General features: G+C 38.3%; 3 protein-coding genes across 9 annotated transcripts; 2 read left to right on the top strand and 1 right to left on the bottom strand.

Annotated features, from left to right (window-relative positions):
* Nucleotides 1-5744: 5744 nt before the first annotated feature.
* SVIP (small VCP interacting protein) lies at nt 5745-9237 on the top strand. The gene is made up of 4 exons (XM_085223911.1): nt 5745-5929; nt 6105-6155; nt 8066-8179; nt 8757-9237. The coding sequence occupies exons 1-4, from the start codon at nt 5867-5869 to the stop codon at nt 8769-8771; spliced, it is 243 nt and encodes an 80-aa protein (XP_085080037.1). The 5' UTR covers nt 5745-5866; the 3' UTR covers nt 8772-9237.
* A 4729-nt stretch (nt 9238-13966) lies between these two features.
* On the bottom strand, nt 13967-97072 carry GAS2 (growth arrest specific 2). 7 transcript variants are annotated; one of them, XM_085223907.1, is made up of 8 exons: nt 97049-97072; nt 85579-85751; nt 79300-79424; nt 62374-62515; nt 52595-52658; nt 47753-47897; nt 43792-43899; nt 13967-15245 (listed from the first exon to the last, which is right to left on the bottom strand). In XM_085223907.1, the coding sequence occupies exons 2-8, from the start codon at nt 85718-85720 to the stop codon at nt 15027-15029; spliced, it is 945 nt and encodes a 314-aa protein (XP_085080033.1). In that variant the 5' UTR covers nt 85721-85751; nt 97049-97072; the 3' UTR covers nt 13967-15026. The 7 variants fall into 7 exon arrangements, with proteins under 7 accessions (XP_085080033.1, XP_085080032.1, XP_085080031.1 ...); XM_085223906.1 differs by lacking the exon at nt 97049-97072 and adding an exon at nt 96820-96960; XM_085223905.1 differs by lacking the exon at nt 97049-97072 and adding an exon at nt 96300-96577.
* A 19233-nt stretch (nt 97073-116305) lies between these two features.
* FANCF (FA complementation group F) lies at nt 116306-117657 on the top strand. The gene has a single exon (XM_085223912.1). The coding sequence runs from the start codon at nt 116353-116355 to the stop codon at nt 117382-117384; it is 1032 nt and encodes a 343-aa protein (XP_085080038.1). The 5' UTR covers nt 116306-116352; the 3' UTR covers nt 117385-117657.
* Nucleotides 117658-144179: the final 26522 nt, after the last annotated feature.

Here is a 144179-nt window from a genome sequence, read left to right on the forward strand (position 1 = left end):
ATTCAGTGTTTGTGTCACGTTTGGACTAGAACTGTAAAGATATTTCAACATCAGAAAGGCACTGCAGAACTTAGTAGTACCTGTCCTCCAAATGGGATGCCAAGCCTTGTGATAAGAACCAGCTTCCCTGGGCAGAGTGAAGTAAGCAAGGCAGAGGAGCCAGTGATGGCAAGGAGAGAGCCAGGCACTTCTCTGGCAAGAGACTTCATTAAGAAAGTTAAACTGCTCAATTTATGTTGAACACTGTGCACTTGGAGCTTCGGCATTTTGACTTCTCACTAGACCAAAGATCCAGAGCCTTTCCTGGAAGATCTGAATGACATTTTTTCTCCTAAAGGAAATAAAGAAGGAAAGAGTGAAGATGGTGAAATTCTAATTAACATGGACTGCATACCCTTTCCTGAAGCATGGGTGAGGGCTGAGTTAGGTGTCAGGTGCCACAGGTAGGTCAGAGACATGATTCCACTGCTTCTTTCTGAGAAGATCTGAACCAAGACTTACAGCCACCTCCACATCCCACTGCTGGGAATGCTGGCATTCAGCTCATAGAGAAGCACCTCTCCCATGACCCAGAGCATCATAGCAAGTAGTCCATGACTCCATGGAGAGCCCTGTGGACACATGCCTAGAGCAAAAGCAGATCACACACCAATAGGGCTCCCACTTTAAGCTCTTTTCTGCACAGCAGTCCAAGCTCTGAGCTAACCCCAAAACCTGATTGCTCTTCAAAGGGCACTGTCTCAGCCAAACTAAAGCAGCCCTCTAACACAAGCAGACAACAAAGCAGCAAAGTTGTTTTCACAAGTTGACAGGCCACAGTAAAAATGAAATGCTGCCATGAACATAGGAATAGTAAGAAGTTCCCTCTTACAACGAAAAATACTAATTTATTTGGATTTTGATATATTCATGTGCTTCTCATAAACAAACAAAAAAGCCAACAGACTTTTTTTTTTTTGCTGTTGCTTGCCTGTTTGTGAGAGAATTTTAGGCTACATTTCACCCTACCATCATCTCTAAATGTTTGGGAGACTTCCCTTGCAGACCAGTGGTTCTCAGCAAGTCACGGCCACACACATCACAAACAGCTGAAAGGTGTTCTTCTCCTCCTTTCTACTCCTTTCTTTCCTTTCCTTGCCTGCTTGGCTATGGTGCTACTAAAACAAAACAAACGTATTTCACTTCATGCTTCAATTCAACTCTGCAGAACCTCTGACTCATCTGAAAGCAAAAGTCACAAATTAACAGCACACTCCTGCCCACCCTTTACAGATCAGAAAACTTCTAATCCTGGAGGCAGGGCAAATTATTACAGCGCTTCTGCAGTAATGACAAACCCTTCTATTATTCTGTAAGCAAACTTTCTACTTCAGCGTGACTTGTGGAAATCGAACTCCATAAGCACAAAGTGATTATAAAGCAGGTATATTTTTTATTACAGCACTGCATACACACTGTGGGTGCAGAGGGAGTAGCCCCTCCTAGCTTGCACACCACAAAGTGACAGTTTAAGGATATTTATAGAGACAAGTTATACGTAGGCAAAAATATGAGTGGATATTACAATTGATTCTAAGAAACAAGGTGTAGATTACTCTGACATTACAATTAGAACAGGATGGGATATTACAATTGGCTCCAAGAAGTTATTATAATATTCTCCACCCCAGTTGCTGAGTTATCATCACCTGACTCACAGGTTTTATTCCTTGCTGTAGTAGCACAATCTGAACACATAAGTGAGCATGAGTGCCTGGAGCAGCATGAGAGAGATAAGGCTGCAATCCTTGGCTCTCCCTCCTCCCTTCACCAGATCCTTGATAGGAGGTCAGTCAACCCCCTTCCTTTGACATCCCTCCCTGCAGCATCTGTTTTGCCTTTGTTCACTCTACACCTCCTTGCCTAGTTTGTAATTCCGAAACAATTCTAAAGAAAAATGTTAAACATTTCTGTGTGTCTATAAGCATACGCACGCATGCATTCACAATATTCTGCTCTAACAGAGTTTTTTCTCTTCCCTGGAAAAGTTCTCAACTCCTTGCATGCTGTCTATCTGGCAATTAGCAAGAACATGATTGACTCACCATGAATGCAAACCAGGGGGCTGCAAAGTTCTATAGCAATGAGTGCTTCTTCCCATTGCCATTCTCCTCAGTATGGGATTAAACATTTTCAATAATCCTTAAGCTAATATATATGAAGAGTAATAATGCAGAAACTCCAACAAAAGTAGCCAAAATACTGAGCCAACAAACCATGCTAATCCCACGCAGCCGACTCCTTTCCCTTGCCCCACAATCAATTATTACTATGAAGAACCCGATCCAACAACAGCAACAGTAGATCCTTGTCTTTTTATGGTTTTGTAGTGAATTTAAACCAGCAAGGACTTCGATGGAACCTCCTCTTTAAGCTCAACAGGTGCTCTTTGGAAAAGAAAGAGCCATTTATGGGTAGACTAACAATGGTTAAAAAAAAAAAATAAATTGTCATCCTTGAAGAGAACATCAGCCTCTGAGTCATTTGGCCAGAGTTCTTAAAGAAAACTTACTTTGCATCTGCCCTATATCACATGCACAAAATAACAGAGAATTAAAGATATATATATACACACACATACACACACATACAACATACACATTTTCCTTATTTCCACAGACCTTTACAGGACAGAGATATTTCCTCATTTAAAAAAAAAAAAAAAGTTTTTGAGACTTCCAGAAATCTAACAGTACACTCCTTGCAATCCTTATTCCAATTCAAAGCCACAATAACTGCCCATAACACCAACACAAAACAGTAAATCAGGAGTGCAGTTACAGATCTGGGAAATACAGGAAATTTTTGTACAAATAGTACCACCTAGTGGGCTAAGAGAATACAGAGCAGTTAGAGCCTATCCACGTTGACTTACATCTTAAACTTTTACCAATGTCATCCTTACACGAATGACATCATAACTTAACTATTGCAGATAGACAGATAACAAACTACCAGACCTTTTTAATGAGCCACCAAAAAGCTCCAGAAAGGTCACTGACTTCTGTTATATGCATTTGCTGTTAAATCAGATAGTCAAAACATCACACACCACTTACCACATTAAAAAACAAACAACATTCAAACTGACCACCTAGCAACACATGTAAGAACCATGCTGCTGCTGCTCATACCACAGTTACAAGGAAGCAATTTAAGATGACTGTGAAACAAATATGTTTCTCTATTGCAACATTTGGTAGCAGGGTAGAAGTAGACAAGAAAAAAAATAAAACAGATAAAACCTCCCACTGTTTTCTGTTACTACTGCTCTATGAGGCATGAATGTTCTGGATCTTACACTACCATGAAATCCTCAGCACAGCATTAACCAAAGAGCTTTGCTACCTGTAATCAAGAATGAGCATGATTCACTCCGTCAAGTGATCAACACAGCACAGTTTGCGGATGATGAGCTTCACCTCTTTCCTAGGCAAGGAGCAGAGCTCCATACATACACAGCCAGCCCAGGACAAAGATCTCTCGAGGAAAGAGCAAAAAGAGGCTGCTAGAGATTGAGAGAATGCAAGAGAGGTCACCTAAAATCTGCTGATAGCTCACGTTCTCATCATGCCATCATCCTGCACACCTGGCCAGGGAACCAGCTGCCCCAGTGATTCAGGGTGGGGAGCTCTGCACCAATCCTCACCTGGCTCCTGCAACACAGAGAAGCCAACTCCTCCCATTTACAAGGCCCTTATTACTCCAAGTATTCATTTGTATGGAACTTGCAGTCTGCCACGTTATCCATGTTTCTAAATACACAATCCTGATTTCATTTCAAACTACTACCACACTCAGTTTCTTTCAACTTATTGCATAAAGCCCGAAGAAATGAGTTCTTAAAGGACATAAGAGTAATTATTGAAAAGTTATTGAACTTCAACACTTAAATGAGGTCTGAGAAGGGGTGGATCCTGGCTCCCCTTGTTGCATGCACCTGTGCTCCCCTGGGGTTGGACCTACCCTCCCACAGGTGCTCAATTACTGGTTCAGGCCATGACTTGGCATTTCCACAACAGACTTGTCAAGATCATTGCTTATTGACACAATAGTCCTCACTGATGGATGGTTATAGCTGCCAGGAACAAACACAATAACAAAAACTACAGTGATGTGTGATGTCGTGTGCTTGTGGAATAAAGGGCAGGACAAAAACATTGGTGCAGAAAGATAGATGTTCTCCAAAATCACAGGAAAGAAACTGCACAGATGTCATATTGTTTTTGTAATCCTTGTAACACTTTGCATAACTCTTGGGAAGGACTGTAGACACAAACATAAACTCAGGCAATGTTGAACAGGGTAATGCCATAGTTATTATTAATAATTAAGATACAAAAGATGACGGTGACATTTTAAGAAAAAGAAACGTAAGTAGTCCAAGAGCCAGGAAAGAGGAAAAGGCTTTTGGGAAATTCTGTACCAACAAATAGAAGGAACCCTTAATGGAGCATGGAAAAAAGAGGCTTGCATGGAAATTCATGACAGTACACCACGGCCAACCATTTCTAAGTGGACAAAAGGCTGAATGCAAAATAAAGCACTGTACACCCAAATGTGGTTTTAGCCTTAACCATAACCTCACTCCTTTATGCTGACACCTGCCAGGCTCTGAAAGGACCCACTGCACCCAATTCAGGGAAGAACAGGAGCAATGCTACAGGCAGCAGAAATCAGAAGCTTCCAGGTTCTCCCTTCATGAACAACTGCACCAAAGGGCAGCCAGGCATTGAAACAGATACAGCTGGGCTGAACCAACATGATTAGATGGAACACTAATCATGTTGATGGTAAATATAGATAATCATAGATAAACATCTCACACTGATATGCCTCCTGACTCAGTGGTCTGATGCTCAGAACTAAATTTTGCCTGATCAGTGATAGCAAAATACTGTTTTGCCTGGTGAGAGGGATGAGTTCTCTCAGGTTTGTGAATCAGCAAATCAGAGCCTTCCCCCATGAAACACTTCTCCTGACATACAACGTCAGTATCATCACTGCCTTGTCAACAACAGTATGTCAACAACCCAACACGTGGAAGCAGCATCCACTGCTCAGCGTCAGTGGATGGCAGCATAATACCAGGGAATGAAAAGGCCAATTATCATTTCAGCACACTTATTCCAGTAAATTCCCAGTCACGCGTGAGGTCTATCAGAGTGAGCTGGAAATTAATTTTGTCCCTTTTGCCCTAGTAGCATGAAAGAGGCACTGCACAGAGACTTGAGTTCACAGGGCTATCAGAGTGAGCTGGAAATTAATTATTGTCCCTTTTGCCCTAGTAGCATGAAAGAGGCACTGCACAGAGACTTGAGTTCACAGGGCTGGGTGTCCCACGACTGCTCGTGGCATCACATTTGGGTTTGGGAAGCCTCTCTAGGACGCTTCACCCTCAGCTCTCTGATTTCTCCAGGTGGAATTGAGGAGCAATTGAAGAGGAAAGCAGCGCGTGAGGCTGAGTCTTATAAAAACGTCTCATGCTTTAGACAGGTGCGTAAAAATAAACACGTGCATTTATTGTAAACAGAAGATATTGAGTTCTGAGGAAAAGGATCTGGGTGTCCTGATGGCCGCGAGCCAGCAGCCTGCCCTTGTGGCCAAGAAGCCCACTGGCATCCCGTGATGCGTCGAAAGGATCGCGGTCAGCAGGCTAAACAAATCGATTCTCCGCCTGCTCTCTGCCCCGCTAAGGCCGCATTTAGAACAGTACGCCCAACAGTCCATCCCCGCCCCCGGCGGCCCGGCTCGCTCGGCCCTGTGACGGGGCGGGGCCGCTGCCTCCCCTTCGGCGGAGCGCAGGCAGCCGTGCGGCGGCGCGGCCATGGGGCTGTGCCTGCCCTGCATGGGGGGAGCCGTCAAGGACGTGGTGGAGACGCCCGACCCGGTGAGTGCGGCGGGTATTGCGGCGGCCGCCCGCAGTGAGGTGCAGGCCGCGCCAGGTGCTCCTCCCGCCCCGAGGCCGTTGGGGGCGGCCGCTTCTCTTCTCCACCCGGGAGGCCGTGCGGGGGAAAAGCCGGATAAAAACGGGTTGGAATAACCGTCTTTCACGTTTCCTTTAGGAAATAAAAAGAAGACAGCTCGCAGAAGCTGCTGAGAAGAGGCAGATGGAGGTAATTGCGCCTGGTGCAATGCCCTTCCTTCAGAATATGTTTAGGTGACGGTTGCGTGGGGAAAGCAGCTGAGGTTTATGCAGCAAACCCATCAGGCATGGGTGAAAGGAATCCGCCTAAAATCGTAAATCTCAAAGCTTGGATTGGGGCTTTTTTTTTTTTTTTTTTTTGAGAATTCTTTACGTACACTTTTGAGAAGTACACAAAAAAACAATATCTTCCTGCAGTCATACAATGGCTTATATTAGAAGGGACCTCAAAGACCAGCCAGTTCCTGCCCCTGCCGTGGGCTGGTTGCCCCCCCATCAGCTCTGGCTGCCCGAGGCCCCATCCAATCTGGCCTTGAACACCCAGGAATGGGGCACTCAAAGCTCTCTGGGCAGCTGTGCCTCACTGCCCGAGGTCCTAACGTCTAACCTGAACCTCCCCTCTCTTATCTAGCTCTTACAATGCTGAAATGGTTTCCTTGGAGGAAGTTGCAGTGAAGCAACTTGGGTTGCAGATAGCTTTGGAGTTTTGTATTAGCTTAGGCTAACTAAAGAAAATGCAAGAAAACAGAAGTATGTGCTGTTACTTTCTGTAAGAAGAGAAAATTCTACCAGGATTTTGCAGGACTAGGAGTGCATTTTGAGCCCTGAATGCTGAGTAATAGAGATAAGATAGCTTGCTTGCCGCCCAATTCAATTGCCCAGTGTGAGAGGCAAAGTATTTTGTCAGATGTTGTCTCTGCTTAAGATTTTCCTGCACATGCAAGGTGTTCTTCCTTCTGGTTTCCTGTAGAGAACATATGTTCCTAGCTAACCTGGAAGGCCAGGTACCCAGAGGCTAGAAGTCACAGGATATAATCAAGTTAGTATTTGTTGGTAAGATTTACCATCATTGCCCATTGCAAATTATGCTCTTTGTAAGTGCCTTGAATTTTAGGGGATAGCATTTCTGTTTTGCATTTGTAGATTTTAAGGTTTTCTGCATGGCTCCTGCTGTAATATCAGAACCCTGAACTTAATTGAAAATCAATTCTAAGAATATTTTCTTTGTCATTTTACAGCATTAACTATGTTTTCCGATATCCGGCATTCCTGCCATCTAGTCTAGGGCTTTGCTAGGCCATCATTATGAGGATGCAAAGCAGACAATCAACAACAGGTTTCTCATGTACGTGCTTCTGCAGGATATGGTACTGCTGCCCACAAGATCCCTGAGGGAGGACCTATCACACAGGCTGGTTTTCCCACATCACTCTTTAAAAGTTGGATTTCTTAAAGCCTGGGCTTGCATTACTAGCATGTTTTTGTTGTTTGTTTGTTTGTTTTTTTATATGCACATAAAGTCTACATCAATTTCTGCCATAGCGATATGGAGCCTGCAGCTTTTTCTATCCACTTATTGAGTGTTAGAATAGAAACTGTCATTATTTCCACTGTAAGTATCCTATCTTATAGATGTCCATTTGATGAGAGGAGGTGAGAGATACGAAGGAATTATGAAACAGAGAAACTTCTTGGAAGTTCTTCTACCTGCCTGAGTTGTCTCTTCCTAGTTAGTTTTGTTCATAAGGACAGAATTAGGCCCAGACACTGGAAAAATCTAAAAACCAAATGCTTGTGGGGCTTATGGGAAAGGGAAATCATGGCTTTGAGTCTTCAGACATGCAAACTAGGTACATGTGATTAAGTATGTTTACCTAGATGTATGAATAGGAAATGAGAATTCTCTCATGTAACTACAGGAAAGACAGCATTCAGTAGCTAGAGAGAGATGGAAAGGTCTGGTTTTATATCATAGTAGCATTTACATACTGTTCCAGTCAATTCATGCAAACCAGAGTTCACAAAATGCTGTTGCCAAGACTTTCAGTTTGGCTTTTTCAAATACCTAGCTGTCTTTCTGCAAATGTGTTTTCTTCACAGGCTTCCTCTCGAGGTATTAAGAACACTTACTCTGTAGAGCAAAAGAAAAAGAAGCAGGAAGAAATAGAAAAAAGAATGGCAGCATCAGGTACTGGAGGAGAAGGAGGCCTGAGAGTAAGTTTAAAAATGAAACAGTGTAATCCAGTTATGTGAGGAACATCCTATTTTTTGTTGTTTCCCACAAGATGAAAATGAAAAATCCAAGAGGAAGAGAAATGGAAGCATGTGTCATTATCACACTGTGTGCTCAAGATTTCATTTCTGGGGCACACTGGGACAGGATGGATGGCAGAGAGCTTTGTTTTTCTACCAAAAACCCAAACGTACCACATTGGCATATGTCCTAATGAATTCTACTGCTGCTGTTACTACAAGTTTTGCAAAGTAAACTTTGAAGGCAAACTGGAAATTTAACAGAATTAGAAGCTCTCTGGGGCAGTAGATGTAACCAGTTCTTCAAACTCAGGCTTCATAAGCTTTCATCTCTTCCCCTTAGTGCTATACATGAGGGGATTCACATTAATAAAACTCTGGGCATGGAATTTTGTGTCTACTATCAGTGAGCACTGTGTCCATTACTTTCAGTGTATAGCCTATATTAGACTGGGGAGTTTATTATCTTTTTGCAACCTTCTGGTGTAGATATTTTTCTTACAAACCTGCGGTTCACTTTTGTTGTTTTTGTGTGTAGTGGCAGGTTGGATAAAGAAGCGTGACTTCTGGAGATGAGATTGATTTTTACTGCCAAGAACTTGCCAGTTTCTGCAGCGGAGTGGCACTTAACTCATCACGTGGCTTTTTGCTGTTTGCATACAAAGACTCAGCGGTACTTTGCCATCGGAGGAGGGCAGATGTGCAAACGTGTACTAAGAAAATGAACAACTCCAGCCTCTGAACGACTAGGTTTTGGCCAATTTTTGTTTGTGTGTGCATGTTTTGCTTCCCTATTAAGGGAACAAGAAGGGTTTTCTCACATAGAAGTGACCTTTACCTGTAAGTCTGCGTGTGTGTTACGTGGTCAACTGGTACATTTATGTCTGCGTATGTCCAACTTAGGCACAGTTCAGGTGCCCCTGCATATGCATCTCCCTTGGGTTTCCTAATTACTTTTGAACTACTTAAGGATTTAACGCCTTTTTTCTCTTAAAAAAAAAAAAAAAAAAAAAACTAAAGCAGATCCATAGCAGGCCCTTAGAAACTGAAGCTGTTTTTGTGACACTACCTAAAAATATAAAATATCTTTATAAACCCTTTTTTTTTTTTTTTTGCATTTGCAGCAAGGAAGCTGTTTTATTGTGAGTCTGAGAGTTTTTTCTCCTTGCTTGTGTCTGTAAATTCCTTTAGAGTATGTATGTATAATGAACACTGGAACGTAAACACTAAATTTGAAATACTGTTGATGAATTGTTTTATTTTGAACGCAGAGGGCAGCACTGCACTTCAGAGAATTCTGAAAAACAAAGTTACAGACCTGCTCTTGGATGGTTCATTTGCTGAGATCTGTGCTCTCTGGGTGGGTTTGTTACAGTGCAATCACATTTGCCAAATGCTTGGAGCTCTGTTGCTTTTCTTTTGTATCTAGTGATGTCTGTAATCCCTTTTCCTAATGTAAAACCGCCTTTGATTATTTGGAGCTGCCTAACCTACGGTAGAGCCAAACTTCCACACCAGTGACCTCAAGCCACTGCTTTGATAGATGAGCAAAGCTTGTTGCAGCATGACCAACACGAAGAACCTAGCGCCTGCGTTCCATGGAGAGCATCACGTCTGCCTCAGTACATCACTGACCCCATTTTTGACCTAGTTGAGGCTGCAAAGGCTTTTTTTTTTTCCCCTTTCCTGAACTAAATGCTTATTTTGCTTCCCCGAGTGGTGTCTCACGCTGTCTTAGGAGTATGGTCGTGATCCAGTGAGTTCCTGGCTTAGCCTTAGTCATTAAGTTCAGAAAAGAGATCTTTCAATATTACTAAAGTAGCACCGGGGCTAAAAGCTTGTGTCCTTGGCAGCTGAAGACCTTTAGCTTCCTTTGATTGTTGGCACTTGTTCACATAACTGTATTTAAAAAAAAAATAATAATAAAATGTCTATGACCAATTAAGGATAATGAAAATACGTCAAAATGTCATCAAATATTAAATGTAGGTTTGAAATGGGAATTCCATCCAATATCTGTAGCAGTGATATTTAGGTGGTACTCAGCACTGAGCTTTGTCACGGGGGCTATTTCTAACCTGTCCATTAAAAAAAAAAAAAAAGCAGTTTTAAACTGGCTTCTGCACCATATTTAATTGTTTGGGTGACCCCTATCTGAACTCAGCCTGGGGAATTATTTGGGTGAATAGAAACACTTCTTGTTTTCATAAACTTTTTAGTAACATTAGTTTCAGTTCAGAATGAAAGTAAAACATATTGCAGATCAGAAGTGCACAAGTAATAGTTACCTGAAAAATACCATTAAGCAGTAAAGGTAGAAGCTACTTCTAGAAATAGGTACCTCCCTCTTTCTTATCACCATGTGGTTCACTAAGTAAATAACAAATATAGTAGGAATTTTGTCCTCGTTTCCCCTAGTCCTAACTGCTTACTTCACCTTAGAGAATAAATCTGCTGAAATCTATTCAGATTAGCTAGGTGGTTGACACTGTTTGCTTTACAGCAGTATAACTACCTCTTTTGTCTGCCTTCTGAAAGCAGGGCACTAGAAAAACTTCTGGCAGCCAAAGAGCAGTACTCCTACATTGCAATGAAAGGGCTGACTCCCAGCAATAGAACAATTGGTGCAGTCAGAGAGAGTGAAGCCATCTGCTACTGCATATTGTCAAAGTATAGCCGTGATGCCAGGCAGAGAGGGTTTGGGGCAGGACTTCCTGAGGTTTCGAAGGACACAGAAGCTGTGTCCCCCCCACAGGTAGGTAGCACCGTTGGGAGCTCTTAGAACCAGATGGCTTCAGCATTTGGCTTTAGCACAAAAACAGACTGAATCTGGGATGCAGCTCATCAGGCACAAGTGGTGCCAGCAGTAGGGCTAAAATAGAAGAACCTGTCCAGCACCATACATGTTTCTGGGATCTCACATATCTGCTTAACTTTACCATAGATTCCAAACAGGCTAAGAAGCAAAGCAATGAAAAAAACACAGTTCTTCCTTCCTTGTCTGGTACTGTACATCAGTAGCCAGCAAGGCAGTAGGAAATGCAAGCCCCAAAGGAACCAAACCATCTGTAGGATGCTTCTGTAACACTGTGGTATGGCAAACCTACAAACATCTCCCTGATCTAAAATGAACACGTAATGAATTCAGCATTGGGCCTCATAAGAAGCTTGCTCTGCCTTCCCACACACATATATTCACACCTCTCTATTTTGCTCATCCCCACCAAACAGCCCTTGAGCTGGTTGCCATGGATTTTATATACCCTCCCTGAAATGTCAGTAAAAAAAAAAAAAATAATAACAAAAACAACAAACCAAGGTGGTAATGCAAATAATTGTTGCTAAAATAAGGAAAGAGAAAAATTCTGTCCCCGTTCAATTATGTGGATCATAGAATTACTCAGGTTGGAAGGGACCTCAAGGATCAAGTCCAACTGCAGCCTAACCATAGTACCCTAACTCTAACAACCTTCTGCTAAATCATATCTCTGAGCTCCAGAATAATCTTGCTTGGAAACAAAACTGTGGGTAGTATGTGAGCATCGAGGTGACATAAGGTACCTCCTGTATTACCCAGTAACAGGTTTTATAATGAGCATTTCCAAAGTATTTCTGAATTACTTCCAGAATTGCAATGCTAATTTGGTATTGTACAACAACAGCTTTTAAAATCCATTTACACTGATTAACCATCTTGAGCCTTAGCACTGCTTGTTCACAGCTAACAGGTGCTCCCATATTGCCTTTTTTATGATCATGCTCAGTCCTTGAGAAGAGGCTCTGCTGCAGCTCATAGCAGCCTGGTTGTACATGGCTTCCAATATCCTCAGCATTCACTTTCAACTGAGTTATACAGAGATCAAGTAAGCCAAAAATCACTGTGAAGCACCCTTCCTCTCAGTTATCTTCCAGTGCTAGGAGAAGATTGCATCTTCTCATTTGATTGCATCACCTGGCTCTTCTACCAGGCAACTATTTCATGGTTTCAACAGGCCATTCCTCAGTCAGAGGATGAGATGGAAGTTGCAGATCCTTCCTGTTGATCCCCTGCTATTCGGTTCAGTCTTCTAAAAAATCTGGGCTAGATACCTTAATATCATACACTAGGAAAACAGAAACTGCTATATTAATCACAACACCTAACCAGTGAAACACATTTTCCTCTGCAAACACTTCCTACAAGAACACAGTTCAGTCCCCATCATTGTTAGCTAACAAGGGCACTGTTTGCTACAAGATTTTGGTAGTGCTTTGGCTTTGTAAATTGAGTTTCAGGCTCCTAACTACTCAGAGCAAACTGTGTCACAGTAAACTCTATAACTCCTACATTACCATAAGGTCTACTACAATAAGAAAAAGCCATTTCAATCACCAGATACACTTACCTTCTAAATGAGATATTCCCACCCTTGTTTGCATAACTGGTTAATTTACTGCAGCGGTTGGTTGGTTTTACTGCTGCTCCTACTTCAACTAGTCTTCTGCTCACCACATCCATCCCAGGTGCATCTAATGCAGTAAGCCCCCACCTCAGTAAGGTCAGGTGGTAATGGACAATGCTTTAAAAAGTCCTGTAAGATCTCCATGATCTCCCATTCTGTCACTGATTAAGTCCAGGTGTTAAGAACTGTTCTCATGTGAGTTTGAGAAGGCTGAGATTACAAAAGATTATTTTGATACCTAAAGTCCAATGAGATACATTAGTTCTTCTTTTTAATTATTATTTAAAATCTTGGTTTGGATTTACCAGGATTGTTTGTTGAAGCTTAATATTGAAATAAATCTAAATACACTTTTTTTGTGTGTATAACTACAGGCATCTGCTCTTAATCTACCAACATGTAAATATCTTCAAACATTTCAAAGAAAACAGTTATGTAAACTTAATCTTGGATGATGGAAACACAACAATTTATACTTGAATGAGTAGCCATCATTTCAAAAATAGACATCCAAAAACTTTCTCAAATTTTTCCTCTCTCTTAATTTGCAAACAAATTTCTCTGCATATATTAAGAACTTTTTTTTTTTCTCAGCTGTGCTTCCATGCTTTCTTTTTTTAACTAATTTTGCTTTCCCATTCCCATAAGGCCTATGTTTCCCACTCCTATTTAGACTAGGAGGGCTAAATTCTTTGCTTCTATGAAAATGTGCTCTTCCTATGGCCTTTCAAAGGTCTGAGTTTATATTTACTTTTCCTAGAAAATTGCTTAAAATGAAGGCTACAAAGGTTCTTTCTAAAGACATGCTTGGAGTTCCATACTGATGTTTAGTGTGCCTAGCAGTTGTGTGCTGTTTGTGTTCAGCAGGTATTTGTAGGCAGTAAGGTGGGTGGTTCTGCTAAGCATGGTAAAACATGCTGATTTCAGCAAGGCATCCAGCATGAAAGAGGAAGGTCTTGATCCTGTCTTGCTCTAGTCAGTAGAAATTTTGCCTTTAAAGAACACAGCAGCACATCCTTGTATGTATACATTGTATGCATTTGTATGTGTTCCGATTCAACTTATAAAGAAAAATACAAAGGAATACCAACTGACACTTTAAAAAGTGACTTCCAGAACACCTTGATCCTTTTTTTTCCTGCAAAGAAAAAATATTTATTTTTCAATAAAGTCCAGGTATTTTCTGTGCTATCTTGCATCATTCTCTGTTCCATTTCGTATGAGGTTAGTGAGAAGTTCTATGCTGTAGGCATCCGGTCAGTAGCAGCAAAGCACAGGAATACAGATTACAAATACCACAAATGTGTATTTTTAAAATGTTTATTTCATTTGTAATGAAATAAGTTCTGCTCAAATTTATAAGTCAGTGAAATAATCCTATAAAATGATTTTTTTGTAGGAAGTTATAAGGCACATAAATTACCAAATATAAACGAAGAAGAGAAGCCAAAATTATGAACTAAGCCCCAATACGCCTTTAGCTATTTTAGAGGTGTGTGAATGATTTACAAGAATGTGAATCACTCAACTGACAGGGTAATGAATATTTTATATTTGGCATGACCAGCAGAATTACAAATAAGGGGAAGGAAAAGCTCAGATTCAGCTTTTGAACCCCCCCCTTGGTCGTGCATCCTGCTCGTACTAGCCAGCACTACTGTCTGGGAGAGGAAGGGGCAACCTCTTGGCTTCCTCCTCTTTCTATATGGGGCAGCTTTGTCAGGAACAGGAAGGATCTACATGCACATCTAGCACTAAGCATTGTCTTTAGCTTTAAAGAGTACAAGGGTAGTGGGTCTTTCTTCTTGGGCTTTTTTTCTTAAGTAATCACTTTGGGAAGTTGTTTGGCATGCAGTGAGTCTATACTCTGTTGGTTAAAAAAAAAATCTTCCAACCCATAAAAAACAGTCAATTCCCATTTCAACAGGCATTACCAAATAATTCCCACCAATACTTCTTTCCACCTGCATAGATATATTTTTCAACTAGCCTAACAGTCAAGGATTCAATGTCATAATATTTTCATACAAATATCTTGTATTATGTATTTTCTTCCATTAACAGGATCCATTCCTTTATGTAACTCTGTGTATACATTCATGTATTAAAGAATAATAATTTGGCTAAAAATATATGTCTATTTCTTATAGGACTGTAGTAATTAACCTAGCAGGGGTATTTTGCTATAAAAGATACAGTACTAGAAATAAATAGTTCTACAATTCAAAGATCTTCAAAATGGGCTGCCATTTCCAGTCTGTCTTAAGTTTTCTGAAGTCCTTTCAAAGCATGAACTAAATTTACTACACTTGTGAAAATAATTTGGACCTACGTATATAGAGTCCCAATCGCATGGGAAGCTTATTTCACTTAATCTCCTTCTTGGTTTTGTAATGGGCAGAAACAACCAGATAGTTGTCTGGATTCATGTCCCTGAGAGTTGGAGACTTGCTCTGGATTGGAGAGGTTTTCCCATCCGCTCGTGAGATCTGCAGCATTCGGCATGGGTCGTGCTTCAGTAAGTAACCTGCAAAAGTCTCCCATCCTCCCCCAACACGGACCATCACATGCTTGTTGTGCAGCATCTGAAATGACATAAGAAAGGAAAACAGGAGTCTTCAAGGCGAACCAGTCAGTGTAATTTTTCCTACTGGAAAAAGCTCCGCTTTTTCTATAGCCATAGACTTACGATAGTAGTCTGCTTTACAATAAAAGGATAGAGGAGGAAATAGTAGAACGTTTGCCGTTTAAATTTCAGAACTATGAGTAAGAAGAAATGGTAAGAAAGTGAAATAGTATCTTTAAATATTTTCCTGTTTGATGTAAACATGTCTACATGTTTTCCAAGTCATACAACACTGTGATCCTGTTTTTCATGCGTTTTGCATAAACGAAGCAGGTATGGAACAGGGGTGTTCCTCAGATGTGTTGGTGAAGATACCATTTTATAGGTCTAGAAGCTGGCTTATCTTTATAGGATAGATGCAAAGAATCATTCAGCCACAGCACAAGAAATTAAGGATCTACCTTGTAAAAACACCACCCTTGGACAACGTGCCTTTAACGCATTTCTGGCAATGGCATTTGGATTTATGGCTGTGATGAATGTGTGTGTTGTTCTGCATGCCCACAGCTCACTAGAGGGCATTTACACCATTTACAGTTCTGAGATTTATGCCACCCATTAACCTTTTGCAACAATCTAGATCGCTACGCACAGCATAAAATGACAAAGCAAAAAAATAAAACCAATAATCTCCCATTAAACAAAAATACATGATAGAAGGCAAAAATGTAACTCTTCAAAACAAAGCGTATGAATGCCCTACCTCAGCCCAAAAATACGCTTTTGACATGAATAAAACATTAACTTCAAGCCCTCATTTTGAATTTAAAACAGGATGATCAGCCTACAGCAGTGTGAGATTTGAGTCATGTCTTTAGTCATGAAGGAAGCAAATGTTTTTCACGTTAAATTGAAAAGTGCTGTTCAAATGCTGACAAAGCCTTGAGACAACGGTTTACAGAATTTTATCTAGCAGCTATCTCCTATTTGAATGCTTATAAACTATATTTGGAGAAATAACCTCCCCACCCCTCTCTCCCCCAAACTTCTGGAGTAAAAGCATTTTCTAAACAACTTCGGTCCACTACATTTGATACTGCAGTGGGACTGAGTGAGGTGCTGCTGGATTTCAGCTTCAGAGAGGGGTTCAGTTTCCAAAAGAAGACAGAATCTGGACTTTTGATTAAGAGTTAGGAACAGAAAGTTAGTAAAAAGTATATTTGGTTTAATTTCCCTTAAGGATTGCTGCACAGACAAATAAAACCTGCTGCTGGTTTGTTCTTTCCTGAATCTCAGCTTAAAGGTCCATCTTCTGTCTTACTCCTCTTTTTCAAAAATACTTTTATTACAGTAAGAAATTCCTTGAATGCTTGCCTGCTACAGAGACTGGATTTTTCTGCATCCTAAACAGTGGTTATTTCTGCTGTGCTATGCCACAGGTTCACCATTTTAGTCCTACAGCCATATTTTGCTTTCAGTTACACCAGCACAAATCCAGAAGAACTTTGAAGTTGCTCCAGATTCACAGAGACATAAATGAATTCTCTTACATATAAGTCATATATATGGATACATAAAACCACTTTCCCCTCTAACGCACTTCAGCAGAAGATAAAACTTTTGTCTGTGATTTTATCATCCGCATCATCCAGTTTTTCCATTACATGAGAGATCTGAGAAAGAAAAAGCTGCATAGCATAGTAATGCATTTTATTCATTGGTTATCAATGTCAAATTCATGACGCTCATGAATTTTTCCCACTGCTCCACAGCCAATTAAAACAGAGAAAATCCCTTCTGTTAAATCAAATCTAACACGTTTGTGGTTGCTGTGAACCTTCATTATCTGTGTTTTGTGTGAGGCAGGGCTGCCACTGAAGCTGTTCTCTATACAATCTATGTTTCAGCTGAAACACTGGAATCTTGTGAGAGGCAAACATCTAAGAAAACGTTACCACATAGCAGCATCACAGAGGAAGAAATTATGGATTGTTTTGCTATGCATTAGGGCTATGTCAAGAGATTATATCCACAACATTCAACAGAAGTTAGGTCAAAAAAAAAGCTGTCGTTACATAGGACTTTGGTTCCAAAGTGAAATATAGTTTAAACTGTTTTGCTTATCATATAAATGAGTTTAGAGAGCTTTGTGGCTTATTAAAGAGATATTAGGTAGTATGTAAAGACATTAAGCTCGTGTAAATTAGCATAGTTTTAGTGAAATGAAAAAAAAAATGCATTCTGCTTTACAGGAACTGAAAGTCTGGCCTGAGGTTGTTATTCTTCAGATTATATTACAATTTTCTTTAAGAATATTTCAGAGAGAAGAGGGTATCAGAGGAATTGCATGCGATGAACCCCAGCCAAGTCCTGCAAAAGCCAATGGAAAGAATCCTATTGGTTTAATGGAACCAGGACTGGGCTCTGCAAGCCAAACTCAGCAACCTAAAGCAAATCATGGTCTGGAGTCAGTCAGTGTGACTTTAGGCCAGCTTCAGAAATGATGTAGGCTACATACTGTGAGCATATGGATTGAAAAATCCAAAGGCGTTCGGCAAAATAATGCAACTCATCACACCTGTGGCTCCACAAAGAGAAATTTGCACTGCTGAGGTCAGAGGTTATTGAGATTGGGAAAGGTAAGAATTGGATGCATTTCAATAAAATTTTACTGAATACGAGCCACTGAGATGCATTGTCACCTGTAGCTGTAGCTCTCACTTCTTGTATCCTAGCATTTAGGGGGGCTTTTTTTCAGAGTTATTCAGAACTACATAATTAAACAGGCTTCTAAATATATATTCACAATGACTTCAGAGGCATTGCAGACCAGAAACAAGAAGATCCCAGTGTTGGTAGGGTTTAGTCACACTGCTTTGTGAACCCAGCAAGCTAGAACATCTCACCACCACCACCTGGCAGGCTTTGAGCCCAGTGGTGAGCCCCAGAGTCACACTGCACACCTTTACCACACACTCAGATTCCAACATTTTTTGCTGCAAATGCTGCTGATGCTATTTAGGAAGCATTTTGCTGCTTCTTGTCTGTACCACTGATATAGTGATCTCTCCTCTCTAGCCAAAAAGTGACTTTCTTAGATCTCTTATATCAATGCTTCTAAACATATTTGAATGAGGAAATGAATTTTCAGAAATTTGCAGGTGTGTTTGCCTAATTCCCCAAGGATTCAGTGACATGAAAATGCCATCAAGAAGGTGTAACAGTCTCCTAATAAATCACTGCAAGATGCATAATTACAGACATTAAAAGTACATCGTTAGCAGAGATTATGAAACCTAATCTCTAGAGCTCATCATAAACTTTAGAGCAAAATCATGCAATGCCATCAGATTTAAAAGCTAGTTAGGTTAGATTTAGATACATTTCTATTTTTAAAAGTTTCCAGCCATTGCAACATCCATTTTGTATCAGATGTTGCTGCTACTGCCTACCTAGAGTTCACTGGTGTGGACAAAAGGGGTCATGGGAGCAGCTCCCAAGAGAATGTGGAAGGAAAAGAGCTCCCTGCAGCTGTTATTATCATTATCCTTTTGTCATTGGACTTGTGTGTATGAATGCCTTCTCAGAGAAAAGGGTGAGTCTGACAGAACATAAGGCTGATTTTAGATGCTTGAGAACCCACTTGTGTGCCTGAGCGCACGTCTAAGGAGTCTGAGACCTCAACTCTGCAAATCTGGAAAAGCGCAAATTGTGGAGCCAATTCCAGGTATTAATTAATCAGTCATCTGCACCAAAGTAACCTCAGAGCGTATCAACATGCATTTTGGCAGACAAATTTATCTTAGTCCCTTACAACCTGAATTATCCTATGATCAGATTATATAAAGAAATATGTCCCTACCTGAAAAACATGGAGAATACACCCCCCACCCCTTGTTTTGTCTTGTTTTGTGGCTTCCCTCATTATGTCACCTCTTATCCAGTCCCCTCTTACTACAGGATTATAAAAAGCTATTTTAGATGATTCCTATTACTTTTAAAAGTTTGAAATGATGTGACATCTCTTGCGCCAGTAATTAGATACGGTTTTGTTTAGGGACCACCTCTGAGTTTTTGTTGTAGTTCTAAAACCCCAGTAAGTCAGCTCACGCTTCCCCTCTCCACAGACATGGTAGCGACATGGAAAATAGCTTGCTTGCATTTCTTTCTCATTTTCAGGGATTTGTACATGTTAAATCACATGAAATGAAACTCCCTTAGATGGAAAAAAGATTTAAAAAAGAAAAAACTCAACTTGAAATAAAGATGTCAAGCACTGATGGTAATTGCTTGTCATAATATTTCTAGCTACGCTACAGCTGGGTTTTAAAAACAACTTCTTATGACAACACTCCTTATGAGTTATAAAATAAACTGATTTTCATGTTATCAAATACTCTAAGGGGTATCCACTCTATTTAGTGAAACCATTTTTTACACTATGTTGTATAGACAAAGACTGCAATAGGATGATATTTTAGAAATGATTTATAAGCTTCATTAGTTCACATCTATGTTTTTTTAAACAAATCAACTTCAAACATTTCTGATTTTGTAATAAATATTTCTGGTGGAAAATAAGCCAGAATAAAGGCGTTCTTCAAAATCCCTCAATCTCCATTTCGGGGCAAAATAACCTTTATTGTTTTATGCCTGGTGATATTTCTCACTGAGCAAGGAGCTCAGTTTTCACGTAGAACCTAATAAAGCCCAGCCACTTCAGCAACACCACCATACTTGTCTGTGTCGACTGACTGACATAAGGGGGCAGGGAACAAAAAAAGTATTGACTTAAATAGGTGATACAAAAATTGCATCAGCGTAGTTCCAGCTGGAATGATTTCCAGTGGCAACTGATACACTGAATCCTGATAGACTTTCCAGGAAAAGCAGCCACAGAGGCTCACACCAGTAGAGCTTCTAAGGCTCCTACTGTAATTTCATTACAGTAAATATAGACCAAGCCTTACAGTAGATGCAGATCAGAAAAGGCTCCTGTAATCCACTGAGTTATTTTTACAAAGTCTGCTTCAGATCTGAAGATTGAGCAGAGGAGTTTGTCTAAGCAAATAGTAAAAGCATGTGTAAATACTCAATAGGCAACTTAAACCTGTTGCATGAAACAGAATATGCAGAAGAAAGTATCTGCTTTCTGTTTTTCAAAATTTGGCTGTATCATCAGTCAAAACTAACCAGAGAGGGCTACTGACCTCTCTCTCTGAAGACAGGACTTCCACTCAGGACACCAGCTACAGGCCAGACAGTCATTTTAGGCTTATCTTTACCTCTTTAGAGTTCACAGTCTATTAAATGAAGCTTTCTGCAAAGCCAAGATGAGTAGTAATTTCCATACGTTCTCCTAGCCAAGTGTTAATATATTAGAGTGTTAAAGATAGAAGAAGGAATGTTAGTGGTGCAATAGATTATGCATATAAGAACATCTACCTTTCACTGTATATATGCCAGCATCCTTGACCTGGTGCCCAAGTATGTAATAATCACATAGTAAAAAAGAATAAAGATGTAGGGCACAGTGATGTATTTTGGTACCATTTGCCACAGTTAATTCTAAACTGCTTCAGATAAACGTAACAGTTTATTAATTAATAACGATTTATTCTTCAGCAGTGAGTGAGATGAGTATTAATTATCAGTCACAGACAGAGTTGTACTTTTAAAGAAGACTTAGACTTTAAAATAAGGCCATTTATATTCAAGAAAAATGATTTACATTCCTATTTCTCAAAATGATTCTTCCAGCTTAGGCCTTTGCCAGTTTGACTGAGGAAGTGTTAGAAGCCAGAGTTGAATCAATTCTTTTCAATACTGTGTATTAAAGGGGGCAATTACAAGTATTACATTTTTAACTGTCTTGTTTATGTTTCCTCCCTTGCTCATGGAGTTTTCTGTGATAAATGAAGTTGTCTTAAGATTGTGCCACCTCTACATGACAATGAAAGTGGAAAAGGGAAAGGTGTTGAAAACTGATGCCACAGCCAGAAGGCTCACCAACAATACTTAGAGCACAATGCTTGCAGTCTGCACAGTACTAAGCATTGATATTAAAATGATCCTTGTGCTATATGTAAGTAAACTCCTGGCCTCCTAGCAGATTAACTACCATACGCACCTAAAGGTCTCAAGGGAAGCATAATAAAGTCTAATAAAACTGAATAAAACCAGTTACGCAATGTTTTCATTAAGTGACCGATCCCGTTCCTACTGAAGGCAATAGGAATTTATCCAGTTCTTCAAGATGTAATTCAGGCCATGTTTTTCTGAAATCTAAACCTGACTCTTTTGCTAAAATAAGTTACTTTTTTTTCCTTTTTCTCTTCTGAAAAAGCATTAAGGATAAGGCATTTAAAAAATTCCACGATGTCCTCTGTTAATTACATCCACTCCTTACAAAGCAGCCCTGTCACTCCCCTGTTCATCTCACAGATGTTTGTATGAAAAGATGCATGATAACATCAACTGTTTTACTTCACTAAATCACAGTGGTGAGATTTCTCTTCTTTGAGAATCCAAAGTAGATTGCTTTCAACTAACTCAACCACAGTTTATTGACAGTCATTTCACTTCTATGATGATTCCTCTTTTTTCTAGACTGAAGACTGATGTTATTGCCCAGTCATCAACAGTTCATTTGGCATTCCGCTGCCAAAACAAAACAAAAAAAACCCACCTTCCTTTTCATAAAAAAAAAAAAAGAAAAAAAAATTAAAAAAACAACAACCAACAAGCACACGAAAAGCTGACCTGAAATGAGAACATCTTTGCCTCTTGGGACTCCTCTTTCTTGCCATCCCCCACCTCTCCCCCTCAGGAGGAGCTAAATGCTGCTCCTTTCTCACTGTTTATATAGGAGTCAAATCCTTCCTGCCAAGCACCACCCCAATATGAAATTAAAAGATCATTTACATTTAGTCACAGCACAGCAAACAATTACAATTTGGTTAGAAACCCAATACTAACTGAAAAGATTTAATAACATATATGTTCCTAGAGCTTTCTACTAGTAGGGATACACACGTGGGAAAGTTCAGAAGCTTCTTCTTTACAAGCTGATCTGTAATAAACTGGAGAGTTTATAAAGGCCTGAAAGAAAGTAGGAAAAATAATTGAGTGCAGGGATTAGGGTGAGGATGGAATTAATAGGACGTTATGTGACTAAATCCTTATGCAACTTGAAAGAAATAGCAAACAATGGCTATGACATCCATTTACAGCAGTCCCACAATGGCATGCTTGTGTCGAGCATGACGTGCCAGAGTTTTTCATTTGATGTTTCAGCCAAAGATCATGCTAAAAAAGCATGCAGACTCTCACAATTGGTGAGAGCAATTGCTGAAAGCAATGCTTCTGTAAAACTAGGTCTAACAGCACACCTGGGTAACAACAAAGATCAGCAATTGTGGATTTATCAGTGGCACAAACAGCAGCCTAGTGACAGAATGGGAAGGCCACGACACAGGGAGTCCCAGGCTGTGGGGATTGTTGAGCTGATAACAGATAGGTGACTCAGAAACAGCCACTGAAACTATGTAGACAGCATTAATTAAGAGCTTTCCCTTTCAGGAAGAAGAAAAGTTATTTTTGACAGGCATTAAGCAAGCAAGCACAAGTCAAGGAGCACAATGAAAACTGTACTAATGTGAGAGAGGCTATTATAAGATGGAGAGGGAAATCTCAGATCAGTTATATCAATAACTGAATGACAATTCAATGACTCATAGAATAAGCTGAAAGAGTGACTTACAGCACTGTACCATTAATTATGGGATCTGGCACAGAGAAGATTTTTCACTAACATGCAGTCATTTGAAGAAGCAGTAGAAACTGCAGAACAAGATCAAAAGAATTGCACATAATAGCTGGCATCAGGACCTGACGTACATACACAGAAATATACATGGAAGTTGATGTGACTAGGGTGGGGTAAGAAAGAAAAAAGATCCATTTGCATGGTGAAATGCATGGAAGGATTTCATTAGGCCTAAGATTGATTCTAGAAGAGGTTCATTGTTGACACAGTAAAGTATTCCATGTCATTATACCACAAAATAATATTTGAACCCACGAAATTGCATTTCCCCTTCTGCAAAAAGAAACAGTTGAGTAAGGAAACTGGAATTTTTCCATTTTTGTTGGGAAATGCAGCCCCCTACCCCTGTTTGTTCTTGCCAATGGTTAAGTCAATATGTTTGGTGTAATGGCACAAAACACTAGTGCATGTGGATGGAATCTAATGAAGAAAATTGCCTGTTCCACTTTTTCAGCTCCGGATTGAACACATACATAGGAAGCCAGCCTTATTTAAAAAGCCCTAGGCTGTAATAGAACAGGAGTTTAGCCAGCTTGCATACACCTGAAAAAGCCAGGAATTGGCTTAAAGGTTGAAACAAGCTGAAATCCAATCTTTATACGTATACTGACACAAGTAATGTGAGGATTTGGACATTTGGGATTGTCACTCTTGATTAAATTATGCCTTGTCTTACTTTTAGTTTCTGTCTGACACGATCTCACAGAACTTGGGAATAATATGCACGTAGTATCTAATGAACACCAGACCTTAGCTGCTGTTCAAAAAAGAATCCTGCGTAGGCAAGAGTTGTGTGTGTGAGAAATGACTCAGATGCAAAAATAAGTAAACACACTTGTTTATTCATTAAGAGACAAGTGAGTTTCTGACAATTGAAGGCTTTTATTTCTTGGACAAGGAGGAATAAATGTCATGGAAAATTAATTAAATGCAGTAGTCATGCTTAGAAGGGCACTTGGAGCTGAAGAGATCGTATAAATCCAAGGCACTGCAGCTGGTTGACTTTGGGGGCAACAAGAGAAATATTTTCCTTTTGTTTCCCCTCCAAATATGGAGCCAGCTTCAGAGTAGATCTGTTGAATTGGGAGCCAGCCTCAAAGTAGATCTATTTCCTATCAACTGAAATATGGGACACTGAAAAGAATCCTAATTATTTCTAGCTAAAGCATTGACTCCTATCAATTGTATTATGGAACACGTAGGAGAAGAGTTGATGTGGCAAATGTTAAATATGGAAAAAGAAATCAAGCAGAGTTTATGAGGTCAGGTGAAAAAAGTGTGAACTGGAAAATACTGCCTCTGGATGGAGATATGGAAAACCAAACGTACTAAGATCAAATAATGGGGGAATGGAAGACAGTCTTTCAGAAAAAAAAAAAAAACAAAAACAAACCCCTTACATTTCAAAAGCGTAAGCATGAAGCTGCTTAAATAAGTCAATGAATGAATGATTAAAAACAAAAAATTGTCTTTAGTCTTACCTTTGAATTAAAAAAGAAAAAAGAATCAGTGAATCTAGGATTTCACCACGCAACTGCGTGTGGGTTGCATGTGAACACACTTGTGTTATAGCACTGCAGAAGTACATGAAAATGTTCTTTTAAACCCTCTAGCACCATCTGTTTTCTAGCTATTCAAGACTCATTCTGTCTCTCCTAATTTCTAAATAACAGCCTCCAAAATAACAAAAGCCAAGTAAAAAAATTAATTTCCTGCAACCTAATAACAAATCCACCTTCTGCAGAATTCTTCCCTATTCCTGTCCATGGAAATGGAGTGCATATGGTAAGTGATGCAAACGTGTTAAACTTTGATTAAAATTATCACATGCATTCCACTGCAGCAAGCTTTACATTACCCTAACTCTGCTTGTAATGTTTGACATTTTCAATTGCTCCAAACAGCTACAAATGTATGCAAAATTGATGCAGAAGCTGAATGCTTGATTTGATTCCTTCCTTGGGCAGCCTTATCCTCAGGATACCAGCACAGTAGATCCAGCCATTACTTTCCTATTGTTGTGATCTTTCTAATACTTGTTATGAAAGTGACAGTAAGGTTTATTTTTTTTTTCCCCCAAACCTTTGTTTTTCTCGGTGGACAAGACAGGTACAACTGTCAGAGGACCACTCTTACCTCTACAGACAGCAAACCAAGAGGAAGCTTTCAGAAGCAATATGGCAGGAGGAGCATGCACTAGTACTGAATAACACCCAACTGGGAGGTGGTTTCCACATGCTTGCAGGAAACAGACAGAAGGGAACATTTGTTTTAAGTCATTTACCTCACTTAGAGCATGAAAACTGGGCGTGCTGTAAGTGACTGGAAACTCGTTCAGCAGAAAAACATTTCATAAAATCATAGAATGACTTGGGTTGGAAGGGATCTCAAGGATCATCAAGCTCCAACCACTCTGCCACAGGCAGGGCTGCAAACCTCCACATTTAATACTGGACCAGACTGCGTAGGACCTCATCCAATCTTCCACACCTCCAGGGACAGGGCATCCCCTCCTGTTTGTAGGCTCCCTTTAGGTACTGAAAGGCTGCAATGAGGTCACCTCGCAGCCTTCTCTTCTCCAGGCTGAACAAGCCCAGCTCCCTCAGCCTGACTTCATAGGGGAGGTGCTCCAGTCCCCTGGTCATCTTTGTGGCTCTCCTCTGGACCCTCTCCAACAGCTCTCTGTCTTTCTTGTACTGGGGATTCCAGACCTGGACACAGTACTGCAGATGGGGCCTCACAAGAGCAGAGTAGAGAAGGACAATCACCTCTCTGTCCCTGCTGGCCACCCCTCTGCTGATAGAGCCCAGGATGCCATTTGTTTTCCGAGCAGCAAGAGCACACTGCTGGCTCACGTTAAGTTTTTCATCTACCAGGACCTCCAGATCCTTCTCTGCAGGGTTACTCTGCTTCCAGTCTGTATATATGCATGGGCATACATACTCCGGCCCAAGTCCAAAACCTTGCACTTTGCTGTGTTGAATCTCATTATATTCACCTAGGCCCACCTTTTGAGTCTATTGAGGTCCCTCTATCACTTCCTTCCATTGAGTCATTTCAGTTAAAAAAAAAAAAAAAGTACTTAACAATATTTTGAACTGAAATAAAGATTTCAGTATCTGTAATTATATTTTTCCTGTCACACAGAGATACTGACAAAGTTCATAAACACAACCTGCTCAAAGCCAGAAGGTAAAATCTGTTTCCTTACCTCAAACAACGTGAGTTTGATTTGCATTTCACATAGACCTCAATTTGTTAGGGAGAGCTTTAAACCAGCAACATCTAGAGACAGTCCACGCAGCTTCCCATAACTCTGCTCTCCTAATTCCCTCTATTTGCATGTCTGGATTTTCCTCCAGTTGAAACCATATGGTGTTGAGAAATAATATGCCCATCTTTCACCTCCTATTTAAATCAAAACACTGGCAGTCTCCTTAGGGGCAAAAATTATGATCCATAACTTTAAAATTATGCTTAAGGTTACTAAGTAACTTTCAAAATTAATTTCAATTGAGATAAGTATGGCAATGTCCTCAAGGTGACTGTTCATATTTCAATTTAATGTGTTAAGCCTAAAGTCATAACATTTTTGGAAGAAAAATCCAAACCACAAACCCCAGTGTTAAAATAAAATCCCAACAACTGGTGCTTTTAAACATCTCTTCTTGGTGACTTCCTGAGCTTCTACAGACCTTGCATGCAGCGGGTCATGGGGAGCATGGATCAATGATTCAGTATGACTTGCCCTTATTCACGTTTGTATAGCTGACCTTCTCCATGACCTTGAGAAATTAAGCCCAGAAACATATGGATTTCTCTCTTACTGCACATCCATTTACTTTGTCTAATCTGGTCATCTGAAAAGTTAAGTAGACTCAGCTTTTAATATGATTTTTTTTTTTTTTTTAAATACAATGCCTAGCAATTTTTACAGTAGCTAACATGACAGACCAGGTTTTGATTAGATCCTGCAGACTCCACTACAGGATAAAACGAGAACACAATGTTAGTTTTTGTTTTTTTTTTTTTACACTTAGCTCTGATCCTAACCGTCTTACATTCTTCCCTTTTTCAATGGAAGAGCTACTTTGCATAGCTGTGAATCCCATGCAATAAATATAACATTACTTAAAAAAGAAAATTTTGCAGGCTGGCATAGCAAAAAGCCATGCACAAGGTGAAGTCACTTGCATGACAGTGTCTTACTCATCCACAATATTTAAAGCCTAGTCGGCAACAGAAAAGTACAATTGCATCAGCTACCACTCAAAGAAAAGGATGATGACTAAGTATGAGATTATGTTCATCTGCCCATTAGTGAGTCTCTCAAAGGCATCACTCTTATGTATTTCTGAAGAATAAATAAAAAATGAGATGCCTCCAGCCATCACGATGCAGTTCAGCTGTTTAGCATGGCCTATTAAAAAAAAGCAAGCACACAGCACACCCACGCATTAGGTTTGCAGTTACAGAGAAATTCACAAGGAGGCAGACAAACACCATCATCATTTAACAGCAGGAGAGAAAAGAACAGAAAAGGACGTTCAGGACGAGTGAAGATCTTACAAAGGATAGTTAGAACTGTTCAATTTGTTTGTACAATGAAAACCACAGGAAACTAAAAGTTTCCATACATCTTAAAGGATTAAAATAAACAGACTGACATATTTTATGTTAGCAAACTGCTATTTGCAAAGAACTCAAAAATGTTAGACACTGTATCTGCAATTGTATCTGCTGCTGCCTCTAGAGCATCTCTGTATTACATCCAGTCTGTACTCTATGGGGATGATCTTGCCTTTGATATTTACATAGGAAGTTATTATATCACTTCCTTGTAAAGCAGCAATAAAGCTCAAAAAAAGCAATCAAAATAATAATTAAAAAACACAGTTTCTACATAAACTAAGCCCCTGTCTCACCATGACTGTTACTTATAGTAAATAATCTTCCTCCTCAAAACAACAAAACACAATGCTTTGCAAATACGATGTTTTAATGAAATTTAATGAAAGTGAGAAGTCTAAAACTGGGGAAGCCCCAGCTACTGGCCTGGCTAGATCATGTGTCAACAAACAGAAATGATTCAAGAAAAGCTGTAATATGCCTATAACCCATTTATTCCCGTGCCAAAGAACTAATGTTCGTTTGAAAAGCTTTTAAGAGCAATACAATGTCACACAGAAATAAAGCCATTTGTCCTTGGTTGCTTAGCAATCCTAAAATAGAGATGTAAAGAAATTCATGCGGCCATTATTCGAACTAATTCAAAAGGTTACATATAATTTTCTAGTCCTATAATTAAATACACTTAACAATATGGTCCGTTAGGAGGAAACTATTCCTTTATATTCCACTTTCTGAAAAAGACTCATTAAAATATAGCTACACTGAGGATGTTCCTTTCAAATTCTCTTCTTAATGGCAACAAGAATGAGTAAACACAACCAAGGTACATTTATTATGTTTAAGAGTGGGTCACATTTCAATCATTTAAACTATCCATTCTGCCTCCGTATTTCCTCTACAGGATATTTTTCCCTTCACTTTCCACTTTAGGAAAAGCTGTTCTCTGCATTAGGAGGAAAAATTGAAAGTTTCCAAAGAAAGGAACGAGTTCAGAAATGCAGAAGGGTGCAAGCCTTCCTTCTACGAGTGCCACTGGCACTCCAGCATTCTAAAAGGACAAGGAGAAGAAAAGAGTGATCTGTTCTTGCCCAACCTTCTCTCACCCTTGGGCCAGAATATTCCTCCTACAGATGCAATATCATTTTACCACCAGTGCAGTAGGGACAATTGCATAACATTTACACTGAAGTGTAAGACAATGTCAGACTTGCAGAGCAGCTGGCACGCAGCTAAGCTCTCACTGTAAAAGTAACTTGCTTCATCTGAGCAAAAATCTTAGTGGCATAATCTATCTCTAGAGAGATATAAATAATATTCAATATATGGAAATAGATCCTCTGTTCTGACTCTCTTCCAAGAAGTTCTGGATTCTGAAAAGAAAGCTCGATCTCTGATCGCTTCCCCCCATAGTGTTGCATAGCAGGAGCTGTGATCCCATCTCCTCCTACTCACACACTCTCTCATGGGAACATTTCCACCATCTCCTTCCTCTGGTGAGTTGCAGGAGAGAACCACATCACATTAAGCACCTTACATTGACTAATTATCATAAGGAACTTTGCGTTCTCTGGACTCCTGACTGATAGCATTCCTGCCTCATCCAGTGTGTGCCACTCATATAAAGAGAAGTACAAGGACAGAAGAAAAACTAGTGGACAGAACACTTAAAAATAGAAATAGACTTTAAGTTTCTCAAGTTCTGTCTCTTCAGCTCCCTTTCTCTTTAGAAAACATGCCCTCCAAAATTCATCAACCCCATAGACAGAGCATGGTAAGTAAAAAGAAAATATGCTGACCAATATTTAAGATTAAAGGTCATAATTGGAAGACTTCTTTTCTTCATCATGTTGCTAGAGATCAGATGTATTTAACATCTATATTTAATTATACCAAATGTAACTGTAATCTACACTCATTTTAACAATTACTTATAATTCAAGTCCAAATTTAGATGCATTTTTACACATGCAACAATTGTCATTGAAAAATGCATTACTTGTAATTTTTCCATCCTTTTCACACTTTCTCCTCAACAAAGAGTCTCTAATCTATAATTTACATCCACAACTCATTCTAATATCAGTTCATGAAAACTGACCCTTATCTCTTGGTATCTCATCAAATTCCAGCTCAGTTTCCTTCCAGATTACAATAGGCCTTAACTTACATGGCAGTCTAAATGCAAACATTTTCTAGCTTTATATAAGTTGGAATTAAAAAACCCAAGCTGAGACCCAAGCACACCACCAACTCTATTCCACAGTATAGCTGCTTACACTGACCTACTACTGGAAGAGTCACAACTATAGATTTTATAGGCAAATTGTCACAGAAAAAAAAAGAATATTTCAGTTATTAGCATTTATAACTGAAAGAGGGCTTCTGATAGTATCATCTGTGAGCTGATTGATATTGAGATAACATTCCTGCAGTCACCACTGACTGATTTTATTGGAATGAGTTGCCAGGATTGTCTGGGACTCTTCAGAAAACGAAGGTACTGGTAGTTCAATTTACTGGTTGGCTACCTACAGAGTACCTCACATTCCTTCTGCTTTATGATTTTTAATTATGCTGGAAATTTCAGTCTATATGTTTTTAGATAAGATCCAACAGACAAAAAAAAGACACAGACGTCTAAAGATTTATTTTCCTGTTTTATATATGAAGAGTTGAGGGCAACACAAAATTATAAAACTAGTCACAGATGTGCCAAATCACAACGCAGACATGTGGAAACTGCTTCCTACCTCCATTCTCTGTTTTTTAAATCAATGGAGCTGCATGAACAACCAAGAGAATTACATTTGGAAATATCTAGAGGCAGATTATTTTATCAGATCTTGTTTGAATTTAAACTGGAGATTATTTTTTTTTTTAAATGAACTATCCTGAAACAGGCTTGTTTATCTTTATGGGCTTAATTAAAACACATTCTAATTTACACTGCAGTAAACTAAGGGAGAACTAGGGTAGCGTAATTTTGAAAATGTTTATATTTAGGATTAATTTCCTTTAAGTAGTACAAAGCATCCTTTCAAAGTTTTCCAAGTGATGTCATTGTGAGTCTTTGGGGTATGATGTTACAATGTTGGAATGAAATTGCGTCTGTTCAGATCTATGAAATCAACATTGTAAGTAGTGGTCCAAAGCTATACTAATGTGTAAAAAAAAAAAAAAAAAAAAGTGAAAACAGCCTTAATGGAATAAACAGCTTTGAATAAAGTTCAGGTATTACAGACCGGAAATGACTTATCTGAAATTGCAATTACCATTCTTGACTATAGACGCCAAGCCAAATTTAATCAAGTGCAGTCTGTAGTACAACATCTAAATTCAAAACTATGTTAGTTCAAGTGCTTATGGCTTGCATGGAAGTCTTTGGTCAAAGATGATTTATTTGCACTGATGAGGGTAGCATGAGCACAAGTTAACATATGACAACATGGCTCAATGATCATTTGCTGTGGTCAGCTTTTCTTTCTAGAACTGTCTCATTTCTTTCTAGGATCAGATTAGCACTCACAGTAGTGTTGATTCCAAATTCCAAAGCATTTGAATTGAAAATGGGTTTACAGTGCTGTACAAAAATGAAGGATCTGTGTTTCAGCTCACAAAAGGTATTGATTTTAAATACTGAAGTTGAATATTTCATTTCACACGCAACTACTATGTCATTATTACATCCACCTTTGGACCTGCTTATACCAGCACTCCATCTGTAACCTCACCTATCACTCCAGCAATATTGAACCTAACTGCATGTACAGAGTACAATGATTTCAGTTCACAGGGACTTTAATAAAACTTTCTAATATTCCATTCCATACAAATTTTAACCAGATTGTCTCTCTTAGTTAGGCATTCTCATTAAAAGCACAGAGTTAAATGAAGCTGAAATCAGTCTCATCTAGTTTGATATATAACATTTCTTCAAATGGTTTTGACACGAGACAACGTAGTTTACATGGATATGAAATGGGCAAGGGTTGGTAAATCTGGGTGGTAAAAGAGAAAATCTTGTTGTTCGTCTTCTCTTCTTGCCCGCTTTGACAGCACATCTGAAATTAACTTTGTAACCTACCCTCACTTTTCCATGGGAAGAAGCCAGGAAAAACTATGGTAATACTATCACTTTTGTTCTGCAGAATTCCAAGTTTATCTTTGGAATGCATGCTAGAACGGTTTACTATACTGTATTTTTTGCTGTGCTCGTGAGTGACAGACCAGATGCCAAGCCCTGACATCCATTTAAGTGCTGATGACACTACCAAAAAAAAAAAAACAAAAAAACAAAAACCTACTTCCCTGGTGCAGAAGATGAAGAAATGAGGGGGTCAAGGGAAGACTGACTGCATTCAGATTAACAGCAGACATTTTTCATGCAATGCATTATTTTTTGGAATATTTAAGTTCAGTGCTCTGATAACTGTCTTGACACAGGAGTGAATTATCCAAATTTAGTTTTAATAATCTAGCCTAGCTTTGATAGATGCCAGCTGTAACCTGATGGGACTGAGATTCAGATCCACAGAAATCCCCTGTTGTATATATTCTAGCATGTTGGATCTCTTCGCACTCATCAGTTTTATATCTTTCTGCAAATACCAGAAGAAAGATCTTTTTAGGTTCTGGCAAACCTCTTGGAATAGGAAAATGTCCTAGTTGCCAAAAAGGTACTGATTACTGTAACAGAGTAGCCTGGAGTTTCTAACCTTTTTCTTTTAATATATAAACTTGATTCTGATTTAGAATCAGCTCTCCTGACAGAGGTATTTTCCTCTGTGCTAATTTGCTTCTAGCCAGACTGTATTTAACTCCATCATCTTACCATACACAATTTCAGTTACTCAGAAGCACAAATATTTTTTTAATATCGTTTACTCCTGCTTTACTGCAGGAGATAGAATGAACAAGTATAGAGGAAAAGAAACAGCTCTTCCATTGCATTTTTTTTAACCATCATTTCTATATTAGAAACACTTCTATCAAATAAAACAACTACCTTTAGAAAGCCCTAGTATGTCACTTATTCCTCACATCTTAACATTTCACTTCCTTTGGATAAGTGTTTTTGCTTACTGTCAGCATAATAAATTACATATATTTCTGTGATTGCATGTGGAGTATTTATTTACTTTGGGTGCTCAGGTGATGCTCCAGTGAAGCCCTAAAAGCCACAGAAACATTCTCTGCTGAAGTGCTTTCTCAAGGAGTCTCTCTCATCCATTGCTGCTACATTTGAGTCGTGGGATAAAGAGCACTGCTTATATTCCAGGTCTATGTCCACTATTCCATTCACAGAACAAACCAGTACAGAAAGATACAGAATGAAGGCACCAACCATAACAGTTCTTGACCTCTTGAAAACATACTGAAATTCTACAAATGCAACTTGTTAATACTGAAAGTAAATTAGTGCTTCCTTTCAAATGTGTTAGTAAAAGCTAAAGTCTTCATGTCCAGATTCTTGAAATAAATACTTTGCAAATGCACAAGTTAAATTCAATTAGTAGGACAACAAACACCGTAGAATCTGGTGTGTGCATGTAACAGTAAATTCACTTTGTTCATAGTGGCACCTTATGAAGATATCAGGTGCTGCATCAAGACTGCTCTTTTGAAGAAGTCATTTTGCAAATTGGCAATGGGCTGATTGATTTCTGCTGAATTCTTGTGTACTGATCTTTCTCTTCATAATGTGTCTCCTCACATACTATTTTAATGTGTGGTTTTTGTTTTGTTTTGTTTTTTTCCCCATCCACTACAGCATGTATATTCTGCAGAACAGTTTAACTAGATTTGAAAGCAATATATAACACAGTAAGTACTACCAGTTTGGTGCCAAGTCAGAATTCATCAAATTCCCTTCTTACAATATTTGAAGAACACATCCTCCCTTTTAATTCTCCCATGTCTAACAACTACCCAGACAATACGTATATCCTAAAATGGCAAGACAAGCCATTAGGCTAGCAGTGATAATGCCAAGAACCAGCTCTCACAATTTCTTCCCACTTAATTTTCAGCTTGAAGTATCTTCTAAGGAGGAACTGTGAATTTTTAGCAGAAGAGAAACATGAATGAAATTCTCTCACGAAAATAACAGCTTCTATTGTTTCACACCAACATAATTTGTCATCATCAGTATCATCTTATTTTACGTAAGCCATTCTGACAATAATACCTCCTATTTATTTCCACGGAAACTACAACAGGTACAAAGAGCACAATAATGCTATTTAATAGAGCAAATTCGCAGCTGCAAAACACAATTTTTCAACATAATCACTAGCATTAGCTATGTATTTCTGCCAGTGATAAACAAGAACCTACATGCCATGCTTGGAAACATTCAGCAAGCATCAATGAATGTCAAAGGGTGCCATTTTTTCTACACGAAGGAATTCAATTGCTTCATACGTATTTCTATCTCAGACACCATTTTGTCAGACTGCCCCTTTGCTGCCATCTGTCTTGTGGCAACAAAATGTCACAGAATAGCAGAACAACGGCAGAACTGTACTAATACTGCCATAACACTAACATCTCTCTCTGATGGTGGCCATCACAATAAATTAGGAGGCATTACTTTTGGAGCAGCCTTAGCATACTGGGTTTCTTACTTTATTATTAGCAAAATGAGGATATTATGTAGCAATTCCTGAAGTATTAAATGTCAACATATTAACATGCACTATAATCTGCAAAACATTACTTGATGGCCTAAGGCCAAATAAAGCCAGACTCTTGGCTTCACAGAAGAATTCACTCACCAATATCTTATACAGATATATATACACACATTGCCAGAGCTGGATCAAATACTTGATCTCCACATTTCCTAAAGCAAAGATTTCATACTTCTGACACCCCTGTACAGAATAGAAAGCCTTGAGCTTGAAGGTAACTCATCTGGCTTAGCCCTCAGGCCACGCTAGAGAAAAGACAGAGTTGGAGAAGCAATATTGAAACCTAGTCAGTATATTAAAGACCTTTTGCAGTGCTTTTCACTAGCTGAAACAAGGGAACTGGATGCTTAGGCACGATTAAGTGAAGGTCTTTCTCGTATTGTTCTACAGTCAGTTGCACTCAACCTCCTGGCAGTTAACTTACTTACTAGCTTTCCAGTATTCAGGAGGTTTTCTGAAGACCTGAAATCCAACTTCATTCCATGGAGAGATTTTTTTCCTGCCACTTCTTACTTAAATTACAATGTCTGATCAAGAACAAACCAAAACCAACTAAACACCAAAGCCCACTTCTCTATTATTTCCTTCACTGTAAAGCATGTTCTGGAGTTAGGCCAGTGGGACCACATCTCTAAGCATGGCAGCAATACTGAATCTTTAATAGAATAACATGCAAATATCAATGTATGCACACCAAGTGTTCACTGACTCCTTCAGAATTGAGTCTTACTCTCAGACTTGTCTTATGAAGGACTTTAAAGGATATCTTGCAAATACTATAGTTGATTTAAAGAAAAAACTTACTAAAATGAACTACAGAGAAAAATGAGAGAGACTTGAGAACAACGTACACTTCCAGTACAAAAATGCTACTATATCATTATTTGGCTTATTTATGTACCTTGTGAGGTGGGGGGCAGGGAGGGGGAGAAGGAAACAGAAACAAGGTTCTTTGTACCCTTATGAAAAGCCAAATGACACCTTCTCCCTCTTGCCCTTCAGTAAATCACAGGGAATGAGTTAAGTAACATAAAGCAAGATATTAGTGCAATGTAGTCATTTCTGAAAAGCTGGCTTCACTGAAACACCAAACCATCATTTCACTTGAATTTTGTGACTTTGGTTAGAAGAATTCTGAATGCTGCTGTAGTTTTAGACATTAAACACACCAAAACCTTGACAATTAAAATAAATACTTTTTTGCAAAGAGAGCATTTCAGGCCAGCCAGGGTGCTCCTTATGCTCTTTGTAATAGACCTTTTACACACACACACACACACACACACAAGAAATCATAACAGTAGCTATACCTTGATGTTACAGAGGTGGAGGAGGATAGCTGGTTTGGAGTTTACTTTCAGGTTTGATTTAAATTTCCATGTGCTGTTCTTATCTGCCTTTACTACAGTTTTTGCACATTTGAACAGGAAACAGACCAGAAAAGCCTTTGATAGAACAGAGAAAAGTCAACAAGATTGTAAACAGGATGAAAGAGAAATATCTGTGAAATAGACCTCAATTGTCTTCAACTGAAAGCAATGCATTATTTTTAAGTGGTCTATTAGCATGTTACTACATTTACATTACTACATGTAAAATAACATCACTGGAAGGGCAGCTTCCAGGCCCCAATGCTACACCACAGCCATATGCACAGTGCCTCAAAACATGGCTGCTCTAGTGGAAATTTTCCAAACTGTCAGGGATAAGGGCCAGAATTCAGATGTGTAGGAATCAAGGATTAGGCTTGGGATCATCTGATACCCCCATCTTTCAAAAAGAAAAAAAAAAAAAAAAAAAAAAAAAAAAAACACAAAAACAGGGAAAGGGAAGTTTTCAGATAAGGTTTACCTGTTAGAGTAGAACAAAGATGAAGTAGAAGATAGTTTCATTACAATAGGCAGAACTAGTTCAATATTTGAGACTGAGGCACAATTATTGCCTCTGTATTTACTAAAGTCATTGAGTTTGTTAAACCTGCCTGAATGAGACATGAATTTGCAATGGCTATGCATGTGACAAAGTTATAACTAAGTAATCAAGTTTTTATATCACAGTAGTTACTCTCAGCTTCACGTGAATGTTGTTACACCAAAGGTGATCATACATTTAAGATGCTATGAAAGAAGTTAGACTGCCAATGGCATTGTGTAGTAAAAACAACAGAAGAAGCAGCTCCTTCCCCCATTCCATACAATAAAGTGACATAATTTAAAAGACCTGAATGCAAATTGACAAATTGAAATATCCCTTCAGCATTGCTTTTAATACCAACCAACCTAATTGCTGAGTGGCTTGTTTAGAATAATGATTCTGGCACTTAGCTTTCCAAGAAGAACAAATAACTTTGCATCTAGGTGTGAAGATAAAAAGCCTGTTTTTGACAGCAAAAGGAATTTAGCTTGGAACACTGGGCAACCTACTGCTAGAAGTTTTCAAGGTAAGTGCCTGGTGCTGCACCTAGGATGGAGGATTGCACAGGCACAGAGACAAACTGGGTAGAGAGTGGTCCTGCAGAAGTGGATCTGAGAGTGCTGTTCAACAGCAGGCTCAGCATGAGCCAAAAGCATGCACTGATAGCCAAGAGGGCAAACTGCATTTTGGGATGTATTAAACACTGCCAGTCAAAAGAAGTGATGCTCCCATTATATTTGGCATTGACGTGGCCTCACTTTAAATACTGTGTTAAATCAGGGAATCAAGAGAAGTTCCTTCAAGTTGGACCAGATGAGCATTAAAAGGCTACCTTCCAACTTAAACGATTCTGTTTCTAAATCCTTTTCTGGCTGATTGAGAACAAGGCATGATAGTACACCTCAAGGCAGTCTGAATCAAATATTACTGATATGCTCATACAGCTTGAAGAACAGCCAGTATCTGGTCTTCAGTTTTAATATGTTATTTTTGTTAGGGATTTTTTGTTTTCCATTTTTTGTTTGAATATTCTTCAGATAAAGAGTTCAATATGAATTCTCCAGTGTTTATTACTCTGTGCCAAAGAAAACAAAGGTTTGTTACATTTATTATTTCCTTACAGCACCAGATTCTTCTTCGTTTGCTCTTAATTTCAAAAATTAATGCAAAAAAAAAAAAAAAAAGAGCAGAAGAGTTGCTCCCAAATTTCCACTGAAGCATGCACAGCATTAAAAAAACACGTTATTAGTTACTGAGATTTGTGCATTTGCCTTTTTCAATCAAAACACTGGGCAAAATTTATTGTTGCATAAATATATGACTCAGTAAAGTACATCATTACTACAAGAAAATAATGAGAAAACACTGCTGGACCTATGTAACAAACAGATTTGAAAAGGAGAAATAATGGCATTATGTATATATTTTAATATAATTCTGTAACCTATTTTAAATCAAAATCCTACATTTGAAGAAGTGACACATTTTAGAAGATTTATCCCCTGGCTTTTGTAGACTATGACTGACTTCAGTATTTGTCTACCAACATATGTCTATCTTCTTAAGTTGTCATTTACTCTGTAACATCCATTATAATTAACAAACTTTCCATAATATTAAAAGGGCAATTATTAACAGTGGAACATTAAAAAGACTATAAAAGATTAAGACTATTAAAGAATAACTTCTGTGAAAATTCATTAATTGATGTAAAAAACAAAAGTGGATTTGGACTCAGAAATGCTATTTCAATGACAAGAAAAAAAAATACCACAGAACAACTCATGCTCAAATGTTGAGAATGGTGTGGCGTTTGCATTTCAATTGATTTCAACAGAAACCATGCAAGTACGATTTTGATCCCATGCTAGCCATTTGATGCAAATACTTCCATTTGTGGCATAAAAAGAGGTGAGATATTCAAAATGCAGAGACAGTAACAGTCCAGTGAAGAACTAAGACTGTTTTAATATATTCCTGTGTGTTGATAATAAATTGTATGTGTGTTTAGCATTAGCAGCAGTGTTTCATACCTCACTGTGGTGGAGATGGGTTGGAAATACAGCATTTACTGCTTTTCTACTGGTCGGAATTGGAATCAGCACAGACAATTTCACTGAGCACGTCATAAGATTTTGCCACTACTATTTATGGCAAAATCTATTTTAGAATATCTTGCATTTTACCACAGAGCTACGATAGATTTTATTTTGAAATTAAGCTCTATTTTATAAACGTCAATCATTATGAAATATAGTTAATACAAATAATTTTTATAAGAAAGACATCATCTACATCTGCAGTGCAAAGTCTGTACTCTTTTTTTCTGCAACATAATTATTAACATTTATATTTCATATACCTTAAAACTTCTCTTGATTTAAGAGGCTGGCATGGCTCTTGTCCCACCAGAAAACATACAAACATAGTAATTCAGGATGGACAGGATGTGCAATTCTCTTAAAGCAGTGTCATCTATAATGTTCCATCTGGTTGCTCAGGGATTCAAATTGACTCTTAGAAACCTCAAAGGATGGTGACTACAAAACCCCTTTGGTCAACTTTTTTCTTGGCTTGACTCTCCTCATGGGAGAAAAGTTGTTACCTAAATAAACAGCATTGATTCCACTGCAGTGAGCTTTTGAAATCAACAGGATTTTCTGTGCGAGTTAAACCTTGCCATCAATGGAATACTTTAAGCCAACAGCACAAATGTAGATCAAGTGTAAGCTGGATGCAATAATAAGAAAAGTCAGTAATTTTACATTGGTAAGAGAATGACAAAGTAAGAGAAATAAGACACTTTTTAAAGATATGATTTAACTTTCTCGGGTTATTTTGGGAATAAAAAGGTCAAACCAACTAGTACTGAAAATTTTAAAACATTTAAAACACCATTTCTGTTATTTTAAGTCTACATTGATTCCAATTGGAACCACCATTCTCTAGACATAAATCCTTACTGAAAATTCCCACGTAAGCTACAAATTCCTTAAGAACTTTACCTTAAAGCTAAAGAATACCACGAGATAATGAATGTACTTTAACGCCCAAATACTAAATGTTCAATGAAAGTTTCTAATGAACAAAAGTTTAAAACGAAGTTTCTCTAAAGTCTCATTTATTTTCATTTCTCTAAATGGTAGCATGAGTTATGCTTACAATGTAAAAACATGCTGTACACAATAGAAACTTTAAAGATTCAGGTTTTTTTTTTTGTTTGTTTATTTTTAATTAGCATACTAGTTGCCTGAATCTACAGTAGTTACAGAAAGTCTGGGGGAGCTGGAGCTGTTCAGTCTAGAGAAGAGAGAACTCCAGGGAAACCTAGTTGCAGCTTTCCAGTACTTCAAAGGAGCTTAAAATCAGGAGGAAGATGAACATTTTACATCATCTAATAGTTACAGAACAAAGGGGAACCGTTTTAAACTAAGAGAGGAGAAATTAAATTGGATATTAAGTGGAAATTTTTCAATCAGAGGGTGACGAGGCACTGGCACCCAGTGCCCAGAGAAGCTGTGGATGCCCCATCCCTGAAGGCATTCAAGAACAGGTTGAATGGGGTCCTAGCTGACTTGATCTGGTAGGGAGCAACCAGCTCACAGCATCGGGTTGGAAATGGCCTTTAAGATCCTTTCCAACTCAAGCTATTCTATGATTCTATGATCTCCAGTCAGTCCAGTTACTAGTTTTGAACTGCGAACATTAACTGCTGCCTCAACGTCACTGAAAATGTATCAACATCTCTTAAATTTAAAATGGATTCTTAGAAAAAGATTAATTTGTGAAGCAGAAGCAAAAGAATAACCGAATAAAAAGGAAATACTTTCCCTTATTAACGCTTTCAATATAAACTTATGGGTCCCAATCTATAATTCTTAACAATAAACTGCAGAATGATAAGCATTTATAATTTTTTGCCTGAGAAATGGTTGAGGCAGTCAGCCTATGCTCTCAGATATGCAGAAGGTGATCCAGTACATTTTATAAAAAAAGTCGGTCGAGTCAGCAGAACAAAACATCTTCACAAGAAGGGAAGAAAAATAGAACAAATTACATAAATCCTCTCTTATTTCTGTATTCTCAGCATTCTAAGGAAGAAAGAAAAACACTGAAACAATGAGTTCTGACAATTTTCCTCAATCATGTCTTACATAATTAGTTCGGTAATTAATTTTTACTTTACATGACATTTTCTTAGTTATTTTAAAAATATTGGTATTATTGGTACCTAATTGTTAACTACTATTATTAAAAAACGAAAGGAGAAAAAAGCAAACATTGATTGTTTAGAATTCATTATGCAATTCATTAAGATGACTAAGGGAGTAAGGATGAATCGTGCCAAATAGTACATGAGGGTTAAGCATTTGGGTAGAAACTAGCCTACGGGTAAAACAAAAGAAACGAAACTAAGGAATGAAAATATGTCCACCCATCCACTACTATAACTGAGAATCAAAGCCCAAAGAACAGACCAATAACCATCACTGCCCTTCGAGTTCAATAGTCCTGATGAAATCCTGATTTGCCAATGGTTTTGAAATTTTAGACATCAGTGAAGGTTATTTGATATGGATAACACTCTAGAGAAGGAATTTCAGTGCCAGAAAGATAAATTAGTGAGAATGTTCTAAGGGAAATGGCTTTAGAGAAGCAGGAAAATTGCATCCCTGAAACAAGGAGAATAATAAAGTTCGGGTAAACAGTGATGGAAAAAAAAAAAAAACCACACCAAAACCCTCAGAAGTTCGCCATGCAAAAACAGTCAATTCAAATTACACGTTTGGATTGAAAAAGCATAACAAGATGGAATTTTGAGAAACGTATCAATCTGCTCTCCTTTTTTCTGTATTTCTGTACTTAGCTGCTACACTGTCCCTACCTGGATGGTTTAGAGTGAAGTGTGCTCACATATTTATAAATGAGTACATTTTTCTCATCAGAAATGGAAAACAGTCTGGCAGAACTCTGCCAGACTGTAGCAATCAGTGAGGATATATTTATACCTGTTGATACTGAATTCCAAAGGAAAGCTTTTCCACAGGTGCTACAGCAGGCAAATAATGGATTTACTGGGGATTTAGAGGGAGCTATTATCAAAAAACATTTTGTCATTATTACAAAAAAGTAACGGTAATTGAAATTAATGATTAAAAGAACAGGGTCAAAAAGTTTAAGAGCAATCAGAGGTCAGGAAAAATGACAGGCTTTACAGTCAGGACTCATTATGTCATTTGATCTTAATCCAGCTGCACAAAAAATAATATTTTTTCATTTAACAGAACTCATTGATTTGAATTTTATTATGGGTGTGAATCTTTTGGGTATATTTTCATGAGAGTGACTTAGTTGTATGTGGAAAGCATACATCCTTATGCTTTTATCATGTATTAAACACAAGATAGTCTGAAATAAAAATATCAGCCACTAAAGTTTATTGTTTGTAAAACCATCTTCTTCTAAGGTTGGATTCACTTATCTTACCATAAAATTTATCTAAATACATCTTTTGCTGCATTCAAGATTTAACTCTGTGTCCCCTTTCCAAGATACATCACACAAGAGTTTGTTATGAGATTTTATATCTCATTTTTGAAGAGCAGTTCTGCTTGAAGTTGACTATAGTATTTGCAAGTGATCACATTCATCAGTTGGACTGATCTACAGGATTTAGGAGGAACTTTTTTCCCCTATAATGGGTACTGTCATGCTCTACATGGAATGTATAACATAGAAGGAACTGTCTCAGCAGCACCAGAATAGGGCGCCAAATATCAAGAAAATCAGCAGTCAGCTATGCATCTCTAACATATTTTCTCATGAGATATCTAAAGGATTCCAAAGAAATGCTAATAAATCTATTCATGTATGCAATAAAAATATATAGAGAGTAAAAACTTACTGTGATCGAGTATTCCAAAGTGAGATTCAAGCTAACAAAAACCAAAGACAAATGACTTCTAAAACCTACAAAAATAAACTTGCTCCCACTGAAGTTCCTGTCAAGTTTCCATTGATATCAATGCTGTGGGAATGATCTCTAATACTGTAGATGCGTGTCTAACCTATATTGTTATTTTTTGGCACAATCCTACTTGGAACAGAGTAGAGTGATATGAAAAGGGTGTTTTGTTTGCAAACTTGGAAAGAAATCTGAGTTGGATTAGATTGCACAATAAAGAAGCCAGTGAAAGGGAATTTGACACTCACCATTTTGGCAGAACAATTTAGTTTATCAAAACTGAAAGATATTATTATTTTAAATTAAAATCGAAAGGAAGAAAACAGAAGTGTTAAATTTCTCCCAGTTTACTGGGAAGTTTGGTTAACGAAATTATCTTCTTTCAAGTCATTTAAAGCTAGTACCCTAAAATATTGCAGAATTAAAAAGTAGTATTGCTGGCTATGAAACAGAAAAGCTATTAATCCTTTATCCTAGCATGCTACATCTCAAACTCTCTCTCACAAATCCTGTATTTCTTACTCATTCCCAGCTATTACTGAATTAAATGGGATTTTTCAGTTCCTACTCAGCATACTATTTAAACATGTTCTCAACTTCATACACACGGGGCAACCTAAATCCTCATCTAAATTTGACTTCAGTGTAAATTAAGTGCAAGTTTATGACAGAGTAACCACTCTTGTGTTTGAACAGATGGGAAGGAGTCCTTCCAACTTGTTTTGTTCTCACAGGTGCTAAATCCTCACTTTGAGGTCAGTTTCACACCTTTCACAAAATAGGGTTAACAGTTCTTGATAGTAAGATGTATCATTTTATCAAGTTGTTATACAACACAGCACATGTGGACAGAAAAATGGAAAATGGAAAGAAAGATAATATGAATCACGTTCTTTCCACAATATCAGAAAGTCAGGATTATTTTCATATTGTTGGCATAAATATACATATAGAATATATGAAGAGGATCCAAATTAAGTTTATAAACTTTTTTTTTTTTGCTAAATTCGGCCAGATAGTGCTAGAAAATATTTACATTAAAGATTAAGTATGTAATACAGGAGTTAATATAATTCACATCAAGTATGAAATATAACACTAAGTTTGGAAACACACGTTAATCAATTGAAGTAATATGACATTAATGCTTTGCTCCCCCTACTTAACAACATGTCTTAGTCACAACTTGACAATACAATGACCACTGTGCTTTTGGTCTCTTTCCTGACCCATCAAATAGTATCAGTCAATGCAAAATGGGAGAAAGGCTGATGCAGCTGATGTTCTTTCAAACAAAGCTAAAAAGTCAATCTCCATTTGTGGCCATTTGCTCCTTAGTTGCCACTAGTCAAAGACAGAACAAATTCCATGACCTAGAATTAGAAGGATCTACCAGATGCTAATAAATCCATGAGTCAGTTAACCTAACATAGTTTCTTTATTCTTTGACAGTATCAGAGAAATGAGTCAGTGCTGGTTAAAAAGAAAAATATTTCCAAGGAGAAAGTTAGCAGATAAAAAATAAAACCTTTACCCTAATAAAGAGAATCTTCTCTCCAACTCTGTACCTTCCTTGTGAAAGGCGCTCCACACAGAATTTATTAGGGCATTTACAAGGTGGATCTTCAGAAATGTGTTTAACCTGGAGGAAAAAGCAAAGTTGGCACAGCTAAGTAAAATATTATAGAAAAACATTCAAGAGGACATTTATCACAATAACAATTAATGCTAACACAATAGCATTAATCTTCAGTTTTCAGTCTTCAATGCTGTGTGTTTTTTTTTTTTAATTACCTCTTCAATCTCAACATTTTTAATAGTTCAACAGTTTTAATAGTTTTAATTATTTAATAGCTTTAATTATTTTTGATAACTATTATTTTTCATATCATCTCTATGAAAGGAAAATAGCAAACTCTTCACTCAAGCCAAAATTCTATTGAATTTCTAAAGAACTCTGCATGAGTTATGAATGAAAAAATTGAATGAGAACTGAGGATTTGGCTCTTCTTGCACAGGTATGAAATCCATTGTAATAGCATTAAAATGGGAATTGGAAGATGAAAAGCCATTCAAAAACTAAAAAGGGTTGCTTATACTTGGCCTTAGGATCACTATTGGAAGCACAGTAAACTAACAGGCACATAAGATTGCCCATTCAGGAGCTGCACCAAATTTAATCTGATTCAAGAATTAGCCATACACTTGATTTGAAATATAAACCACGTGAAATCAATTTAAAAAAAAAAAAAAAAAATCTGTTAACGTTATATATACACACATGCTCAATTCCTTAAAAACTAGATATATTAAATAGAATGAGAATGTTGATGTTTTAAACTATTTCCTGCAATCTCAGATTGTGGTTCTTCCAATGACAAAAAGGATTTTACAGCTGCGAAGGCGTAAAAATAGAGGCAAGTATCACAGTTAAACATCTTTATATAAAATTTGCTATGTTTAACTGAAATCTACAAAACCTCTTGAATGTCATAGAATCACAAGGTTGGAAAGGACCTACAAGATCATCTAATCCAATCATCCTCCCACCACCATTGCTACCACAGGCTACTAAACCATATCTCGTAGCTCTTCATCCAGACAGTATGAGTTCAGCAAACTTCTGTAGATACATGCTCAGTATTTCACAGTGAATCAGTTGATCTGTGAAAGTACTAGTACAGCTAACATGAAAAATGAAGCATGTGATCTTGGCTTACTGATAAAAGGTCCTACCCAATACTTTCACATGGCACTTGCAAGTAGTGCACTTGCACTTCAGAAAAGTGGGACAGAGAAAATTACAGCGTAGTCACAAATCCACACCAAGGTGCACCACTATTGCTAACTACCCTTCAACAATACCCACTGTAGAGCATTAATGCAATCAAGAATATTTAAAGGATCCCCAAGAGTGCTATGTTTTATCTCCGCCAGATGTGACTCCATACTTTTCTACTTGTTGTCAACTGCACTAACTTGACTTCAACCTCTCATGAAAACATAGCCTTGCAAGTTATCAAAGTCATTAGTTATTAGTGAAATTTTGATTCTTTAATGAAAGTAGCACAGCCATCAATGCCAAAAGAGATCTAGGTGGAAAACTCTCATTTGATGTTCAAATTGTGTCCAGGAACAACAATGAAAGTGTACCACTTTTGTGCATTGAAGTTTTCTCATGGAATCTGACCTAGTGCACCGGTGTCAAACTATGCAAAATGCTGGAGGAACTTACTAGAGATTTCGTCCATCTCAAATAATATTACAAAGACCTTTGAAATCTAGTTTGAAAATAAAGGCCCTAAGGATTAGGAAAGAATGTTTTATATTAGCTAAAAAAATTCAAGTCTTAAATTGTTTTAGGAAAACAAACAAAATGGTAAAGCTACAACACTCTAAGAGATAAGTTGATTAACTTGAATAAATGAATAGAGAAAGACTTCTGAAATAAAAGAAAAATTTAGAAGGTTATAATATGTTAAGCAAACCAGAAAGGCATTAAGAGTTAATCAAAATGTTTCTTGGGGAGCAAAAACACTTTTGAAACTAGTTCTGGTGACAGGATTTGAAGGCTAATTATGCCTGAAGTTGTTCAATTTTGTTATCCAAATAACTTAATTACTTGGTAATTAAGGTTAGAATTGTTAACTTTTAGGTTGTGAGGGGCTTTAGGGAGCATTATATTTTTTGTGAAAAATATTTCATTTTCAAATTACACTTAGCAATTGGACTCTACATGTATTTGATATACAATAAGCGTTTAAGTGAGTTGTCCTCAATTTGAAGATCAATTATTCCAGTGTTTCTAATGAAGAAATGGGAATTGTTATTAAACTATTTAGACGGTCAGCTACAAAAGGTATCACATCAGTGAAGCCAATCGTCTATGACTTAAATCCAGTGTAAATTGCTGAGGGTGAAAAAGTACATTCCTGCACCTCATGGAATGTGGAAGCAAGTCCCCTAAACACAATCCTAGTCCATTTCACAGTAGCTCTCTGAATGCTGACTGATGGTCAAGGATTTCTGACATTATATCCTACGGTAGTTATCGCCTCTGGAGGCACAATGGATATTCAAAACTAAAAATGGACAGTGTGAAATACGCCTTTGTAACTACATCTACCGGTGTTCATCTAAACAAGCAAAAAGACAAAGTAGACAAAGAGAGGTTCAAGGTTGTTTTGAACTGTATAAGCAAAAGCAAAAAAAGCTATATTAGACATTGTGAATGAAAGCTAACAGATTTATGTTGGTGTAAAGCACAGGATAATGAGACCTTCACTGCTGATCCTGCTATTGAGGCTTCCATTACCTTACTATCCCAAGGGACACAGAAATATTATTGACTGGAATTTGGAAATCAAATAAGGAAGCAGAGTGAAGAATTATATCCTATTTTACTTTGTGTCTGGACTATATGAGCACTGCTACTATTTTATGGTGTGAGTGTCTGGGGCAGTGAGGGTCAGGAATCTTGCTGGAGGAATTTCATTAGGTTTCTATCCCTACTGCTTTCTAAATTAAAGGAGGTGGTTGGAGACAACCTTCATACTTTTCCTGTTACTACAAGATACAGTCACTACTATCCTTCTGCACATAATTGTTGTTTCTCAATTCTGTTGTAACATAAGCAAGTGCTTTTGAAAAGCTGAGGAAGAAATACAAAATGTAAAACCAATCTAAATGTAATTATTTGCATGAAATAGTATGAAGTAATAAAATGAACGAACATTATACCCCATCTGCTTTTTCTAGCAAAAAAAAAAAAAAAGCAGCACATGGATTTTTCAAGAAGTGCTTTGTAACTCCCAGGTGGCACATCTACCTTGTAATATAGCAGTTACTATAGTAACTGCTTCTTTTTATAGAATATATTTGTACAATTCAGATTTAACCTTTTCATGGTCTCAAAATGTGTCCTTTTCATGCGATTCCAGTAGTTTCAAATAAACCTCTCTGAAGCTTGCAACAGAGATATGAACACCACTGTGTAATGCATTGAGTTTAATGAAATTCATAGCAAGGTTCTTTCTGACAATGAGGAAAAAAATCCTCTTTTATTTTTAACCATCTGAGGAACATGCAGAAGAGCAGCACAGAGGTTATCTCAGCCTATTTTTAAGTGCTAACCATCTGTACAAGGCTGTAGGGGCCAAATCTCATAGTCCTGACTCAGTCCTTTCCCAGACAAAACACCAAGTGGGAGTTGATGAATAAGTAGTCAACAGAAAAAGGCAACACAGTAATAAGAAGTGAACTTGGCCTTTAACACCAAGCTAGGCTAAACTGCAGATCTCCTACAAAAGGCTACATTTTTTCCGAGCCTCAGGCATAAATAACTGTGGTAAAAGCAAATTAGTGCTATCAGTCTGCAGATCTCTAAAACACAGTGAGATCTTAAACTGAAGCCGCTGTATATTTTGCAAGTAAGCACATACAAGAGTGCATCAGAAGGAAACAGATCAGCTAGGAAGCTTTCCCCCACAACTTACAGCATCATCCAACAGCTTCCCTGTGCTCTTTTTCCCAGGAGACTTTGTTGGTGATGGTGAGGGAGATGGAAGGGGGGCTGAAAGCGTTTCCTCTTGTTCAATCTCTTTTTCCAGCTTTATTAATCCAGGGGGCTCCACCCCAAACCTTTTGGAAACATGCAAACAAATGAACAGTCCTTTTAAAGAATTCAATATCTTAAAACAAAATGAGGCAGAGAATTTCAGTTGTTTATATCATACAACTGTACAATAATACATTGCTATGTGCATTAGTAAACAAGTGCAAAATATATCAACCTCTGAAGCTATAATTACAAATTAATGCAATTACATGAAATGGTAGCTGTTACTTAAATTTACAGTAAATATTGTTTGTCTGATAACATACGTCTGTAAATTACTCACTTATGAAGTACACTAGGCCTGAAAGTGCTGTAATCTAAATGGCTTGAAGTTCTGCACAATAGCACTTTGCAATTTATGTTGTTATTCTATAGGTTTTTTGTTTTTTTTTTTCTTTTTTTCTTTTCTTTTCTTTTTGTTTATTTGTTGTTACACAACACTGACTGAAGAGGGATTAAAAATGATCCAGGACACAAGTAGTGCACCAGGTTTACAGACCAATAAATTGACACAGAGCCAGTATTTTTCACAAGCAACTGGAGCTTTTTTTAACCTATTTTTTCACGGCCAATCCTCAGACCTTTGCTTACAGTGGCAAAAATACTTGCAGCTCCAACAAAAACAAACACATGCAACTTTGGCATGGAGAACCTCAAGCACAGCTCTTGGAGACGAAGGTTCTTTAAAACAATATCTGCTTTTGAAAGCTTTATGGCAAATGATTAAGTCAACATCTCAGAGCAAGCAGCAGAGCTCAAACAGGCGTCCAGAGTCCAAAAGCCCATCATTTTCCTAAATACTGATAATTCCCCTCTGCTTTTTTCTTTGCCAGCATTGAAACCCAAACCAGAACAACTGAAAGATTGCTTTTTTCAGAGAATGGCTTTGTCTTGGAGAAGCCATAATGCCATTTAGACTTCTCATAATAAACTGTATAAATGAAACCATATTTTCTTCTGTAGTAGGCCAGATGCAGAAGTATGCTGACTTATCTAGGTAAAGATCTGGGCACTAAAATATTGAGCAATAACAAGCTCATCATTGAAAATTAATCCAAGTATGACAGTAACATCAAGGCATAGAAGGAAAAGGTATAAATGCACAGTCCTTTATTTTTTAAGATAAGTTTTGATTTAGTCACACTGCTGCCTAGTAAATTAATATAAAAAAAAAATTAAGAACCAAATCTGTGCTTATATTGGCTTGTAACTAGTGCAGTCTGCCTAACAAAAAGTCAGCCAACACTGAAGCAAGTACTTACATGCAATTCATTTACTTCCTGTCTGTCTGCAGATGCCGACAGGCTGTAAATCATTAAATTCCCACTGGGCTCCAGGCCTACACCTGCATGCAGCCTTACTCATCAAATAAAACTCCTCCACTCTCCCAAGCAATATTGCTTCATTACTTCTGCTGCTTTTCATAATCTCCAATTTTCATCATTGTGACAGGATTTTAAATTTCCCTGTGCTTACACTGCTACAGATTTCTCCGATGACAACTTGAAAGACAAATAAACAGTTCCTCCCCCCCCACATGTAACCAACTAGGTGAATATTGAATGGATCAATCTGCTAGGCAGCCAGAATTGCAAAAACATCTTTTCTGAGAGGAGACTGTCATGCAGTAGAGGTGCAAATTCTGTTCTGGAAGGCATGCTGAGAATTTCCTTTTCTACTTGTTTCTAGCCTGCTTTCTCATAAGTACAAGTGAAGCAGCATCAGGCTGTAATGTGATCTCCAACTGACTTAGAGCACCACTTCCCCACTCTTATTTTACCAAGGAAAAATTGAATACAATACCAGAAATTTTGAAATGGCTCAATAGTAATTTCAAGAGACCTGTGGTAGTTGTTTAGCTCCCTGAAGTGCTACATAACTTCGTTCTTTGTTGCATTTATTGTCAGAATTTCTCTTGCTGCAGTTTTTGAATGCTGCCTTTGTCCAATCTCTGGTGGATCCCCAGGCCCAAATGCAGTGCTTCTGCTCAGACAGACTGTCCCTAACCTGTACAGGCATTCTACCTCAGGTACACTTTATTTAATTATTTTTGATTCATTAAGTTTTTTTGTTAGCCTGTTTTGTTGGTGCTTTTTTTTTTCCCTCTCCACTTGTCAAGATACCTCTGGTCACTTTTACCACAGACTTGTCCAGTATCCTTGTCCACCTATGAATATGTTGAGGTGGTCTTCTGTCATATTGTCCGGAGCGTTAATGAAAAAATTAAGTGATATTAAGTGATATAAATCCCTGATAAATGCCATTGTTAACCAGCAGGGCTTTGCAATGCCACTCTTTGAAGCTGAAAGTGTTACTAATACATAGGTAAATCAGCACCTGTCGTTCTTATCCACAGAGCACCTGTTGAATGAGTTCATGTTGAGCAGAGCTAAATTCCATCTCTGCCTCTCAATGATTCCCCGTTTCTTTCACTTCTGCCTTAGACCCAATACTATTTTTAATAAGATCAGTGAACTACATTGGTTTATGGGAACTATAGAATTTGAAGAAAAACAGTAATAATGCCAGCAAAGTGTGCTAAGAACTAGCTTCTAATGAGGTACGTAACTTTCCATTTCCAAAACAGAAAAAGAAGAGAAAAATCAAAAGTTACTCATTCTTTTAGTCTTCTAATCTTTCAGAAATATATTGAGGCACTTTTTCAAAGACCTCAATGACAACTCTCCAGGTTGGATGGGACCATAGGCAGCCTGGTGTAGTACCAGATCTAGAAGCCGGTGGCCCTACCTGTGGCAGGGGATTGGAACTTGATGATCCTTAGAGTCCCTTCCAACCCAAGCCATTCTATAATCGTACTCTATCAACTCTTCCAAAAAGCAGATCCCAGAAGGCTGTTAACAGACATAATCTGCTTTATAAAGCAAGCATAAAAGGTCCTCTCCCCCACTTAAAGCAACACAACAGCAATGTTAGTTTAACATGTTCTTTTGTGCACTTTGAGGAAGAAACTATTTTCCTTTCCCACAATAGTTATAGCTCACCACAGCTCAAGCAAAATTGACATGAAATATTTACTTTTCTTTTATACTAACCTGATATTTCCCTCCAGCAGTTTTTGTGTCCCTGAGAAACTTAAGAGATTATAAATATTTTTTGTTTGTTTTCAAAGAAGAGATATTAGAAGAGAAACAAGTTATATGGACATACGTTACTAGACCTCAAGCTACAAATAAGAAGTGAATACAGTAAGAAAATATATATAATATCATTAATATATTTTATATACATACAAAATACATAAAGAGTTTGGGATAGATATGCTTAATAAATAAAAACATTATATAGTTCAGGATTTATTGTCACACCTGAAAAAGGTAGTATATGAGAAATGGAAACTTGAGACAACAGATACATCTGAAGGGAAATGCTGAATCTCAATTTCTTTGTATGTCTGTTCAGAATTCAGTTCTCATTTCAGAATGAGATTAACCTAACTCAACCAACTTCAAGAGAATCCAGCACCACATAAAAATTGATTCCCTGAGGACTCAAAGTAAAATGTCCAGGGCAGGCATTTCTGATCTACACCATTGGAATAGCATCTTTCAGAGCTGAACAGTCTATCTCCAAGCTGGGGATCTTGGGAGCCCAATGTTTGTTCAAGTAAAGTTCAATTTGTCAAAATTGACTTTCATCAAGTACAAAAAGAACAGTAGACCCTTGTTCGTGTCAAGTTAAGTTTTTAAAAATTACGTGTAGTTTTCTACATGTTGGAGTTCACATTTTTGAAAGAATAGAAAACCCCTGCGAACTGGAAATTTGTTCTTATTCTTATGAACACTATTGAAATGCAAAGTTCCAGTGACAAGGCATTTTCTTGCAGATAAATTTAACTGAGTAGCTTCCCAAGTGAACATTAATAAAATATGAATACCTACATGAAAACACTAGTCCATATAGGAGGAAGTAGCACCCACCTTCACACTGATTGTATACACAAGGAATTTTACAGAAACTAGCAAAATCTAGAAAAACATGACAATTCACTTTAATTGGCACAGTTACATATAAATTCAGTGTACATTTAAAAGTGAGCAGCAGGACAACTGATCAGATATTTTTTAGTAAGTCTTAGACACTGCACCAGCATATCAGCAAAAACTGAAAAAAAATAAAAATCACATTCTCATTCCCATCATTTTGATAGTCTATCAAAAGCCAGAGGCGTCTTGACATCAAAAGTTAATTCTAGAACATAACAAGGGCCCTGCCTGGCTAGGGACATCTGACAGAGATGGAACACAGTCTGCTTTTCAAATCTTGTCTTGATTCTGTTGGTGAAAATCAGAGCTATATTTATTGGAATAAATGAGATAAGAGTGAGTGTTGCTTAGGTCAGATTTAGGACATATGAAGACAGATATTATCAGCAAAGCTAATTACATCACAGTTGTTTATAGAGAACGTGACCATTAGAAGGACAAACAGCTCAAAGCTTTATTTGGAAAATAATTTTCAACTCCTTCCTCTCCTAGCGTAAGGACAAACAACAAATACCCTCACTAAGGTGAAATATCTCTATCTTCATTATCCTCGTCACCAACTGCCCAAAAGATATTCTTGAGTGATATCAAGACAAGCATTCTTCTTGAATCTAATGAGCATAAACGTTAGACATGTGCTGATTTAGGCAGTCTCTCAATACGCAGAGCTGTCAAGAATGCAAATATTTCTTCATTCTTTAAATATTTCCACCTACCTTGCAGCAATTCGTCCAAGTTCCAGCAAACAAAGGCACACTTCTCTTGGCTGCTTGTGAAGAACTGGAAAAGCAAAATGAAGATGGAAAACACTTATAAATGAAAGCTATTTTAAAGATGTTTATAATGAACACAACTGAATCATCAACACTTGATGCACATAAAAGTTGCTTTTCTTGGGCTAGCATTGGAATTTGACTGAAATAAAAAATACAGGATCAAGGAATGAGATCAAGTGATGATTTAGGAAGTTCCTATTTAATTATGCTTTAATTATTTTGAAAAATATCACTGAAAAATTATTTGGTAACCTGCAATCAGTTTAACAATACTTAAGTAATCAAAAAGTAAATTAATAATTAGATGGTGCCCCCCATCCCCACCTTTTACAAACTAAGAGAATTTATGCCCTTTAGATCACTGTTTTTCTTAGTCTACTTACATCAGAAGTAGCACCAAAAATCTTTAATAAAGATACACCTTACTATAAATTTGGTCGTGAATTTATTAAACTTCTCCTATTATAGCAAATATGAATTGAGGGTGCTTTAGGAATTCAGCTCATCATATGGAAACCCAATCACACAAAGAAGTTGCTTTTATAGATAGACAAAAACTCCAAGTTTTTAAGCCTGGATTTCATATCACCTGTAGTTTCGAAGCTGCTGAAGCAGCTATAACTCAGCAAAAACTTCGTATTCTGAAATATCACCATAGTCCAATAAAATTCTATTATTCATCATCTTTTTAAAATTCAGAGTTAGTGTTTCGCAGAAAAGTCTACTAAAATATTTAAGAAAAAAAAAAACAAATCAGCATATGAAGAATGGCCTTTGCCTGTATATAATCAGCTTCTCCAAGTCCCAAAAAGAGAGACAAAATAAGGAATAATAAAAATAATATAAAATAAAAAATAGGAGTACATTATCATCATCTCTTTGGTAATACCTATTGCAGAATAACTCATGTTTTGAATAAAGTTCAGGTTTTAGAAATTTCTGTAATAACTCAGAGACTTATACATTACACAGATCATGAAAAAAAAAATCTAGCAACAAAATTGGTTTTCTTTCACTGAGTAGAAGTTAAAACATCTACTGTGTAAACATTCTGGTTTTCTAAAAACTCACCTAACTGAAATGAATGAAGAAAAAAATGAAAGAGGTAGTGCCATGTCTAATTAAAACTCTGGAAGTCACTGTTTTGTCCTATACTGTATGTATGAAACCCAAATGATATCTGGAGTTAATACCTCTAAATAACCAATGCAGACTTCTGCAACTTTAATTTCTTACTCCAGTGACTTGAATAAATCTGTGTTAAGTTGTGTGAACTGAATGCTCACCCTTAAGTCTTTCACTAGTCTAGCAATTCAAGACGTAGGTTTTTTCCCCTCTAATTTCACCTAAATATATTTCCTGAAGTAAAACTAGAGTATGAAAACTAAGTGGCAATACACTAGGAAAACTATTTTTTAATCCTTCAGCCATCTGTGATGAAGAATATAAAAGATGCAATCTTGGATGTTCAGCCTCTTGATATTTTCCCTTGCCACAGTTCAGTAATTTTATCAAATACTTAATCTTCCCTAATAGTCAGTATTTTTTGAAGTGCTATAGTCATGACTCTAGAAACATATACTTTCATTCTAAAAAAAAGTGCCAAAACAGTTAGGATGACCCCAAAATAAAACTTGATTTGAAGAAGCAAGACATCCCTGAAACTGCCAGTGGAATAAACCACTTTTGGAATAACCAAGGGGGGGTTCAATTCTGAACTGCAGTTCACACTTGTACACAGCTGAATAACTTTTGGAAGGGAGGAAGAAAAGAGAAACTTGAGTGATACTACTTCCAAAAAGGATTCACGGACTGAAATGGAAAATGATTTGAAAAAGAAAGGTAATGTTTTTACGTTGATGCTTAAAAATCTTGTAGCCAATCAAAACCCCAAGTTTCTAAGCAAATCAATTTAGTCTAGACACAGTTCATGCATTTCACATTGGGGGGAAAAAAAAAAAAAAAAAAAAAAAGGGAAACAGTGAAATCATTGTTAGAGAATGGAAATCTGTGCAGGCAATAATCAAGCATAACAACAAACATCTGATCATGTGGTAAGAACAGAGTGACAGCACTTCTAACAAGGAAACGTTAGCATTCCTGAGGACTATACCAGCATATGTACTTGGGCACTTGAGAGAAAAAACAAATATTACTTTGTATACTGCAACACCCACTGGAAATAATTTGGATTCCCCAAACAAAATTTTTTGCTATTTTCCAAAAGCTCAGCCATATAACAGGCTACCGTCATACCATCATATTCTGGAGAATAGAGCACAAGTCACAGGGACACAACACTGCATTTCTAAATCTATCTGGGTTCCAACATCTGTGGTAACTCTGAGCAAGCAAATAAGACCACTACCTCTTAGAACAAGATGAACTTCTAAGTGTCTTGATTTCCAAGTACTTATCTTGAATATATATACTTTGTGTCTGAAGCCATTCCACATTATTTGAAATAAGAATAAGATCTGTAAGAGTCCTCATAACTTACATCTCAAGTCTTAAATTGTACTGCTGTTCACTGTTAACCATACACATACACAGTTCTATAAACACGTAATTGTACACATACAAAATAACAAGCAGCATTTGAGGACAACAGTCAATTCATCCTGAAGTGATTGGTTATAAGCTCAGGCTGAAATAACACCTGTGCCTGTGAGATTCTGTTCTGTCCTATGGTAGATGCAGTTCCCATTTTCTTAATTGCTTCCATCTGCATTTTTACTATCTCAACTTTTTAACAAGACCAGTTATGCAATTCCACATATACTACGTGGCAAACATCCCTTTGTGAAGCAACACTTTTTTTTTCTGAGGTTGTAGCAATTCATAGGCAGTTAGACATGGTAAGTGCTGAAAGCCAAAAATGGTTTTTAGAAATAATCTTCATCTGTGTATAACCATATAAACAAACCACTGCACATCAGTTTAAGTTTATAGCATGTTTCATTTCCGTGCTGTAAAGTATTTACAAAAAAGAAAAGGAAGATCTCTCTAACATTCCTATAAGTATTATTATTTCCATCCTATACATAGAATTAAAGTATAGCTTTTAGATACAAAAATACATGCTAGCACAGGTGCTACTTAAAGATACACACTGCCTGATCTCCATGGTACTCTTGCATTTCCTAATGAAACATTTTTATGCCAACGCAACTACTGATGCCATTACAAAGTCTGATATAGACCCTCCTGCTACATGGGAGATGTGTGATAGAGTCAGTCATTTCTCCAGTGCCATTTATTAACAATATCATGATGATATAAGATGCTGAAGGATAACATTCTTCAAACACCTCTCAATTTTTGCAAGGAGAGAGAAGAAAATAATGTATCACTAAGAAATTGCTCCACTTTGTGAACTCTGCCATATCAAGATACGGTTATGCTAAGATCCACCTAAAGATAAAACTGCCCTTCTAGGGAAAAATAACTACAAAGGAAAAGTTGATAGACACAAGAGCTGAAAAATCCAACTAATGTAGTAGAGCCAGCCTCAATAATAGCTGAAATACTTTTTTTTTTTTTTCCTTTAAATCTGCTAAATATATAAGAAAACATTTCTGGAGAACCACCTGCCAGTCCTCACCTATCAAACATGAGGGAGGTTAATTCATCTGATTAGATGACTGTAAGCAAATAGCCATTGTGAATGGAAAGCATGCTATGCAGATCTACTGCAAAAAAAAAAAAAAAAAAAAAAAAAAAAAGGACCAAGAATGAAAAACAGCCATCCTGCCAGGGAATCTCACCGTTTGCTTGAAGAAAGTAAATGTATACATTATTTTGAAACCTCCACATGTCCAACATATTTTATGTAGATACTTTGCCAGTTACAGGCTCTTTTACTTTCCATTTAATTTGTTTCAAATACTTATCTGTTGTTCTCATTGCCTGTGTCTTTCCCAGCTACTTCCAGAAACTTTTTCAGCAATACTTTCTTTTCAGCTCCTAGCAAACTTTTACCCCTGCTTCTCTCTTGCTCTGTCTTCCTTCTTCACACTGCCTCCCATCTTGCTGCTGCCCATTTCTCTTTTTACAGGCTCTCCTCTCCTGATCGCTTTTCCCTTGTTGTCTTTCCTTCAGCTTCTTTTTTTCCCTACCTCTTGCTCCTTGCATTTCTGCATCTTGCACTGCTCCAGGAAAAGTCCAGAGTGCAGAGAAACAGTGGTTGTCACACCCAGGCCTATGCAGAAACAGCACGTCACTGTTGAGCACATTCTGAAAACTCTTGGTTTAAGTAAGAAATTAGATGTGATTTTTATTTGTTTTTTAATTAAAAAACAACAGGATGTACATTTGTGATACAGAAAGAAGCTTCTTAACTCTGCTTGATAAATTTCAAACCTTGGCTTGTAACAGGCTTATTTTTATAAAAAAAAAAAAAACACATACTTTTTCATCTCAGAAAATTTAATAAAAATGAATATGATTTCTGCTTTTGAAGCATTTTCTAGCTCACTAGATGTGAAGAGATACAGTTTTAATATGTATCATGATACACTTCCAATTACCATAATTCATACGTGTCTGGGGAGGGCTTTTAAGAAGGTTGATCCTTCCCATTGTCTTTCACTTTCTCCTCGAATATTTTCTTACTTTCTTCCTTAAAGATCCTTCAGTAGTCTTGCTTTTTTTTCCCTGTGCTCTTATTTTTTTTTTTCCTTTGACAACCTTTATCTTTTCAATTGATCTCAAACATATCCTTTCTTCTGCATCAAAAGCAGTTATAATATGACATACTTAAATCAAAGAGATGCATTCTCCCCACTCTCTATTTCAGCACTATCAGCTACAGAATCCTCAAAACAAAGTTTCAAACAGTAACTCTATGGATAGTACAGGCTTTGTCTCTAGAGATCATCTAAACACTAATAATTTGCTTGAATTAGGATGCTAATTCTATGATAATAACAATGTCCGGGATGCTTTTATAGTCCTCAAAACACAGTATATTCAAAAATAGTATGAGTTATTTAGTAATGCTGTGAAAGATGGGACAGAGCCTTATTTTGATGCAACTATATAAAATTTAACACTGTGACACTGAAAGAACAGTCAACACAAAAATTAATCATACAAAATAATAATACAAAAAAGCAAGCTATTTGCCAATAGACATAGTACTTTCAATCAATCCACATTTGAATATTATGCAGTTTTGTTGTTTCTTTTCTTTTTGTTTTTTTTTTTTTTAAAGTCAAAAAAGCAATATTAGACTGGAGGTCAGAAGTGCCTGCATTTAAGTTCACTATTTCTACTAAAGCACTATGCACTTTCATTCAAGGAACCTATCAGTTGAACTGTAATCAAGAAATTGCATCAAAAAAAGCCCACGTCACACATTATGTACACACACACAGTAACAAAATATGAATACAAAACATTACTACAATATCCAACAACTTCCAAAATGAATGACACACATGAGCATGCTGGCACAATCAGTGGCAAACCCTTTTCTTGCCGAGTAGACTCTTCATCATAGAAGAGATGCAGAATATTCACTGGTTCCAAATCCTACAATCGTCCAACAACACTGTTACCAAAGATGAGTTCATAACTTCAGCTTTAAATTAAGTTAACTGAGGCAATCATAGAAAAATCTTACCATTCTCACTATTTGGCCAAGAATAGTTTTCTTCAGTTATTACACTCTTCAGGCTTGAGCACCATAATTACGAGTATGTCCATCAAGAATGCTTTCATAAATTGTATTATCATAACTGTGTGGATCTGCTGCCCTAAAACCTACAGAGGGGGAACTTACCATATATATATGATATGTGGAAAAAACAGGGGAGTTACAGCAGGTCTTACATTTCTTAGACAGCAAGGACTTTCACATCCTAGTTTTGAGATAAATTTTCATCTCTGATATTACTGAGAATCCCATTCAAAGACTGCATCTTGAGATTTGACCAGATGCTAGAATTTTTACTTCAGATAATAGTTTTTTTGCACTAACAAAGCTAATCCCTTCTTTAAATACACTAACTATAAAAATAATGGTTATAAGAAAACCCACTTGAAATTGGTCAGTGAGTGCAGGAAGCAGTTAGAGTCTCCCTTTATCTTGCTGTATGTAGAGATATCTTGAATATCGCATTAGATTTGTTAAAGATGTAAATTCCTTTCGTGGCTTATCCAGCAGGCATACTATTCATCCTTTCTTGGCAGAGGCATTGACTCTTGAGATTTTTCTTCCATATCCCTCCATAAAGTGCAAAGTGTAAAACACATAGATTGCTGATTCAGCTCTGATTGTATTACTATGCTTCCAACCTGCTGGGTTTCTTTTAAAGCATCATAATTTTCAGCTAAAAGAAAGTATATCATGTTACTGACTAATGGCATAGCAAGAACAAGAGCAATGCCATCATAGAAGTGGGTTACATTGTAGGCCTCAATTTCAAAAGTAATTTATTTTCCTGATAGATATCAAAAGTGATTTTTCATATTATTATTATTAGAAATCTATCACAAAGATTTTGAAATTCAAAGCCACAATTTCAATGGAAATTCGAGAAAAAGTACTGAAGTATGTCACCACTCCCTACCAGAAATACCCATGTACTGAATTAACACACTGCCACAAAATCCAGACTCCTATCAACTTATTTTAATCTGAACAAACCAACCCAAACATTTTCTGGTAATAGTTGAAGTGAAATCTAGGTTAAAACACTTATAATGTTTTCAATATTTTGAGTTGTGTACTAATCTCTTGCAAAGATTTTCAAAGTAACCCCATCAGTTTCTTTGAAGGTATATTTGTATCTACCAGAAGAACAAACACTGTGCTTTTTTTTCCTATTTATTTTTTTTTGAAAAACTGACTTTGTTTTCTTTTTTGACTTCAACTGTATAACTCATATCCAACAAAGCATTGCAACCCATGCTTAAGCTTAATTAAATTACTAAATTAATCTACAAACAATGGACAAGGACACAGTGACACAAGCAAGCCTACTCACCTTATTGCATGGATTAGCCCTAGAACATTACCATTTTCAAGAAGACAGATTCAAGGAACGCTCAAAATTCCTATCAACAGTTCTTGCCCACAAGCTTTTATCAGTTATGGGCTGCATAGCATTTATTTCACAATATTCCACTCCATATGAAGGAAAACCTTCACGACTTCAACATAAGTGCTAAAATTGTGGGAGTGCTGGATGCAAGCACATGTAGTTTCACACAGTTTCTAACATGATGTCGGAGACTTCAGATATCACCAGTATGAGAACATTTCTAGGGAATTAGAAGTAATTAATATTTTCTTAGCTAGTACATGTCAAATTTTAGTGATTTGTGAATAGACTTGGGATACTTTAAAAAATACTTAATGTCATAAAAACCATCATTCAAATGTTACAGTGCAATCAATATTCAATTTTATTCTAAAATTATGAGTGGAAATTTGCTGGGAAAAGGCTAAAAAAGTTTTATGTGATACAATGACATGAAGAAAATATCACTACAAGCAGATAAATGAAGTATTTACATTCTGTAAGGCTGGTAAAATAGAGTAAAAAGGGAGGATAAAAATCAAATCAAGTACAAACATTAACACAGGTTAACAAAGGTTTCTCAAAACTACCTGCTTTATCACATGGGCTGTAAGCATCAATACTGTTTTCTAGCTATAGAGGAGAGAAAGAACTTGATCTTTGTAACCACAGTTTCAGAGTTATCAATCAAAAAAAGTGCAACAGACATTCACGAGGCAGTGTGAACTCTTTCATATGTTCCTCATCACTTTGAATTGAACCTTTTATAGTACTTACCTATGCTGAATTTTTATTTCCTGTGCAGGAGAAAAGTGATTTGTGGGAGAAAGCAGAACATAAAACCTTTCAATTAGTAACTGTTATGATCCATCATTATTTCTAATGTAGTAACAAAAATATTTCTCAATCCAAATTAACTTTTTCACAATTTACCTCCAACAGTGGGAGAATACTAACTCCTATTTTTATCTTGCCTGGAAACAGCATGGTCACTATCACCCTGTCAATTCAAGAAAAATAGGTCAAGATATTATCAAGTTCTAATTCCATTCACAGCACCGTAAATCTTTTCAACATGTACTTTCCATGTCCAGTAAGACAGAGCAGCAAAAGAACTTGTTTAAATCATTGAGAAAAATCAGTCAGTAATCAAGCCAACCTATTAGAGCTACATCTGGTTTGCGCACTGTGTATTTGGGCACATTTCTTTCCACTTTTCTGAAAGCTGAAGTAATCTTTAGCACCAGCTTTCCAGGTGTGTTTGCATTCAGTGTTATCCTGTGGCTAGCAAAGCCCTGAGTATGTGTAAAACTATGTGTAGAATTAACGTAGGCAAGGAGTTACATTATTTAAGCTATGCTGATTTCACCTCTAAATAAGATCTGATTTCCTTACAATGCACAAGAAATTCGTTGTAAACACACTCTCAATTGCACCATTAGCCTGTTACTGGAACCATGCTAAACAGCTGAGTTCGCCACAAAAATACCAAGTCTAAACTTGTCTAGGTGTTAGATTAACTAGAGGTGGTTTTACAAATTTTAAGTCACTGGAAGTCTGTGCTTCCTTTCTTCTTGAGTTTGTAACGCTAGGTAGCATTCAATTTCTCCAAAACTTTCTAAGTATAATTGTTTGTCTTCCATGTGATTTACCATGGGCAAGAAAAAATTCATCTTGGGGACTTAATTAACAACACCGCAACATTACATATATGCTCATTATTTTGTCTTTTTTTCATACCAATTTCTTCTCTCACATGCATTTTCTCCTCATGAAATAAAAGTTAAGAAATCCAGGCACTTGCATGACAAAAGAATAGACAAATGAAGAAGTCTCAGAAGCGGTTGTGCTAGAAGACAAAGATTGTAAAAGAAGGAGAACAGATCAATTGCAACACAAATAAGTAACTCAGTTGCGCAGTCAAAGGCCTTTTGAGAGACAAAACAAATAATCTTCTTGATAAAGAAAAATGTCTTCATTTTACCTCTGTAGAAAGTGAGTTTTTTTTTTTTCAATGATTGCAGCTTCTTACAATTTTGTCTGAGTTCAGATAACAAACACACATTTGATTCTGTTCAAGATTTAGTTTCAGATGAATTAAGAAATGAAGAGTCCTAATTTTCCCTTTGAACAAGGAAAAGTTAAATTGATGAAGAATACATATAGTTGCAAGAATGACTTCCTAAACAGTTCAATTCTTTTTATGGAGCTCCCTGAAGCACTAGAGTTAGCTAACTTCTAGCTTCTGTCCTGAGCTGCATGCCGGAATCAGCTGGGAAGGTCAGCTGAAGGAAAGAAGGACACAGAACAAAAATCCTATTTTCTTGCTTCCTGAGCAACACACCAAGAATTTGCTCCAACAGCTAAATATCTGTAGCAAGAAATGACAACGCACGTGTATCCTATTCTCCTAAAATAGGAAAGGACTTCTGTATTCACTGAACAAAGGAATAACATTCCATGATCAGAAAAGTGGGCGTGTAGGGTGAAAAATCATTTGTATGCAAGAAAACATTGAAAGAATTTTGTTTTATTTAAAGCCCTCTTAAAACTGAATTAAATGAATTTCAACTTGATGGACTTCATTTGGTCAGATTTGGAGTCAGAATCTATTAGAAGAACCATTCTCTCTTTCAAAGCAAAATACAAGCAACAAGCTCTTTACTAACTACCACATGAATATATACATACCCAAACCTTCTGATTCAAACAGGCAGGTATCATCCACTCCTACATCTCTGCACCAGGATAAGAAATTTGCTGTGTTGTCTCGTGCAAAAAAAGACCCTGAAGGTGCATTGGCTTTGCACGGAATTTTCCGTACTGGCAAGGTCTGAAAAAAAAACAAAAACAAAAACAAACAGAAGTTAATTAATACCTGCCACCAACATATTCCATTGTACTTTTAAGAATTCTAAAGAAATAATGAGAAGTGAACTTAATGGCATAAAGCTGTTGAACGCAGAGATGTTTCAAAAATGTTGTGACTGGACACGTCATGCACAGTTCAGAACTGAATCGGTATTAGCAATCCTTTTATTTTATTTTTTCTTAAATAAAGGACATTAGCAACTACAACTTCGGTATTTAACGTTTGGTCCAGTTCACTGAATTAAAAAACTAAAACAAGAGCATAACATTATAAAGAAAGATTCGAGGAATTTTCTGAATGTTCTTAAAACTAAGGCAAATTTGAGATCTAGCTTGGGATCTCTCACATTAGAAGAGTTTAGTCAATCTTCCTCTAGCTTTGAAAATCTCATACCATTACAGTCTCAAGGACAAAAGACCCTAAATATGAAAGAAATGGTACCAGCTCCCAACACTACATATAAGCCCCCTCTACACAACATAGAAATGTAGCCTAATTGCTACAAGATCAAGGTCTAAGAGAGAGATAGACTCTCACTGTACTAGTTACCTACACAGCAGCTATTACCATAACACATAATTCCTGAACAACAGTAATTATCACAGCAAACTTGTTGCTTGCTTTGGTACTTTATTGAGACCGCTGCCTCCCAGCTCACCCCTCAGTTTTCATTGCTGGATTTTTCACAATGCACTGAGAGTTACTCGATGCTCTTCTCTGCAGAAAACTAGATAGTCTTCTGCAAGGCAAAAAGCACTCTCAAGCTCAGGAACAGCTCAGACGGATGCTATGGGTGAAATCATAGCAGGTTTGTTCCTTTCCACTCAGTTCTCCAATAACAGCTCTGTTTTCTGTTTCTTTATTGACTTTATTCTACGACATCTCCCAAGAAGCATTCTTTACTCTTTCAGGTCATGTTATGGGTGTTCTGGAAGTCTGTGGTAAAACTTTCATATTATTTCAGGAAATCTGAACTAGGAGGAAGGGTAAAAAAGAAAAAAGCAAGCAACTATTAAGCTATGTGGCTGGTGGGTGTCAGTCACCAATCAGAGGAGATTTTTCCCCACTGCAGGCACAAGCAACCTTCCTTACTCAGTCCAGAGCTTATGGGGCAAGAGTCAGCAAGCAGTGCTGGCCTGGGACCAGGACCTGCTCCTTGGAGATGCCATCAGCAGCACAAGAGCAGCAATGGCCAAAGAGATGGCCAAACAGATGATGCTGCCTTTCTTATTGGGAGCTGTTGGGAAAGCTTTGCAGTGCCTGGCAGGGAGGCATCGTCTGGGTCACTGTTTCTCTCCATTATTAACAACGTGGGAAGAAATTTGGTTCTAAATATTTTACATCTGCAGATATAGGTTGGTCACAATGACTGTATACTCAATGCACTTCTTTAGAAGTTCTTCAGAATAGATGGTTTATACATCAGTAATCTATGCCGTTGTAGTCAGTAAATAAACTATGTAAAAACCTCATTTACATAATGGACTATCCATAAATAAGACATCTATACGTTAGCAAGACAGACTTTTAAGCACATCAAACCTAATCGCTGTGAAGTTTAAATATCCATGGACCTAATAACAGTTTCTTTACAATTAAAAGAATTCAAATTCTTTTAAATATAATGTTTCACAGTTACAGCTACTGACAGCCAATAAGAAGAAAATCTAGACACATTTATCATACTTAACTAACAAAACCCCAGTATTCTCTACTTTCAGAGTAACAGACAAAATATATGATTAACAGGTCTTCCAAGAAACTCAAAAGAGAAAAACACTGAAATGTAGAAACAAGACATGTATTGGCTATAGAAGGGGAAAACCTTACATAATTGAAGAAAAAAATCATCACCTTGCAGTCACTTTGCATCACCTTGCATTTTATGGAACAATTCTAAGACAGGCCAATATCCCCAGCACTGATAATCTCACTAACATATAGCATTTTGTATATCATCCCATTTCCCACAATGCTAGGAGATGAAGAAAACAGCAAAACCTCCTTTCTATTCAACAACAGCATGAGCATGACCAAGTTGATCACAGAAATCACAGGGAAATACTTGTATTTTCTTATCACCTAATAAATCTCCCTACCACCTTTCAAATAGAAACATAGGGTTGTTGTTTTTTTTAATAATTCCAAAACGATCACCACAATTTTCAACCTAAAATACATGAAAGCTCTTATTTAAGAAAGCTTTCATCCATACGTGTTCTTTACTGATTTGTACAAATGGCCTGAATGGCTTGAAAGTGCTTTCTAACAGATCGTTCTGAAGTAATTATATTTCCATATGGCACAACTGACTTTTGTTGACATAGTATAGTATAACCACAGTTGCTTTGAAACAGCAGTGGCTGCAATTACTCCTATCAAATATCACGAAAACAGTTCCCCAGTTACCCTCCTTCTACAATCTTGTCTTGTTGATGTGCATGCATGTGGTTTAATGCAGGATGTGAAAGTGTGAGTGAAACATATGATGCAATCCTGGAAAAATGCTGTCAGGTTCACTTCTAAACCCAAAAGAGACTCTCTTACACCAATGCTCTGAAATCACATGGAAAAATGTATTTTTCAACTGTATTTCCAAAATGAGGAAAAAACACATTTTTAATAGCAGATTTGAGTCACATTTTTAAAATTCCTAACCATACCCCAAACCTCTCTGAATAAGGTATTTCACAGCTTTCTTGAACTGCCACTCTCACTTGGATACAAGGAAAAAGATTAGCAGTTCTGTTTGTTGTGGAAGAGGTCTAGATAGACACTCATAGGAAAAAAGTTACTTTTACCACCTAATAACCTAACGACCAAAACAAGGTTGGAGGCAATACTCTACTGAGACTGCAGTATCTGAATGCATCAGTGTGTCCATAGTACCAATTTAATATTATTACACAAGTATTAATTGAGAAAATTAATTATATAAGTGAGATTTAACATGTATCTGTCTCATAGCTTTTTATAAATTTGCCTTTAACTTCAAAACTAGCTTCTCTTCTACACTCTACATAATCTTTTACTTCTTAAATTCTGTTGCCATTTTCCCCTATTAGTCTTACAGAAGTCTTCCTCCCCCTGAATTTGCTCTCTGAATACAGAATAAAAAATAGAAGTCCTGTCATTACCTTCTCTGTGAATGGTTTCTTTACTTGTCCTTTATTAATTTGTACAATGTAAATGAACCAAAGCTCACTGCTAGAAGAACTTGCTCTGCTTTGAGTGACTGCTGTTCACTTCATTGCAGAGTGAGGATACGTCTACACAGATGCATTAATTCAGTTGCTGTAGAATAATAGAATGCTTAGAGTTGGACGGGACCTTTAAAAGTCCCTTCTGCTATTCTTAATTCTTCAGAAACTCAAAGTTGGAAGATATCAGACTCCATTTATAATTCACAGAAGAGGTATCCCATATTCTAACTTTAGCAAATGAAGTTTACCTTACACGGCACTGCAGTGCCAAGATTCAGATTTAGTGAAAAGCAAGGAAGCATAGGCAAGTACTAACAGAACAATGAATAAATTAAACTAATTCCTGCAACAAAAAATAATTACTCATTGATTAGGTGGTCCTCATGTACCTCTTTTCCACCTCCCTACTCCATTTACTATAGCAGACAGCTTCTTCAATCAAAACAACGTACTAAATGAACAAAATGGATGTAGATAACTCTGAATATAAAAATACATACGTGGAGTTAGAAAATAAAACCTCTCCCATCATTAAAAAAAACCTCAAAACTTAAAGAAAACAAAATAACACAAACCCCTCCAGTTCTTCTAGAGATAGAATAAAAACTAATAGAGGGAAATTTAAAACAGAAACTCAATGTAGAAATTTTGAAGTGATTTTGATCAATAGAAATCGTGCAATCTTCTTCAACATGGAATCAGAAACAGTCTCTAGACATATGAAAAGTGATGCTGCATATGCAATAGACAGTGCCTCTAAGCAACTAATGCAATAACTGGTTAAACATCAAGTGTCTTTCAGTGGTAGGTAGCCTTTGCATCATCATACTGGAGAAGGATGCCATTTTAATGTAGCAGGTTGAATTTCAAGTTTAAAAATCATATGGTAACCAGATTTTTACTCTATGCAATCACTGCAGAGATCATTAAAAGCCAAAAATGACTCATTATCAATTTCCTAGACTTTAATAAAGTAATTGTGATCTCTCTGGAGTGCCCAACAGATTTATGGTGTGACAACAGAAATAGATAACATCATTGTGGCTTTGTATAAAGTTAGAGAGTACAGTGTTAAAATAAATACAGACTTCAGAGTGCACTCTTAGCCATGGTATTAGACTCAAATATATACTCTCATTTCTTTCAAATAGCACTAATTTTAACTACTTGTAATGCTATAATATGATAGAAAGTACAGCAATAGTAGTGGAGTGCCACAATCCAAGGCTGTAACAAATAAGAACAAGCCCAAACACAGCAGCTGTGGATACAAAAGCAATGGAAAAATAACTGCTTACCTTCAAAAGGCCTCCAGTAGGCAGGGATCTCCAGCAAAACACCTTACCTTCCACTGCATGCCCTTAAGTGAGTTCTGGGAAGGGGTGGATCCTGGCTCCAGCCCTTCTGGTCATTCAGCTGCACCTGAGCTCCCCTGGGTTGGCCCTGCCTTCCCACCAGGTGCTCAATCACTGCTTCAAGTCATGACTTACCATTTCCACTACACTACTTAAGACAAAAGTGTATATGCAGAATAAGCTTAATTTAACAATAACATGCATTTAAAAGCTAAGAGTTTGTTCATGGCCTTCTTCTTCCAAGTGTTCTGTCCAAGACAGAGCCTACTGGTCATTCTGCAGCAGATAAAAAGCCAAATTATCATCTCAAAAAGATGGATTTAATAAATAATTATGAAAAACTAATCTAGCTTAAACCCAGCCTCAATTACACACCTTTAAATTCAATTAAATAATTGAATCTACTTAAACTCCAGAAGAAACTTTCAAAGTTTCTGGATATCTAACTATATAAAATACTTAAGCTTAGTGACAAAGTCACATTTCTTGATCACCTTTCAAAGACATTTTAGAAGTAGTTTACAAACTGCAAGAATGTATTAAATTTAAAGACGTTTCTTACATTAATCTGTGTTCTGAAAATATCAGCATGCCAAAGCAAATATCAAAGGTGCTTTTAAATGCCATAGAAGAAATTCTAAAGTGAAATATTACTATCTAAATAAACAAAAAGTTTATTACAATTTTGTAAGTAAAACGGAGAATAATTAATACACATCATGGCAAAACCTTACATTTGGAAGTTCATTCTCATTCAATAAGTGTTCTGAGCATTAAGGGTCTAAACCTTAGACAGTTGGTTTTCAGAATTTATGTTTAGATTGGGATTTTTTAAATTCCCCACCCAACCTGGCCTTAAACACCTCCAGGAATGGAGAATCCACCACCTCTCTAGGCAACCTGATCCAGCACCTCCTCACTCTCTCAGTAAAAAATTTTCCCCTGACATCTAATCTAAATCTCCCTTCCTTAGTTTAAAACCATTCCCCTTGTCCTATCACCAATTACCCATGCAAAAAGTTTTTCAACTCCCTTTAAATACTGGAAGGCCACAGTGAGGCTCACTGCAGCCTTCTCTTTTCCAGGCTGAACAAAGTTCTTTCAGCCTATCTTCATAGGAAAGGCGTTCTAGCCCTTGGATCATCTTCGTGGCCCTCCTCTGGACCCACTCTACAAGCTCCACATCTTCCCTATGTTGGGGAAGTGTTCTGGGTGAGGCCTCAAAAGGGCAGAATAGAGGGGGACAATCACCTCCTGCACCCTGCTTGCCACCCCTCTTCTGATGGAATCCAAGATACCACTGGCCTTAGGGGCTGCAAGTGCACACTGCTGGCTCATCTTAAGTTTGCACTTTGCTTTGTTGAAGCTCATTAGTTTCACAAGGGCCCACCTTTTGAGCTTATCAAGGTCTCTCTGGATGGCATCCCTTCCTTCTGCTGTATCAATCGCACCACTCAGCTTCGTGTCATCAGCAAACTTGCTGAGGGTTGCACTCAATCCAATTATCTATGTCACTGATAAAGATGTTAAAGAGCACTGGACTCAAAACAGACCTCTGGGAAGCACTGCTCATTACCAGTCTCCACCTGGACATAGATCCATTGACAACAACCCTCTGGCTGTGACCTTCCAATCAATTCCTTATCCATCAAATAGTCCACCCTTCAAATCCATATATCTCCAATTTAGAAATAAGGATGTGGTGGGAGATCACGTCAGAGGCCTTGCAGAAATCCAGGTAGATGACATCAGCTGCCTTCCCTTTGTCCACTTATGCTGTCACTCCATCATAGAAGGCCACCAGATTGATCTGGCATGACCTTCCCTTGGTAAAGCCATGCTGGCTGTCGCAGATCACCTGGTTGTCCCTCACATGCCTTAACATGACTTTCAGGAATTGACTTTCAGTCAATATTTCTGAAAGGGAGATGATTCTCTCAAATATGAGAAATATCATATTTTGGCAAAACCAACTTATTTTAGCCTCAGAAATTTCAAAGTCAGTTTTTCCTTTTAATCATTCCAGAAGAATCCAAGCTAAGGCAATGACTATGCTTACACAATTTCAGTTTGAATAAAACAAGTCTATCAAAACAAGGTATAGGCTCCAACATTTCATATCAAAAGACGTTTCCATGTGTTCACATAGAACATTCAAACAACCAACATGTTTCTTTGATCTGCAGAATTACAGAGGCTAAGTTTTCATTGGCAGCCTGAATAACAAACGTAGGCAGTCATTCAAATTCATAGATGTAATTATTATAATTCTGAGTGTACTGTCAGGCACATTACACTTTCCTTTCCTACAGCACTTCTCCCAGTGATAATCTCACACTTTGCTATCTTTTGAAGCGTGAGGTGGGGATGGAACCTGTGCATGGTTCCCAGCACTTTCTAATGATTAGTTCCAAATGGTCCTTTACCTAACATGAGCCAAGCGTCAAGGAAGACTGTGATAAAGATCTACAGTCTAAAGGAAGACAGATTTTTTTTTTTTCAGATGCTTTATGTGTTCATTTCTTCTATTTCCAGATGTGTAACAAAGATGTAATTTTTACCCAGATACTGAAAACATTCAGAAAGAATTTCACACATAGTTCAGTACAGGTAAGTCTGACTCTCCCAAAGTCCTCCGTGTTCATTTTTAAGAAAAATTGTATCTTTGCCTTTATGATAAAGACTGATGTTATACAAGTTCTCCAATTAGAAACCACAGGGAAACTGCTAGAGACCTGGGAATTCTACACTGGTGTAAAATTTAAAAGAGTCCATGATTTAAAAAACATGTTGGAATGTTAATCTGTACAGCCAAATTTCCAAACCAGACTTAAGTCAGTCTCTAAAAAGCTTTACTTTATACTTGAAGCAGTTGAGGCCAATTTACCTACACAAGCCTTAGTGGGAATATGTTTGTTTAAATAAATGAATTAGACATAATTATGATATTTATACATTGGTTTCTATCCTTGAAAATGACTAATATTTTCTCCTGCATTGCAATCATCACATATGGCAGTATATTTGCTTTTATCATTTCAGAAATTTTGGCTCATTTTTTAAGTTCAAGACTCACTATTTGTAAAAGGATCAAATTATGTAGTTCTCATTCATTGCTTCCTTCAAGCTGCTAACACTAAGTTTGACCTAATGCACAATTAAGCTAAAGACAGTTGATCCAATTTAGATTTTCTCAACAATAAAAAACATATGCTAATGTGCATTCAACTGCCTAATGCAGAATTGTCTGGAACAGAAATGTTATAATAGTCTAAATAGAATTCCTCTTAACTACACATTAGAAAAATATATCTATCTGCAACATGCTGGCTGGAGTAACGGTAAAACTCTATTCAAACAAAAATCCAGTTTCAACTGGTATTTTATGAAGAATCTAAGTTTTAGTATTTATTATTAAATGAATTAGATATCTCTGGATTAGTTTGATTTCCCTGGGGGGAAAAAACCAACAACAAAAACTTGAGACAATTCCTGCTTAAGTGATGCTGTTAGTAATCAAAGTTCAGTCCTCCTTTTAACTGGATTAGCATATTTTCCAAAGCAGGAGCTAACAGGCTATTAGCTGTTTATGGATTCACTAGTTTTTCCATGACATTTACCTTGAGATGCAAATTTTTAATATTTCTGCAAGGTCAAGTAGGAGTGGAAGGAGAGATATGCAAGAGATCCTAACTCAGATTCACTTTAAAGAGCAAGGACAGTTCCCATGGAGATTAAAAGATCACTTCTGCTACAATAAAATGATGGAAGAACTCATGTTTCCCAAAGGACATATAGCATCAATAGGAATGATGATCTTCAAGAAGCATCATGTTTCTGTGCTTTTTTCCAGTACTGTGTAGCACTGCCCTCAACATTCTGCATAAAGCACCAAGCTGCTAAATTCTTCAACATATTCATCTAGAAAGTCCAAGCAGATAGCCACAGAAGATCCTCAAGTAGTTCAGAAATCTCTCATTATGATCTCTTTAGAATCCTATACTACCATGCAATCCTCCTGTAGGCAGAAACACGTAAGTGGTAAGAATGAATTGCTGAGGCATCAAGGGTTTGTTCACATAACCACTTGCAGGTCAGTTTTACAGTATCTGCAAAAAACCTGGTAGCAATCCAGTTGTGTGTACGAGCAGGAGCTCAGCAAGCTATTGACATGTCTGAGAAAGGTACAAGGAATTCACTAATAAACTGCTTTCCAGTCTTGTGGAAATAATTCCTTCCAGATGGATTAGGACTTGCGCATCTTTTGACAAGCTTGCTCTTCTCCCCTTGCATCCACACTAGGATGTCACTATAAAGATTGATAGACAAAAAAGTAGTGCTGTACTTTTTTTTTTTAATCCTCCTGAGAAACTGAGGGCCATATCTCTACTGTGCATGATTAGAAATTGGCTCCGCAGGCTTTAGCTGCAAAACAAATAGCTTCTCCAGAAAGTACAAGAGTGCAGACAAGCAAATTGCTGCCACAGACCACAGAAAATCTGTTCATAGCCTAACCACATTCTTGGCTCGAGAGTCAGATTTACAGCTCACAGAGAGCACCTGAACATGACCATGGGCAGACCAGACCTGCTTAGGCAGTGTAGTTTTTTGCTCTGCCATGTAGCAAGCACATAGATGGATAAGTGGTAGCTGAGTTTTCCTCTGGACAGACAGGCTCAAGGCACCAAGCTTATAGAGTACTGTTTTTGATGGGAATCCATCTATAGCACACAGATAACATTGAGAAAGTGAAGCTTATAGTAAAAATTGAAATACCATGTTGACTTGATCGCATTATTAATCTGGCCATCCAGGGTCTAAGAGTAACATGAAGAAGAAAACCATTTCAAAAAAAGAGAGAAAGAAGAGACCACCCAAAGAGAAAACGTAGTATTTTCTATTTGAACTTGAATTACACACCTTTACTCATGGAAAAATTATTCCCTTTCCTAATTTAAAGAACACTGATGCAATTCTGCTGTACCTACAGACATTCTCATAGCAAGCACACATACATGATTCTGTTTAGAAATCTGTTAACTTCATTGTTTTTTAAGAACATCTTGTTGCAATAAGTTCAGAAAACATTACTGTATTTCTGGAAGATCTAATAAAAGGCAACTACAAATTTACTGATTTTAATTGCAGGACACCTCAATCATTCAATGGGAGGAAGATTTTTGTTAGGGCAGGGCCTTTTCTTCTTGAGGAGAAATTTAAAAAATATAAATTTGTTTTGTTTTCTTTGCGTTTTAACTGAACAATTTAATGTACACCCACGTTTTAACAATTCCAGTAGAGAAACTCAAAGAGTTTAAATATTCATTTTACAACCTGCAATAACTAGCCCAATTTTTATTATTTTACTCATCTCTTCATTTTTAAAAGCTATTAAAAAATACAGTGATTCTTTCTATTTCACTCAGGCTTAGTTGAATCTTAAACCAATTGTCAAGAATCTGATCTATGCCATGCACAGTCTGTCCTGCCTACCAGCCACGATAGTTGGCTCAAGGAATTATAAAATACATTCCTAGTTCTCTGCTTAGTTTGATATTTGAATTTAGGTGGAAAATATACTGACAAAACATTTGTCAAATGGGTAATTTGTTCTATAAACAAAAATAATTTAACCTTCTAGCATCCGTATAAGCCTCTCTCCTGTCCTTGACTTAAATGACCTTTTTAGATTACTTAAAGATGAGGGTTATGGTGACATATTAATTTGTCACTTAACATACATAATTCATCTATATGAAGATAAATTAGAATTTCTCATTTCTAAACTGCTGCCAGAAGATTTGATTATCTCACCAGTGCATTCCTCAGTCACAAAGGTATTTGTTACTTCTCATGAACCCCCAGAATTCTGATTATTTTTTCCATTCACATAATCACCTTTATCTGAATGAACAATTGTTAAGAGAACAAGAATAAACACATCTTCAGTTCCTGTAAACAGTTAGAGTAATCCTATAGGATTGCTGATATGGGAAATGAGTTAAATCCTAAAGCATTAGTCCAGATTCTCCTCTGTAGGGATACTACAGAACCATTTTTTAATTTTTATTTTTTAAATGAGCAGAGTCGTCTATTTTTCCATAATATAAACTACCTAATACTGATCACAGCTTAGCAAATGGGTAGCAGCAGGGTTTGGCACAAGATGAGCTTCATTCACAAATCAAAGCATTAATGTACAGCAAATAGTATCCCAGGTAATAGATGTGCAAAATGAAAGCAGAGAATATATTATTCCAAGAGCAAACAATAAACTTTTACAATAAACTGAAAGTGAACTCCAGCTCATAATCTTGCTTTTCTGACATTAGTCCTATTGACAGAACTTAAATTAAATCCCTGGCTTGAAGGCTCCTTCAGATACAAAATTGTCTTTAGAAGCATGACCATCTTGAAAACTTCAAACAAAATGCAACTTTTCAGTTGCATTATCCGACGAATTGCTTTTTAGCTAAGATCCAACTTCAATATTAGATATAAGTTAAGAGCAGAATATCTCCACCCCAAATCTCAGCCTAGACCTCCTGGCTGTAGATCTCAAAATACATACAGTGCACTCGCTCAGCCAAAATTCTACTGTAGGTAAATCTGCACGTACTCATTGAAGCGAATGCTATGATGGTACTCTGTACCCACTAAGCATCAGATTCACAAGTATATTCTCCAGTGAAAGTGAAAGCTTTGGATGTGGAACCACCGCAGAATACATTCGAGATAATAGGACTATGGCTAAGATGTAGACAGAATTTCTTAACATATGTTAGGAAACATATGAATGTGTGTGTGTGAATAAATTGCTGTAGTTTTTAGTACATACGTGCATGAGGACAAAAATTAGTGTTTTATACACAACAGCTTTTTTTTTTTTCCACATGCATTCAATTTAATCTCATTAAACCATGATAATCATAGCTTTCATTGGAAGAATAAAGTTACATCCATACATGAATTAAGTGTTCAAAGACTGAAATATTTTCATCTGGTTTTCCTTTGTACGTATACTTCTTTCTTTCACAGAAAATCAAATCTAGAACAAGGTTTCCTGGATATGAGGCTGAATTTTAGATGTGGATTCATCATTCAGAAGTATTTCTAGGAGAGATCTGGGTCGAAATGTACCTGATTAACCTCCGAGAACTCAGAGAAAAGGAACGATTCAACTTCAAACTCTTCTCATTCATTTGCCATGAAAACATCCTTTTAAGTAGAATACTCATAAATATATATAAATATATGACTTCAAGGCTGGTGGGCAGACTGTTATACATAGCCTATTAAAATGGTGATAACTATTAACACAATTTCTCCGTGTTTATTTTAAAATCATAATTAACGGGCTTACTAAAATAAGCCTAAGCAAATGGGGGCTCTGTGCATTCTGCACATGCCTTGATGCTTTAAATTTGTTTGTACAGCTGTGAGATTCTCAAATTAACTATCTGTCAGGAAAAGTAAAATACTGCCAGGACCGCTTGGAGATGAAATCCAAGCCTATGGGAGAAAATTACAAAATGGCATCCTGCTACATGAATCACTTTTATGGAATAACTCCTGCTATAATAAGTCTGTAGTTTCTAGACAGCAGATCATTAGCAGCAGCCCAGGTAGTTCCAGGAACTTACTACAAATGTTCAGCATTTATTAAAATGGATATCAGTCATCTCCTTGTCATTTCGTACATGTACATGGATTGGTTTACTTATGAAAGTAAAAACTGCGTATAAATTAAAAAAAATATTTCTCTCAGCACATATGGGATAGTCACATTATTCTAATACTGCACTCCCTAATTAAAATTTCTATTTACATTTAAAACTCAAAGTTTTGTCTTCCTGAAGCAAGGGATCAAAAACGACATCAACATTTTCCAAACCCTCAGGTTGTGAAGCATGCCTCAATCTAGCTGCTGAACAAAGAAGAAGATTGTCTTCTGGAGTGTGCAAAAGAATCTAGCACCCAACATCAACCACTGTTGAATTTTTCATCTTTAGAAACTGAAATGCTTTCAATAATGTACTACTGTATGATTAACACCACAGGTTAGAGATTTAGTCTCATGACAGATGCATTCAGGTTATCTGTTCTGACACCCAACAGTATCTATGATGGCATTAAGCTTAGGTGGGCAACGAGAAAATAAGATGTAAATGGCATCAAGAGGCTGCCAAACTCTAGTGCATATTATTCCTCTGGGTAACTGATATGAAGTACACTTTGATTTGGGTACTATTTTTTAGCTGTAAAGATTCAGTCCTAAAGGGTGAAAATTATGTTTCTGTGTATAGAACTACAAGTACAATTTATTTTAATTTAGTTGAAGTTTGAACCTTGTGAAAAGATAGATACCTTGCTGCACAACCAGCAGGGTATTCATCCCCATGAAGTAATAAGCCACTGAAGCACCCTACCAGGTGAGCCAAGGAACTAGCTAGCCTAGACTGACCTTAGTGGGTATCCAGGGAAGACTAAGACAACAGCACACATTACACATTTCAACACATACTCAGGCTCTAATCACTTTATGCAAAGTAGATGTGGTTTCTATGCATTCATTACCTTGTTCAGCGTTTTCCTGAATCCAGGTTAACTTTAAGACTACGTAGCATCCACCAGTCACTTCATAAAGAAGAACCCCCTGTTTTTTGTTTGGCTCCTACTAACTTAATTAGAAGTCACAGTTCTGTATAGAGAACATCTGCCACACCTCCATGATTTTGAAGGTTCCATCGCATGCACTGCAGCTTCTTTCTGCACTAAGACTCCTAACCTATTTAGTCACCCTACATAAAAGGCTACTCTACTGATCTTTGTTGCCTTCCTCTTTATTTTTTGCATTGTACATCTCTTAATCTGCTTTCCAGTTTCTTAAAGCTGTATTCCCAAAGTCATATTACCAGCAGCTTCCTTACTCTTTTGATAATATCTCAAACATCCAAAAGCATCTCCATACCACACAAAAAGGAAGAGTTTATATCAATACTGGCAAGTTCCTTCCAGATTTAGTAGACTTGATATTTTGGGAGACATAGCCGTTTTCATTTATGCTTTCTTAATTTATTTCTCAGGCAAAAAGGCTGACCTAGGGGGTTCCCTAAAGACAAAGCATTCAGCCTCCTCTCATGAGAGAGGAAGTAATCGAGTTTCATTAAGAAACAAATGCAAGATTGACAATGAATAAAAACATATTGCCTAAGAAGTTTATTCAGAGGCAATAGGATTTAACCTCTGGATTCTGTAAAGTACTGCAATATAGACTTCAGAAATAACTGCAAACAACTAGTGAGCCAGTGTATGCACTATTAGTTTTCAATTGACTTCTTACATGTGTTGCCATTGCTGCTGAACTTACCAGACAGCTTCAGAGAGCTGAAGCAGCAAATTCATGAACAGCAGTATCCATCAAACAGAATGGAATATATCATCTTCCTTTAAGACAAACTAAACCCACAGTATTTTATGGAGCTTTGCCATCTAGGAAGTAGCACATGCATAAGGAAAATAAATAAAATCTGCAAGCTAGTGGAGGGATTTAATTGGAAGATTTTTTTTCCCCCCAGTATCTTTATCCTCAGCCTTATCCTGTCTCCCTCAATCAGTTGCACCCTGGCACTGCCTGCAAACTGATTCTTCTGGCAGCCACTCATTTATTATTAGTCTGCTTCGATCTAAAAAAATCTCAAATAAATAAAATATATGGATAAAAATCTTTGTATGTATTTTGGCAGAGATTGGTACCTATAGAACTCCCACCTACCAGTGAAGTCTTCTGCTGCAAAGCACCTCGTTGAAAGACTAATATTTCTGTTTTCCTGTTCAGAGTAAAGTCAAATGGCTCCAAAGTTCCATATATATTATTAACAGAGTGCATAATAATAATAATAATAATAATAATAATAATTCAGAGGAGGATTTTGGAATTCTTACTATGCTAAATTTCATGCAGTATAATCTCCTCATATATTTCCTTGGCACCACAAGTCAGATTTTCCAATTTGCAGACGATTCATATTGCTTGAGATTGCTACACAGGGAGTTACAGTCTGAAAGGATAAATAGTTCCCTAATAGCCTGCAATGACACAAACGCTATTGCTCTGCCATTTCTTTGAATTTTTAATAAGTATGAAATAATATATTTTGGTAAAACTGCAGTGGAGTAGAATGTTTTTCCATCTAATTGCATTGCCTGTTATAACAGCTTGACAAACAAAAAAAAGGCCAAAAAATTTTAGTTATTCCAATATATAGGATTACAAAAGTTTAATTGGCTCCTAATGCAACTTCAGTTCAAAAAAAAAGGGGATCAGCTATCTGAAGTAAGAAAGGCTATATTGTCAGATGAGGAAGTTAATGTAAGAACAGAGCTCTAGTTCTTCCCAGATGCAGAACAAAGAAACATCAAACACTGACACGTTCCCAGGTTATCTTGCCAGATCTCTCAAAATGATCCATTGTCATATAAAAGCCTGATGATGCAAGACAAAATAACAAGACAAGTTTGTAACAATAAAGTGCATTATTTGAATTCTTGAATGTTCTCTAGAGTTCTGTGGCTGTTGATCAATTTACATCTATTATTTTCCTATTTTATACTCAGTGGACATGGCTTTTCAAGATGTCTACCTTAGAGAAATGAAAAAGAGAAAAAGCATTGACCTTCACAATTTAATGGCCTTTTTAGCATGCCAGCTGGGTAAGATGCGAAACAGAAAAATATTTTACAACTCTGAAACTGAATTCATCTTATGGGTAATCACTGAAGCTTTTAGTAGCTTCTATTAATAATAGTATTTACAAAATTTACAAAAAAGTACAAATAATCACTAACAAGTGATACCTCCTTCTGACTACCTAGTTCCTAAACTCAACCAAAAATAACACATATATTTTTTCCCAGCTTGGAAGTTACCAAGACGCTAAAAGGCCACCTCTTAGGTGAAGACAGTCTGGACCACGTTAAAGGGAGGAATTCAGAAGTCATCCAGTACTTCTACTAGCTAAATTTGGATTACCAGTTCAAATACAGAATATGAGTTCCATCTGTCTTTTCCTCCATTATGGAAGTTTTGTTGCCTCTCTCTTTGATTCACTTCTTGTCTTTTTTCCTCCCGGCTATCTATCCCCTACTTTCTCTTCCTGGCAGGAAATAAAGCAAGCAGAATACAGAAAGACAGGAAAACAAAAAAAAAAACAAAACAAACACACAAACAAAAAAAAACAGTTCTCCCCTCTACAAACACAAAAACCTGCAGAAAATTAAAAATGAAGTCTGCCTTAGAACAAACAATTCCTTCTGCAACAACGATTATGAGATAAACAACTTAAAGAAGCTGCCCTTGACAACGTTGTCAGTTCTCAGAACTGCTGATAAAATTTATGCTGTGCCCTGATTTCTCCTATAGGCATGTTGTGAGAACATCAAGAACAGACGGTGCATTTTTTTGTTTCCTGCTCTTAGGCTTTTTTTTTTCTCCTCTCCTATATTTGCCTTTTTTTTTTTTTTTTTAACCTTCTTTGAAAAGGAAGATGAATCTGAATTCAACCAGATCAACAGAGAAATAAAAACAGATTTACAGCAACTGAATTGATGTAAATGTCAATAATTTCACCTAACTTCTCCCAAAGAGATGCTCATTGCACTCTTTAACTTCTCCCAGTAAGACTGGCCTATGGCTGAGATCAAGCAACAGCTTAACTCAATCTTTGCAAAGCTCTTCAGTATCTCCTGAAGTTTTGTGTTTTCTACAATATCTCTGCAGCTCTGAATCCCTTCCAGTACACCACAGGATTTTTAAACTCTAGACATGAAAACTAACTGCAGAACTGTGTTATTGGCCCTCTTGGAGCTGTTTAAGGAGGAAATGGCACCTCCCTCTACTCCTTAATATTCCCCCTTGCAAATACATACAAGGATTGTATTTTCTCTGTTAGCTTCCATATCACACTGCTAGATCTTGTTTGATATCATCCACGGGTTACAAGTTGTTTCTGAATATCTTCCTTGTATTATTACTTCATAATTATTGAAGAAGCATCCATTTCTCCCAGTTTTACATTATCTTTTTCTCTTCATGGAAGAATTACCTCCCTGTCCATTAAAAGAGGCAACATAAATGAAAACTTTTAATTGCAAAATATTACATGCTAGAATAGTTAACAACACTTACTTTGCCAGGCTTGTTTGCCTCAAAGCTGTTTTCTTTTAATTTCTCCTGCAGGGTCTCAGCTAACCGACAAAGCAAGGCACCATTATCCAATTTCTCCATAAAGGTTTCTGCTGTTATTTCTCTACCTGAACAGCAAGCAGAAAGTTAGCATGGCAAACAGTGTGCAATGGTATAGATGGCACTTGTTAAGAAAAAAAAACAAAACAAAACACTAAACTAACAAACAAATGGGCATGTTCTAAATGCATTGAAATCAAAAGAAACTTGGACAACAATTTAAAACATACTTTAATTGAACAACTAGCATTTCTTTGAATAATCTCACTACTATATTTCCAGTACATATAGGGCAAATTTTAAAATAACATGCTTTCTTTGGGAAGCCTTGTGTTACTTGAAAAATAATTCTAACTATAAGAACTTGTATGTCATTTTATTTATGAAATTCCAGTGCAAACTTTAGCAAACACAGAGTGCAGTAGGCAGGTGGTTTACGCTGGCGTTTGTGGGTAGTGATAGCATAAATATTGCTAACACATTGAATGCATTTTATTTTGTAGAAGTAGCAAACCAAACAATGAAAGAAAGGGAAGTATTCGATCATGAGACAGTCTTGATTCTGCAAGAAGGTGACAGCAGAACAAAAAGTTTCCTGACGTATTTCATTGCTCCACCCCAGCTTGAGCAGAGCAGGTAGCCTATGGTATCACCGTAATCCCAATGGTCTCATGATGAGACAGGCCAGATGAGAAGGGAATCTTTTGCCACCTCCAACTGAACTCCCAAAATCATGCCATCATGATGAAAATTTATTTGCGTAGGCTTTTGTCTCAAAATTGTTAAATACTTCAGCATTCTTTAGGCAAAATAAATTGCCAGTCATTTCAGTTTGGACAGTTACACGTCAAAGACCTGTGCAGCAAATCATTTTCAGAGACAACTTTTCCTTTCTTTCCCTCTCCTTTTAATTCTCTCTGCCAGACAACCCACTTTATGGTTTCCATATATCTAAATTACTTCTCCAGGCAGAAGAGCAGTAGCAGCTCTACAGACATTCAATACAAAGGTATTAATATGTAACTGACATTACTTTAGCTCCAAATTCAACTGCCTCCAATTCAACTGTAGTCAGATCTGAAACTGATAACCCACAGATTAAAAAAAAAAAAAGCATCTCAGCACCTCAAAAACCTTCAGTATCATTCTGGTATATTTTTTCCCAATTTGCATTTATAGCAAAAGATTAGAAGCCATTAGAAATCTAAAACTGAAAAACTACTGAGTCATAAGAATAGCTTTATTTTTTATTAATAGTAAGATTTTTTTAATACACTCATTTTCTATTAAATTATTTTCAAACATTTTTTAACTATGGAAGATTTTATTTTGTTATAGAACGCACTTTTATTTTTGCACAAGTAAAACAAAACTCATGTTGTAGACATCTATTCTGTCCTATGATTTGTAGATTTATAGGTTTATTACTCTACCAGTCAAGACTTTAAAAAAAAAAAGAAAAAGAAAAAGAAAAAAGAAAAACAACCTGAAAGCTGTTTAAAACTATCTTCTCATTTAATAGACATGGAAAAAAAAAATCTATCTTCTGCTGAGACTGAACAATACATTTACACTATTTTTAATGCTGAATAGCATTAGCAGTTTAGTCACTGCATATTGTATGCTAAGCTGGAGCACTGTAGTTTTGTTCCCTTTTACAAAACCTGAAAGAATTAGTTTTGCACTGAACATCTGTATCCAATGAAAAATATATTAGGTGTCAGCTTTCAATTCACTGTATTTTATGTCTCCAAGAGGTGGCATTTCTTTGCTAAAACAGACACTGACATATTTAACAGTTGAAATGTATTGATTCAAATGAGAGCAATGTTCATAGCCTGAGGAAAAAAAAAAGCTCTGTATATTTGTAAGGAAAAAACATTAAACTCCATTAAAAATGGATAACTCCCCCTAAAATTACAAGAAAGCAGTCACAATGTTTTTATAGAATGGTAATAACATTAAATACAATAAAAAAAAAAAAACACTAGAAGTATGAAAGACAAAAAACAACAGGAGTGTGAAGGCTCTCTCAAAACTTGCAAATATTACTTATCCCTTAAGTTGCAGAGGCCAGATTCCCCTTAAAAAGACAAACCTATTTACTTTAATGCCTAATATTTGGGAAGCATGGGCAACTGTAAAGCCACCCAGAGCTGGGGGTCCTGATCTAAGCAGATTGGGAATTCTGTGAGAGGGAAACTCAAGAGCCCATGCCTAGCATGTGCATCCAAGTGGTTGAGAACGTGGGCCTCCAGCCAACCAGAACTTTTAGTAAAATGGAGAGGGGCTCAAATCTTAAAACAGAAGTACCCAAGTCTAGTTGGTTCCTCTATTATATCAATTTATTCTTTTGCACTCACTTCTATAATGCAAGAACAGTCTCAAAACTAGTTGATGAACTACTTTATAGAAGCGTAGAATCATTTAAGTTGGAAGGAAGCTTTAAAGATCACCTGGACCACCTCTCCAACTCTTCTTAGATGAACAGGTGGTCAGAACTTGGTCCAGCCTGACCTTGCATGTCTCCAAGGATGGGGTTTCCAACACCTCTCTGGGCAACTTGTTCCAGTGCTTCACTACCCTTACTGTAAGATTTTTTTTTTTTTTTTTTTTTTTTTTTTAAAGTATCAAAATCTAAATTTCCCCTCGTTTAGTTTGAAATCCAAAGATTAAATGTTTCAATGGTAACACCAAACTAATAGTTTATAAGCAGAAATCTTTTATGCAGATGAATCTCTGGAATACATCAGTGGAAGGATGAGTTTCTACAGTACTGAGCCAGCAATGGAAGTATTCCTTTTGACTGTCAAATTCTGTGGCATTTAAACCCAAGGTAACAAAACATATATACAAATAGGAGAGATAAAAGCCAATGATTTTATGTAAATTTAAAAAAGTGGATCTTTTTGGATAGAAAGGCTGTTGTGTATCATTAAACAGCAGAGATCAAGAGGAGTAATGCTGATAGAACTGACATTACTGTTTACTTTAGATGAAACGTGTAAACTGTCTCCAAGACATACTGACACTAAACAAAATTATCAAGCCTCTCAGCTGAAAAAGAAGCTGCTCTAGGAACACTAGAGGTATAGTTATCATAAATGTCTTGATACTCATTGGTATTTATCATTTACCTGTATTATCCACTGGCTTTAGATTAACACATTGCTGTTAAAAATAAAAGTATGGTTACAAAATCTTCTTAGAAAGATGCCTGAGCTGAAGCAGGTTTTGCTTTAAAGCAGAATCTAAGAAACAGTTTTGCCTCAGACCTCCTATCTTTAATCTTCAAATTTTATACCTCTTCACATCATCATATTCCAAACCTAGCCTGTAATTGAATGTCTCCTACCATCCTCATCAATTCTCTCCTTTTCTCCAAGTCTACTCCACTTCTGCATCTGAACATGCAATTTGCATATCCCTCACGCAATATGCAACTTTTACTTGTCCTCATCCTCAACATTTTGCAGCCTCCAGCCCCTTGCCAATGAGTTTCTGATGCCCTGAATTTCTGCTAGGAAGAGGTCACAGTATTTATATCACGGAACCCAGTTATCTTGCCATAGTCAATGAACATCTTACAGATCTACTCTATGTGGTCCCAGATGCTAAACATAACTGGATGGAATAAGCTTTGGTATTGTAATCATCTGAATCTGGTTAAGTGGGCTGTAGGAACAAGAAAAAAGATAAAAAGTATCAGAAGGCACAGAAGAGGGCAAACCCCATTTGCTGTCAAACTGCCATTTTGCCTCTGCTAGAAGATTAGTATGGCCAAACAATTCTGATCCCTGTGTGAAATTTGCTTGAGATGGAACAGAAGGTTTCAATACCTGCAAGAGGGTTCTACTGAACTACATACATACATTATCTATCCTATTCAGAAGGCGTTGGCAGCAAGTGTTGCTGAGTGTTTCATTGGTTCTATACACTATAAGAAGATGATTTAGGAGATGATTGTGATTTGCAAGACAATCAATCAAAACATCTTCTTAACTATGTCACAGTAGGGTTATCTCAGCCAACATAGTTCAGCAGAGAGAAGTGAGGCTGAGAGTTGCAATATTCACTGTTCCACTCCTCTCGCCTGCTGCAATACTAAGGTGCCTCACTGCGAAAATGATGCTCTACAGTATCATGAGTCACTTCCACCTGCAACATTTAATGCATCTGCAGTCTTCCTTAATGCAATGTAAGTTGTTTTCTACATGGAAAGGAAAAAAAAAAGAAAAAAAAAGAAAGAACAAAAGAGAAAAAAAAAAAGCATAGAAGAAACCTGAAAGATCATCAAGTCCAACTGCAACCTAACCATGCTACCCTAACTCTAACAATCCTCTGCTAAATCATGTCCCTGAGCACCACATCCAAACAATTGCATGCTGCATATCCTTTTTGGATATCGTGAAATAAGAGTATAAGCAGGTATTTACAACAAGATAACAGCATGCTACAAACTCATACAAATTTTATCCCACAGCAAAATGCTTGTGTCCCTCCTCTCATGAAAGTTAACCCCAATTATAAAGTAATTAAACCAAATTTGAATTCTGAGTGAATATACAAAATATGTTAATACATTAATTCAGTTACACTTAATTTATTTTGACTGAATTTTAACTTAATTCATTTGAATAACAATGTCTACGTAGGAATTCTACATAGGAATTCAAAGCACTTTAACAAATCACTATAACTTCAGTTCTTCACAACAAGCTGAGAAAATAACAACTTGCATGTGAGAAGGTGTTGGGGAATGCATTATGCAAATGAGCTGTGCATGTTGCTTAATTAAAAGAAGGCTGTGCCCATTTACTTGTGCAGTGAAGAGTTTGGTGTCCATATGAAAAATCAGATTTTTAATTACAGTTGGCGTTTCAGAACCTCCTGCTGGTTTCTAACTAAAAAAGTGACCTCATTCCTAAACTCGTCACTGGAAGAACTCTGTTAGGAACTGCAAACAAGCTTCTGTTTGTTTTAGTGGGCCTCACTACAACTTCATTGTTTAAAAAGTTTAAACAATATATTAAATCCATAACAGAATGGGCTGCCTCCAATTCAAAAAGCCTCCTTTTGGATTGCCTTCTTGTGGCAATGATAGCAAAAAGGCAGGATTCCTGGATTTTCATCTGGCTTTGCTTGGACAATATTTTGAATTTGTTAATTTAAATGGAAGTACCACACAACAATATAATTTAAGGTGTCAGTTTTAAAAGAACTATTCCAATAATAATATTGCCTATCTGAAAATATTGTGGTATAAGTGCATTCTACTTACACCCTGTTTTTCATAGCTTAACAATATTTTCCTTTATCCTTAAAAAAAAAAAAACCTACAATACTGTAGAACATTCAAAGAAAAGGCACTCTATCATTGTATGATATCACCAATTATGTTCAACTGCAACAATAGGCAAGATAAAATATTGCCTACTTTCTGACCAAAGCAGATTTCCAGAAGGAAAAAATCCCAGTTTTAAAAATGCTGTTCCAAGTTTGTCTCCAGGAGTATCATGTGAATGTCAACTTGTCTAAAAGGCGTTTATCCTCTTTGATTAAAAAGAGCAACTGCTGATGCGTTTCTCTTCAGATGAGGATTTTACAAGATTTACATCTACCAAGAAATACATGATTTATGTGAATTGCCATCAGCAATTTGTTTCTGCTTCGTGCATCAGGAGGTCAACCACAACCAGAAAATCTCCAGGTCCCAGCTGCAACTCCTAGGTCAGACCCTTCTACACACAAACTTCTGCAAGTCTTCGCATGCATTGCGTTGAACAACAATTATCCACAACTAGACTGCTTGGTCAGTGAAAAACTATTTAATGGGTTCATTCATTCAAGGTATTCCATGGACTCAGTGTCTGTGGAAGGTCTTCCAATAGAAAATAAGATGTATCAGATGGCAGTAAGTAGCAATATTCAGCTTAATTATATTGGCACATAAAACCCACGTGAAAGTCAATTTAAAAGAAAATTTGAGGAAAAATAAATTTGAGGAGAATGCAAGTAACATAATTGAACTTACAGAATCACTGTGTAGGCTAACTATTCATGAATATTTCTGACTTGTTAAAAGTTGTTCTAGGTGGAATTAGCTAGCTAATCCTAACTACCTTTATTTTTGAAGCACAACAAAGTCTGAAGATTTTCATTCTCAACTGACAGTGAGTGGAATTCTCATGCTGTCCAGTGATTGCATTTCTCATATCTTACCCAGTAAGTTTGTGAGCCACAGGGCCAAATCCTCTTTCATCGGCAACAAGTTGGCCTCATGTCTGCTGGCAAGCCACTGACTGTATTGGTGCATATCAGAGAGGCCAGGCCCACGTGCTTTTGGGCTCAGAGCAGTGCACATTGCTTATCCACTGGTTGTACCTGTTTTAGTACTTTTTGAAAAAGAAAAAAGAAACAAACACGTAAATCAATATAGGAAATACAATTTACAGACCCTCTTTTTAACATGGTAATAGACAACAGCTTTCATGATGATTCTGAGAAATCAGACAAAGAAATGTGGATCTGACACACGAACACAGCATCTATAACTGAGGTATTATTAATGGCTCACTTCAAGTGATTAAATCACACAGATAAGTGTCTATTTCATTCCTTCTCATCCAGGTACATGTTATCAACCCATAACCAAATATTCTACCAAGAATGATTAAAATCCAAAAGAAAACAAACATTTCACAGAACACTAGCAACTCACTACAGTGCCTGATCCAAGATCCATTCAAAATAAATTGAAAGTTTCAGCCATTTTTGGATCAGGCCCAAGAAAAACATGTGAACAACTGAGTTACACTACTGCACAGACTTGGTAACTACATTTGCTATTTGTTAGCAAGTAGAATCCCTGTAATCTGCAGCTTTAGAATAATTAAGGAAAAATGCAAGATGTATATAATGAATAATATCACTCCTTCAAAAAGCAGCACGACAGCTCAGGCTTCTTATCACACTCTCCCATCTCCACTCTCAGGCTCTCCCATCACACTTCTCACTTCCATCTTTTATCCTCTGCTTCGGTGGCAATTTATGGAAACATAGGCTTCAGGTAAGGCAATACGTCATGTGTTAAATATTAGTTAAGTGTTCAACTCCTGGAGCAGCCAGAGACGTTAGGCCCACTGGACCTATATCCCCATTCCTGAAGGACTAATTCTCCCCTCTGTGGCACAAGTGTGCTAAGGAAAGTGGTTATGTTTTACTGAAAAGAAAATCAGACCTGAACTCTATCACTTACAGCAGTGAGCTGGGTTACTTTATTGCTTGGTAGAGTGTAGCCAACTGAGAGCTCTGTCACCCCAACCAGCAGTCACAAGACCTTGCCTTGTGCATGTGGAATTGAAGAAATTATTAATGAGGTAGGGGTAAAAGTCCTAAGGAATTGTACCTCACCTATTTTTCCAACTGATCCATGCTAACTGTGGTTACATGTGGCAGCTGACTTCAGCTTACTAATCATTGCAAATACTGTTTCTTCCACTCAGTTGAGTAAGAGAGGAAGGGAAGGAATGGGACATTTGTTATACTATACCACTGAAACCTGGAACAAAAATAGTAAATAAGTAAATCCTTTGCGAAAAGGAAAATGCTTGCTGAATATAAACAGCAATTGTCATAAAGTTGCGCTGCAAACTACATTTCCAAATACATGAAAAGCTAGTTGGGATATTTAATATTTACATTAAAATTGCAGAGCATTTACTAAAACGTAGTATGGCTAAATAATCTCCTTTTTCCTCAAAAATATCTACTTATATCATGTTGAGAACACCAGACTCCTTACCCCAGTTCTGAAATGGTAGTTGCCTTTGAAGTAGGTAGGCACAGCTTTCAATATAAATATATCCCTCACTGAAATCAGACAGTTTTTTCAGTCAATGTAGGGTCAATAAAACCAGTAAATATCCTCAAGTATCACAGTTCCTTTGGAAGCAGAAGAATTTAAGATAGACTGAAATACGTAAGTGAGGTACAGCTCTGTTCTTGAAACTGACTTTTAAAAAACTTCAGCTTGGATCAATGTTTTTCTAGTTGGTTACATCCAAGTTGTACCTATTCGTTCTGTTCAAGGGAAGAGAAAAAAAGCATTATGCTGTTGACTCCAAAAAGCCCTCTGGTGTGTCACTCACAAAATGGACTCCTCCTAACTACGTGATCCTAACAACTCAAGAGTTATCACAACAGCATTTTAAAGTTGTTCTAGGTTTTCGGAACAATTCATTTAACTCACTGCTTCACTTTGAACAGTCAGAAACACAATCAAGATGGGTAACTAATTCTATCTTATCATCAACGATTACAAGGGAAAAAAAAAAGAAAAAAACAGGTAAAATTCCATGCTTGCTTTACAGAAAAAAAAAATAAATCCTTATAGTAACTTTCTTGTGTGATTTCTGGAGTCTATCCGCTTTACTGAGAGGCAAAGTTAAATCTGTTGTATCACCTTGAAAACTATCACATTCATTTATCAATATTCACTTCATATGCAACACACAAATAAAACAAAGAGGGAAAAACTTCCTGAAACATTGAGTCACATAGATACCAGTAAACTGGAAAACTGATGCAAGAGAAAAATCCTGCCGTTTGTTTCTTTTGATAAACACCCTAAAAAAAAAAAAAAAAGAAATCTGAAAAAAGCAAAGAAGAAATATTTAGACAATGCACCTCTTCACTGAAAGTATTTTCAAGTTTCTTATAGGCTTTGAGAAGAAGGTTGGAGTAGATGATCCCTGGAGATTCCTTCCAACTTGAATTATTGTGTTATTTTACATTTCGGGGATGCACACAAACATTTTCATCATGGGACCCTAAAGAGATCTCTACTTTCACAGAAGGTTATCACAAGATGACACCCTGAGCTGGGTTGTGTTAACAGGTATTCCAGCGAGACAACATTCTGTTCAGAAAAGGTGCACCAGCCCCTCCATCTCTAACTGCTTATATGTGGAATTTGGAGTTAATTTATAACTACCAACATGATAACATGCTGACAGACAGCCAGATACTATATAGATTGTTGCCACCAGGAAGGCTGGAGTAATCCTATGGTCTGAAAATTGCCATTTTTTTTTTCTGCTGTTGTTTGTTTCAAAGCTAGAGAAAAGAGGGGGAAGGCTTCTGGACCAGCTACAGGAAAACAACTTAAGTTTCCCTGTCAGTCTGTGAAATGAGCACCACAGTATGTCTACACTTCAAATCAATCTCTGTGATCAGAACAGAGAATTTAGGCATTTGAGACATTACTTCAGCTCTAAAATGAAGGGCTATCCTTAAATACACATTGTAATTGTAGAATCATAGAATCACTCAGGTTGGAAAAGACCATCAAGATCAACAAGTCCAACCACAGCCTAACCATACTGCCGTAACTCTAACAACCCTCCGCTAAATCATGTCCTTGAGCACCACATCCAAATGGTTTTTAAACACATCCAGGGATGGTAACATCCTAGGGAGCCTATTCCAGTGCTTAACAAGCCTTTCTGTAAAGAAGCTTTTCCTGATATCCAACCTAAACTTATCCTGGCGCAACTTGAGGCCATTTCCCCTCGTCCTGTCACCTGTCACCAGTGAAAAGAGAGCAACCCCGCTCTCGCTGTAAGCACCTTTCAGATACTGGAAAAGAGCAATAAGGTCTGCCCTCAGCCTCCTTTTCCCCAGACTAAACAGCCCCACTTCCTTCGGTCTCTCCTCGTAGAGCACATTCCCTAAGCCCTTCACAAGCCTTGTTGCCCTTCTTTGGACCTGCTCCAGAACATCCATGTCCTTTCTGTACTGAGGTGCCCAAAACTGAACACAGGACTCGAGGTGAGGCCTCACCAGTGCCGAGTACAGGGGCAGGATGACTTCTCTAGTCCTGCTCACCACGCCATTCCTGATATAAGCCAGGATGCCATTGGCCTTCTTGGTCACCTGGGCACAGTGCTGGCTCATATTCAGCTGACTGCCCATCAGTACACCAAGGTCCCTTTCCATCAGGCAGCTTTCCAGTCCCTCTTCCCCAAGCCTGTAGGGTTGCCTGGAGTTGTTGTGACCAAAATGCAGGACCCAACACCTGGCCCGATTGAAACTCACACAGTTAACCTTGATCCATTGATCCAGTCTATCCAGGTCCCTCTGTAGTGCCCTTCTCCCCTCAGGCAGATCAACATTGCCTCCCACCTTGGTGTCATCTGCAAACTTACTGAGGATGCACTCAGTCCCCTCATCAAGATCATTAATAAAGATGTTAAATAGAAGCAGTCCCAGTACGCTCGTGACTGGCCACCAACTGGATTTAACAACAATGACCACAACTCTTTGGGCCCAGCCATCCAGCCAGCGTTTCACCCAGCAGATCGTATGCCCATCCAAACTGTGGGCAGCCAACTTCTCCGTGAGGATGTTGTGAGGAACAATGTCAAAGTCTTTACTGGAGTCCAGGTAGACCACATTGACAGCCTTACCTTCATCCACTAAATGGGTCACTTTGTCATAGAATGAAATCAGGTTTGTCAAACAGGATCTTCCATTCATAAACCCATGCTGTCTGGGCCTGATTCCTAGTTGACCTTTAATTGATCCATAATGGCTCCTGAGATTATCTGTTCCATAATCTTCCCTGGCACAGAGGTGAGACTGATAGGTCTGTAGCTACCAAGATCATATTTCTGGCTCTTTTTGAAGATGGGCGTCACATTTGACAGTCTCAAATAGTGACTAACTTTTGTTTCACAAAAAAGCAGTCAAGCTGCATGAAGCTCAAGAAATCTCTGAGTTTCACTGCAGAAAGAAAAGTGGGAGAAACAAGAGCTCTGACTGAAGCATGCAGGGGTGCTGGAGTTCAGCAGTTCTTTGGCTAGTAAGAGCTGAAATCCTGGCCAGGACACTGATTGTCAGAGTAAGAAAGGAAGGAAAGAAGAAAGATAAACTGAGGTGACAAAAATAGCTGTAAACTGAGAATGACTCTGTCATCTCTGTACTGGGATTGGAATAGCAGTCTGCTTGAAACAGTAGTCCTGAATTAACAATGTTTTATTACTGAAATTACTGAAATGGTGTGGGTTACTTTGTGGAGCTGGCATACAAAGTGAGGACAGCAGAATGAGAAAGTTAATATTGATGATGACTCTTCACTAAGAACCCTGATGAATCACAGATGAACTAATACACAATCCAACTTGATCTCTTTGCAAGCTTAATTTCATTTCTGACATGATGTTTGTCTTCTTCCTCCTTAATCCCCCTTCCTCTCTGAGAACGAGCCTTAAACTTGCTAAAACTCCTTTTTGTTAGAATCAGTGCAACAAAAGTCAGCCTTTGAGAAATAAAGCATAACTTGCTTCCTATCACAAATTCCATTGGAGATAGCATGTTACACGTGCATGTCAGAAACTGTCAAATTGTTAAATATTCTCCATGCAAACGCTGGCTGCTGGTGAACTCCTAAGTTTAGCTTAAGCCACCACCATATTTCAGTAAAGTACTTACTAATCAGCTTAGAGAAGGAATAAAAGCTCTGCAAAGATCTTATAGTAGCCTTCAAGGGGGCTTACAAGAAAAATGGGGAGTGTAACAAGAGGACAAGGAGTCATGGCTTTCAACTAAGAACACAGATTTAGTTTCAACATTAGGAAAAGATTATTTACCTAGAAGGCGATGAGGCCTTGGCATAAGCTGTCAAGAGCAGCTGTGGATTCCCCGTTCCTGGAGATGTTCAAGACCAGGCTGGATGAGGCTTTGGGCAGCCTGAACACTAATAAGGTGTTCCTGCTCATAGCAGAGGGGGTGGAACTGGATGATCTTCAAGGTCCTTTCCAACCCAAACTATTTTATTCATCTCACCTCCTTCCATCATCTTAATATATTTACTTTTTGGAGAGCTGGAGAGAATTTTACTGACAATTTAGCACTGAGAAATTTGGTAAGAGAAAACAACTATCCTGCCACAGAGACAGACAGCAGCGTTCAAGGATACACCAACACAGCTGAGGAGGCAATTCTCTTTGGCTCCAACAACCATTTCATCCTTTTCTCTTGGCAGACACAAGGTATGAACAAAGCAGCCAGAAAAATAGTTTTTCCTAAACTCGCTACTTTCTAATAATACCATCAACTCATTAATATGCAGCTTTTTAAAACCAGTCGACACAAACAACAAATTTCTCATTTTATAGAACGCTACACCCTTCTATAAATTGCTGATACTGACGTGAAGTATATGTAAGTATCCTTCAAACTATGTTTTTCTCCTCAACAAGCTATTTCTTTCCCCTACTATTCTGAAGACAGACTGGGAGAGGTCTTCAGCTACTTTTCATTGTTTTCTTACAGGTTATATTTTCCTCCCCCCCGCTTTCTGTCAATAAGAGGAAGACATCTCAAATTCTCAGACTTATTGTCTAGCTGAAGAATTCCATGTGGGATAGTTTACAGTATACACAGAGACTTGTAACGGATTCAATACACTAAAAGATTATATTTCTCTCTGCTTACTTCTACCAAACAGTGAAGTTTTTATTTGGGTTTACAGTGGCACATTTAGTCTTGTGTTTATTGTAGCTCGCTGCTTGTATTTTGCCAGCAGTGTAACTTACACTGTCTGCTGTTATTGGTCATCAGGTCAAAGCAATCAAACAAGTAATCTTCTGTTATTCCACGGGCTTTTGGAGGGGCTAACTGGAACAACAAAAGGATTCAACAACGATACGCTCTGTACTTAAAACACAGAGGAGTCAAGGATCGCTTAATCTGTAAAGTAAGACTGGTTGTACAATTAAGTGCTCACAGTTGCATGCTCCTGGATTCAATTCCATTTCCTATTCCAACAGCCTTCCTTTGCTTGTAAGATTTTGGTAACACTATCTTTCAACATAGACAGAGCATTATTACTGAATTGTAGGGCTGGAAGGGACCTATAGAGATCATTGAGTCCTACAAAGCAGTCCCTCTACAGCAGGCTGCACAAGTAGGAGTCCAGACAGGTCTTAAATAGCTCCAGAGAAGGAGAATCTGCATTATCATGATGAAAACATTAATTTTACTCTATATAATACAAGTTTGTACACGAGTGTGCATGAATGCATATATATGTACACACAGAGAGAGAAAACACACATGTTCCATCCTGTGAATTAACCAGGCAATTCAGCAACATTTTACTCCAAACTATCAATCCAGCAAGTATGTACAGTGGCCTATACTGACTACTTGCTGACTATGCAGTGCTCTATTACACAAGTGTCACTGTTGCTTCAACCTTGTTCCTAATCATAATACGTGCCCTTAGATCTCAATAAACAAATGGAGAATTGAACCATTTCTTTTAACTCGCATCATGATAAGTTCTTCCAGACCAGGGACAAAGTCATGCTAAGTTATTTTCTCTTTATGATTTAAGAATTAGCATAGAAGTTAAATAACTAGTGAAACAAGCTTTTTTCTTCCAATTCAGTTACAATAAGGTGATAAAAGTGTTTATGAAATGGAAAAATTGTAAAGCAAATACAGAACAGTGTTTAGAAATCAATCAAATCCTCTCTGATGCCAAGGTTCTGTATGACATTCCCTTGATACCATACCAGCATGATGTAAGTTTTATGAGAGACACACTGCTTGCCTGTGTAGCAGAGACCTGCTTTAGCCCACGTGGGTACTGCTGCTTATCAGCAAGGTAACTGACTGGCTCCTATCAGTAGGCTGCCAAAGCAGAGCTATCTAGGGCTGAAGATCTGCATGTATGCCAATTCAGTGGCCTAATTGCTCTACAAAGTTTAAACAGAAGATGGCATAGCTCTGCTTTGGAGCTTGGGTTCAAAGACTACTTCAAAAATCTGCATAGAAGTAAGTACTCAGGCTTTAAGCTTATGAAATGCGGTTTTCCCTAATATGACTAGGGGAAGTGTGTTAGCTACCCAGTTGTAGGAGCAAAAAATATGCAGACAACTGTGCAATAGCTTTATTGGCACTGGTAGAAAGAGCAGACAGCAACTTAGACAAGAGCAGCAATAGTTTTCTCTGAAGCAACTGTAACTTGAACACTAGACTGCACATTGGCTTTGACAGAGGGGTATCGGCTATAACTGCAGACAATCTCCTGCTGTCTTAGAGAGAAGGTAATGCTATTGGAAAGCAGCCATCCTGGAAAGAGAGGAGACAGAGGATCAAAAGCCAGAACAGAGCTCATGAGTATCTGGCAAGGGTTTCTGCTGGATCTCCCTGCTAGCTCTAATCACCTCAAGCAGATGGAAAAGAACAGAAATTTGAAACTTTACTGGAGTTTAAGTGGACTGTGTGAAGCATTTGCTTACTGTAAGCTGGGTGCAAAAGGAGCTTAAATAAGACCCAACATTCATAAATAGATCTGTAGCAACACAACAAACATCTGTGTGACCAGAAATGAGGCTGCCCACAAAGTGGGACTTGCAGTCAGCACTTACACATACGCAAGTGCTACTTTCATACACTTAGCAAGTCTAAGCATCAAGACATTTGCTGTTGAAAACTGATTCTAGTTTTCATACCTTGTTGTTAACATATTTTTCAGATTTGGAGAGAATACGTTAAGTTTGCAGGCTGAAAACTGCTCTTTGTTTTTTCCATACTCTCAATTACATACATATGCATGGGCACAAACACTTAGTGGCAAAAATAATGGGGAAAAAAAATAACTTACAGGAATGTCTTCCTTTGAGAGCCACATGCATAACTAACAACTTCTGTAATTGATTTTTGTGATATCAGGACACTTCCCAATGGTGAGATCTGCTAGACAGTGGAATAACTTCCCTAAGTGAAATCATGAAAGCTACCCTACTTGAGGTACCTAAGAGAGACTAAAAGAAGCAGTAGGAAAACAACCAGAACCCAGTTACTCACTGGTAGATTGACTCAACCAACCTTTATTACCTGCAACTTTCAGTTTACTACAGAACAAAAAAAATCACCTTTTCTTTAGGTTCCTTATATGTAAAAGCAAACTCAATCACTCTTAAAGCTATGATTCTGCCTCCAAATCTCAAAGCTCTTCTTGAAGAGCTACTGAACAACTGATCATTCTTGTCTGCATTACCTTAAAAATGCATATTTATTATCTTACTTTCTTGCCACCATAAACAAGAAGATAAAACATAAGCTCACAGATGTAGCAAGTGTATTTCTGAAGGGAAGTTCAATTTTTCTAGTTATTTTATTATCCTTATAAACTAGGCCACAACCAATTTAGCCCAAGGTTCCTGGAGCTTTCCCAGCTCAACTTGGAGCACACTGTACATGCTGGGAGGGGCACTGGAGGGGAACCACCATCTGAAACTCATTAATCAATTAGAATTTTTAAGGGTTTACATCAAAATGTGATCTGCGCTGATAAAGTAAACTTTAATCACAAGAAGTCTTTGTCCTTTACGTTATGAATATACTTGCTACGAGTGTGCACAGTGCTCAGAGCAGAGGATACAGAATCTGGCAAAAAGAGCATACTGATACTTTAGACCTGTAAGGCCCTTGGTCTGAAGCCAGACCAGAACAAAGTTAACCACACAAAAATCTGAGCTAATCATTGAAAGCCTGGATGTTTCTAAGATTATGCCTAGTAGAAATAACTCCATTGCCTTGATAATGTCTTCTCTTCCATAAAGAAAACAACGAGTCTTTCTCACATAGACCAAAACAAAGCCTTAGGAATATTCTAGATGTACTTGCTCATAAAATTACAACTTCCGGAAACTGAGTCTTTTCCTATCACAGTCCAAAAACTTTCTAGTTGATTTGCCTGGCTCTCTTTGCATGCTTTTCTACTTATCTAAGGAGATAAAAAAGAAGAGAAAAGAAAAAAAAAGCCAGTAAAAGTTAGCAGAAGTTTCCATTTCCACCAAATGGAGAGGGAAATATACACACACCTGTCACATCACATCTGACAAGGAGTAGGAACACATCTCCTGCTGCAAGCATACTAAGCAGGCAGTGTTACAAGTCGACTAGCTATCATCAGCTTTGTATTTAATTACAAAATCTCTGTTCTGAAGTCAGCAAGAAGTTTTAATAGAGAGGTTTCAAGCGGAGCCCAGAAGGTACTTCAGATTTTAAGTGAAATAAGACTGTGCGCCAAAAAGAAAAATAAAGCAATCAAATGAGATAGTAGCCTGGAATCAGTATGGACTGCAAGCATGGGGCTATAACTGACTCTTCTCACTTCTCCTTTCTCTGGGTTCAGGGTGGTTGTGGTTCCAACCAGGGTACCACAATATAATGCCGACCAGATGTTCTGTTCGTAGAATCATAAGGTTGGAAACAATCTGCAAAATCATCTAGTCCAACCATCCTCCCATTACCATTGCTACCACAAGCACTAAACCAGATCTTGCAGCTCCTCATCCAGACCCCTCTTGAACACTGCCAGGGACGGCGACTCCACCACCTCCCTGGGCAGCCATTCCAGTGCCTGTATGTTGAACCATACAACGTGAATTTAAGAATGTCAGCTAATTTCCTATTAAATCACAATCCACATCACAAAACCACCATAAAACCATGACGTTTGGCACAGCGTCTACTTTGCAGCAAAGAAACCATTTGAGACTTAATACACATGGAAACTGAAGAGAACCTGGTTGGTTTTAATTTCGAAGTGCTGCCAGAATAGTGCTAGAGCTGCACTAAGGTCCCTGCTAAGCATCCTTGCTGACGCTCTGGAAGGCAAAGCTGACGCACACCTCCGCAACAGCGAGCCGAGAGGAGGGAGACGCAAAGAAGAGAGGATGCTAAGACAGATGTTTAGAAACAAACTCTTCCCCAAGGGCTTCCCGAGGGCTGAATCCGGAGCCTGGGGGAGTAAGCGAGCACCTGGGCGGCCGCTGCTGCCGTGCGAGCCGCCTCCGCCCCACACTTGCCTTTACCACGCGCGCCGCGATCTCTCCGACCTCGTCCTCCTGCCCCCGCCTCACCCAGGGCTCCGCCGAACGGCTTCGCAGCCGTGCCGGGAGGGACGGGAGAGATGTCCGGAGCCCGAGAGACTACCCCGCTCCGCCCCGCGTTCACCTTCCGCCGAGCCCGTCTGCGCTGTCCTCGGGGCCTCTCCGCCACACGGCTGAGCTAATAGCTTTGCCATAAGTGCCGCGAGCGCTGCTCCCGGCTCTGCCCCTCGGGGGCAGGACCAAGAACGGCCGTCGCGGCCCCTCCGCGGGATGCCCGGGTTCGGCCCACCGGCGAGCTCCAACCCAGCCAGCTGTCCTCGGCCGAGCCCCCCCCTCCGCCGGCCCTCCCGCACCCCCACGCACGCTCTCACACCGCCTCCGCACTGCTTTCAACCTCTGGACGCATAGAGAAGAAAAAAAAAAAAAAAAAAAAAATGAGAGAGAGAGTAAAAGAACGAAGGAAAGAAAGTAAGAAAGCAAAGCTCTCTGCCCTGCTACGCGGGAACAAGAAACAAAAAGCAGCGGCTCCGTGCTGCTGAACGCAGCTCACCTTCCCGCTGCCGGCCCCTTTTTCTTTCAACTTGAAGGCAGGCGGCGGAACGCCCTCAATTTAAAGGAGCCCGGGCCGCTGGCTCCTCCGTGGGGCCGCCAACAAGCCCCGCCGAGGCGCGCAGGCTTCCCCCACCGCCCGCACAGCAGCCCCCCCCCCCTCCTGCCGGCAGCAGCAGCCGCCGCCGCGCCCCCGACCCCAGCAGCCCGGCAGCAGCCGCTCCTCGTACTTCTGGCCGCTCCGCTCGTTGCTCTCTTTGGAAAAGACTTTTATTTATTTTTTTCAGCCTCTTCCTCCACACAACCCCGTTTCCTATATTTCAGCGGTCCGCATAGACTGAACGGAAGTTAAGCGCTTACTTTTTTTTTTTTTTTCTGGAGGCAAATGCAGTTGACACTGATTTACCCTTGAAATGCTGCGATATTGGGTTACAGTTCTTGGCAGCAAGTTAGTGCTTAGGTCCATTTCTCTTTCATTATTGCTGCTCTCTTTCCAAGACTGGAGAAGAGAAAGGAAAAAAATCATATCTAAGCTTTAATTCATTTTCTTTGATTCAAATAGTTGTTGCTGGGACTTCTGGGCACTTGAGGACATCTGTCTGATTATCACTTATTGATCCTTCTTTTTTTTTTCCTCTGACTATAGGAATATCATTTCAACTTCGCATCTTGGGATGTGCTTCATTCCGTATGTCTCCACAATCTTTTCATGCCACCTTGCAGCCCACTTTGCATAAATTCTACGTGCTACTCCTGAATTAATCTTTCTTATGTTACATTTTTAGAAGAGTGATGGATAGAGGTTTTGCTTGCTCTCGCATGGCTGGGTTTCCTTTGCCAAGCTGAATCCCAGCTAACTCCTAGAACACCTTTAGTTCAGTCATTATTTCATTCTCACCTTATTTCATTTTCATGACATTTGAGCGTTGTGTTCAGTGTCAGAGATTACATTCCCCAAATGTTGTTTATTCATTTATTCCCTATGCAGGGAAGCCCCTTTTGTGAATTCAGTAGTGGGAAACAGATGTTCAGACTTCTGCTTATCTCAACACATGGATGTAGATTAGCTTGTTGAGTTTCCTAATGATATCATGCTATCACTTTCCATCAGATTGCTCAAGTTGAACAGCACACTTATTTTCTCTTGCAATCTATATTCAATTAATTAAATTCTTCTAGCCAAAGCACATTATATGTAATTATACTGAAAGATTTGTCTTAACCTGATTGCTGAAAAGCACATCAAGTTGACCCCTATTTTTTTCTAACATCCATTCCCTTCGTACTCTGATCTGCTGGGAAAATTTGATTTGCACACTTAATGCTGGGCCATTTCTCAGTAATTGCACTGTAAGCAAATTCCTGCTGAGCAGCAGTTGCTCATTTCTGGCCAATCAGAATGCCCACATCTTTTGCTATTTATTTTATTCTTATGCTCATATTATGCTATTCTGATGGACTATTAATTGCAGTGATGAGTGCTGCTTAAATGAGAGCCTTTCATTTAGTATATGGCTATAGCTCATCACAGATATCTGAGTATCAGCACACAATTATACAAACTCCTAGTTTTGTCCTGGATATTGCCATTTGGATGGCCCTGAGCATGATGGTTTTCTTCAGTCAGTGTCAGTCCAAACTCTTCATCAGAAAATATATAAAAATGGAGAAGAGAGCCCTCACATTTAACAGAATATCTTGGGGAAGATGGGGAGAACAGGGTGCAGAAGAATTGAGCAGATTCCTGTCTAGACTCCTATCTTTCAGAGAGGTTTTATCTGACCTTGAGACCAACTCTGTTATGCCATTCCGGATACTTAAAAGTTTTGCTATTTTATACACAACATGGAAAACATTTCACTAAGAAGCAATTACTTCTTCGGTAAAAGATTTAAGTTTCAGACATTCTCTTGAAGTTACAAGGCTCCACCCAAGCAATTCTACAAAGGAGCTAAGCTGAGGCATTTCCAGACTTCATGCACTAAATCTTGAACATGCATTTGCCTGTCTGTGTAGCAGTGAAAACGACTGAAAGGGCAGCTCTAAGACTGATGCCAAAGTTGGTAGTGAATTCCTTGATCCATTAGCTTGTACTGAAGACTAATCTAATATTAGCTGATAGTAAAAGAGCGTGCATCCACAAATGCAGTTTGAATCATTTTCTACTTCTTAGATCAAATCTTATGCAAGGAAGACTGAGGGGAACGCAGTGCCAGATACACATCTGAAATGTACATTATATAAATGTAATGGGTGTTTCAGTAGTGACACCACAGTTATGAGGGCACTGAGATTCACACTTCAAGCAGGACTACAACTTTGCTGTTTCATACTTTAATATTAGAAACTGGCCTTCAAAATTTGACGAAACACCCCACAGCACAAATACATACGTTTCCCATATGAAATCATGTCAATTACATGCTTACTAACATTTTTTTTTTTAGAGGAAACAAACAAAACTTCCCTTGTGAAATGCTAACAATTTCTTCATTGTTTTTCTAGATGAAAGATTTTCATTCCTGCCACCTCCAGCTTCCATTATTCTGATAATGGTTATGACATGGCAGACTTCTGAGCAGACAGGAGGATGATTTTGACAGTAGAAACCAACATAGAAAATGTTTCTAATTTGCTGAGATGCAGCCAATTCTATCCCAAGTATGACAAACTTTCTGTTTTGGGACAACAAATCAGGATTCAAAAATACTAAAATTTTTGCTCTCAGTTATGCATCTTTATGCGTGGATGCCTTATTTTCAGCTGGGATGGAATTGTTATCTTTAGAGTGACTGGTTGGATGATACGTTTCTGTCTTTAGGGGAAGGTTGAGAACACACTGATGTTTATAGTTGCTGCTAAGCAGTGCTGTACAGAGCCAAGGCCATATGCAGCAAAGAGCCCAAGAAGCTGGGAAGGAACAGAAGTAGGACAGTTGACTTAAACTAGCCAAAGGGATATTCCCTACCATATGACATCAAATGAAAGGAGTTTTGAAGGGGATGGGAATTGATCTCTCTCTCTTCTGCTGGTCAGGGAGCTAGCTCAGCATCTGTTGGGCAGTGCTGAACAATTTCTTGTGCCTCACTTGTTATCTGCATTCATATATAGATATACACAAGTATAGTTGTATCATACAATCAATCTGGTCGGAAAAGACCTTAAAGATCATCAAGTCCAACCATGACCTAACCATCCTACCCTAATTAACAACCCTCTGCTAAATCACGTCCCTGAGCACCACATCCAAACGGTTTTTAAACACATTCAGGGATGGTGACTCAACCACCTCCCTGGGGAGCCTATTCCAGTGCTTAACAACCCTTTCTATAAAGAAGTGTTTCCTGATATCCAACCTAAACTTACCCCAATAAGGTCTGCCCTCAGACCCCAGACTAAACAACCCCAGTTCCTTCAGTCTCTCCTCGTAGGGCACATTCTCCAAGCCCTTCACAAGCCTTGTTGCCCTTCTTTGGATCTGCTCCAGAACCTCCATGTCCTTTCTGGACTGATGTGCCCAAAACTCAAAACAGGACTTGAGGTGAGGCCTCAGCAGTGCCGAGTACAGGGGCAGGATGACTTCTCTAGTCCTGCTCACCACGCCATTCCTGATACAAGCCAGGATGCCATTGGCCTTCTTGGTCACCTGGGCACACTGCTGGCTCATATTCAGCTGACTGCCCATCAGTACACCAAGGTCCCTTTCTATCAGGCAGCTTTCCAGTCACTCTTCCCCAAGCCTGTAGGGTTCCTTCCCTGGCACCGAAGTGAGACTGATAAGTCTGTAGCTACCAAGATGGAGTTACCACTATTATCAACTAAATTATTTTCTCTGTTACATCATGTAAATATGGAGTAAAACAGCCTGCAGTTAAAACCAGTTCTCCCAAAATTTTCATTTTGCATAGTCACTATCAAAATAAGTTCAAGGAAAAAAGAGTCCATGTTAGTAAGCACCTAGAATGCTACTTGCTGCAAATAAACACCAATCTCTTCCTGTTCCATACATATTAAAAAACAAAATTTTGTAGTTGGTTTCTGCTTCTGATGGATGTCATTACAATAAGGCCGAAGAGAAGATTCAGAATTTATCTACTGAGAGCACAAGAGTAAAAGAGGATTTGAGAATGCCAACAGCTATCAAAGTAGCATTTTCTTCTAGCATCAGAGTCATTCTGGAATTATTTTGTCAGCTTCACATACAGTAGCTACTTCAGAATACACAAACAAATCTTCATATGAATCAACTGACAGACACTGTGCTTTGGAAGGCAATTTAGCAACAAAATGCAAACAGTCCAGATGCACAAAAAGATTTTTTTGTAAGTAACAAATTTTCCAAAACAAGAATACCAGAAGATCATTATTTAAGAATTGATGACATTCTTACAACAGAAAAGTGTCCCCTAACATACTAATAACATTTGACAACCTGTTCCCTCTTGGTTGGTCAAAATCCTGCCTTCCCTTGTTTTTTCTCTGCCATTCAGTGCTTGATTTCTCCTGACACGTACTGAGGTTTCCTCTTAAAATTATTAATATTTTTCTCTTCAACATTCCTTCTCAGTAACTTATTCCTTATGTTTATCATACTGCATGTGAAATTATTTTGGTCAGTGGAGCAACGTATAGTATAATTCAAGATTTTATTCCTTTACGAAAAACCCATCAAGCAGCTGTCTTGGGCTATCTTCCAAGTTTGGTTCATCTTTTCCTCACATTGCTTTGTTTGTGAAGTCAAAAGTAACAGACACCTCACTTGAAGCAGTGTATGCTCACAAAATGCATAACTCTAGTAAGCCTACCTTTATAATGATGGCCAACAATGTAAAAAAAAAAAACAAAAGAGGGGGGCTAATTGGTCAATTTAGGAGAAAATCAAGTGCTCTTCCAGTTTGATTTTATTTCCTTACTACCTTCATAGCTTGTCCAGCCCTGGTGTTTCTAACATGACTTTTTAGCAGCTTTTTCTCAGCTCTGTATTTCTCCATAAATATTTCAATCTCATTCTCCTCAGAAACTATTGTCGTCCTTCCACTTTATGACATATTATTGCTATTCTTTTCCAGTTTTTTGCTTGTTTGTTTGTTTTGTTTTTTTGGTGTAGCTGCTCAGTTCAAGCAGTTGATCTTATACCTCAGGGAATGCTTTGATTCCAGTATTCCTTTTCATTCTTCTACAAAATGGGCATCTTTGAAGCATTTCTAATGGAAAGAACGTTATTCCCTGTGCTGCACTGTGCATTGTTACAAAGTATGCCAGCTCATTTAATAAGCCATTCCTGTTTTAAGAGGGTTGGGAGACTTGGTTCCTTTTGTCAGCCTTGAAAACGAATCTGTTGTATGAGCCTCATCAAATTATTTCATATTTCAGTTTATTGATCTATAACATGCGTATGAATAAAAATGTTTCCTTGTAAAGTAGTCCATCATCATCAAACAGCAAGAATTACATAAAGATGGGTCTGATCTAACAATTTAATTTACAGATGTCCTGCACATATTTCTCTTCTCCATCCCTTTATCCTGCAAAAAATGTTTCTGATAAAATGCTCTTAGAGAGGGGAAGTTAGGAGGTTTGGGAATAATCTTGGCTCTGATACTTGCTATCATAAGAAAACAAGGAATGTGTGTGATCTTAGACAAGTTATTTGGATTTCTGCATGCTTTAAATCTACAAGATGTGGGTTTTATGCGTACATATACATATATATATATAAATAAGTATATATCAATATATAAGATACGATACATATCATGGCAGTTGTTAGAGACTCTTAAACATTCTGATGTCATAGATTGAGAATTCAACAGAAACAAAAATATTGCTTGTTTAAAGGTATTACCTCTTTCGCAAGCATTCTTCTTGCTGTGAAGAAGTTACTCAATTCCAGAATCAGTTCTGTGCCACTCTTCATGCAAGGACATGTTGTGGAATGACAGTTTCCTTCAGAAGAATCTTCCCAGACAGCATTGCTACTTGAAATGTCATAAGGACATACCTAATTGCTGACAAAAGACTTGCATTTACGTTTTCAATGTTTGTTTCAGACAACAGTATGCTTATGCAGTTCTGGAAACTCTAAGTTTAGGAGGTTATTATTTTGCACAGATGTGACTCCTGCACCTACAATCCGCAGACCATCCTTTTCTAGTTTATCTTTCTCTCCATTAGAAATGTCCCTTTATTCCTTGATGTTAGCCATACCAATGTCAAAATGAGCTTGTTTCATTCAACAGGTTTCTTGTTCAACCAAAAATCAAAGCATCCTTGCCAAGTGCACTCTTTCAGTTTTCTTTTAGGGAGGAGCCTGACATATCTCTGTTTATGCTATAGCCTGTGCCTTGTGCATGTTTTCCTAATAGGAGCTGGCTGAAGCTTCCCTGCTTTCCTGCTGCCTGTCATAGCCTGAATTACAAACAACAGAGAGACGGGTTACCCAACTCCCTTCATTAATGACATATGTTGCTGAAACACATTGAGAGAATTTCAGAAAGATCAAATTTCAGACCAACCTTGAAACCAGATGCCCCAAACCAATAAGAAGCAAGAGGGCTGTAGATAGAAAGCTAGTGTTTTACCTCATCAACATTACAGCCATGCCTGCAGAGAAGACCAGGGATAAAAAAACATTCTGTGCGTCTTTTACTTTAGCACGTTATTTGCTCTTAACCTGTCTCAAGTAGAAAAAAAGTACACAAAATATTAAATGAAGAAATAATTCAACAAACATGAAAAACACTCATGGGAAATATCATAGGTGTGGTAAGTGAAAAGAGTTTGGAATAAAATAGACCAAAAAATTCAGATTTAAGTATGTGATAGCATCAGGTAAAGAGTGCTACAGTAACTCCATATGGATTTGCTGTCAAATATTGTATAACCATCAGTTATACATGTGAAATTTTGATCCACAGAAAAGAAAAGAAAAAAGTACACAAAACTACAGGCTGATTTACCAAGGCATAAACATGGATCCACACTGTAGCATACATCAAGTCTTCCTGGTCATAGATAAAAGTCACAGCTTCATTGGGGTACCTTTAACTTTCATTACTCTAATAATAAAAATGAGATCATGAACACAAGATGATGGTTTAAATAGAATCATAGAATCCTTAGAGTTGAAAGGGATCTTTAAAGGTCGTCTAGTCCAACTCCTCTGCAATGAACAGGGACACCACAGCTAGATCAGCTTGCTCAGGTTGCTAGATCAGGTCCAGCCTGACCTTGAATGTCTCCAGGGATGGGACATCCCATCAAATGGAGTAAATAATCATTTTTCTTATCAAAAGTATAAAGTAGGATTGGGCTCCTTTACTAAATACCATAAGAGACAGAAATAAAGACAAGTGCTAGTGAGGCCAAAAGACTAATACAACTGTGAAAGCTGATCAAGTACAAAGGATGTCAAGTCCACAGTGTATTAACTGTGGAAAAGAGAGTCTGGAATCTCTCTTGAAAAAAAAGCTGAAAAGATACTGAATCTGACAAAGACTCCCACCTTTGTAAAGTTCATATGAACTCTCCCAAGGGTTAATTAATTGGATTTTGTTGAAGATGACAGTAATTTGTATAATGACCAGAAACAGCTGACTGGGTACATTCTGTGGGATGTGAAGAATGGGGGGGGACTCATCCTTTAGGGGGAAAACTTAAGGGGAGATCCATGATGAAATCTGGCTGAACAAACTTCTGCTTATGGTGGTTAAAACTACAACTGAAGAAATGTTCAGAACAGGACTCAAGTCACTGTTTTCAATTTGCTAATTAAACCAACATGTAAAACTAACAAAATTGAAGCAATATTTGTATAGCTTCTTCAGTGCTTTCCAGCAGACCAGTCAATTCAAGTAATCAGAGATAGTGGTGCATTAGCCAGAGGAACAAGGTAGGCAGACAAAACATGTTTATCTGCACACCGCACATCCACAGGCCAATTTATTTAAAACTAATGTAACGTGCATAACTTGAGCCCTGCTCATTTAGTATGAAGCCTTACACTTTGCGATCTAAAACTTCTGTAAAAACTGAAAAAGAAAAGGTCTTGGAAACGAGGAAGAAAAAAAGATGTTCTTATAAACAGTTATTTTCCATCATGGAAGCAAACAACAAAACAATAACTTAACCAAAAGGAAAAACAGACATCTCTGTTCTGAAACTACTTTCTGAAGAACCATTGCATCCTAACAGGCAATCTCTACATTTTCAATTCATCCTCTTTCTCAGTTCTTCCCACATTAGCCACAGTATAATTTTTGAATCAGGCCATCTATCACAACCTTGTCAACAGTATACAGACTCTTCCTTCTCTTCCAAACCCTTTGAGTAGATTAGGTCAGCGTAAAGCACTTCAACCCAGTGAATGTGCTCTAAAACTAAGGGAAAAAGGTTCAAACAGTTCCCATGGAGGGCAGAAAAGTGACTTACTCAAAGCTGAACTTCCCAAATAGATTACTTGCTTAGAGTAAACCTTTTAGGGGGTGAAAGTAACAATTCTCAATGTTTATATCGATTTCGAATGTTTTTGAAAACATTTGAACAGTTTCATTTTTAAGTCTATGAAGTAATTTCATTTTTAAACTGTTATTTAAAAACGAGGTAAAAAAAGGTTTGTTTTTTTTTTAATCTAACATTTTTATGTATCCCAATTGATTTTATTTAATAACTTAATTCTGCAGAAAACTGTAAGCTCTTAAGTTACTATTTACCTGCCCAGGAAAGTAGAAGCAAATTTAAACTTTGAGACTACAAATCCACTTGTATTATTCCCATGAAAATATTGTGGGCAATTCCCTCTAGAGAATCACTTCTATGCTGCAGTTTGTAGCATCTCTCCAGTAGGATCAGGGTGTTCAGGTGAGTTATGCTCAAATTATAAACCATTAATATTCCTGCCTAAATTCAGTCATATTAACTATGTTAACTATTCAACACATAGGATGCTTTCACTAGACAAATGAGGATCCCTAAGAGGGACTCAAGATTTTTCCGTTTACACAAAAATCAGCTTGGAAAGCAAATGGTATCCTGGGCTCCATCAGAAAAGAGGTGGCCAGCAGGGACAGGGAGGTGGTTGTCCCTCTCTACTCTGCTCTTGTGAGGCCCCATCTGCAGTACTGTGTCCAGGTCTGGAGCCCGCAGTAAAGAAAGACAGAGAGCTGTTGGAGAGGGTCCAGAGGAGTCACAGAGATGATCAGGGGACTGAAGCACCTCCCCTATGAAGACAGGCTGAGGGAGCTGGGCTTGTTCAGCCTGGAATAGAGAAGGCTGCGGGGTGACCTCATTGCAGCCTTTCAGTACCTAAAGGGAGCCTACAAACAGGAGGGGAATCAACTCTTTGAAAAGGTAGATAACAGCAGGACAAGAGGAAATGGTTTGAAGTTGAAGGAGGGAAGATTTAGGTTGGATGTCAGGGGGAAGTTCTTTACTATGAGAGTGGTGAGGTGCTGGCACAGGCTGTCCAGAGAGGCTGTGGATGCCCCGTCCATCCCTGGAGGTGTTCAAGACCAAGTTGGCAGCCTGGGCTGGTATTAAATGCGGAGGTTGGTGGACCTGCCTGTGGCAGGGGGGTTGGAGATTCATGATCTTTGAGGTCCCTTCCATCCTGGGCCATTCTGTGATTCTGTGAAATCTTCCAGAGATTTAAAGATCCCTAGGAATTGGGATTCCTTGCAGCAAGGGACCTAAATCCTTCAGGGTTTTTGAACAGATCGTCAAAGGTAAATTCTGTCTGGAAGATGATTCCATTCTGCCCCTCTTCTATAAGAAAAAAATAAAAATTAAAAATTTAAAAAAAAAAAACAACAGAGATTCCAGCCCTCCAGGGTCATATGTTATTTGTTAAAAGAACTTCAGTCTTTTCATTCTTTTTCCAAAACAACTGATGAGTGTCAATGTTCCACAGAAAGAGAGAGGTACGAATAAGATTTCATTGTGTCATTTTTCTCTGTGCACAGTGTAAAACTCCAATAGAATTTTTTTAGAGAAAAAATATTGAAGTATTTTCAAATACATTTTTCTCACAGAAAGGAAAGCTATTGTACTGTCAAGAAAAAGGAGAAAATGTGCAGTTGTGGGTTCAACTGAGAATAGTGTTTTCATTCAAACTAATTGAATTAATATGAATTTGGTTATTTCTAGATTTAATATTGCAATTGCTATATTTCCCTTATCAGAAAAACTGGGACCTTTAATAAAACAGATCTTTCAGTTCAATCTTTGTCTTAATTCTGTGAATTTGACTTCACCCATCACATAGCACATTAGTGTTTTTTTTTCTGCTGGCTTTTAGGTTTATGCAAATACTATTTGTGTTACTGTTTAACCCCTTTTTTGTTGTTGCTGTTTTCCCCATTAAGTTTCTGTTCCACAGATAGAATTCATCAATTTCATACTGCTAGTTTCCTGTCTTATTCAGATAGCTAGCTGTGGTATTTCAGGATTAGCTATGCAGCAGCATATTCTAATTAATATTAATTAACTACATTGTGATGATTTTTGGATTCCTAACCATTAACTGTGGTTCAGTACAGGACCAGGAACCAAGTCATAAGCAAAAGAATATGGAAATAATATAAAATATAAAAATCATCACTGCTGAGGAGAACTGTAACATGAGAAGAAAACTATTTTCTTGGCAATTCTACTAATTGAATACCAGTATTTTCTGCAAACTGTGGGAAAAACTTCCTCTTAAAAGGACACTACTAGGTTAAAAACTCTGGAGCTAGGAACAAAGCTTCAATTTGTGTTTATTTGAACTGCCCTTTCTGCAGAAAAGATCAATATCAGGACAGCACGACAGTTTTGGTAGTGGTTTCTGTGACCTGAGAAGTTTACTATCAGTGAGATCCAGACAAACATGGCCAGAGGCATTTCACACAGACAGGTACACAACTTATTATTAACAAGTGGCCCTCGATAGCAACTGGAATTGTTTTACTGTATAATTGAACCTACAAGCAGCTGCACTGGTTCTAATAATTTCCTTTCAGAGTATGCTTTATGAACAGGTAACAGAAACCAGTTTTTCATTCTATTTCTTTAGATAATCAACCAAGACAATTTTCTTAAGTAGAAAGACAATTCCCTTCAAAGTTTCACTTTAGCACTTTATTTAGCCATTTTCTTTTTACCATAGTATTTTATTCTTGAACTACTGGGATGGAGAAAAGTAAAATCTTTGAATCATTAATGAAATTAACACATAACATCCCAACCTAGAGTGTCCACGTTAGTAACGATTCTTACCATTCCACACTCACAGTTGCTTAACATTGAAGAGGATGTTAATATGGAAAGTTGAATTCCTTTGTAAATATTAACCAATGAGCTTCTTAGCAAAGCCTGAAAAAAGAACCATGTATTCTGTGGTTTCCATTTCCTTGGCTTTATTGTTTTTAGGTAAATTCTCCCAGGACATTTCAGGTTATATGTCTGGAAACTGCAGCCATGCAGCAGAGGAAAGGTTGAGAGAATAATGAGAAATGTGCTGGAAAAATTCACATAAAAGCTTTGGAGACATGAAAATGGAAACAACAGATATTTAAAAGCCTTACTGGTTAGAAGGAGGAATGCCTACCCAGCATGTGCATGTGTGTGTTAATTCGTCTACCTCCTCATACACAGGCCAATACTGCTTCTTCATGGTTCTGTACAGTATCTTAAGTATGTGTGTCTATTTGATTACTTAAGATGTTCTCAGGATACCAGCGTAATGAAAGTGTAATGAAAAATCCAAGTAACTTATGTTACTTGGACCTAGGCATATATAGAAATATTTCCTATGCACAGTTGTCTTACACTGTGTTTTATATGTATTTCTAAGTGAAAAATAAGACCAATTCCAACGAGAAAGCGTGTTTATAAGATCTCCCTATACTCTTGTGAATGAGAGCAATTTAACTGTCATGGAAATACATAGAATATACAGGTAGGAAAGAATTTTTCAGCCCTAATTCTTAAGTGCACAGGCTTTTGTTCCATTAAAGAGATTTCATTGATATAATAAACCTAGTAATAGTAATACTGGACTTAGCTTAGTCCTCATATGCTTGACTTCATACAAGTACCATAGCATGATATATCCAAACTACAAACCTTCAGCTACAGTAGTCAGTGATTTATGTCTCAAGCTTTAGAAAACTGTTATTTTTAGGGGATTCCAAAAAGAAGCCCTCTGAAACAGATAGCTCCTTAAGATATTTCTTAGTAAGTATGCTAAAAGAGCTGGGAGATGCTGGGGGCAAGGCAGGGATGGAAAGGGTTCTGAGTGCCTCAAAAGGCTGAATATGTACAACCAATCCTATAAGAAAAGTAGTTAACAATTAATTAGCATCTTTCTTAGCTTTAAGGAGAAAAAGACTAGAAAAGGAAATGATAGAGAACTACTCTAATTAACACATGCTATGATCTGTGAGAATCTCTGCTACAACAAATAGCAATTGAAATTTCTATAAGTGCCATGCAGTTATCTCTAGATCCACCTGTGTCCATGACAGCATCCACATCACTACATCATGGTTAATATAAAAACATTTATACAAGCAAGCAATAATTAAAATGCATTACACATATCTATATACATATCTATACATGGAATTACTGACTGCACTCCCCCAACATCAAATTCCCTTGTAGTACACACTGAACATCCCCATCTTTCTGCATCACTCACCAAGTGGAACTAGATTCCTGAGCAGGAACAGTTCCACAGAGAAGTTTGCCCTTTCCAGAAGCTGGAAGGACTCAAACAAATTTCCCAACATGCTTTTTACATGTACTACAGGGACTTTCCTCTCTTGCCAGTATGTAGGGAGCTGGCAGGACCATCGCAATAGATCCTCGTGTGCTGACCGACCAGGTGGCTTCTGCCAAATGCTTCTCTCAGTGCTTAAATGTTCAGCCACACATTGCTTTCAACATAGTTTTTAACAACCCACTGTATCATTCCATTTTACAAGAAGCTGGTGCATGATAGGGGGTACGATAAATCCACTCAATGCCATGATCTTTGGCCCAAATATTTACAAGAGAATTTTTGAAATTATTCATTATCTGACTCAATTCTTTCTAGAGTGCCACAGGACTTGCTCCTCAAGACCTAATATGGTGTTTTGGGCAGTAGCATGGGATGCTACATGTTTCAAGCCACCCAGTGATTGCCTCCACCATGGTAAGCACATAACGCTTACCAACACAGGTTTGTGGCAAGGTGATATAATCGACCTGCCACACCTCTCTGTATTTATACTTTTGCCGTAGCTCTTCCCCCCAGAGAGGGGTTTCATCCTCTCGGCTTGTTTAATTATGGTGCATGTTTAATTATGTCATGAATAGCTTGTGCAATAGCCTCAATAGTTTAGTCCACGCCTTGGCCTCTAGCCCCTTATATGTTGCATCTCTTCCCGATGGTCCGAGGTCTTGTGGGTCCACCAAGCTAGAAATAATTCACCCTTGTTTTGCCAATCCAAATATATTTGAGCCACCTCAATTTTGGCAGCTCAATCTACCTAATGATTAATTTGTGTTCTTCAGTCGCCCAACTCTTGGGCACATGAGCATCTACATGGCGCACCTTTACAACCATATTTCTTGTTCAGGCAGCGATGTCTTTCCACAGTTCAGCAGCCCAAATAGGTTTACCTCTTTGTTGCCAATTTTTTTGTTCCCACTGCTTAACCAGCCCCATAAGGCATTTGCCACCACCCATAAGTCAGTTTAAAGTTAAAGCATTGACCACCTCTCCCTTTCAGCAGCATCTAAGGCCAGTTGGACTGCCTTTACCTCTGCAAATTGACTTGATTCTCCTTTACCTTCAGTGGCCTGTGCAACTCATCGTGTGGGGCTCCATTTCCATCTGCAACGTTTCCCCACAATATGACACGATCCATCTGTGAGCAGGGCATATTTCTTTTCATTTTCTGGTAGTTTATTGTATGGTGGGGCCTCTTTAGCCTCACACAACATATCTTCTTCTCCTGGTGATGTTCCAAACTTTTTACCATCAAGCCAGTCCATGATCACCTCTAGGATTCCTGGACGACTGAGGTTCCCTATCCAAGCTCATTGTGTAATCAGCTCAATTCACTTACTCCAAGTGGCATCAGTAGCATGATGGTGGAGGGAACCTTTCCTTTAAACATCCAGTTCAACACTGGCAGTCGAGGTGCTAGAAGGAGCTGTGTTTCTGTACCAACCACTTCAGAAGCAGCCTGAACTCCTCAAATAAACCTCAAAACCAAAGGCCTTACTCTGAACTAAATCTCAAACTACCTTAGGCAAAACTAGTAATGATTAATACAACTTTAACTGCATTGGGTTTAAGAGGGCACAAGCAATCATCTCATGTGTCTCACTTGGTAAGAGAGAGCTTCTGTAGTGTCTGTATTTTCCTCACCACTTCTAATTGGCTATTTGCAATCAGGAAAGGTAGCACAGTTTGCCACTTATTTCCATTTCCAGCATACAGAAGGGTTACACATACAAGTAACTAACTAGCTTTGCTAGTATAGTCCTGAGTCATAATATCTGAATAAGAAATAGGGGCTAAGTTTAGTCTGTTTATTTGTACGAATTTCCTAAAAATTCTATTTTTGAATAGCCAGGTATAACTCCTAATCAAAGTGTTATTTATGTTAAGTAATATGCTAGATCCAACACTTTCTCAATGCACGGATTTTCTTCCCACACTCACAGAGCATTACACAAGTGCTTCTAAATCACTGACATCAGTTACTCAAATCTAACACATCCCAGTCAGGCTTCTCAATTAATACATCAAAGCACTACAACCGACACACACAGGACTTGCCATACTGCAGAGGATTCCAGGAGAAATTCCCCTGCTGGTATATATGTTGTCTGTACAGACGAAGGCTCACACTGGTCTATAAATTGCAATATTCAATGCCTTTCTTATACAATTTGATCACACACTCATTTTGTTCTCGTTTCAAAAGCTGATCACAGCCTTGCAAGATTTTGAGACTGACACAGAATCTCTAAGGTCTTCACCAGAAGTTATGGCAGAAGTTGCGTGTTCTACCAGCTGTAGGTACATAACATCATAATTCCACAAATATTGTGACAGAAATAGCAAGGTAATCTGCGATATACAATACACAGGTTACTATATAATGCTTTGTGTAACCTGATGGCTAGCATGTAATCCTATGCAGCTAAACAGCTTTCCTCATAGTTTGTTTCTGTTGTTGTTATTTGTGGGTTTTTTTCTTAAAGTATCTTCATGCAACAAATGTATCAGATGGTCATACGCCTATCTTAATTTAGTCAATCACTTTTGTAGTTTGAAATTAAGTCTCATATCTAAGGAAATATCATTTTGGATTTTTCTAAGACTAGGTAACTGGAGTAAACAGACTACCTTTCCAATTTATTTTTAGGAGAAACAGCATAACTACATTACAGCTAATACGAGCTCCAACAGGAAGATAAATATAACAACGTCCTCCAGACCTCTGGCTGAAGGCTTGACCAATATTGTGTCATAACTGGTATTTGCTGCCAGAGCGAATTTTACTGGCTCCATAACCATAATAAGGAAACTCATTAGTTTCACAAAACCTTCTCATTAAACATTTACTTTTCAGCTTAGAGAATACAACACAGTGCACACAAAGTATAGGGCTTTTGAAACTTCCTCAGTGTCTCCTAGAAATGTGGGTTCATTTGCAAGGAGCTGTGGAAACTACTCCACTGATCCTCTAGTAGACAGATTCTTTTCTTAGTGCTCAGCAACTTTTTTTTTTAAATCATGCATATGTTTTATCAACCACTAGCTCAAATAGAGCTACATTTACTGCAGCCTAACAGAATAGTAGACGAACATTCTCAAAGAATCTGTTTTTATTTCAACATTCATTTTAGATATTAAAGGATAAACTTCATATTAAAAAAAACCTCTATCCCCTATTCACATTATCACAGCTTCTAGTGAGATGTATCTACCTAAAGAATTTAGCTTCCTGTGTTGCAACTGTAAATCTGTATTTGAGCCTATAATAAGAAAATATACTTTTTTCTTACCATTTTCTTTTCTACTCTCTTGTGCTGTTTTGTTGGCTTTTTTTTCTTTCCTGCTTGTTGTTTCACTTGTTTGCTTTCCTAAAAACAGATAAAACAAGGTTACTTTTCAGCCTGTGAAGTGGTAATTTTTCACAGCTGTTGACAAGTGCTACTATTGCATATTTCCCCTACCTCCTTTGAAGAAAGCCCCTTGTACTCACACACACAGATTCCCTTTAAGATATCTTAACGGATATCATTTTTTGTCAGACAAAAGGAGACTTCATAGTTTATCCCAAATGAAGTACGCAGCCAAACATAGCCTAAATCAGTATGAGAGAACTACTGTAGCAATCACCAAAATCATCAGAAGAAGCAAATTGATTTTATTTGATCAGTTACGTAAGACCCAGAAGTGCATCTTCAGTTTTTCTTCAAAAATTATTGATGCTGAGCAGGATCACACCCGGCACCTGAAAATTCTCTCAACATTCTATGACCCCATGTATGTTGTCCTGCTCTATTTCCATATCCTAATCTAGCACAGCCCCACCATTTCCCCTCCTCCTCCTCCACGTTACACTTCCCCTCCTCTGTCTAGCAAGGCTTACTTTTTAAGCATCTCCTCATTTTCCCCCAGGCCTTCCTCTTGAGAAAACTCAGCTCAGCACCATACAGTCCTTTACAACTAACCTCTAAAAAGCTGCTGAGCACTGTTTCTGAGTAGCAACCAATTTATAATAAATTGATAGATAGTAACTACAGAAGACTGGATAATTTATAGTTTTGTTGTTGGTATAGAGAGCCCTAAAGCTATTCCAGATGCTACTTCACTAGAACAAACCTCAGCACAGGAGAGAGCTTTAACTTGTTAGCTTTTTCAAGTTAGAGGAAAATAATTCATGTGTGGGAAAGAAACCAAACTTTTCCAATTTGATTACTATATAGTACCAGCATCAACAGATCAATAGGCTCCAGCTTTGCAGTGGAGCACTTCAGAACATACATCGATCACACTCTCAAAGATAATGTAGGATTTGTAGTAGAAAAATATTTCCTTCTATAGCAAGCAGAGAAATAATTAATACTTCTAGATGCTGCTATAGCATAACCATTTAAGTACATTAATCATAACTGTCTCAGTGCTATCTTGGCTATTTTTTTGTTGTTGTTGTTATTGTTCCTTGAATTTTTCTTCTGATACTATCTTATGGAGAACTCTGCTAGATCTTAGGATCGTATTTTATTATATATATCTACTGTGCCACCTCACGAGTGGAGGCTGAACACAACTACAATACCTGGAAGTACATAAACATTTATTTTTTTTCCACAAACGTTTTATTACAATGTAGTGGAAATGCTAAGACATAGCCTGAACCAGTGATTGAGCACCTGGTGGGCCAACCCTAGGGATCTCAGGTGCAAGCAATGCAGTTGAATGCACTCAGAAGGGGGTGCAGACAGGATCCACCCCTTCCCAGACCTCATAATGTGTTGGCAGTGGAGGTGAAGGAATTCTGCTGGAGATCCCTGCATAATTGAGGCTTTTCAAAAGTAAACAGCATCTTCCCTTTACTTCTGTGCTTGTAGCTGCTGCTTTTGAGTAAATTTTCACTTACTATAGCCTAGGATCTTGCTGCTCTGCTGTCATTACTGTGTTTTCCATTATGTCACATACAGAGCTGGTAAACTCTATTGTCTTAATAGAAAAAGAATGCTGGCATTTGGAGTTTTCATCCTAATTTGAGACAGAACTGGGTGTAAAATAGCTAGGGTTTTTCATAAAACAAAAATTACATTTTTCAGGCAGTTCTATACAGACTCATTAGAAAACACAGGCCATCTCCCTTCAGTAAGATTATTCCAGATACCATTAGTAATTTTTTTTCTAGTCTGAATAGATTTTCGTAACCTGTTTTTGAATGCTGCAAATGCGATTATTTGATTTCTTTCAACTGGGATATAAAGATACATTCATGGGATATAAATCTAATAAAGGAGAAAAAACAAAAACATTAATATGAAAGATTACCTGTGAAAAGATATCTGATCTGAAGGGAAATTTCTTTATGACACAAAACATAAGCATCTCCAAACACACCCCTCACTAAAATAGACTTTGGTTCTGGAATACATTGAATCTGTTTTATTCCTTTTTGCCATAGCACTTAGCTCAAGAAATGCTGCATCAAACCTAACCAAAACACAAAATTACCAAGCGGTAATTATATTGAGCCACCTCAGCTTTCTGTCTCTCTTCCATTAGGTAGAACACCCCAAAGTTCTGTATTTAGTTCAAATATTTAACTGCAGTTCACGTGCTCTATCTTCATTAGATGCTTACTAGTTTCTGATACACAGATGAGAGTTCTCTTTCCCTGAGGATATCTCAGAAAGAAGGTTCCTGAACCACCAGCTTGAGTAGTCTTAGAGAAGGCCTGACTAGGCTATTAGCTAAATTATTCTTTCTGCTTCTGCTTTGTTTTTAAATATTATGTTAAATAAGGCTGAATTACTAACAAGCGCTTTCCTTTAAGACTAGTGTGTGTGGCCAGGGAAAAACTCATAGTAAAACCTAGAGAAAAGCTGTTTCTGCTTACGAGGACCCCCAGCCCCACACACCCACTCTTTGTCTGAACCATCAGCAGTACCTGGTGTTGGTGGAAGCTTCTAGAGGCTGTGCTGCTGGGGATGAGGCTCAGGGGAGAGGAGCATGAGGAAGGTGCATCATGGCTGCTGATCCAACAGGTAGGCCACGTTCTGCTGGTTTTAATACCTCACGTTTGTTATGGAAACGTGTGTCTGCACAGTAGGGAAAGTTGGGTTGTGTGTTCGCAGTGAGTGAGGGAAGCAGTTGTGGCACGGTTACGCTGTGGTTGCTGTGAGGTGTCTGTCAGAGAAACAGAGGTGTTTGTGGGGGGGAAACATCTAGAAGCTTTCTGTGCATGAAGAAAGGATTGCTGTTTGTCATTCCCTCAGCAGGGAGGCAGCCTCCTTTCCCTCTGCAGTGCCATCCTGGTGCTTTGGATAGCCAACATGCCACGGGAGTAGGGCTAAAAGGGCAGGAGGCCGTTAGCTGAGCCATGGTGAGGGCTGAGCAGGCGGCATAACTACGGCTGTCCTTTGCACTTCACCTCCTGGAGGTGGGAAATACACCATATTGGGATGTGTTGTGCTTGTGAGTTGTTGTTTCTGTAAATAACACTCAGGAATCAAAGGTGCTGTGGTATTTTTATTATTATTTTTTTAATTTAGTTTGTTGTTTGTTTTTTTTTCATTTTCTCGCATCATTTTTCTTTTTTGACGCTGTAATTTGTCTCGTCTCCCACCCATTCCTTTTTGAGGGGTAACGGTCATCCCAGGTTCTCCTTTAACGCGGCATCAATCCGCAACGGATTGATGTCCAGCTCAGCCAATAGAATTACAAATCTCCGCCCCTGCTGGTTCAGATTGGTTCTCGTTCCGGGCGCGAGGCGGGACTTGCGCTCAAATCGGCGGCGCCATGGAGGCTGTGCTGGGGCAGGTGGCGGAGCTGCCCGCGCTTTTTGCCGTGGCCCGTTCCGCCCAGGTGCGGGACTGGGATCTCTCGACCCTGGACAGGGCTCTGGATTGGGCGCGCTACTTCCAACACCTCCACGATCGCTTCCGCGGCCGGTCCCGGCTCCGTGATGCTCTGGAGCGGCGGTTGCGGCGGGGCCAGATGGGCAGCCCGCTCTCCTTCCGCCACCTGGGCAGCTGCTCGGAGCTGCTGGGCCTGGCGCTGCTGGAGAACCGCGCTCTGCCGCCCGCTGCCTGCCGCCGCCTCCTGCAGCGTCTCCTGCAGGGCGAAACTGGCCCCGAACCGGGCCGCCTGGCTGTGCTGGCCCGCAGGAAGGCCGCTTCCCGCCTTCTGGAGAGCTGCGCGCTGTCCCAGAGCGAGCCGGGCCCGCGGGTGTGCGCGGAAGCGGGGCTGCTGCTGTGCCGGCTGAGGGAGGACGGGCGGGAAGCTGGGGCGGCCCTGGGCTGGCTTAGACCTGTCCTGGAGCAGCTGCCCCAGCCTCGGGCTTTCGCTGTGGTGGCGGAGGCTCTGCTGCTGCTGCAGGGGGATGGGAACAGCCCCGCGGGTGGAGCAGAAGCTGGAAGCGTTGCGGACCCCTTGCTTTCCTGGCTGCTGGAGGATCCGCACCGGTTTTCTGCCTGCTGTCTGCTCCTCCCGGGCGCTCTGCTCGCCTCGCTAGCCGATCGCTATGCCCGGTTAAGCAGGCGTTATTTGGATCTTTTAGCTGAGTGGGGAAGTCAGTTGCTGTATGACTCGCTGAGGGGACGGTGGGTTAAAAGTGGTCCTGAGGAGGCTAAATTGTGCTGGGAGGAGCTGAGGGAGCGTTTTGTTTGCCTCTGTCAGGGATCTGTGCAACTCAGGGAGCAAACCCAAGCAGCTCTGAAGCTCCTGAAAGCCAGGGATGGAGACTTTCAAGTCTGTGGCTTAAGTGTGTGGACTGACTTGCTGCTGGAAGTGGAGAAAGACTTGAGGAAGAAGCAGAGCCCAAATGTGTGAACACCAAAGCAACACAAAACCTTATGAAATCTAGCAAATCTGACTGTTTGATATTTATTTGAAGAGTGAGAAAACTGTACCCTGCTTTGAGTTGAAAACCAAGCTCTGATAGGACTGCTGATCACACTGTTTCTGATTGCACATGAACTCTCGGGAAGGCCTGTTACTTCTTTGCATCTGTACTGTTGATTCTCTTGATGACTGGCAATAAATGTCTTCCTTTACAGTGCTTACTGCTCAGCTAATAAAACAAAGAATGTGGGTTTTTTTGAATGTGTTTTTTAAAAAATAAGCTTTCATTTTTTTATTGGCTACGAATAACAGATGAGATATGTTTTGGTCACGGTAGTTCTGTGTTGGTGTTTTTTTTTTTATTATTATTGTTTAAAGGGAATGATGGAGATTCAAACCTGAAAATCCCAAATGTAGGGTTGATTTAGTAGTGATTACCTCCATTAGGCTGTCTGTTCTGTTGACTTGTTCTGATCTTGTCTGAGAATTAGCCTCTAGGCCTAAAGTGAAGGTAGGGAAAAGAAAACTTCAAAGCTTACTGAAAAGTTCTAAAACTTGAAGGCTTTGTTAGTTACCATGTTATATACTAATATGCAAATATTAAGTACATTAAATGTTTATTAAAACAGCAGTATGATGTAGGATATTCTGCTGTGTTTTTCTTCCCTTTCCCATGATATATTACATTAAGTATATTCATTATGTGAAATGAAAGTGAGTGGTATAACAAACTTTTTTAAAAAAAGTCCAAGAATTGTCTTCTGTTGAATATTGTTTCTGTTGACAAAACTCAAATGGGTAAAAAAGTACTTGGCCACCATGACTTAAAACAAGTATGTACTGCAGAATTAATAAGATCTTGTCTACTTAGCTCTGTAAGCTAGAATTACCAAATCTAAGCAGAGTAATAAGATACAATACTCAGTGAAGGTGGGAAATAGTGTAAAAAGTTCATCTTTAACTTCACGTGTGGAGGATCTGTCAAAGAGTGTAGTGTGTATTCAGATAGATTTGAGATGAGTTGAGAAAGCTTTTCTTGTGTTGCTGAAATGCCTTTTGGGGAAGGTTTAGAAGGTGATTTGATTCTGATTGTAAGCTTAACTATATGGATTTGCTAACTGATTGGCACTAATTTGAGTAACGTTCTGTGCCACGAAGTGAAAACATACAAGGGTGGCAAAATTCAAGAAGGGGTGATCTCGTGACTTTGAAATAGAAACAAAGAAGACAAGGAGACCAACATTGTTGACTTGGAAGAGGAAATAGTGCCTATTCTGATTTGTATGGACATGAAGACATGGGCTGTAAGTTCTTAGACTTCTCTCTATGAAGCAAAATTGTTACTCAAGGGTGACACACTTAGTTAGAAGGATACATTGCTCTTCTATTAACAGTATAACTGTTTTCTTTGGATTCCTTGCGACAGCATGTCAGTGTGCCAATGAAGTTGTGGAGATCTGTAGGTAAGTTCTGTTAGAACAACAGTTGCAGCTGTGGCAGTCATTGTTTTGCTGTCTTAAATGGAGCTGTTCTGGCACTTGTGATGGTGGTCAGTCTCAAAAGAGAGCACTGTGGTAGGGGACCTCAGGGCTGAGTCAGTATTTCTGTAGTAATGAAAGGAATATGAACTACAAGCATTTAAAACTGCTCAGAGTATAAAGTATGAAGCTTGAACTTGTTGTCTAGCCACAGGTCCCTGTGTTATGCAGTTTTGGCATTTTGTGTGGAAACTCTGCACTTGAGCATTACTCCTAACGCTTTTAACAGGCATAAGGCTTTCTGTCTGTTAAAATACTTCTTGCTATCAGACGTTCCTAGTGAATGATATACCCAAAGATACTAGTCAGTCATTCCCTTCTGCCCTGATATATGTCAAGTATATGTTGTGGTAATGTTACAAGTGTTATAGTAACAAAACAAATCTTACCAGTGTTCCTTCTTCATAGAGATTAATAGGAAATTTGGGTAAGGAACTCCTGGTATTCCCTTTCTTAGTGCAGGAAAATTGCTCTTTAACTGCTTGTTCCCAGGTACCTAGGTCTCTATAACTGAGGAGCGTCTTGTTTTTGCTGGTCAAGATATATTTCTTAGCATCCTCAAGATGTTGGCCAGAAGTTGAGACTTTTAGTGACTTTGAGCTATTTCAAGGCTAATTCAAATGCTGATAGGGAGTTTTTGCTCTGTTTCAACTCTTGCTCTTTGTAAAACTTTTCTCTTATAAAATACAGTTTGTAAAGGCAGGGTCTTCCTTCAGAATAATTTAGCATTGCAGCAGCTCTTAATAGCTAAAATAGTGGTAACAGATGCTTTGGTGATACCACTGAGAAAATAATTCTGGAGGGGGAGGCAAGACATTTAACTGAACAACTGGCAGCATCGCTTTGATTTGTGCCTTTATTGACTATTTTAGACCATAGTTGATTTTAAATTCTGTCCTTACAGGAAACTTGAGTAGTAGAAGGTAGTCTACCTTCAGTGAGGCTGAAGCACCTGGATATAGCAATTTCACAGAAATGTTCCAATCTGTCCCAGATACACTATAAAGAGGTGCCAGATCCACGATTACTGAGTTCCAAAATCCATATGGCACTTACTGAAATAAATACATCAGTTCACATCCCCTATTATTTCAGCATGCTTGTTGAGTTTGCCAGCGAACCATGCAACAAAAGACTCGTAATTAAATTTCTGGGGGAGCTCCTTTTTTAATAACAGTCTAAACAGGAAAGGATAAAGTGTGATATTTGTGATCTCCTCCCTCTGTGTTTGCATCTCATACTTGTAGGCTGAGGCTTGCAGCCAAAAATTTGCAAAATCTTGACCTAAACAATCTGAGCTGTTATGGGAAGTAAGACATTAGAAGTGACGCATAGCAGTCTCTTCCTTGCCCATCTCCTTTCCTCTTTTCACTAATAAAGAGAAACAGGCCTGGGCTATTGTCTGTGTTAAAGTGGCAGGAGAAACTTGCAATAACAAGATAAATCAAAATCAGATTGCAAACTTTATTTCTGTCAAATGGAAAATTTAAAGGTATACTTTATTTTTCATTAAGAGTTTGAATGACCCATCACGTAGTGCAAGTGTGTATGCAGAACAGAGTGAAGAGGCACTGCTAGCATGGGAATCATGATGTTGAGGTTCTTATATACTTTAGGCAGAGCAATGGGGAAAAAAGTAAAATGCAAGTGAAGATGCTGAGAGAAAGAAGAGAACTGTTCCCTTGTGAAGATCCTGGAGAAATAGTAAATTTGCCCTTCACCAAAACGGAGTGGCTTTACCACCTCTGGGGACAGCGTGCAGTCTGCAAATATCATGATTCAAATAAAATAGAAGTCACTCGATTCAGTGTTGGCTGCTCTGGTAAAGCACTCAGCTTCTGCCTTCCCTGATGACTGCTGTGGGTCAGTGGTTTAACAGGAAGGAGTATTACAGTAGTAAATGAGGGGGGGAAAAAAAGAGTATGTGCAGTGAGAAGCAGTATTTAAATGAGGTTTGCTCTCACAGAGATGAGTGCGAAAGAACAATATCCTATCTGCCTTGGCATAAAGTAGAATCAAATTATCACAGGTATGGGCAGGAAGAATAGGTTTTTATCAGTTAGTTAATAAAAATGTTTGCTCTTGGTATTGTATTCTTCTCAAGAGAAATTAAATTATATTTTGACAAAACACGTCATTTTCTATTAGTCTGTGCTTGTGCTGAGTTTGAAATTAAGAGATGGTTGACAACTTGAAGACAATTGCATTTTTGTTCTCCCTTACCTATACATCTTACTGAAAACCCTTCTGTAGCAACAAGCTAGAGGAGAATGTCTGAGGTACGTTTTCTTCTGTTGCTGTTGAGTGCACCAGCAAAAATTTTAAGCTAGTTAATATATGTACTGTGGTACTGTTGTCATTCATGTACTTACACAATTTCAGTTCCTTGTGTGCCATTACCTTAAGAGTTACTGAGACTATTTTCCAGGTTTGCTTATATCCCAATGACTTTTAGTTGCCAGCTCTCTTCTTTCTCAGCTAGACATCTTTTTCCGTGCATCCTTTGAGTGACTGGCATTTGGTGTATGGAATCCTCTCAGCTACCACAGAGGGAGATAGCAGAGTCTCTGCACAGCTGGGCTGGGATTCCTGATCCCAAAGGAGAAGCTAAGTTTGTGGGCCACTTGTAAAGGCAGTGGATAAGCAGGGAGCAAATCCCCACTCCTACAGTGCCCAGCAGGAGTTTGCAGTTGAAAAACCCTCTGCAAGTCTATTTTGTCTTTGCGATTCTTATTTTACCAGCTTTAATTTAATGTAGGATTAGGTAATAATATAAATTATATCCCTCGGCTGTCTCTATTCACAGACCTGTTTTATTAATAATATTAGGTATTCAGCTCTTAAATTCCTTTTCTCTTACATGATAAATTCCTTTAGCATCATGTGATCAATTTACTGTAACCCTTAACTAGGATATTTTACCAGAAATGATAGGAGTATGTGCTGAACAGAGAAGTATAGCAATCAAATTCTGAATTTAGTTGTGAAATGTACCTTCCTATTATATTTCTCTCCTGGGAAGCAAGTCCAGGCTGAATACTCAGACATGTGCTATACATAGTGTATGGCTTGCAAAGAGGCTAATCCCAGCATCTGATAAAGTGTTATTTCAGTTTTTTGGCAGTTGATGTGAGTCAAAGGTTGTATTTGAATGCTTTTCTAAGGCTGGTTTTCCAAGAATGAGATGGTATGAGCTGCTTTTACCGGCACGTTTGTATCACCATTCTTCTGGTGTGCTGGCCTTCATGACTATCTGAACAGGAAGGTGTAATGATATTAGGTCTTGAGTTCCTGTACACAGTGCTTCTCTCAACTTATAGTTAGCAATGGAAGAAAATGACTGCTTTATATTGCACATGGTCAAAATGGCATCCATGGAAATGAGTCTGTAATCCAAGACTGTGTGACCCCATTATCAGTAAAACACACAGTGAAATGCTTGATTTTATTATTTATTTATTTATTTTTTAAATGCAGAATAATTGGGAATATTCCATGGTTTTATTCTTTTTTTATTTTTTTATCACAGAAGATAGTGAGTTCTTTTGAAATAATAACACGCTGGAGTGTTAATGCAACCTCTGCTTCCAATACTTAGAGGCAGTGAAGTCATTAATATTTTCTTGTGAATGTAAATTAGCTATTGATTTCTTTTAGGAATTAATTGAACATGATCAAACTCTGAAACAAGTGTGGCAATGTGGTCATACTGCTGCTTACTGTTGCAGTGTTGCCCTTTCAGCTAGGAAATGATGTAGTACCCTAGGGAAAGGGATTTTAAATCATGCTATTGACAATAAATTGTGTAATGGTGTCTCACATGGCCTCATTGCTCTTAATGTTGAAATGAAAGCTCCTTAGGTGGAATGTTCATTGTTTTATAATTTGCCTTGTAAATGGTATCTCTCTGCAAGCTTTCTTTTTTTTTTTTTTTTTTTTAACTAGAAGAAGTGTAAAAGAACTGAATTTGTTGATAATCTAGGACTTAGTCACCTGCTAAGTCTGGCCTAGGCTTTCAAAAAAATCCAGACAAATATGTGAAGCTCTCTTCCATCTACAGAATGTAACACCAGTGGGTTTTTTTCCTACCAAATGGAAGTGTTGGCTGTGCTCCTGATAACACGCTTAACATTCTGTTGAGTTGGAAAATTCAGTGGGGTTCCTGACGCTACCAGACTCAAACTATGTGGCATGTTGAGGGGTTGGAAGTGATAAGCAAGAAAATGGCATGATTTAATCTGTGTCTGGGGTCTTCAGTCTCACAGAATCACACAATGGCCTGGGATGGAATGGACCTCAAGGGTCATGAATCTCCAACCCCTCTGCACAGGGGGGCCAACCAACCTCCCCGTTTAATACAAGACCAGTCTGCCCAGGGCCCCATCCAACATGGCCATGTCATTCTAGACCAACATAAACACTTCCTTTAACCAGCTAGCAATGCCATGCTTGATGTGACCCAATGTACAGTTGGCCTTCCTGGTTGTTTGGGCACGCTGTCAACTCAGGTTTCTGTCAAGCAGTGCCCAAATCTCTTTCAGCAGGGCTGCTCTCTAGCACCTCATCCTTTAGTCTGTGTGAATTCCCAGATGTAGAGCCTGGCACTCGTTCTTGTTAAGCTTCGTGTGGTTGATGATTGCCCAGCCTTCTAATTTGCCTAGATCTCTCTGCAAGGCCTTTCCACCCGTGATGGAGTCATCAGCTCCTCCCAGTTTTGTATTGTTTTATTCAGAATAGCTTTTAGTCCTACAACCAAGAGGTCAACCATGGTGCAGAAAATGATTTCTATAATGTAGAGACAAAATTCCTTGCTTCTGCTAGAGTAGTTAAGTGAATACTTCCCCCTATTTTAAAATTAATTTATAATAATCATTTACTGTGTGAGCCAAAACTTAAACATACCTTTCAAATGGTTCTTTTTTGTCTTGTCAGCAAAAAAATGCAGATGAGGTCTGACAGCAGTAAGTTACAGCTTGAAATGCTTGCATTCAGTTTTCTGTAATGGTAAGATTATCAACCTATTAGAATGCTTTATTAACGCCTTTTCTGACTTTCTTGCTTGTCTTCTATCTCTCACAGAGATTCAGTTTCTTCATGTCTTCCTAAAATACCTTTTTTTTTTTTTTTTTTCTTTCAATGAATGATTTCTATCTAAAAATAGGAAAGTGAAATCCTATGGCTTGCATTTGAGGGAAAAACTAAATGTTCAAATAGATGAGAGATACAAAAGAAGAAACAACTCATTACACTGGTTATGAGTGGGATTCTGGGTACTCTGCACTTTGCTGAAGTAGGGTTTGTATGGCTGTTCTCAATTCTTTGTTTCAGAATTAACTAACGCCCTGAAATGCACTATGGCATGATACTGCTGATGGAGGGACACTGTCTTGTCTTGTGAATGATGCACTAGGTCTCACTGCATTTGGCGTATCATTCACAGCACAGTGCCCTGTGGTGTGAACTATTATCCTTGTGGCTTTTCTGCTGTTACCCAATTCACGTTCCCTGTTACTTGTCCAAAACCTGGTTAATTCTCACAGCAGAGCACCTCTCTGTACTTGTAGGCACTGTGCTGCTGCATGCCTTTTCCCTCTGTAGAACTCTGTATCCTGCTATTTGTTACACCTTGTGCTCATCTTGAAGCAGTGCATGTGGCTCATAATGACTCGAGCTGCAGTTCTGATATTTTTGAAGGGCTGCTTATTACTACTGCCGTTGATCCGCTGAAACTGAGAAAATGAGTTTTGTCTTAATGCAGCTTAGCTTACTTTCCATGCAACTGGACTCCTGCTGCTGACTGTAATTATGCAAGACCTAGCCCAAATTTTTGTGATAAATGTAACAGACATAACAACCAGTGAAGCAGAAAGAAATTCTGCCCTTGTGAATGCCTGCACAGATAAGTATGTAGGGCAGGAGCTGCTATGTAGAGAATATGTGAGTATGTGAAATGTGAAAAAATAATTGCTTCTGTTAGGAGAAAAGCTTCGTGAGCTGTAATGCTGGTAACACTGAATTCTTATCTTCACACTTTCCATCTTGGTCAAATTTTCTGAAACTTTCTTTGTCCCGTGACTTTCTGGATATGACATGTTTTGTACCTTTTCAATTTGGGAAGGGGAAAAATGGCACAAATCATTCTTGTCTGTATTCTTAGTAATGTCAAAAACACATTTCGGTGACACTGCCAGTTGAAGTCTGTGGCTGAAAGCGTGAAATAAATTGCAGAAGACTAACAGGAACAATTTACAGAAGGTGCATTGTGCAAACATACACATACAGGCTCCGCTAGCCATTGGACATATGGTTGGTTTTTGAGTTACTACAGTAACTTAAGCCAAGAGTGAGCATGCACTATCCACTGATTACAACAGGAAAACACTGGACCCTATGCACTGCACTGACAAATTGCTCCCAGTGGTCTCTAAGCTATTTCACTGTTGTCATTACAGCCTCTAGCAAAGGCAGGATATTTGAAAAGAGTATGGTCTCTGCAACTTATTAAAGATATATCCCTATTTATAGTCCAGTTCCACGAATAGAAAATTCCAACAGAAGTACATTTGCTGTAGAAATTTTGGAATATGGAGCTTTTAAAGGCAGTTGTTTCGTTTATGGGCCAGGTATTCAGGGAAAAAAAAAAAAGCAATTAAAGCCACCTTGCTCATTAACCTTTCAGTTCCTCATAGAGCACCCTAAGCACAAGACAGTGATGTTCTGGTGAAATGGGCATCTATTACGTGTGGGTACTGTGTTAAAGTGCAGGCTCCAAACGCTTGCACGTGGTTCTGTTCTACTGTGGTTGTACTGATGAGATGATTTGAACTCTTCAGGCTCTTGGAATCTCATCATCTTTTGCTGTGGGAGTTATTCAGTCCTTTATACCTTTGCAAAGCAAACACGAAGTAGCAGAAGTATCTGGCGTAACAGCAGGATTGTGGTTATTACTAGCTCACAGTGAGTGAGAAAATGAAAAATGGAGTAGAAATTAAAGGTAATGATTTATGTCACATAGCTTTTGATATTTGCGTTATGATTTGGCAGAAATGACAATGTGGATATTATCTATCACAGTTTGAGTAGGAGCAATACAAGTCACCAAATCATTACTTGTTTTATCAAATATGTGAAGTGGGGCCTAAAACTGTATTGTATGCAATTGGCCCAAGACAGGAGTTAGCTGAATCTGATGTTGTTCTGAAATACACGTGTGTTTGCAGAAGAGGTGCTTCTAAAGTGTTCTATATCTAAAGGCTAGTTAGAACTGTGTGTGCTATGGGGACTACGTCTAAACATTCATCTTTTATTTCCTTCTAACAGCAGTTAGATAAGACAAAAAGCATTAAAGGTGAAAGATTTTTGCTGTTCTTTAGTTACAGGAAAACAAGCTAAATACTGGATGAAGGTTTTTCTCCTTTAGACTCCATAAAGGCACATTCAAATAAATCTAAAATACAAAGGCTCTTAAAATGCTAAGTTTTTCATCTTCTTGGCAACTGTGACATAGAGCCCTGACACTTGATGAATCCATGTCACTACAAAAGCCTTAGGAACAGTGGAGTTTTGCTCTTTCTACTGAAGATCACAACTTCAGTGCTTTGTGAACGCAGCACAAGTATTTGAGGTAAAAAGTTCAACTTCTGCTCAAGATCTGAACTTTTTTTTCTCCTCAACAAGATTAGAAGAGCCTTTTGGTCTTCATTTTTCTCTGAGCTTCGCTCCATGACACATTTTGTAGGGGGAATTGTCACTTCAGAGGCTGGGAGCACTGATTCTTTTCCTCTTCTTCTGCATCTCCTGTGTGCAACTGCATGACTTATTCAGAACTGCAGTGGCTTGGTCCCACTGAAGCAACTTGGCTGAAGGGGGAGGGCGAAATCCCTGAAACGTAATGGCAAAAATAGTATTATTGCATTTGTAGTTTGAAGATTAAAAAATTATTTACGCAACATTCATCTGGGTAACTTGCAAATCTCATAATGAAATTCAGTTCTAAACAAAGGGTTAGCATTACAGGTCTGTGGAGCTAGTGAGGGGGAAGGACAAATACAGAGGGATCAGATGGCTTGTTCAGAGTGCTGTGGCCAGTTGGTGGCAGCTGGCAGCTCTGCAGCTGTTTATATTCTGCGGTCTCATCACAAATCTGCCTTTATTTAATTATGAAAGCAGGCTGTTCTTAAGGTTTCACTGCAGTTCCAAGGCAACTTTTAAGCAAAAGCAAATAGCCGTTTCGCGTTACCTACAAAATCGTTTGTTATGTGGGGCTGTTGTAAACTTCACACAGACCAATTTTTTATTCGTCTGGTACTTCTATGATAAAAAGTAATTGACTTCATATGTAGCAAATGGAAAATAGTAGCTTTTTTACCACGGTGAGATGCTGAAATCTAAATGAATGATGAAGCCTTTAGAATTAGTGGCACATTATTCCAGGGAACTGAGAGAGTGACCTGCCCTGCAGGAGCAGGGGAAAGTAATAATGTTTGTGTCCCATCTGTCAGGAAGGTGTAGGAGACATTTCTTGTTACATAATGGCTGTCCCATTCCTTGAAATATTAGGGGATTAGAAAATACCTTGCTTAATTTATGTACGCCATCTCTATTCCAAAACCATACATTATGGTTCCCACAAACAGATTGCACTGACCATCTGAACCACACGTATGGTTTATGCAGGTAACATAATAGTTTCAAATTATATTTTCTGTGAGCCAATAAAATTAGTATGGGAGTGATTATGCAATGGCCTCATAACAGCTAAACTAACAAATGGTTTTAAAAGACATCTCTCCTAATTTTTCATGGGGCAGTCATTGAATTTCACTTTTGTCCCCCTTAGCTTTACTAATGAAACACAGCATTAGAAACCAACTCAATTACTAGCAAAAATGCCAGTGCTCTCAGGCATATATGGAATTCCATTCTTTTATATCCTATCCTAGAAACTCGCACTGGAGAACTGAAGGGCAGAGTTTTCAATGGATCTGCTTTAGTATTGCTGCAGAGCTATGCAAGCTACAGCTGCTCAGCATCAGGCTCGAAAGCAAGAAAAGATGATCATTTTAGATATATTTCCTGTGATGGCATATTATTATTCCATCAGTTTTTTCTCTATATTGGCAGCCTAGTTTTTTCCAAATACCTTCACTGCTTCACTTCCAAACCAATTACCGGCTCATTTCATTCTGTCAATGCTTTATTTCTTTCTTTTGGTTTTCCTTGGTTTTCTTTCTTTGTTTGAGAGTCTCGCTGATCCAAAATCACTGCCACTATTTGACTTCTTGGAAGTGTGTTACCAAGAGCTATAAATCTCCGTGAGGGCTCTGTGGAAGAGGACAAGAGGGCTGATTGTTTCTGCAGCACTGGGGCTGTCTGCTTCTGTCCCTGGGGAGCCACAGGCAGAGCCATGGTGGTGGGGAGGCTGTGTGTGCAGCCTGGCTCCCCTCCTGCTCCTGAGGATGTGGTCGGTGCTGGCCATCAGCTCTGCTTCCAGCACGGCTGAGCTTTGCTTTCCATGGGCTTGTCCATGTTTTGCTGCTTAAAAGAAAAGAAAAGAAAAAAAGGAAAAAAAAAGAAAAAAAAAAAGAAAAAGAAAAAGAAAGGTGGGCTGGTCTCTCCTTTGGAGTGGGGAGGCCAGGTGTTTGTATGGTCCTATTACGTGGGTGAGGCCCTGCTAGCCAGCACATGTGAGCTTTAACTTGAATCCTTTCCCATTCTGGTTCGCCTTATTGCTTGAGCCTGTATGCACTGGAGCAAAGGCAGGGGATAAATATGTAAGGGCATGTGGCTGGGGTAGGAAATAAGTGCAACTTTACTTCTGGTGGCATTAATACTGCTTTCTTTAAGTGCACACTCTGGTGTGTGTTTCTTTTTATTTCAAACCAATTGGTTGAGAAATGGCTAGACACCTCTGCTTAGGTGAAAAGTGTTGGAGAGAAATGGAGTTTCCTTAATTCTGTCGTGCTGCAAAAGTACACAAACAGAGCTACTTTAATTATTCGTGTAGTCATTTCAAATGTGATGAGCTGAAAAACTAAACAGAATTCAAACAAAATCATTGGAAGAAGTATGTTACTGCTTTCAGTTCACTTGAGTCCTTTTCTAAATACTATTTATTATTTTAGAAAACCATTTATCTTCCATTTAGAATAAATTCTTAGTATACGAGATGACTTGTTCAGTACAAGAGATAATAAATAAAAGAAAAGATCCTAATCTGACAAAGATCTACTTTTATTTCCCATAACTTGAGCAGTGGACCCAATGCATTCATCTGCTGATACCCTCAGAACTGGCACATTAATACACTTCTGATTTGATTTCTGATCAGATTTAGAATCATAGAATTGCTCAGGTTGGAAAAGACCTTCAAGATCATCAAGTCCATGGCATTTGTATTATGACTGAAATTCTGCTAGTCATAACCTGATGAAGGTGAAGGCTATCTGCCTTTATTATTGTAAATCTGTTATGGAGTTCAATAGCATTGGATGCCTGCTGATTTATGTCCAGCTGATTGGACATAAATGATGGAATTGGAACGTTTTTCATGCTGTAGAATCAGTTGGTAGTTGCTGTCAGCAACAGCGTATTTATTCTGTGTGCTTCTACAACAACCACTGGTCTTCAGAAGAGATATCTGACAAAAAGGTTAAAATCAATTCTGCACAAAGAACACAAACAAAAAAGGGTAGTTTCATTATTTTACATCAAATATCTACAAGATGTCAAACCAGTGCTGTATTCAACAACTCATGCTACTTGATTATCTGAAGTACCTGAGCATTAACTTACAGATTTATTAATTTACTTTCAGCATTCTCTGTAATTGATGCATGTTTTGCCTTCCTATCACCTGCATTCTTAATACCAGGAATTCTTAGAGATGTGAGGGCAATGCTGTAGGAATATAATGTCTTTTCACTGATATATGAAAGTCCCTGCAGAAACGTAGGGGCCTTTTCATTGATTTCTGTGCTTCAGCTTCTTGAGTGGTCCTTCACAAAAACAGCCTCAGGTTTTTTGTTGTATTTTCACATTGACTATTTGAGTGCTGCCCTGAATGCTAGTAAATCTTCTGAAGTCAGGAGGTGGGGTCTTTCCTTCTTCTTGTGTTATAGATCTTTACTTATAGGGGATATCTCATAAATATTGGTTCTGAAGAAAGTAATTCCTGAATAACTGACGCTTTAAAGAAAGGAAATACAATGTATGAACCTTGCTTCTTCTCTGCCATCTCTGGGTGTAGAGCAGTGCAGCAGGAACTTAGTTGCTCAGTCTTCCCTCCAATAGCAGCAAGAAGCTGTGCAACAGAATAGGACTGCCCAGGTGGTTATCTAAACCTGACTGCGTTGCAGGTTTGGGGTTTTTTTTTCATGCTCTGTGTTCTGGGGTACTGTACTCTTTCTGCCACAACAAATGAGGAGGTTCCCAGGTCAGAGCATGTCAATGAAACCGGATTTATTTGCAGCCAAGTTGCATTCCTGCCTCAAATTCTGTTCTAAAATACCCTGATTGAAGTAACTGTGCTCTCTGAAATCAGAGGCAGAAGCACAGAAGGGCTATCCCATCTAGTTAATTTTGCAGTTTCACTAATGAAAGTTAATTTTACAATCCCACTAATGAAAGTGTTTGTTATCAGGTATGGTAAGTGTAATGTGTTGATGTAAACACCTGTGAGGTAGATGCAGGGCTATTTCAGAAGCAAGCTTTGTTGTCAGGTGGCTGGTGCAGTTCCTATGTGGCAGGACCTTTGTCTGGGAAGTGGGCTTTCCTTTCTCAGCATGGGGACGAAGGCAGTTGAATCTCCTGGGCTTTGTGACCTCAAGAATCCTAGGGATGTAAAGGGCTGAATCAGATGAGAGGAGATTCCATGGCCACCATGGCCAGCACATTTAATTTACACCTTCCTTAAAAGATTTTTTTTTTTGTCTTCTTTAATTGCAAGTAATAGTTTTCCATCATTCTCACACTTGTTCTCTTTCTCATCCATTTGATTATTACAGTGTGTTAAACTTTCCCTTTCCTTTCGTGGACAAGCCACCCCCAAGAGATTGGATTTAGATTTTTTTTTTTAAAGGAGCTGGTGACTGGCTGTAATGGAATGAGCAGGATGACATTTTAAAGAATGCCAATTTCTTTCTACCTTTCGTTGTGAGGCTGAAATTAATCTTTTGCAAGAGACAACATCTTATATTCACACCTCATTCTCAGTTAAAAGCATCTAAGCTACAGTTAAAGCAAGATTTTATGTGGCAGCTTAGTATTAAATCATTCTTAAAAGACCAGTTTAATTATTTAACAAATGCATAGATTTTGTTACATGCTTTTAGCTTTTCACACTTAAATTACTTAGGTTCTTTCACATATTTGAATATATCCTCCTTTAATATTGTCACTGAGCTTTCTTCTGTTTTATGTTGACTTTAGTCACTATAATCTATCTTTCTCTTTGATCTTTCTTTGCCTTTTTTACCCAGAATGGACTTCTATCTATTTAAATTAAGAATAAGGCAGCATATAAATCAATCTCCAAATGTTTTCACTTTCTTGCTATTCTGCTCTTCACATAGATAGCAGTTATTGGCACAGTATTTGTTGAGCATACATGCATGCAAATGTGATCTGAAATGGCCAGCACAGCTTCACCAAGGGCAGACTGTGCCTGATCAGTCTGGTGACCTTTGATGATGGAGTAAATGCATCAGTGGACAAAGGAAGGGCAACTGATGTCATCTACCTGAACTATGCAAGGCCTTTGACATGGTCTTGCACCACAACCTTATCTCTAATTCAGAGAAATATGGATTGGAAGGCTGGATGGATAAAAAAAATGGTTGGATGGCTGCAGCCAATGAGTTGTGGTCAATGGCTTTATGTCCAGGTGAAGACTGCTCACATGGTGTATCTCACTAGCCTTGGGACTAGTGCTCTTCAGCATCTTTATCAATTACTTAGACAGTAGTACCTTGTCTACTCTCAGCATGTTTGCTGATGACATCAATGTGAGTGGTGTAGTTGATGCAATAGAAGGGAGGGACACCATCCAGAGGGACATGGATAGGCTCAAAAAGTTGGCACATGAGAAGCTAATGAAGTTTGACAAGTCCAAGCGTGAGGTGTTGCACTTGGGTCAGTGCAATCCCAGCTATGTGTACAGACTGAGGGAAGTCATTGAGAGAGGTGTTCAAGGCCAGGTGAGATGGAACCTTGGGCAGCTTGAGCTGAAGGGATGCAATGGCAGGGAGGGCTGGAACTGGATGGTCTTTAAGGTCTTTTGCAACCCAAGCCATTCTGTGGTTCAAGTACACTTACTTACACAAAGTATGCATAACATTGAATAAAATATCTTCATTGCTTTTCATAAACTTCTGTATCCGCAGCTGGTACGCTGTGACTAAGAGTCAATTTTCTGCATTTATAGCTAGGAATATAACCAATTCATCAGGATATATTTCATCTAAGGAGAAAAATGGGTGAAGTTATTGAGTTAAGCCGGACAGAACATGAAAGCAAAGTTTCTGTTCTAACCTTTAGGAGGGCCATGTTTATGTAGCATAAATGACAAAGTCGTTTTACTGAAAGTCCTTGTGCCGTGACAGAAGCTGTCCTTCAGTGATTGAGACGCTCAGCAGTTATAAGCAAAAGTCTTTGTCAGCCCCATAAAACTAAAACAATGAACTCAACAAAAATTTACTTTAGATTATCCTTTTTTCCTTCCTTAATATTTTAATCATTCCATTCATGTCATGTGAGTTGCGATAGCATTGATACCTCCTAGTCAGCCTCAAGGTCCCAGCTGTGTTGCAATGGGAGATGAAAGGAGCACCATTTTTCAAAGTCCTTATGCTTTAGGTAACTGTGGATATTCTTCATCATCTTTTGGCCATGAGCTTAGCAGCCTTTTGGTAAGATGTATCAGCTCACCCTGAGCACCAGGCCAGTGGCAGTGGTGCCTGTCCCTAAGGAGGCAGATTGCAGCTTCAGATAAAGGTGCTGTGGTGGCAGAGCTGCCGTGGGTCACAGGGTCAGACCTGCTGACTCACTCATCGGACCCTGAGGAAGCTGTGTATGGTGGGTATGAAAGCAAGAAAATAAATGAGGGTTTGTACCATAATAATTTCAGTCCCCTACACCAACATGCCTACAGCTGAGGAGTCTTAAAGTGGAAATTTACTAGGTGGCTCATGATATAGTTATTACCAGCCACCATAGAAATCTTTAGGGCATTTAATTATTATTTTAGTATTCGTTATTTCGGTGACAAATGAAAATTGAGCTCTGTTAAATATCATTCTGTTTCCTTGGGGTCTTCACCAAGAACAGTAATTTGTCTTTTTTTCCCATTTCTTTCTCTAAACCCCATGATGAATTCAGATGTTCATGCTCATTAATTAAAATGTTTCTCTCTCTGCTTATTTTAACATGACACACAGCCTTGATTACCTTTTGCCTGAACATGTTTTGGAAGATTAATTGTTCAACTATACTACAGCTTTTGTAAGGATATTCTCTAAAATGATTTCAGTGGCAAAGTCTTGCTCCTAAAATATCATTCTATTGTAAGCTTAATAAAAAATGGGAGGAAAAAAAAAGCCTTTGCTCTAGGTAGGCTCTCTCTGTAACATAACAAGAAGGTGGAGGCAGGAAAAAAGCCTGCAGTTTGCATGCTTTCCTGTCAGTAGTGATGGATGAAGCTGGGCAGCAGTAGGGTGCACTGTGGAAGAGATATAGTAACAGTGGGGAGCACTGCTCTGTTTTAAATCCTCTTGCTTTGCTGGCAGGAGCTCTCTGGAGGTCTGCTCTCATGAGCATACATGAAAACGTTGGTTTTGAGATCTGTATTTGAAAAGTTTGCGTTTTTTAAAATAGTCATTTGAAAATTGGTATGGCTTTTTAAGCTAATGAAGATGCGTGCCCTTGTTTAGATGCTCTAGAAAAGCAAGTTTCTCCCCTGTTTGTGGAGAGCCAAGAGGCATTCAGCAGTGAACAGCAGAAACACCCTGGAGCAGGAGGGTATCCACACGGTGAGAACATCTTGGATCCTCACCTACCTACAGGGACACAGGTTATTTTAGGTGTGCTGCTTATTCAATATTTTCCTTTAATTGCTGTGTGTCAGTGAATACTTTCTGTACATATTTACATGGAGATAGGGTCAGATAAGCAGCTCTGCAGTCCTGGCAGAGTGCTTTGCTGCACTGTTGAGGAAGGCAGAGTGCCTGGTGGTGATCATTCCTGAGCAAAGTGAGAAGCAGTTCAGAGTGGCTGATTCCTCTTACTCACACCAGTGGAATCCTATGCATTTTTGAGCCATCTGTCTTTGCTTTTCAGGTTCTGAGAGCTCTCTAAATGCACGTTTAGTTGGTGTTTTATCCTTTTTTGAATTCCTCTCAAATTTCTTAAATGGTAGATCACGAGATTCTATTCTTATGGATTTTATCAATTGAGTTGTGGGACTCAAGATTGTTTCATGTCTGCAATAGAGAAATAAAGCATTTCCTCAATTCTGATCCAAACTCTTAGCTTCCCACTGCTGCTGGCAGAATGGGAGGCTTTGTTTTTTCTTTCCATGTTGCTGCCTTTGTATCCGGGTGCCATAATGTAACAAGCCTTTTGGGTGCTCCTGGAATGTTTTCTCTGCTCTGTTTATGGGCAGCCTTGATGAGAAGGCTTTGGCAATAGGCAGCTGTTGTAAATGGGCTTGAGATCAGAATTTTGGAGTGCTTCAGAAGGGCCTGTCCTGCTGGGATGCAAACCAGTGTGAAATGACTGGAGAACTTCCAAACCAATGTGGAATAGAGATGTGTCCGTAAGAATGTTATAAACAAAGACCTAATGAGCATTGAACTTTACATGCTATCAATACTGATAATAGAATGCACATTGTCACAGGAGATGTGCTGTGCAGATGTTGCTTACTTCAGTGCAGATGAATTAAGTTTAGCAGGAGCTTCAGCTCCACAAAACCCACTGTGGGCAAGCCATAGATTACAGCTAGAGGAAGAAAGAGGCCTTCACCTTCTTTAAAACAGCCCCTGCTGTTTTATATACATAAATGATAGCTCACCATCTAGCCTAGTGAAGGTTTAAAGCAGGTTTTTTGGTTTTTCTTTGTTTGTTTTTTGTTTTTTTCTCATATCATGCAAATTTTTAATGTAAAATTTTGTCTGATTTTATTTGTGAATGATGAACTCATCTGCAATGTTCTCCACCCATGGAAGTAAGGAACAGAACTGGTCTGTTACATACTTGGCAGGCACTTTAGTGCAAAGGAAGCCATAGGTTCTTTATAAAATGTCTTTTATTTGCATAAATCATCCTGGTGATAGGAAGAAATCTTACCTCATATGCAATATAAAAGGAAATATATTAAGATCTTAAGTTGGCACCATTAAAAGGGCCAACCTTTTTTGTTGTGTATTCATTACAATACAAAAGATCCTACTGAGAATGAAGAAGGGATCGCCTTCACCTCAAAAGCTCTTCTCTTAGTTGTAACAGTTGCACTTTAAAAAGTCATGTCACTTGTCACGGACAGGAGTTGGGACATGGGCATCTTAGCAAGCTACTGTGGATCTAAAGAATGACAAGTATTGATGGCAGCTGCTTCTTCACTGCTCTTGTCACTTCCCATCACTTCCTACTCTGAGGTAAACAAGCTCACCCTCATTAAGGGATAAGAGAAACCATTTGTTACAGAGTGAGATGTAAGCAATTACTATGGAGTGCCTTCTAGGCACTGTAGCAATAGATGTTAGTGGCTTATTTGGGATTTGGGAATTTTTGGCTCCATAGCTGTGTCAATATAAGTAAAGGTATTTACAATCTTGCTAAGCCATATTTCTATTTCCTTTAGCTTTTCTATCCTATTTTTCTTCTAATTTATGTTGGATCTTTTAAAAAAATATTTAAGTATTATAGAACTATTTCAGCCAACTTCGGTGGTTTTTCTTTGAAGAAAAATGATAAAGGACAGAAGTGTCATTGAAGTTCTTAAGTATTTGGATATCTCTGTACAGCATTTTCCATGTGTGAGTGTTTTTTTGTTGGTTTTTTTTTTTTTTTCGAGATGAATAATCTCTCATCTTCCAGAAATCTGTACCATTGTACTGGTTCCTTTTGCAGGCAGGGCCAGGATGCTGTTTGGCATCACTCCGGATAGGCTGCAGCTTTACAAATACCCCTTCCTGGTTGCTCAGCTGCAGTGCAAAGAACAAAGATTCCCAGCTGCACTATATTGTACAAACATCTTAAAGTTAAGCTCACTGGCATGCAACTGAGTGAATACACAGTTAGGAATACTTTATACCCAAGAAAAATATGCAGCTAACATCAGGACTTGTTATTTGTTGAAGTAAACTTTTAGGGATGCAAGACCTGTTGATAGTTTTTTCACCATTGGTAGCAATTTTGTCCTTTGATCTGATGTTCTGTGATCTTTGCAACCACCTTGTACAAACATTTTGCTTTGTATAAGCACGTATGTAAAATGCATTTTTGCTTCTTTATAGGGAACAATGGAGGAACTTGAAAATGATAGCTGTAGTCTATGTTATACCACAGTGGTTTCCAGTTAGTGTTTGTTGAAATTTTTAGGTTAGCTGCATGTTGTAGAGTATGCCAGTATGCCAGCATATATGTTCTTACTGGATGGTCCAAGGACCCTTTGGTGGGGATGCCCTGGCTGGGAAATAAAGAATCTTGTTTCTACAGCATCTGTTCCTGGTAAGAGCACAGCAAAACTACTTTGATACCTGAAAACATGGATACGTGAAAAACAGACATGTTTTATTTGTATAGCTGATGTCAATGGTGATTGCCTATTACCACTGTCAAAGTTGACTGCTGAAATGTTTCTCTATTTGAGAATATTTAGCATCCTCATCTTTTGCAGATTTAAGTCTTCTTACAGCTTCGTGCTTAGTTCAGATGTCAAATTACAGTGCATGCTTTTTATGCATCTGTAACATAAAATATGGTGTGTTATTTTTGAACCGTGTTGTCTCCATGATCTTGCTTTTGTTAATTTTAATGATCAACTCCTTCGGGCAGAAAAGTGATTCTAAAGTTTCATGGTATTGAGAGCAGTGATAGAGATTAACTATGTGGAACTGTGATGAACTGCATCCTCTCTGGCACGCAGTCAAGTGCGTTCAGTCTATGGTTTAGCAGTTCATGAACCAGCTTTTGTTTTGACTGATGATGTATTCCTGCTTTTCAGACATCTGGGAGACTTGAGATATCTGCTAGCAAAATACACTTCCCCATCTCTCTCAAGGAGTATTCTTTCATGCAGCGTTCATCTCTAGCTTTAACACTAGTTCATAACTCTTGATCTCAATAATATGCTGATCCACGGAATTACAAAAATGAATTATGGACAATATAGGTATGGAAACCTAGCAGGTAGTCAGTTTTCTGAACTGGACAGAATTTGATTTAGTTCATACTGTATTGATTTTATTTTCCTTTGGAAACATGATAGTCTGACATCCCTTTTGACTAACAGACATCCAGCCTTTTTGTGAAAGTCATTGCTGGCTTCTGGCTTCATCACCATATGGTACCTATTGCCTAAAGACAGCACAAGGAAGCAGGTCCTCATTTAGTTTGCTATTCACTCTGCAAACCAAACTTGGAAAATGAAAATTGAAAAATTCTATCTTAAGTACTCAGGTTAAAAGCATCATATTAAAAGCCTATTGACTGGAGTTGATTTACTTTGTTTACACTTCCATGTGTTCAACACTTAATATTTATTAAAGCATACATTTATTTCATTAATTGGCTCATTAATAGATGTATTTATCCGTCAGTAAATGCAACTGATTAATTATATTTCAGAGATTGAAGTAAACAGGAAAGAATAATGCTTCACGGTTGCCATGTAGTCGTCCTTTGGTCTTTTACACATGACAAGTATTTATGCTGTAAATAATCAACATTTTACTACTCTTGGCACAGGTACTTGGAAAATACATTCGGTATTCTGATTTTCTTTCTTGCTTCCCATGATATTTTCTGTATAAACATTCTGCCAAATGTAAAGAAAATTCCACTCACCACTTGCTTGATCCTCTGCCCCTGGTAGGATTTGTTCCACACCTGTACATTTCATGTTCGTGCTGTGCCCTCATGGTTTCAGGACAATTTATTAACTGTAAGTGTTCGGGGATCTTTCATACAAGCACCTCTTTCTTTGTCTGAGGCTTCAGTTTCCAGTAGCTGTGTGCGGATTCACAGTAAAAAGGACCTTTGCTGCAGTCCTGTTCACTGACTGGTAGAAGAGAAGTGTGGAACAAAGATTTATATCAGCCTACATGGCAGCCACTGGCCCATTTCTACCAGTGTTGAAACGACAGGATTATAACTACCTGAAATACAGATGATGAGTGTTTGTTTTGTGCTGTTTTGCACGGCTTATGTGAGATCATAGGCCAGTTAATGCTTGTTAGTTCCTTAGTTTCTTTAGCTAGGAAATGTGGATGTTGCTTTCCTTGTTTCCTAGAGATCTGTGAAACCAAACTAATGTTTTTGAAAAATTCATAGGCCTTAAATGTAACAAAAATAATATAAATTAATGAAACAGTCCTGTTGGGTGAAGTACTGAGGAAAACAGTGTTTGTTCGTCTATCTCTTTTTATGTCCAAAATATCTTTACAGTAATACATGAAAATTAACATTTATTCTTGCGGTTGCATTTATTTTTTTGACTTCTCACTTTAAAATCTTTTGAGCTTAAAAATCTATCTTCATTCAGACTATTCCAATTTATCTCGTGTGTTGATTGCTAAACTAAATGTGTAGTTGAGTCTTTCCCACCAGGAGAATGAACAAGTGACCAAAATTGAATGCTTCAACATTTGCTTTCAGATAGTAGAAAGATTAGTCCAAGAGTGGAACTATAAGATAGCTGAATTCAGGAAAGCAGCGGATATATTGGATCTCATTTGTGGATTTTTCTGTAAGGAAAGCTTGCAGTTAAAATTTTGATCCAAGATTCTTAGTGTTTTTTTCTGTTTAGTACAATACATAATCGAACATGATGGATTTGAGATCAACATGGTGTTCAGGCTTGATCTGAACCTGCTCTGTGTTTTTCATTCCTAGATTCATAGCCAGATATACTGGTAAAGAGGCCATTTGTGTGGAATTTATCTAAGATATGTGTCAAGTGGATTGCTGAACACTTTGTTAGGTACCTTACGTTGATGAGCAGATTAGCTTTTAATGTGGGCTGTTATATTGTAGGGTGTGGATAACAAACTTATGCTATACCTCTTTTCCATTGTGAATTAGGCAGTTTACGACCATGCTACTGCTATTCTTTTTGAAAGGAAAAGAAATGCAGAAATTCACTAGATAAAAATTGCAGCACTGTTCAACAATACAAAGATATTCAGTTTGAATTCCTATTCCAGAAGATATTTCAATATTATTATGTTTTTCAATGGGAATCTTTAGAGCCTTCAAAATAACAGGGAAGAGGTAGAGCACCTTCTTAGGAACCTCAATAGAACAGCCTTTTCCACTGCTGTAGCATTACTTGTATGATTAAAGTGACAAGTTCTTATATTTGAGTGAAACAACAAGAAATACAAACCCAAAAGCAACAGAGTAAAATAATTTGAAAGGAATCCTTCTAATTAAGAAGGAAGTGGAAAAAATAATATTGCCATTTACTGTGAAAGCTTTGTTTGCAGCTTCAGAACTTCAATACATCACAATAGAGATATCAAAATAGTAGGGTAAACATATTGGCTGTAATGTTTCATGAGGAAAAATAAACAAATAACTGCAGTGCCTTTACTATTAGAAAGTTGTTCTCAGTGCCCGGGGTGTGGAAAAACAGATAAAATGCCAAACTAATCCTGGTGGTGTCCTGATTAGCTGTTAGAGGCAGGATTGTGCCCCTGTTATCCTTTCCTGCTGCTAGAAGAGAGGGCAAACAGATCACATTCAAATATATTCCCTGTGAAATAAAATTCTTCTTTTATTGCCTGTATGCAAACAGTCAAGTGCTAGTAGAGTCTGTGTCATGCTGCCTCGTACTTGCCAAGTTACTTCATCAGCTTTTAGGGTGGATGCAAGCCTGGCCCATCTTTCATCCTATTCCTTCTCTAAAAACTACTGTTCATTGGCATGCTTCTGTTCCCTTTTGTATTCTTGCCAGTTCTGCTGGGTACAAGAATTCCTAGTTATTTTTTCTTAAGACTTCAGGGTATATGCTCTTTCTTGAAACTTCCAAATATGAATGGGAATGCACTGCAACTGCATTTTAGAGGTTTAAATACTAGTAATGCTGGAGACCAATAGTTTGTGTTTAGTTACAAAGAGGTCAGTGGTCAGTTTCATTGCTATCACTGTTCTCACACTGCAGAACTTAGGGAAGAATATTCTTATTCTGTACCCTGTGAAGTCTGTAGTATCTCAAATCAGGCTAAGAAGGATAGATCTGGTCATAGATTTTCAGTTGTATTAAATTATCTATCAAGAAGATGCAGCAGTATCTGAATGTGATTAGCCACTAACATCTTAGTTGGCACAGTATTATTAGGAAATTTAAATATAAACATGCATGGCATGATGTATATTTTTTGGGGGAAAAAAAAGTGCTGCTTATTACTAAGCTTTCTTTTAAAAGATTCAATTTTCTGTCTTTAAAGGTGTCTTCAAATAGCTCTTTGGAAAATGACCCTGTGCAATGCAATATGCATAAGTAATTAAAAAGCAAATTAGTAGTAAAAGAGTTTCTAGTCTGCTTTGAATCAAAGAGTCTTCCACTACAATTTTGGCAGTAGATGAAAAAAAACCCTTGGTCAATAATATATACTGAAGTGGAAAAACTGTTGCAACATGCTTTGCATGTATGCTTCAATGAATTGGACTACATTGGATTTTGGTGCCTTTGTCTAATGATATTTTAAATCTCTTTTAGTCTCACTAAAAAGTAAAATATATATTGCTCTTTCTGAATTAGCATGGCAGAACAGAGACCATTTATTGTGTAAATGACATTTTGAAAGCAGCTTGCAGGATTTTCCTTTTTGGTGGAGTGGATGGAGAAGGTTATTTGGGTTTCCTATTAGCTTACACAGCAATGGTTAAATGAAACACTGAGACCAGCGAGCTCTGATGAAAGTAGCCTCAGTGCTCTTGAGTCCTTACAAAAAGAAGCAGAGGGAGCTGGGAGCTCATAGTTATTATAGTGAGAACACTCTGGGTTGCTGAAATGAAAATGAAACAGCTGAGCTGAGATGAAATCCATAATGCAAGTGGGAAATACCTAAAATCTACTAAATAAATGTTTCTTAACAAAGCCTTTGAAAAACAAATACATCTAATGGCAAAATAGAGGCCAAAATCTGGGGCTCAAAAAACTCATGACTAAATGACTAATCAATTTCTGAGTGAAACTGCAACCTGTACTGGGAAACGTTTGAACAGATGAATTTTGAGAATTCCCTCTTCCACATTTGGAGAATGATTAATAACTCACAATCTGTCTAAAATGCACAGCATGAACTGATTCTTAGACAATATAATGACTTTATTGGCTTGGATTGAAAAAATCACAAAATAGCTGAAGAGTTGCGACAAAAATCATAAAATTAAATTAATCCAGAATGTAGTGCTGCTTCCTTAACCTGTAGTAGAGAAAGGCTGCAAGCTAGAAGAAATTTAATTCTGACTCTGGTCATCCTCTTTTGATCATAGTATTCATATAGCTTCTTTACCACAAATACCATTGTTTTTCCTCTGTTTTACTGCATACATTTTTGGGAGTCAGGTGCTCGAGTAGGATTGAAAAGTGCTGAGCTCATTTAGCTCCACCAAATGAGCACTGTGTGTCACCTGGATAAGACATTGCCTTTTGGGCCTTAACCTCTAATCACTGCCCGTCTCAGCAGCGATGATCTTTCCAAGGAGGGAAGTCACAAAACCTGTGCTTCTCAGGTTTTGGAGCAAGCTCTGTCTGTCCTGATCTAAGTACTGGCAGAAGTCATAATGGCCTCACTGCTGTTCTTATCTGGCCTTTCTGCTTGCTGCATGGATGCCAGCCTGCCAGCTGGGAATCACTGTTGTGCAGTAATACTGTTGCCATGTGCCCAGAGCTCTGGGTGCTGTGCGCCAGGTGAGAGCTAAGTAGGTGCCAGTTGGACCAGCTGGAGGCTGCTCAGTGGACCCGAAGACAGAAAGATGGAGATGCATTTTGGCCTCTTCCTGCCATCAGTACTGTCCAGTGACTGGAAAAAGGGAAACATTACTCCTATTTTTAAGAAAGGGAGAAAGGAAGGGGAACCAAGGGAACTACAGGCCAGGGAGCCTCACCTCTGTGCTTGGGAAGATCATGGAGCAGATCCTCCTAGAAGCTATGTTAAGGCACGTAAGAGATAAAGAGGTGATTCGAGATAGCCAGCATAGCTTCACCAAGGACAGATTGTGCCTGACCAATCTGATGGCCTTCTGTGATGGAGTGACGGCTTGGGTGGACGGGGAAGGGGTGGTGGATGTCATCTACCTGGACTTCTGCAAAGCCTTTGACATGGTCCCTCACCACATCCTTCTCGCCAAACTGGAGAGATATGGATTTGAAGGATGGTTCAGTGGATTAGGAATTGGCTGGCTGGATGCAGGCAAAGGGTTGTGATCAGTGGTTCTGTGTCAGGGTGGAGGCCGGTCACAAGCAGTGCCCCTCAGGGGTCGGTCTGGGGACCGGTGCTCTTCAGCATCTCCATCAATGACACAGACGATGGCATCGAGTGCACCCTCAGCAAGCCTGCAGATGACACCAAGCTGAGCGGTGCCGTCGATACATTGGAAGGAAGGGAAGCCATCCAGAGGGACCTGGACAGGCTGGAGAAGTGGGCACATGAAAACCTGATACGCTTCAATGAGGTCATGTGCAGGGTGCTGCACTTGGGTTGGGGAAACCTGAGGTGTTTATACACACTAGGCAAAGAGCCCCTTGAGAGCAGCCCAGCGGAGAAGGAGTTGGGGGTCCTGGTGGACGAGAAGCTGGGCATGAGCCAGCAGTGTGCGCTTGCAGCCCGGAAGGCCAACTGTCTTCTGGGCTGCATTAAAAAAGGGGTGGCCAGCAGGGAGAGGGAGGTGATCGTCCCCCTCTACTTGGCTCTTGTGAGGCCCCATCTGCAGTGCTGCGTCCAGGCCTGGGGCCCCCAGTACAGGAAGGACGTGGAGCTCTTGGAGCGGGTCCAGAGGAGGGCAGTGAGATGATCAGAGGGCTGGAGCACCTCTCCTATGAGGAAAGGTTGAGGGAACTGGGCTTGCTTGGCTTGGAGAAGAGAAGAATCTGGGGAGACCTCATTGCGACCTTCCAGTACTTGAAGGAAGTGTATAAACAGGAGAGGGAATGGCTGTTTATGAGGGTGGATAGTGAGAGGAGAAAGTGGAATGGTTTTAAACTGAGACAGGGGAGGCTTAGGTTAGATGTTACGGGAAACTTATTCACACAGAGGGTGATGTAGCACTGGAGCAGGTTGCCCAAGGAGGCTGTGGATGCCCCATCCCTGGATGCATTCAAGGCCAGGCTGGCTATGGCTTTGGGCAGCCTGGTCTGGTGGTTGGCGACCCTGCACACAGCAGGGGAGTTGCAACTAGATGATCATTGTGGTCCTTTTCAGCCCATTCTATGATCAAAGGAGCAAAATCCAGGTGAGAGTCAAGTCCAGACAAATAGCCTGGCCCGCTATTTAATTAATCTACCCATCTGTCATATGAGTATTCCTTCAAGGGTGCTGTGAGGCTTTTGTGTCTGGAGTGCCTTCATGTTGAGGAGTTTTCTGTTTGGAATTACTTTCAGGTCCTCCGATGAAAATTGCTGTGTCGGCAAAAGCACTGCCAGTTGTTAGCTGAGGCCATTGAGCACGTGGCATTTGGATTACTTTTAGGTACCTTTGCTTTTTCATTGAACTCTGTTGCCTTTACAAATGCTATTCCCTGAAACAGAAAAGAGATTTTCAGTTTTTAAACCAGACAGTTGCTATTCATAGAAACAACTTTTCAGCCAATAAATGCTGTGGAAGCCTGGACTGAAAGGTTACTACTGCGATAGCTGATGAGGGTCTGTTTTTTTAATGGAAAGTAAGTATTGTGTGGCTTTGCTGCATAATGTGTTTTGCTGGGAGGTGAAGCTGTGCAAGCAGGGAGCTTTCTCTGGAGGCCTATTCTCTTGGTTTTTGTCGAGTAAAGGCTTCAGCATTAAATGGCTTTAAGCTTGTC

The sequence above is a fragment of the Meleagris gallopavo genome, chromosome 5 (assembly GCF_905368555.1).
Source record: "Meleagris gallopavo chromosome 5, MGAL_WU_HG_1.1, whole genome shotgun sequence".
NCBI classification, from domain to species: domain Eukaryota; kingdom Metazoa; phylum Chordata; class Aves; order Galliformes; family Phasianidae; genus Meleagris; species Meleagris gallopavo.

Bases quoted from the DNA above. Each gene is read 5' to 3' on its own strand.
- FANCF (XM_085223912.1), top strand. From the start codon at position 116,353: ATGGAGGCTGTGCTGGGGCAGGTGGCGGAGCTGCCCGCGCTTTTTGCC.
- GAS2 (XM_085223907.1), bottom strand. From the start codon at position 85,720: ATGTGCACTGCTCTGAGCCCAAAAGCACGTGGGCCTGGCCTCTCTGAT. The intron at 62,516-79,299 runs GTAAGTGTTGTT...TTTTTTTTTCAG, and splicing joins AGGCAAACAAGCCTGGCAAA to ACCTTGCCAGTACGGAAAAT. The intron at 47,898-52,594 runs GTAGGTGGAAAT...TGTTTCCAAAAG, and splicing joins CTTGGACGAATTGCTGCAAG to GTTTGGGGTGGAGCCCCCTG.
- SVIP (XM_085223911.1), top strand. From the start codon at position 5,867: ATGGGGCTGTGCCTGCCCTGCATGGGGGGAGCCGTCAAGGACGTGGTG. The intron at 5,930-6,104 runs GTGAGTGCGGCG...CGTTTCCTTTAG, and splicing joins TGGTGGAGACGCCCGACCCG to GAAATAAAAAGAAGACAGCT. The intron at 6,156-8,065 runs GTAATTGCGCCT...TTTTCTTCACAG, and splicing joins CTGAGAAGAGGCAGATGGAG to GCTTCCTCTCGAGGTATTAA.